This window comes from Cuculus canorus, chromosome 2 (assembly GCF_017976375.1).
Source record: "Cuculus canorus isolate bCucCan1 chromosome 2, bCucCan1.pri, whole genome shotgun sequence".
Lineage (NCBI taxonomy): Eukaryota > Metazoa > Chordata > Aves > Cuculiformes > Cuculidae > Cuculus > Cuculus canorus.
This window is the reverse complement of record NC_071402.1, coordinates 155,625,210-155,728,872: the sequence shown is the minus strand read 5'-3', so window position 1 is coordinate 155,728,872 and position 103,663 is coordinate 155,625,210. Positions and strand designations below refer to the sequence as shown.

The 103,663-nt window shown below is 46.0% G+C and overlaps 1 protein-coding gene across 5 annotated transcripts; it reads right to left on the bottom strand.

Annotated features, from left to right (window-relative positions):
- Positions 1–340: 340 nt before the first annotated feature.
- Positions 341–91,906, bottom strand: LOC104056977 (mitogen-activated protein kinase kinase kinase 3). Of its 5 annotated transcripts, XM_054059597.1 has the most exons (18): positions 91,521–91,906; positions 69,304–69,403; positions 67,892–67,971; positions 50,225–50,334; positions 38,237–38,280; positions 37,135–37,234; positions 30,671–30,784; positions 29,087–29,198; positions 20,866–20,999; positions 18,091–18,164; positions 15,628–15,695; positions 13,626–13,718; positions 12,494–12,688; positions 11,475–11,623; positions 10,794–10,925; positions 7,212–7,341; positions 6,449–6,626; positions 342–5,045 (listed from the first exon to the last, which is right to left on the bottom strand). In XM_054059597.1, the coding sequence occupies exons 3-18, from the start codon at positions 67,893–67,895 to the stop codon at positions 4,817–4,819; spliced, it is 1,866 nt and encodes a 621-aa protein (XP_053915572.1). In that variant the 5' UTR covers positions 67,896–67,971; positions 69,304–69,403; positions 91,521–91,906; the 3' UTR covers positions 342–4,816. The 5 variants fall into 5 exon arrangements, with proteins under 5 accessions (XP_053915575.1, XP_053915576.1, XP_053915572.1 ...); XM_054059600.1 differs by lacking the exon at positions 69,304–69,403 and having other exon boundaries at positions 341–5,045; positions 38,237–38,277; XM_054059596.1 differs by lacking the exon at positions 69,304–69,403.
- Positions 91,907–103,663: the final 11,757 nt, after the last annotated feature.

Below are 103,663 nucleotides of genomic sequence, written 5' to 3'. Positions count from 1 at the left end.
AGAGGTTGGGAAGGAAAATCAAGAGAAAAGAGTAAAAGGAGGAAGGAAAAAAAAAGGAAGAGAAAAAAGACAAAAGAAAAGAAAAGACAAAATAAGGAAAAATAAAGAAGAAATCGAAATAAAAGTAAAGCAGAACAAATTTTCTTCAGGGAAATGTAAAATAAAAATTTAAAAAATCAGTCAAGAGAAATGAAATTAAATAAATTTTAAAACCATAAACCCCAGTGGGTTTGGAGCATTTGATGTAAGTGGGATGCCAAGACAATGGGACACGTGGAGCTGTGGGGCCTCAGAACTGCACAGATTCCTTATCTTTAGGGAACTCCATCAACCATCAGGTCAGTCCCTGACCCCGCTCGTGCCTGAGGCAGTCCCTCAGTCCCAGCCCCGCTCCTCCAGCCAACTCCTCCGAGGAAATAATATCATTTACCCCATGGGATGGACAGGGGAAGCCACCAGCATTGCTGCCGGCAAAATAAAACAAAAATTAAAGGGAAAAAAAAAAAACGCAAACCAAACAAAAAAATCAACTTTACATGGCATAATATTACATTCTCTTTTCCATTCTGTACATCCAAACACTGCAAGGGTTTTAAACATAAAAAGGCAAAGGCACCTGAGGAGCAATTCACACCCGCACACACACACACACGCACATACACACCTGCACACATGAGCCGCATCCATCCACGGGAAGGTTTGGGTGCTTTGCGGACCCTGGGAGCATTTTTGGGGCAGCCCATTTTGCTCTCAAGGCTTTGGAAAGGAGAACACCCACCACTGAAAGGCTGAGAACATCAAACCGAGCAGATTCAGTGAAAAAGGAGAAAACAGCTTAGAAATGGGAGGGCTTTTAGTTTTGGTGAAACTGTGCTTTGTTACCTTTTTTCTGACAAACGCTTTTTTCTTATATTTTTTTTCCATCCACACCATATTAGCATATTATGAAAGAAATCATTACTGAAAGAGTAGTGAAGCATTGGACCAGCCTGCCCAGGGAAGTGGTGAAGTCTCCATCCCTGGAGGGGTTCAGGAAGCATGCAGATGTGGCACCTGGGGACATGGTTTAGTAGGCACGGTGGTCTTGGGCTGACAGTTGGACTCAATGATCTTAGAGGTCTTTTCCAACCTTAATGATTCTATGATTCATATAACTAAGCAGACTGATAGATTTGGTCCTACTCATTCCCTCTGGAGGAGACGTGCCCATCACCCTGCGGTGACTGGCACAGCACCCAACTTCACCAGAGCCCACATGAGAAATAACTGGCCTCTGCAGCACTGAAGGTGAATTTACAGGGAATCTTTTTAGCTATTTCTTTAATTTGCCTAAACATTACCAGTATTTATTTTTTCTTAAACTGAAATAACTCTAATTTTTCTATCTTTTCTCAAAGCTGTGCACAAGGAAACACTCCCACTGCCACACCAGGTGTGCAAAGCCTTGATCTCTTCCAGGGAGAAGAATTCAAGGATGTGTGAAGTCTCACAAACAACCAACTTCTCAATTTCCTCTTCATTCCAAGCAACAGTTTTCATTTTCATTTAAGAACAATATTAAAATATACCCATGTGTGACGCACCAGGCTGAAGATGGCAACCTCCCTACAACTGCTAATTTAACCCATTGCTGAGGTGGGTGGAAAGAGCAAGGGCAGCAGGGAAGGGGGAGGTGGGATGGTGCAATTGATTTGTCCAGAATAACCAAGACCTGCTTAATTGATTAGCTTCCAGAGACTCTGTGCATGCTCCCAGCCTAGGTATCCCAGCAGGGTAGTGCTGGATCCCAAGTTTGTTTCAACTGGCCAGTGTATAGACCAGGCATGGCATCGGTTGATGGCTCAAAGCAGGTGAGCCCTCCTCGCCCAATGCCAAGATGGGCAGGAGAACATGTCATATCTGGACCTAACTCATGGAGTGCGTACTCAGCCCCATTACCTGCTTTTCTCCCTGACCTTGGTGACAGAGAGCTTAAAAATCCCCGTGAAAGCCTGCAACCTCGTATGCAGACACCCACCATCTTTTTGATCCTCTGGATGAAGAAACACGTGTTGCAACATGCACAGTCCCCAAGATGGTGACTAGCTCTCATTTTTCCCATTTCTCTTGTAACTATTTCTCTCTTTTTTTCCTTTCCTCTCTTCTCTCCTCTCTTTTCTCCTTTCCTCTCTTTTCACTTTGCAACACATCTGGCTGCAGCGGGCTGTAGCTGCTGGCTTTGTTGTGATTTCAGTTTTGACTCTGGCAGCATCAGGGTTCTCTCACCGTTTTTGAGGTTCGATTAAGCAGATCATTGCCGAGCGCCAGGCTGTTCCTAACTTCAGCTGCTGTGCTTTTTCTGTCGGTGCTCTGTTGTGAACAGGTTGTTTGACTGTTTGAACCCAGTGTTTTAAGGGTGTGCACCTTGTTTACTAAAAATATTGATTCCACCCTCCTCCAGAGTGATTTTGGATTGCTCTGGTGCCATGCCTAGATAAAGGGCTCAGTTTTTAAAGCGGGCTGTGAGATCTTCGAAATTGACATAGTCAGCAGGATGCTGGTGAGAAATGGTGAGGGGGACGGCGTAATTATTGGATTAGCCATTTCAGTAATTGTCTGAAAGGGGGGGGTTCGTCCTCCCACTTAGTATGGGTGTGCCCTGGCAGATGGTCACAGTGGCTGGGAAGTGCTGGACTGCTCTGCTTCCAAACTGTAGGTTTTAGGAGGGATAAGCAGTTTCTGGAACTGCAAAGGGAGTTTTGCCTGCCTGCTCAGAGCAGGTCGTGTCCCAGCAGTAAGCATGGCAGTCCAGACACTTATACTCAATCACTCCCCACTAGAAAATGTTTTGAAGGACTATAAAGCATGCACTGATCCTGCTGGATGCGGCTGGGAGAGAAACACTGGCAGTTACCCTTTGTGGTGGCAGAATGGATTAGGGCTCTTGCAAGGCAGAACCGGAGAAAGCCAGGCGAAGGGAAAGCATATGTTTGTGTGGTTCTAGCAGCCGGGCTCACGGCTACTCAAAAGGAATGGTGTGAAGAAGCACAAAGGGAGGACTTGATGAAAAGACAGGAAGATACACCAACTGCACCTCCGTCTCTGGCAAAAGCAGCAACTGACACTACAAACACTGACAATACGACATATCCAAATGCTAGCACAGTAAGGCAGATGCTAGAGTTAAAGCAGAATGTAGGAGAGAACAGACCAGCAACTTTTCAAGCCCCTGTAAATGCAGAAGAGGTGGAGGAGAGAAGAAAGGGGAGTGAGGAGGAGAAAGAAGAAGAGGCCCTCAAAGAATCAGAGCAACAAAGCAAAGTGTCAAGGAGAAAGCATTCCAATCTGAGGACATAGACAGCGTTCATTGTAAATGTCATCAGTACATGGAAGAAGATGATGAAGCTGAGCTCCAAATAAAAATTACAGCCAGAAAGGATACTGATCAAATAGCTAGATTGACAAAGCAGATTGACAAAGCAAGGGAATTGTTGAACTACAGATGCCATTGAGATTTTGGACAAAGGATGGGAAAAAAACAGGCTGTAGTTAGATGGAAGCATCAAGAGGCTCACTTTTTAAAGCGGGCCATGACAGCCCATTTTCTCCTACAACTTTAAATGTACTGTGGTAAAAAAAATCTGTTTCCAGCTGCCCTCGACCAACACAGCTCTGCTCTCCCGATCTGAGGCTTCATGGTCCACATCTGGTTACCATGGAGGTGACATCCCCCTTCCCTGCATGCAGAGTTGGTCCCACAAGGCATGGAGGAGACGGCACCCAGCCCTCAGCAGCCCACATCCACAGGCGCCAGTCCTCTCTGCCTAATTTTAGGTACCTGCTTGGGTTTTATGGAGACCCACTGGGCTCCTCCTGCAGCTCCACTTCTGAAAGGCGTTGGCATCCCTCCAGCCCCAGCATAGCAGCATGGGCACAGGTTAGCCGGGCTACAGGGATGTGCATAGAGCTGCCCTCTCCAAGATCCCCCCCAGCTCCCACTTGAACCCTGATGGTTCCCAGAACAGGCATTGACAGCATCTAAACATCCCTCTACAGACCCCGTGGCAGAGGTCCCAGGCATCCGTCCATGGGTGTACCCCACAGAGACCTCCTGCGCCTGAGAAGACCCCTTCTTCCAAGATTCGCACACACACGCACACACATGCACACAAAATCAACACAGCCGCTGCATTATTGAGCCCGACTCCATGATTTGTGCCGAGTCAAGCATCACTCCTTGATTGTAACCGCTTAAGGCACAGAACAGTATTAAACGCCGCCTCACTGGAGATGCTGTCTGGTCCCGCGACCTCCAGGACGGTTTGGTCCCCTTGTGAACAGGGACATCTGGGTCCCCCCAACACTGCGGTCTGAGGATCATCTCCTCCGGCTTGGCTGAAGCCCATGTCTGTTCCCCTGCGAAAGGTGGTGATCGCCACTCGCCACTAAGCATCTACTCCTCTGCCAGTCCTGGGGATGCTGTCAGCATTGCTGTTATGCTGCGGGAGGACAGATCCCACTTGCCGCACCTTCCCCTAGAGATAAGTAACATGGCATAAGGGGACAACCACGACATTGCTGGCGGCAAGATGGTTACTTGGTACAAGGCCAGCACTCGCACAGTCCAGGAAATCCCTTGCTCCGAATTCCTGTCACTGACGGTCCTGAGCGCAGCTTGGAAATCCAACAACGCAGCAGATGCTGAGCAAGAAGGGACCTGCGGGAGCCCCCACCAGCAGAGCCCAGGGTGGAGGTCTGAACCGCAGAGCACAAAAGGCCGCAGGTCTGGCGGCTGCCCCCCTCCCGCCAGTGTTGCCCCATCCCCGCTGCTAGGGACTCAGAGCCCGCAGTTGACGAAGGGGTGTCTCAGCAGGTCCTCGGCCGTTGGCCTCCGCTTCTCCTCCACGAAGATCTGCTTGAGGAAGTTGCGGCAGTAGTTCGAGACGCCGTCAGGGAGCTGGGGGTTAGTCGGCTGGGTGGCAATTTTAAAAATAGCTGCCATGGCTTCGAACTCTGCCCACGGCGGCTTCTCCGTTAACATCTCCACCACGGTGCAGGCCACGCTCCTGCAACAATGCCAAGCATGCAGGGGTGAGACAGTGGGCAAGGGATTAGGGTGGCTGTGCAACTGGAGTCCAGTTGGCTCTAGGATTGCACTCCAGAAACAAGATACCTGGGGAAGTGGTGGAGTCTCCTTCCCTGGTGGTGTTCAAGAAATATGTAGGCATGGCACTTCAGGACATGGTTTAGTGGGCACGGTGGTGTTGGGCTGATAGTTAGACTGGATGATCTTAGAGATCTTTTCCAATCTTAGTGATTCTATGATTCTACACTATGATTCTGCCTGGAATGGACTGTGCAGGGAGCAAAACCCTATGAGAGACGGGCACATGTCTCCTGTACACATGGCTCCCTGAAGCCCACTGTTCACACAGATACGCTCCCACTGGTAAGAGGGAGCTTGCAAGCCCTGCCCTAAAGCTGGTGGCTTTTCTGCCTATGTTAACCGGCAGATATTTAAGTTTCATAAAAGCACATGGAAGACCTTATTGGAGCATGGCCTGAAGGGAAACCCACGCACAAATATACACACCACGGTTTCAGCAATAGCATGTAGTTCCCCAGGAAGCCAAGTCAGAATGAAACATGTTGACCTACATCCAGCTTCATCTCCGCCATGCACCCAAGAAGGAGTACGTCAGATAAGCAGCAAATAGTCTGAGAGTTTTCCCTGTGCTTGCTGAGGAGTCCTTGTCTCAGCAGGGACCCTGTCTGTCACCTCTATTTGCAGCTGCTCCTAAAAAATTGAACCCTTCCATCAGCTGGAGCAGATGGTGTGACAGACTCCAGGCCTCTGGTGGAAGAACTAGTTATTGTTGACATTATGTTGCTTGGGTACCCAACTGCAAAACCAGTGCTTCCTCCTCATATATTGGGAGGATTAGTAGCATTATCCCAACTCCTTTAGGCTCCAGCTAACATCTGTGGATCTCCACAGATCAAAACATTCACAAGCAGCCAGTGATTTTGGTTGCCTTCATGCCTGAGCAACATACAAACACCCAGCAGCAGTTTTTGAGAGGCCACATAAGATCTCCTGAGCCTCCAAGCTGCGTTTAGCTGACCTAAAATCAGGGCCACCAAAACTCAACAGCTCTTTTAGCAAACTTTGTTATAAACCCACTTTCTAAAATTAAAGAGCATCTACGGGGTCAAACTGTGCATGGCCCTCACACATGATCAGGCCTTCCAAAAGCAAGCTGTGATTTCGAGTACTCCTGGTTTGGGACTTTCAGCTACAAATGTTCCCTCTGGGTATCTGCATAGCTGATCCTAACATCTAGCTCATTTCCATCCTTTGCACTGCTCTCCCTTCCAACTACTAACTATATCTGTTGCTCCTATTCCAACTTTCCAAAGGAATCATTTATTTAAGAGACAGCGATCAGGTTTCTACTGTATTCCTTACCACACATCTGCTTTCCTTCCATAGCCTTCTCCACTGATAACCTCTGGGCTCATCCAGTATGGTGTTCCCGTGACTGATTTAATTCCTGTCCCAGACATGCAGATGGTCTGGATGCGTTTGCTGGCTCCAAAATCTCCAAGTTTCACATTTCCAGCAGAATCTCTCAAAATATTGGCACCTAGGAGTGAAAAGCAAACCAAAAACCCCAAGATATGAAGCAGTAACCTGAGCTGAAGTGGCTACAGAGAAGAGAGCCAGAAGGCCAAAGGTAAAGAGCTGGACATGAGGGAGCCTTCTTGGGGTTGGACTCAGCATTATGCAAGCCCTTTCTCTCATAAGGCAGCTGCTCTCCAAGAGGGTTGACTCCCATCAGTTCTCAGGATAGTCTCACTCAGCAGGTTTCCCAAAAGTGAGTAGTGACTGGGAGACAACAGATCATCCTCCTCATGTGTAGAACACAGCAAAGCAGAGCCTCAGATCCTTCTGAATGCCAGAGCCTCTCAGGTCTTGGGTACATCACAACAGGTTTTTAGATCACTCCTCTAAAGAATACTTAATCTGGGCTTCCCAAGCAGGAAGAAACATGAGATACTGGTTTCAGCTGCTTGTTTGAGATTCTCATGGTTCATGTCAGTGAAGGCCCGGGACAAAAATGCTTTTAATACCAGCACTATGTTTTGCACAGCAATTTCTATTGGTGTGGGAGGATGTTGGGTTAAATAAATCCAAGCAAGCAAGAAGCCTCTCTGTATTATCTACTCACCTTTAATGTCCCTGTGGACAATCATATTGCTGTGTAAGTAGAAGACTCCTTGCAGTATCTGCCTGGTGTACTTCCGTGTGACGTTCTCAGTCAGAGCACCGTAAGCTTTTAGCTGGTCCTTTATTGAGCCCTGTTGCAAAGAAACAACACACACCAGGCATAAGGACCAGCAGAACCAGGTGCATCACGTCACAGTGACTTTTTAAACTTTCCTGACCACTCTGTCTCTCAGCTTAAAAAAGCCACTCTGCTGTAGAAACAGCAAGATAACAATCCACTAAGTGCTGAATGGAGGAAGGACTTGTTCCTATTGTCCCAGACCCCAGTGAAGAAAGAGTCACAGTCTCTGATGGACAACAGCGATACTTTCCGCTGTCATTACAGATCTTTTTCCCCCTCTAGTGGATGGACATTACCAGTAGCTCATGGAGAAGGACTAAACCAATGAGGACTTTAAGTCAAATGAGTGGATCAAGTTGATGAACTCTTCAGAGCAAAGCTGATGAGTCAGCCTTCCATGAAGCCTCCCCTCCCCAGCTTCTCATGGCCAGCACTACCCGCTGCCACGAGAACAGGCTCATGAAGGACATGATCAGCCTCATGTGGGACTACTTCAACAAGATACAGTGTAGACAATTTGCAAGTACCCAGCCTTGAATTTCTGACCCAGGCATGCAGGCTCCTATTGGTTTGACTTTATTGATGAAAGAGTGAGGGAAACAGGGGTGCAGACACCTATCATCTGCATGAAGTTGATCCCCTTGGTTTTAGCTGTATTTTCTGTCCACTTGGAAATGGATGTTCCTCACGTTGTCAGAGTTGGGTTTTAGCAGGGATGAAGCAGAGGCAGATTTGGAGTTCAACCAGAGAGGTCACACCTAGATCTACCTCCAGCATTAAGGTTGACTGAAGAGCATGAGGGGAAACTCCTGTTTCTGCCTGTCCTTCAGCTCTGGGGTAGATCTAAGATTGCCACAGTCCTTCTTTTCTGGGAACAGTTGTATGCTGTGCTCCAAGTCACTTACTCAAACTGTATCAGCTTTTCCACATCCACCCACTTCTGCTGTTCATCTGCCCAGCTACTGTTTTGGCCTCCTCTTGAGACTGGTGGTGATCCGGTCGATGAGTCTCTCCTTTCCTTTTCCCAGTGTTGCTGAATTAACCTGAGATGCTCGGAAATCTCCCCCTTATACAACTTGTAGGCAGGGTATATTCCCTCACTCACAACTTTAACAAGCTTTCTTATCCTGGCCTCACTTTGTATCAAACATGATACAGAAGAAGGGAAACAGGGTCTTGAAGGCCTTTGGTCAGATAAACCATTCTATTTTCCAAACATAAATTAAAAAAAAAAAAAAAGTTGAATGGACAGGGCAGAACAAAAATACACAGACAGTTATTTCTAGAAGCATTGAATTATAGAACCATTTTGGTTGGAAAAGCCCTTTAAGATCATTGAGTCCAACTGTTAACCTCACACTGCCAACCACTACTAAACCATGTTCCTAAGCACCACATCTCCACATCTTTTAAATACCTCCAGGGATGGTGACTCAAACACCTCTACGGACAGCCAGTTCCAATGCTTGACAACAATTTTTCCTAATATCCAGTCTAAACCTCCCCTGGCTGTTCCTCTCATCCTGTCACTTGTTACTTGCAAGAAGAGACCAACAACCACCTTGTTACAACCTCCTTTTAGGTAGTCGTAGACAGTGATAAGGTCTCCCCTCAGCCTCCTCTTCTCCAGGCTAAACAATCCCAGTTCCCTCAGCCACTCCTCCTAACACTTGTGCTCCAGACCCTTCCTCAGCTCTGTTGTCCCTCTCTGGACACGCTCCAGCAACTCAATGTGTTTCTTGTAGTGAGGCTCAAAACTGAACATAGGATTCAAGGTGTGGCCTCACCAGTGCTGAGAACTGGGAGAAATTCCCTTCCCTATTCCTGCTGGCCACACCATTTCTGATAGAAGCCAGGAGGCTGTTGGCCACCCTGACCACCTGGGCATACTGTTGGCTCATGTTCAGCCAGCTGTCAACCAGCACTTTCAGGTCCCTTTCCCCTGGGCAGATTTCCAGCCACTCTTCTCCAAGCCTGTAGCACTGCATGGCATTGTTGTGGCCCAAGTGCAGGACCCAACACTTAATGGAGGACTCTCATTTTAATGAAGGCAGTCATAAGACTACCAGACTAATGATGCACCCAAGTCTGACCCTGTGAAGATTTTGCCAAGCTGGCTGTATTAAATTAAAAGCTTGGCCAGATCCAGCATTGTGGAGCTGCTGTCCTGCAAGGTTTGGGAACTTGTTCCCTTCACTGGCCTTGGAAACCAAAGCTCTGAGCTCCTTTTGTGAAAAGAGACATCATTGCAGCAGGAAAGTTAATCTGTATTTGGTCAGAGCTCTGGTTTATCATTAAAAAAACAAACATTCAACTTCCAGCCCTGCTGGACACTGCCCCAGCATCAAACGTTGGTTTCCTGGCTGCTAACAAACATCAGCGTGCAGCAGAATAAGTGGCAAGAGGACTGCCGAAAGTCCTGGGGTTTATTCCTCTGAGTCCATGCCTCATGGTAAGCCCTGAAAGTGAGATGCCTGCCCACAAGGAGAGAGCGAGGGCAGGGCTTTGAAAGGACTTAAACTTGTGGAAGTCCACCTGATTACTCACGTGCAAGATGTGCTAGGAAACCTTCTAGCATGTTTACTAATGAACAAAATTATTTGCAGCCAGATGACTTAATAGTTCCTTCTGACCTTACAAATCTCTGTATAAACAAAGGTTTATTCTCCCACACTCTAGGGAATGAATTCAGCTGGACAGGCAGGACTTAGAAGAACAGATCCTCTGGCAATGTAAATAGAGTTGCGCTGGTTTATACCAACTGATGACTTTACAACGCTGATGCAACTCACATGCTCACAAACAGAGAAAGATGTTCAACTAATCTGCATACATTCTCCAACCCTTGCTTAGATTCCCTCAAAGCTTCCTGATCCTCTTTTTCCCTAGGGTTATTTTATCCTGTACCAGCAAAGTCACAAATTGAAGCCACTCCTGCATGAGAGGACAAAGCTACCAACAAGAAATTCTGTCCTGAAGAGAAGACTTACAAATGAGTAACTCTGTTTTTGATACACACGTGCTGAAAGCCATAAGTAATCGGTGACAGCTGTGGGTGGACAGTTATACTACTAGCTTTTCCTGCAGGGATTTGCAGTAAATACTTAAGGATGGGCTCAGGCCAAAGTGTTCAGAGCCAGATCTGGATCATGTACCATATTCACCAAGTTCAGATTCCAGACTGTGAACACACCCTGCTCCAGGATTCAAACCTAAAACCTGCCTTGATGGCTCTCAATTTCACCCACTGCACATTGAGGAGCTTCACCACGACATCTGACTCACAACCTAAGCTTTCCCAAGCTATATGGATGCTGGGATACCCCATTTCGGTTTGGCTCATCAGCTATAGAGCAGCTCAGCTGTAGAGTTTAACTGGAGATCTAAATTTTACCAAACTCCAGGGCAGTCTAAATCTGTTCTCTGTCTTTCAGGACAATCTTCAGCAGGAACCACACTTACCCCTGGCATGTATTCAACAAAGATAGACAGTTTCCTCTCCTCAGGATCCCGCAAGCACCCATAGTACTGCACTATCCTGTCGTGACGGAGGGTCTTCAACAGCTGAATCTCACATTCTAAGGCATTCACCTCCTGCAACAAAACAGACATGATGAAAGGCAATGGTTACTTCGGAAATATTATCCAAATATTGCTCAATGCTAAGCAGTCTTTTCATGGCACTTGCCCTAAGAAAAAGGTAAGGAGAAAGACAGATGGGTTACACAGGACTTGGCTTTGAAACCAGTTTACTTATTATTACTACTTGTGCTCAAGGAGTTTTTCTGGAAAGGTGTCAATGAAGACACTAGCAAAACTAATGCAGCACCCCGAGTGGGAAGAAGAGGAGGAGAGCAAGAAAGCTGAAACTAAGGAAGAGCAGACAGACCTGCAAGAGATGACACCAATACCTCAATCAGAGCAGGCCAACATGACCAAGGAACTAGGAGGTAGAGGAGTCACCAGAGCATGCTAACTGGTGCTACAAGCCATCCAGGACGACTCCAAAGACTGAAAACAACATATACTGTCTCCACACACTGCCTTCCACCAGGGACACGGACCCCGCTGCCACCTCACCCCCAGCCTCCAGCCCACAATTCCCCAACATGCTGCAGAACACAGTGCTGCCGTCATACTCACTTTACTTGTCTCTTGACTGTCAGGGTCAAAGGGCACCTGCTTCACTGACAGCTCCCGACCGGTGTCAGCATCATAGCAGAGATAAACTTCACCAAAAGCTCCTCTTCCAAGCAGCTTCCCCAGCCTCCAGTTCACAGGTGCCTGTAGGGCTACAGAAGAGAGAAGAGGGTTGAAAGAAGAACACGACAAGGAGGCTTGAGCATCAGGGTCTATCTGACCCTACAAGATGCAAAACAGGCTCACACTGATCTCACCAGGGCAGGCAGTGAGCCACCCTTTCCCAGGAGCTCTAGGACAAACCAGTTTTAACTGCATTAGCGCTACTAGAGTGGGGATGCCTCCCAGTCTGCATTAGTATAAAGCAGAAATGAGTCCCAGGGAAATCACATTTCTTTAAGAGTCCTTCCTCAAAAACCTGATTTCCTAGCCAACGTAGGAGTTTCTCTCCTCTGCTATAGAAGATAGCAGGATACAGCACGGCTGAGCAGCAGCCCAGGGAGGAACCAGCAAAGAGTTTTATCTTGCTGGCCGTTCCTAGGTTGTTATCCATCACTGAATAGGCCATGAATGCACAAGTTTCTATACCATGGGCATTCTTGCAATACCAGTTCAGTCTGCAACACCATCTTTTGCTGCTGCGGTGATAGCAATGTAAGCCAAGGAATGGAGTCTCTGGACATGTTTGTTCCAACATTACAAGTCTCCTGGAAGTTTCTGCTATGTGAGCACATTATCAGTCAAACACATAAGCAGTTTTCTGCCACTCAACAAGTGATAACACCAGCTGACTCCATATGTGCTCTCAAATCAAGGCCAGGGAAAGACAGTGTTGTATTAAATCTTCCTCACTGAGACGTCAGTTGGCACTGTGTGCCTCATGTTGGGGGCAGACTCAGGGTACATTCACACATGGTTAGCTTAGCTGATGTTCATTAACTCAGCAGCTGACAGGAACTCAATTTTGTGTTGAGACTCAGGTGTACTGAGACCTCAGACAGTAGCGGCTTTGATTCACTCACAGTTCCTGGCTTTCGTAGGGGAGGTGCTGAAGACCTGCAGACCTTTTTCACAATTGTTCCACCATTTGGGCCTGTACTCGTCGTACTGCAAGGTGCTGAGTTTGCTGTCCCCATTAAAGCTCTTGGTTCGGCTAGAAGGGACAAGCTGGAACAGGTTCTCCTGTGGGAAGTAGCTCCTGGGGAAAGTCCTCCGTCCTGAAGGAGAAAAGAGGAAGGGTTAACAGTAAGAATGCACATACCTGCTTGGATCTACATATCACCATCTTCTCAAGTCACTGCCCACATCCAGTGGGCAAATTAAACAAAATAAATTGAAGGAATTAAAATTAAACAAAATAAATTTAAGGAAACTGAAGCAAAGCCCTGTGAACAATTTTAATTCAATTTAAGAGTTGTTAACAGCAGGCATTACACCTTATGCAGATGATTCCAGAAGTGTTTGCAACAGCTTAATAACATAAGGGGGTTTGTTGGTTGTTAAACACAATTAAACTCTGAACAGGAAGGGATTTACACTGCAAATTATTCCTGCCATCCCCTACAACCACAATACAAATGACCACACAAGCAATGCCAGATCTCATGATCACTGCTTGCACAAGGGTGGTGTCAGTTTTACCTCCCATCACGTGCAGTATCACACAGCAAAAGAAAGAGGCGATAGTGTGGTCCCCAAAGCTGAGAGTTCACCAGCTTAGAACAGAGATGTGAACATACTCCTACACTGAAATTATTAGGGGTTTTGTACAGCTCTGTGAGAAACCTGCTGTAAAGGGTCACAAAGCAGTATCCTCAAAAGCAAGCGAGTTAGGGGAACAGAAAGTTGATATTCCCAGGGATGAGAAATGCTGCCCATCCACATAGCTAAGTTAAACACTAGACATAAGCAGAGGAGGAGCTGAGCACTGACTCTCTATGACATGCTGTAGATGCTCAGCGCTTCCCAAGATCAGGCCTCCAAGGACTCACAGAGGGAGTTCTTCAGAATATGCAAGTGAATCCCAAATTACCTGGTTCTTCTCTCTTTATTAGAAAATTCTCCTTCTCAAGTCTCTCCAGTCCTAGGCACTGTCACAAGCCACCAAAATCCTAGATTAACCGACCCCTCCCCAACTCTCTATCATTTTCTTACCATCACTGTAGTCCTTGCGACTCTGGGAGAGGTGGTACTGCCTCGGGAAGGTCCCACCTTTCCCAAACCTCTCACAGAACGGGATGTCGAAATCTGGCATGAGGGAGGAAGAGAGGGTTTTTTGAGATCAGCTTAGTAACAAATGCCCAGAGTGTTTCTTATGGGAAAGTGTTCTGGTCTTCATGTTGAATTACAGGCAAGAACAAGGTAACAAGCTGTTCATTTACACAACCAAACATTCCCCAAGGCTCACCCTGAAATCTGTCCGTAGTCACACACTCCTTAGTGGAAAATAAGGGTTATACACACTCGTCTTGGTTCCCGCGTAAAGCGAACAGAGGTTTAACCACTGACTTCATGGACCCCGACCCATACAATTCAAATATAAGGCAGGGGATTAACCTCAACTATGCCTGGTTTCCAAAGCAGAACATTAAACATCTTATTTGCACATGGAAAATGCAAAAATTAGTGTGGAAACAGAGCTGCCGGGCAGGGTTATGCTCAGATCCATCCACTCCAAAACCTGTCCTCTGATGGCAGCTATTTCCAGGGAAAGGCAAAAATCCAGCACTTGGCCGACACCGGACAATCCCTCCCCTCTCTCTGCTCAGATGTGACTCCTGACCTCTGAAAGCCCGAGACCAATTTATAGCCCCAGAGCTCCACATTTTCCTATTTACTTTGATTAAATGCTAGAAAGATAGATTTAGAATATACAGAAGGGATTAAAGACCATCAGAGGTTAGATTAGACATAAGATTATGAGAGAGACGGATGGACATGCAAGATAAGGACATATATTTTAATTAAAAAAACACAGCACAGGAAGCCATTGCTGGTAGCACTAAATAATTTGAGATTAAAATATCTGTCATTTCCCCCCCCATCTTTCACCTCCTGTTTTTCCTCCATCCAACTCTAATGACATGGTCCGTTCTGATTGTTTGTTTGTCTTAGCCTGGGGCCAGCAGCCACTCCTTGGAGACCATTCCTGGCCTCGGCTGCGCCTGAGCATGATTTCCCCATTACAGCACCGCGCAAGAGGAGTACATAATGGCTGAAATATGGTTAGCAAGAAAAGCAAGAAGGGCAGGTCAAGAGGTTCTCGGCGAGCCACATGTGAGCGACGATGCTGAGTGGTGTGTCAAAGCAAAATGCCTTCCCTACCGCTAGGGATGTATTAAAACCTTCAGTGATATGGACTGACTGCAGCTTCATCTCTGCAGTTCAATCTAGAACTCCTGCCTCGGGCCAGAAACGAGTCAACATGCCACAGGCTGGCTGCTATTTGTTCATTTTTAAAAGTGGAAGTCATTACAATATTACAGAGTTTCCATGACTTAACCAGCTGCATGTTTATAAGTGATTAAGCAGTAACCTATGATCCTTGCAAGTTACCAATATACTTTCACTAACAGCATTTGCAGCATTACAGGTTATTATTAATACAAGTGGAAAAGGTATAACTCCTGAGAGAGTACAGGACTTTGCTACGTGCAAACTCAGGTTCCTGAAAGTGCAAAACAAAATGCCTCTCAGCACCTCACAGTTGTCTCCAAATATAATAGCAACACCCCCCTCAGCACCTTCTTCCAACAAAGAGCTCGTATCTGATCTTTCAACAGCTTTATTGGCTTTCATCCCTTTACTTCAGGGTCCTTGCTACCCAGCTTGGACTGTTGTTGTTGTAAACTGATTTGCAAACCTGGCCCAAAGGTTCTTCAGTGCTACCACTGTTGCTGCAGAGTCAAGAAGGGTTAATGATGACAAGAGCAGCCCTGCCCGTGTTTGATGTTCTGGGTCTTTTGATTTTAGACAACATTCACATTTGATCATCACAGGGTCATTTTTTAAGTGTAACCTTAGCAATGGAGCTCGTTTGCTTGATTGGTTTTAATTGCTTTTCATGCAGTGCCATCTCTCTAATGGCCTTTATCCACTCTCTTTACTACATGCTTTTTGTAATTTTAAGCAAATACAAGTCTCCAAGAGTGCTTACCCATGCAATCAAGACTGTCTTTGGGATGACCCTTCCTTCCAGGAACAGGGGTTTGAGTAAAGGGAGGGCTGCAAAAGGATGGGAAAAAAAAAAAAAAAAAAAGGATACACATTACTATATTAGAAAGGCTATGGAATTAATTAGGAAGTGATTACACGCAGAAAGGACAGGCTATACCATAAGACGCACTGATAAGCACAGTCTACCCAACCAAGCTCCTATCCTCAGCCTGTACAAGAACGAAGATACTCTTTTGCTGGATTGCAGCTTGCTCCTGTGGCAAACAACAGGGATGCTGCAGAAAGCACAATCACCAGGCTGAAACGAAGCATCCAAAGATCATAACACCTATGCACAAGACAGCACAGAAGGAATGCAGATTTCTCTTCTCTCAGCATCAAGTGTTCAACCACACAACTCTGCTTTCTGTGAACATTGCTTAGTTGCTGCAGAAGTATGCACTGAAGTCCTTCAGTCACAGTTGATTTATGCAGGCGTCCCCTTCTCTGCAATATCATCCCTCTCCTCCCCCACAGAGGAGGCTCTGCACCACCACTGGGTGCACACATTCTCCCAGAAGAGCAGGAGGGAAAGCATGGGCTTGCTGCTTCAGTGCTCAAGGTCTTTAAACTACGTTGAGAGGATGATCAAGCACTGCAAGAGGATCTCAGAAATCCTAATGACATCCCTGCCTCTGTAAGGGCCATGAGGGTGATCTGGACAGGTTGATTTTCCACTCTCTCTCTCAATGAAAAAGGGACAGTAGCAGAAATCTGCTTTGTAAAGTGCTCTGAAAACTACTCACAGCAAAGCTCATCATGACAGGCTTGCTAGGGTGAAGAGGATTTTGCCGTGCATCACAGCATCAAACTGGTCACCATGCCTGGTGATTAGCTCTGCCCTCTTGAGGCTAATGCCATCTCAAGCAATTGAATCATTGAATGACTAAGGATGGAAAAGTCCTTGAAGATCATCATGTTTAACCACCAGCCCAACTCCACCTTGACAACTAAACCAAGTCACAAGCGTCACATCTACACATTTTTTTAACATCTCCAGGGATGGAGAATCCACCACTTCTCTGGGCAGCGTGTTCCAATGCTTCGCCACTCTTTTAGCAAAGAAATTTTTCCTAATATCCAACCTAAACCTCCGCTGGTGCAACTTGAGGCCATTCCCTCTCGTCCTATCATTTATTACTTGGGAGAAGTGACCAACACCCACCTTACTACAACTTTCTTTCAGGCAGGTTTGGTAGCAAGGGTTCAGTTATGTCTTTGCAGGAATACTCATGCTTACTCCTCTTTCTGCCTTTGAAGAATATAGCCCTCCCTGTGCTGCTTGCAGCTCCTAAACCCCATGACTGAACACAGCTGCCTACTTCTTTGTATGTGAAATCAAGCCACGTTACCCTTGTACAAACATACCTAACACTCTTCTCTTGGTTCACAATAAAGCGTATTAACCAGGCCACTCATTCTGTTATTCTTCCCAGCAAAGTCTATGCAAAAGCAAAGCTGGTGCACAGAGGCTGGGAGCACAAGGAATCCAGCTTTGATACAGCTGTAACAATGAGCAAATACATCACAGGAAACTATTAAAAGCCACAAAAAGGAAATGGACCTTGATGCTGAGACAGATCCAAAAGCACACAGAGCTGCACACCAGAAGCACGCTCCACAATCAAACCAACACAACGCAGACCTGCTGGGGCACAGCCTTGATGATCTTAGAGGCCTTTTCCAACCTTAACGATTGTATGATTCTATGAAAAGCAATGGAGGAAAAAAAGAAAATCTTTGATGCAGATGGAAAAATACATATACATATACACTGCTTCCCCAAAGGACAGTGTGTGTTATCCACAGCCTACGGTACACAGCAGCAAGCACACAGTTGCTGTGCACGTGTGATCTTGGACCTACCAGCCCCATCAACTATTGAACTGCAGCCTGTGTTAGTACAACGTGTCCTAGTTGCTTCCTGCGGAGAAGCTAAACTTAGTTGTTGCTCGTCTGGTGTCCTCAGCACCTTGACTGACACGTCTGTGGCTGCTGGCAGCACACAGGGGCTGCCGAATTTACAAGCAGTCAATGGAAAGCAGACAGCATGCCTGGGGAGGAGGAGGCATGGAGAGGGGAATGGAGTATTGACCTAGTGACTGGAGAAAGCCAGAGGGTAGGAGAACGACCTGCCTGAAGCAGAAAACCTGGGCACACACAGCCAGGCTGTCTGCAGATCTCCAGCTACTTTGTCCAGCTCAGATTACTGCAATTCAAATCACACCATCACACAGATGCCTTTGCTACGATCTGGGTTTTAGCATTCAGGATAAATCTGTTTTTCTCAGGTGCATCCTCATCACAACAGGAACCTCAGGGGATGCCACTGATCGCACTGCTGTCCCGCTATGGAGCAGAGGTTATGTTTCAGCTTGTGAACAGAGTGACACACATGACTCACCTGTCCACGGATCTATCCAGTGACTGGCAGCTCCCAGACAGCGACTCATCAGGGCTGATGAAAGCTTCAAGCATCTGATGATGAAAAAAAAGGGAAAACAATAAAACCACATACTGTAACTCTTCAAGCTCCAGTAATGGCAGACCTCAGCAGGGTCAACAAGGCTCCACTGAAGCTGGCTGATTTCCACCTGCTGATGCCAGCCCCAGTACATGAGATCCAACCTAACAGAAGTTTTCTTCCCAGTGGAAATCCATTTATGATGACCTCTCTGGATTATTGTTCTTTCCAACTACTATTTGCTAGCAGGGAAACCAAGGCAAAAATAATTAGCACCCTGATGTTCAAACCATGCTGAGAAGTCAATGAGTTTCAAAGTGCTCAAAGGATTTGTGAAAAAAAGTTAATAATAATAAAAAAAAGTATCAGGACACAAATGATGTGCCCAAAGCCAAGTGGATATTGTGCACCACAGCCAGGATTTTAGCCTTGGACTCCTGACTTCCCCAAGCTGCCCTGGCACACAACACCAGCCTTCCTCTCGGGTGATAAGCAAAGCATCATCAGGGCTTTTGGCTGGAGGAACTGGCTTGGCTTTCACTGGCTCAGTGAGTCAAAAGCTGCATTTGTGTTGCTTCCTGGATGAGACATTGTACTGGATGGGGTTATTTATAGCTGGTTAGTAACAATAGAGGTTTTGTATTGAGTGGCAAACCCAGGGGCTATGTGCACTTCTATGTGGAGCAGAGCATGCTCAGGGCCACGCTGTTCTGCAGTCGCTATGATGCTTCCTTCTGGCTGCAGACCCATTGTGGACACTCGCTAACCCCTACTCCACAGCCAGCCACAAGCCCAGCTTATTCCCAAGACAGCTGAGCAATGAGGGTTAAACACCACGTGGAGTCACCCTTCACTGCCCCTTGAAACCACGTTCCTTCTCCTCTCCCAGACCCACGTTCCTCCTCCTTCCCCCTGTACGGGAACTGCCTCCATTTCCATGTGCTGTTCCTGTGTCAGACCTCCTCAACCGGTTGTCATAACAGCTCCCATTGTTTTGGTAGGATGGTCCCGACTGGAAAGTGAGTTTTTTCTCTGCTTCACAGCTTTTACCTCAAAGCCTCATCCTTCAAAGTGCACCAGTCAAAGACGAGCAAGACCCCTGCTAGACCCCACTGCCCACCTCTGCCAGCTGCGCCAGGTCTCTCCCAGCAGTCAAAATAATGCTGAAACGGACTCATTTCTAGAAAGCAGAGAATTGGGAATCCAAGCAGGCTCCATACTCAGCCTCAGTCCACCTGCCAAGCCTGTCTCAAGGCAAAGACCGCAGTTATATCACAGGCTTGTGCAGGGGCATCTCCCAAAGGGCAGCATGCACTAGCTTGTAAGTGATTTTCCACAAGGCACATATGGAAGCTGCAGGATGAGGACATTCTGAGGACAAAGCCCATATGGGGAAAAGCATGCTTGCTCAATGAGAAGAGTAAAAAAAACCATCCCCAAATCCCCTTTTCCCTGCATTTAACTAGAGAGGAGCAGCAGGCCACCCACAGCGTGATGCTGGGGAAAGAGAGGAGAGCATCTGGGAACCCTCATCAGGAGCAGGCTCAGAGTTCAGCTAGTGCTAGCGGAGCTCTAGGAACAGCCAGTGGAGCTGCGCTGATTTACACCCAAGAGGGGGTTCAGGCAGACCCTTCCCTTGCATGCACACACAATTTGTCTTAATCCTACCAAACGTGTTTGGAAGGCATGTGAAAACAATAGAAAGCCAACTTTTGGCTGCAAGGAGCACAAGATACATCTGCACTCTGACATTGCCAAGACTCACCCGGAGTGACTTCTTATTTTATTAACGGCTGTATAATAAACCACTGAAAACACAACTTTGCCATGGAAACACTGGCACAGCCTGTACACAAAGGCAGAGCTAGTGGGTGCTATTTGCTCCCCAGGCAAGATCCTTGGAGGCCCTCAGAGCAGCCTGCTGGAATGAGCTTAGTGCCTTCCGGATGTACCTCCCTGTCACTCCTGTACAGCCAGCCCTTCTGCAAATTCTGGAGCCTGGTCCTGCCCTTCCAAGAGCTCTGCAAGAATGAATTGTGTGCCCAGACGACTTCACAAGACCTACACAAAGCTATTTGGATCTACAGCTTGAGCAGAGGTGCAAATGGAGAGGGAGGTGGGAGCTGCTCCCTCTCTGGCCTTGTGATGCTGCAGAGTTTCCCCATCACAAATATCAAAAGGAAGAGGCACTGCACATCAGTGTGCTGGAGAACTAGCTGCTCTTTCATTACTCAGGAACTAGAATATACAAACTCCTTATTAAGAGAGGGAAAAAAAATATGTATGGGGGAGGAACAGAGAGACAGAACCACAGAGAGAGGCTGTGGGTAGAGCCAAGAACTGTAACTGGAGCTCAGACAGAAACAGCACATGGGAAATAGTGAGAGCTGCTGACATCCCCGGGCTGTTGCAATCACAGGCAATCGGTTCCTGGGCCTGGCAGCTGGTGTGCATCTATGTGCCAGATCTACGCTCCTTCAGAGCTACCTGAGGTGCCTGAGGACATTGCCATCACCACTGCAGATGGCTTTTAGGGTTCCTAGAAATGATGCCCACTGTTTCTTGAGCATGTCAAGTCTGGGAGCACCCATTCCTGGAAAAAGTTGTCCTGAGCCTCATGCACAGGGCCCACTGTGGATTTAACAGTGGGAACAGTGCTCACAGTGCAGTCCCCCTCGTGCCTGACCCCCTGCCACATGCTCTGGCACCACTTACGTTCTGATCCATGGTCTCAGGGATGAATTCACCCTCGCTGTTGATGCTGGTGTAGGACCCCTGGCGAGCGATCTGCTGCTGCTCTTCAGGAACACTCCCCGGGGGTGGAGAGCTCCGGCCAGTGTGCAGAGAGCCTAGGACACAGGAAAGGCATGGGTCAATGAGAGGACTTGCCACGTCCAAGTCCTTCCAGAGATGCTGTCCCATACATCACAGACCTCTCGGAGATGCTGCTGGGTTTGAACTTATGTGGAAGGGAAAAGAGGAGTTAGAGATGCAGTACTGTTGATGAGCATTCTACAAAGCTTTTGCCACAGGGACAGTTTGTTACTGCGGGGCCATATGACATCTGGCAGACTTGGCCTTCAGCCTACCCTAGTTCCTAAGAGCTGTGCACTGTATCCAGGTGCTTTGTCGATGCCAGAAAGCAAAGAGTTGCAGCGTTTTGTCATGATACAGACAATCTCAAGGCAAAACACAAACTCTAAACCTCCCTCCCCTCTTTGACCTCTGGGCATTTCCTCCCTGGATCACATCACTGCCTTGTTCAGCAATCTGGGAAACAGCTCGGGTGAACTCAGTGCAACATCACTTAAACACTTCTTATATGGAAAATAATTTGCACTCAAATACCCCTTTTCTTTCTCCCTTCCTATAAGAAAGTAAAGGGGAAGAAAAACAGCTCTCAAATCCAAGAACCACGGGGAGGGCAACGACCTACAGGATCAGCTTGTCCCAGCTCCTGCCAAGGGAGGGTTGTCTTCCGTGTCTGTAGCCACAGCAGCTCCTGCCTGCAGCTGGGAGAGCCTACACAGCAGACAAAGCCACCTGGAAACTCCCAGGGCTTTGCAGTGCATTGTGTGCACCTTAGCACAGACAGCAAGCCTTTCACAGCCTTCCCCACAGAGCTCGTTTAGCAGAAGGAGGCTCATTTAGGAGAAGGGGGTTTCTATTTTGCATCTGGCAGAAAACTCCACAGCTTCCTTAGGTAGATGTCCCATTCTTCCCCCTTATTCCCTCAAATCCACCCTAACCAATTCTTTTTGCCTTTTCAGGCCTTAAGGAGTGTTGCCCTCGTTTGGACCAGATGCACAAGCTTGGCTCCGTTTGTCTTTCTGCAGTCTCTCCGCTCTATCCCTGGGCTGTCATCACTTCATGGCAAAGAATTGCTGACGAAGGTCCGTGCTGCTCTGTACTGGAGCTTTAACCAGTCAGTATTGTGCAACGCAAGCCTTCACACACAACAACTTGTTTTTAAGAAGACTTTTAAAAAGCACAAGTCCTTGAAGAATTAGAAAGCACATGGAGATGCATTTCCTTACATTTTGTATCCATTTTTGCAGCCCCCATACCAACTCTTTGGTTCATTACTACCAACCATTTGGTAGCAACATGCCCAGGCTAAGCACAATATGGCAAGACAAGAGTACCGGGAAGGGGCATATCCCATCATGAAAAGTCAACACTGATCAATCAACACAACACTTCTGCCTCTTCCGCTGCTTTTCTGCATTGCCATTACCATGCCAGATTGATCTCTGGCATAAATCCATCAGCATGACCAACATTACAAATCCAAGTCCCCACCTTCCACTTAAGTTGATATGCATTAGGAACTGCTAACGTTAACAGTGTCACATCAGCATTAAAGATCACTAAATCAGGCTTGCTGGATTTATACCAAATGCATAGATATCTCTGTCCCATGGTACATTTTCCTCCAGACTCCTTGCTCGGATTGTAAAAATAAAAGTCGTATGGCTTTGAGTTACATTTTTTTCTTCTTCCTAATTTCTCCTTCACAGATTTCCTGCAGGATAAGAACACAGCAAAAGAAGTCCAACTGAAGTAATGCCAAGATCAAGGGGAGAGAATCTTTCGAATGCTGCGGCACTCATAATGAACTGGCTTTCCACCAGCCCTAAAAACAAAACCAGTTGGGAAGTACAGCATCCTCTTTTTGAAGATAAACAAACAAACGTTTAACCATTTAACACTTCAGGCACCCTGGATATATCACTGTGCTACCTTCCCCTCGTTTTCTTAGCAGATGTCAATCCAGAATGCTGCATAAAGACATGAGGGTGGCACTTGTTCCAAAAAGCTGCTAGAGGATTTGCCACTGTATTTTAGCTCTGTCAGGCATTTTTGTTACTGCTATGAAGAAGCATGGGTCTGCTTATGCAGTGCTGGGATGTCCTGCTTTAACAATCCACCCATTGCCCGGGAAGTCTTCAACTTGGATTTTACAGAGTTGTGCATGCCCTGTTTGATTTTGAACCCAGGGAGTTAAATGAGATTTATCACAAGCGTAAAGACTTTGCATGATCTCACATTAAGCCTCTGCGTGTAACAACTACTCCCAGTCATCAGGTCAGTTGTTTTTGACCTTCCAGAGTCACATTTCCTGCCAAAAGCTGTAAAGGAGGATAAGACACTAGCCATTTCCCAGCAGGCAAGGAAGTTAAACAAAACGCTCAGGCTTTTGCACACCTGGAAACCGCTGGATTGAACCAGATCCTTTTCAGCGTGGCTATTCGGATAGAAGAGCTACTCAAAGTAATTCATGCAGCTTCACAACTCTAGGAGTACTAGGTGCTGCTTCTTTGCATCCATGCACGCCCATCTACCCAGGAGGAACACAGTGAGGTGGTATGATCAGAGCCTCCAGTCCTATCCTAACAAAACCTCAGGCAATCTCAGAGCTGCTGGGTGCACAGAAATGGAAAATAAGGTCAAGGCAGAGAGAGCAACTGTGGTACCCAATGGCAGGCTTAATTCATAATGGGGAAAACACAAGACATATTGGATACATCAGATGATGCTGCTTTATCCATCCCGAGGCAGAGGAACAAATGGACAGACACGCCTAGACTTGCCAGTTTGACACATCACAGATGTTTTTTGCACTTGACCCAACAGTCAAGAAGCAGCAGCAGCAGACAGAGGCAGGAGACCCTCAAGGGACTGTCCTCCCGGGTTCTACAGGATTACAGCTCAGCTCCGTTCTTCAGACCTAGTGGAGATGAGGCAGACTCTGAGGCACTTCTTTATAAGCTAAATGCTGGCCAGACCTTAGCAGCTCTATTCAGGATTCCTGAACTCAGAGAAACTCTGCAGATTGGCACCCGTTGAGCATCTGACCTCAGTTACCCCTTGGAGCAAGGTGCTTTGGGAAGGGATTCGTGCTCCATGTTACAAGCACTAATGTAAAGTCATATATTTAAGACTAGAGCACAGCATGTCCCGAGCAGGGTAAACCAGGCCAGCACGGAGACTTACAGCCACTGCTGGCATCTACTTGGGTCTTTCATGTTCCCTTCTGTTATTTATATTTAAGAAGTGTCTTTCATGCAGTATGTGCAGAGTCTGTGGTGTTGCATGTACAGCCAGCATCCCTGTGCCAGGCTTGGCTTCCCTCCACCTCCACGTTCCAAGGCTTCACCCTTTCCCTGTCCAAAACTTTACCCATTTCTGATCAGCATCAAGAAGGGGTCCTGATGAAGAATAAAAGCCCATTAAAAGTAAGAGCTAGGGAGGGTTTGTTGGCAGCCGCCTACGCTCACAGCTGCAGCCACGGAGAGCCCTGCCCTGGAATGACATCACTGAAGAGCCAAACGGGGGACATGACAGAAAGCTGTGCTGTTCCTCTGAGCCCTGGAAGAAGCACAGGACTCAGGACAGAGCAGCACAAGAAGAGACAAACCTGCAGGAAATTCTCACTGTCAAGGGAAGGTGTGATGGACCAAATCCCCCTCGATTTCTTCTTTTTCAGTAGGACACCTACAAGTCTTCATCCCATCCATAAGGATCTTCTGAAGATGGATTCATACATCTTGATTTAAAGCAAACTTTAGGGTACTTCTATACCAATAAGCAGGGCAGAGCCCATTTTCTAGCCGCAAAAGGAGCTGGCATGATGCACACAGACAAATTCTTCTCCTCCACTGAAGACATGGAGGGGTCTCATCCATCCCCACTCCTCTGACAGGTCTCCAGCCAACACTACCCCAATTCGTACCCCAGAGCTACTGGGACGGTAGTGGTTGGCACAGGGCTGGTCAGAGAACATACTAATGATTAAACAACCTTGTCAGCTGCCAGCAGTGCTTGTGCCCTGGCCCAGTGAAATGAAAGGCATAGATAGCACCTTCACGTGTGTTTCACAGAATCACTAAACACTTTGGGTTGGAAAAGACTCTAAAGATCATCCAGTTCCAATGCCCCTGCCACGGGCAGGGACACCTTCCACTGGATCAGGTTGCTCAAAGCCCCATCTAACCTGGCATTGAACACCTCCAGGGATGGGGCATCCACAACTTCTCTCCGCAACCTGTTTCAGTACCTCACCATCCTCACAGTAAAAAATATTCTTCTTAACATCTAATCTAAATCTCTCCTCTTTCAGCCTAAAACCACCCCCCCTTGTCCTATCCCTGCACTCCCTGATAAAGAGTGTACATTGAGCATTTCTCAGAGTCACCTGGCCAGAAAAGTCTCTGCCTCCCACAGGTGCCCTCAACTTGTTTTTCACATTTGGGGCCACCACACTCCCTGCTGAGCATGGACAGAGCCTGATGCCCACATTTAAATGCCTTGACGAGAGGGCAGGAACATGCCTCACTTTGTACCATCTCTCTTGGAATTCTACGCTCAAATCCTCCTGACGTGCCAGCAGGGGTTAAGTGCTGCTGCACGAGTCTATGAACCCATGGAAACATGGGTACCATCACTGCAGTGGCAATTCTGCAAGGCAAATGTTCTTCTGTTCCATTGGTGGGTCCATATTCAACAGCATGGACCCAGCCAGCATTAGCTCCTGGTCTGGAGAGGGCTGGCAGGCACATGGTGCCCTGACTCAACAGCCTGGTTTGCCACCATGGAGAGAAAAACTAAAAGACTAAAGCTTTCGGCAAATGTTTCCGCTGAAATTGTGATTCTGGAATGGGATTCATGAATAATTTGTGGGTAATGTTGGGAAACGTGTATTTCCTCAAAGTAAATAAAAACTACCCTCAGTTATCCAAAAATCCAGAACCCCAATATATTTTAGTGAAAGTTTCCTGGCACTTAGCTGAACATTTGCAGATGCTGGTCACTAAGAGACTGGAACGTGTTCTATCTCAAAAAAAAAAAAAAAAAAAAAAAAAAAAAAAAAAAAAAGAGGTGGAGGAAGGGGGATTTCCACTGAAAAAGTTTATAGGAAAAGAAAAAAAGAAAATATTGACTTTGCATAAGGTTTTTCAGGGACACGAATTGAAGACATTTTCTGTCCAGCAGAAGCAAAAATAGCCAAATCTTCTCCAGAACATCTACCCCCCCTTCCAATGTACTTTTGCCAGCAACACGCAGTTTTATTATTTTTCGCTGCTGCTAGCATGGCAGAGTCAGCAGAAAAACATCAGACATCTCAGAAACACTGAGAACATGACCCTGAACCACCTTCTCTTATAAAGTCACTTTAAATCTCCTTTCAAACGTGGTTGCAATAGAAAAGCTGACTTGAGCTAAGATCCTTTCTTGATAGCAACCACTTTGATCAGAAGCATAGTATGGTTTGGTTTGGAAGGGACCTTAAGGATCACCCAGTTCCAACCTCCCATGGCAGTGACATCTTTCACTGTATCAGATTGCTCAAAGCCCCATCCAATCTGGCCTTGAACACCTTCAGAGTGTGGAATACCTCCACTGCGAAATACGTGTCGACTGCAAGTGAAGAACAGTTTCCTCTGAGGCTGCCTTCTGATTATCTACCAGGTTCAGTGAAATCCCTGGTTCAGGGAATCGCAACACGGGGTCATCTCTGCTGTCTATTGCCTGACATTCCATCTTACGCTCCACTTGAAATGCTGCTCTCCCCTTCATCCCACTGGAGTTTCTGCCCAGCTGCGAGATTACCCAGTTCTGAGTCAGGAGATCAAAGAACTGAATCTACTGAATTGCAAACACCTCTGAAGCAGGACTGTAGTAGCTTCACAGAGACCTCAGATAACTCCAAAGAAAGGTCTGATGTGATGTTACTGTATAGAGGGTTTGTTGTATCCTCTGTTCAAACTAAGAGCAAAACTGACAGCCTCCTTGGGGAAAAAACCCAGAACAAAACAGGGATGACCAGCATGAGCTGGCTACCTTTGCTTTCTAACTATATAACAACACTTAGGACACTGGTTTTGGTGTGTTAGTGATTGGCATTCCTGAAGATCCCAATGTTAGCACATTTTGCATTCTACATCTGGTACTACCCAGTACTACTCCTCCATTATCCAGATTAAACCAGCATGTTATACCCACTCCTCCACTCTGTTATTCATGTTATTCCCTCAAAATCCATTTGTGCCTCAGGCTCTCACCTTTGCACAGCTGATATCTCTTCCTTTGTCTGCCTCGTCTTTTCTACAGGATGCTCTTCAAGGCAGTGACACCTCACAGTCAGTGGCGTGGACCTGGTCAGGGACTCTCTTGGTATTACAGCAGCTTTTGAACAGTAAGGAAAGGCCAAGGAAAGTCTAAATTTGCAAGAACTAAACTTCTTGCTAGCACAGCTACATGTGGAGTCAATTCTGCCCCTCACGCTTGGTTTACACATCAGTGACAGCTCTTTGCTGGCTTACATTAACAGCTTAACAAGTGCCAAAAAAGACCAGCAGAGATGTTCAGCTCACGCACTGTTTCTACTGAGGCTCTCTGCCTTACCATGTATTTGTGTGCGCGTTTCATTCATAATCAGCTAGTGACTCCGCCAGACTCTGGGCGAACTCTCAAGAGTTGTGTGAGCTAGAAAAAAACACACAATCGAAAAAGACATCTCTGGCACATCCAAATACCAGGTCCAAAGAGAGCTCTTGTACATGTACATGTACATGTACCACCAGCCCTTGTATCAATAAGAGTTGGGCATGGCCACACAAGGGCCTATATTGGACCTGCCCTAGAAGAACATTTCCTATATATTATTCACCGAGATGCAGCAAACCACAGGGTATGTTATCAAGGCAGCACAGGCTATGAGACAGAGAAAGGGCAAATCCTTGGAGGAAAATGCTCTTGTGTTGCACAGAGAAAAGAGTTTGGAAGTATTTACTGCCATGTAAGTACAGAGGATCTTTGAAGATGAAGTATATCTTCACATATATTTGTATGTGACACCCCACTTGCTGTCGTTTCTACAGCTGTTGAATAATTGCATGACAATGATAGGAGTCTTTAGAAATTATCCTGTAGCCAGAACCCACAGATGCAGCAGAGAACATTCACTGTATTTCAAGACCATCGATTCTGTCTATAGGTTTTAATATAAATAATTATATCCCTGTTATACAGTCCCATGGGCTGCTTTACCAGTTCTGCACAAGGCACTCTGCTCTCTATAAAATGCTACAAGGTTTTTCACACAAAAGATCCTATAGACAGCTCATCAAGAGTATTTGTCATTTCAAAAAACTCAGAGTATCTTAGAAAGCAATAAAAGCATAGACTCAGACACAGAAAACCAAAGAAAAGACCACACAAGGCTATGAATAAACTCCAATCCCTGCAGGGCTGCAAGAAGAGTCTAGGCATTTGCCAGCCTGGCTTCAGAGGCTGCAGGTATCTACTCCCAGCACCTCTGAAGGAAAGACATGCTCCCCTTCATCTGAAATGTGACCCCTGCAAAGCACCGTGTACATCCATATCCACAAAAGCAACTACCACAGACTTAATTTCACCAACAAGAAAAGCCTGGTGGCACAGAGACACAAAACTGGTCCTCAAGTAGTGAAGCTGGTCTCAGCTCAGGAGCTAAGGAACCCAAGCCAAGTCATCTGTGTTATTCTGCAAAGGGGGAAAGGAGGAGAGATGCCAAGATAACAGGAGGTGCTTAAAGGAAAAAAGGAAGTCACCATCTGGAAAAGCCTTGGCTTTCTACAGATCCTCACTCTTCACTTTGATGAAGCTAAGCTCCACAGCATTGAATTCACTGGAGATACTTATCACTGCATTTCCCCATGAAATTACACCTCAGCACAACCTTCTCCAACCTGTCCAGCCTGTACTGTCTTTTTCTCAAGCTGAAGCTAAGCAGTAACCGCACTGAGTTAACCGCAGTAACCGCAGGCGACTCGTGGGGGACATCAGGGTGGCCATCCAGACTGTAGCAACTACAGCGTTATAACAGGGAAGAGGATGGTGGCCCAGCTTGTAACTGCACAAAACACCCCACAGAGAGTTGAATTTCACTGACCTGTTGAATACTTCCGTGTCCTCTCGGAGTCCTTGTACAGGGATCCCATGATATCACCCATGGATCTGGAGATCCTCATTTCATGCTGTTTACTGCTGTTTGGCTGGAGCAGCTGGTAATCAGACAAAGGGAAGGATCAGATTTTGCCAGCATCCTTGCAGATACACCATGTGATACCCTGTATTTGGTTGGCCATGACCATATTACCCAAGAACCATAAAAACACGTATGTAATCCATGTATGTCATCAACCACAAACAACTCACATCTGTTAATAAAACACTCTAATAAGATAAGTTTTAGCTCCGTTGATAATGATAAATACATATATCTAATATAAAAGACCGTTTATGCACTCTACTATTTCCAGGTAGATATAGAGCCTGATCTCTGCTCTGAACCCAAGTTCCAGTCCCAAAATCAGAGCCTCTCCTCCATGCTCCACAGCCTTCTGTGGCAGCCTAGGAACTGCAGAGGTTCCTCTGGAACAGAGCGTGGAGGATCAGGCTCTGCTACAGAAGACAGGTCAGCAGGAAAACAAGAAAATGTAACTTAAATGGAGGTGGCGAAGTCATACTAAAATAACACATCATAGTGCACTGGGAATTTGTGCTAGTTTTATGTACAACCTCACATCATTGCATGGTTACATGCTGCAGGATGAGCTGGACCTACTCTCAGAGGTATACAAGAATCTACCTGGCTGCTCTGCTCTAAGAAGTTAACTTGCAATACTGCAATGTTCTAGCAGTGGCTAATGCAGATCACTCCATTTCTGCCCAGGATTTAGGAAATATGGATTGCTGGCTCATTTTTCCACTGAGACTCTGGTCCCTGCATCTTGAGAGCCTCTCTGAAGGAGTAGTGAAGTTCCAGGAGCTATAAGCACCAGCGGTAGCATGAGGACAAGCAGTATGAGTTTCAAGACTGTTAAGTCTCTCTGGTACTTCTAGGAAATATAAGGAAGAAACAGAGTTGCAACATCTGCAAATCCTTTGCTTTACAGTCTGTGCTTGGGGCAGCACGACATGTGCTTTGGCAAGACGCTCTGTGCAGGCGAGGTCAAGCTAACAGGATTAACTGCAAAAACACTGAGCTCAGGAAAACCAAATAAATAAATAATGGTGAGGGGGGAGAAGACAGTCCTGCACGAGACTGAAGGATTCTCCAGCTTGCTTTCCCTGGCCTTCAGTACTCCAGCACCACATGGATGGAACGGTCCCCATGCTGCCACCCAGCACAGCAAGGACCAGGGCACCACCCTGTATCCAGAGGAGAGGCTACAGAGGAATGGGGACAGCATACCTAGGCAAAAAGGACAAGAGATTCTCTTGGAGTTTAACCCTCTTTGAGGAGAAGGTCAGTATTTAACCCTTCACAGGTGGACCTGGAGGGAGCTGAGTTCAGTCTCCAGGCTGCCACCCCAGGAGGATTCCTGAGCAGCTGAGCCAGAGTAGGGCTGACCTCTCTCATGACCAGCTTGCCCTCTGCTCTTCACTGTCAGAAGACTCATTTCCACTCCCCAACACAATAACAAGGCATCTTGCTCCGGACACAAAAGAGCAGAGAAGGTGAAGGGCTCACATTCGCTTTCTTTGGAGCGCTCACAAGGATCCGCAGGCTTTTCAGAGAAGGGCTCAGCTCCAACTGTTCCATCACTTTGTCCAAATCTTCCTGGGATTTCAGCGGGATCAGGAGCTGGAGAGATTGAACAAACACCGGAGCATGGCAGTGTCACACTTTTGGGTAAACAGAGGAAGCCAAATCCTTGCAGTAAGCATCTCGGGAATCGGGGGATGAGAGAGGAACCCAAGAAGGCAGATGGAAAACAAAGCCCCCATGCCCTCCAGCTTGCCGAGCTCTAACATTTTCTTCCAAGTTCTCATCTACCAAGGAACAGGTGCAAAAAATCACAACAAAAAACACCTGCAAGGAGAGACCTTAAAGGGCACATCACCAATTCAGCTAGTGGGAAGAGGAAAGGGGTGAGATGGAACCTTGGGTTTGTTGCCTGCTCTTCTGGGGCTGCTCTAATCTTGGAGTTTGCAGGCAAAACCTGCTGCAACCCAGCCTCTAAACAGCCCCACACTTTCTTCCTGGGAAGATGGTCATGCAACGGTGCTCCAAGAAAGCAGAGAGCTTCACCCAAAGATCTGCTCTGGCAGATCCTCAGTGGCCTCCCCTATTGCTGCAACCTGTGGTCCTGCACACTGACACAGCCTCTTTAGTGTTTGGGCACCAGGTGAAAGCAGGAAACATTTCACAAGTAAGGGTCTCTTCCCTTTTGATGTGAAAGGTGTGCATTGCTCTCTTGCCAAGAGCCACTTCTTTGATTTCCACCAAGGTAAATTCATCTTCTGCTCTTTATACATAAGATAAACAGACCAGAGAGACTCACAGTGCCATGTCTATCAGGCAGCTAAAGGTCCTGATGTTTTCCTGGTAAGTGCCCTTGTACCTTCAGAGGGAATGTAACCTTCCTGACACAGCTGTGTGGTGTACCTTGTCCTGCAGAGAGCCTGCATAGCTTCCAACACCAAACACGCCTGCACTTCACAGGGGCTATGTGGCCTTCTGCTGCCCTGGACTGAGATGAAAACCACAACATTTTGCCCCTCATAGTGGGGCATTCTGCCTAATCTCAGAAAAACCAAGCCCTCAAGCTCTGTAGATTGCCTTGGGCATTGGCACTGAATCCAGGCAACACAGCACATGCTAGTGCCAAAGTACACAACAGTTTCACCTACCAAAGGAACCGAGTGGCCACAGCTCCCAGTAGGCTCTCACTGGTCTGACTGCGAGCCACAGCTGCCCATAACTCCTGAAAAGCAGTTCAGGGCTCTGGGTGATCAGGGTTCAAGCCACCAGCCACAGCAAATGCTCCTCACATGAACCACCACAGAAGCCGACACTCAAAAGCTGCCTGTGTTCACCTTTTTGATCCCAGGGTGTTGCCAAGGGTTTGGCTGTTGTCCTGTAGGTAAATACACCTCAGACTGTGTGCACTGGGGCTAGGATTCCGGGGATGACTAGGTCAAGGGAAAGCCGCGGGCCCTGGCCAACAAAGATGAGGTTTCACCTCAGGAAACTGCTACAGTCACCTCCTCCAGCCAAGGACCACAGCCTAAGATCAGCAAGCTCCATCTTACACGTCCGTGTGGCTGCTGTTTCTACAGTGCGAGCACTTCAAGGTTTGGATTGAGTTTCTCCTCTCCTGTGTCATAGGAAGGTTATCTTTCATCTCCATTTTGTATACAGGGAACCGTGCCATACGCAGACCACCTACTTCATGTGACAAACATCAGGCTTATCCAAGACAGCCGAGCTCCTGCAGAGGTGGAGAGTAGGTGGTCCTGAGCGAACACCAATCTCAGGCACCTAGCTTTCAGATACTAAAAGTCAGGTCTGTAAAGGAGCACTGCAATAGCTAAGTTTATTGCAACCTGCTGTTCTGTAGAGTTTACAGTCCCAAATTAGGTACCCAGGACCCCTATAGTTTCACGGGAGAGTTAGATGTCCAGAAATGGGAATAACAGGTGAGAAAAGGAAGCTGCCAGGTCTAAGTGCTGGAAGCAGTGGTGATTGCAGAGGAACGTCAAGGCCAGTTCCCAAAAGATATTTAAGCAATGCACGCCAGGGTGACCTAGGAGTGGTCTTCTTAAGGTATGCAAATGTGGTTGAGAAATTTCTACAAAAAGACAAAAAAAGAGACTCTAGAGCAAAGCATTTAGCACATTCACCCAAGAAGAAGGATAATCGGATTTTGACCCTTTGTCTGAAACCTATTTGTGTGTAGGAAAAAGATTCCAAGAGGAACTCTTGAGAAAGCCTTGCCCCAGGATATCCTACAGGCTGCAGGGACTTGAGTTCTCAACCAAACCACATGGGGAAGAGTTCAAGAAGATGGCCCTCACACCCTAAGCAAGGAACCTAACCAGTTGTATTTTCTACAGAGAACACTAACATCAGTCTTGTCAGGGCTGTGCCTCACAGATTCCCAGTCTGGGACAGGGCTTGGACATGAATGAAAGGAACATACACACCAGGTAGATATCAACTATTCACGGCTTTTAGTAGGTCCACGGAATAAATGGTTAGACTACAGTTAAACTTTGGTGTCTGAATGAAGCATTCGTGGTCACAGGAGATATAAGACAAAGATGGTATTGAATATGTCTCCAAAACGCTGTGCAGCTGTTCTCAGTCTGTTTCCTTAAGCAGTAGATCTTAAGAGAGAGTCTCTTGGTGTGCTGCTTAACCTTCTTGAAGTTTACCAGGGCTCCATAGGTGCATCAAGCAGAAAAGCCTTCTCTCCTACACTTGCCCAAACAGAAATGGGAATGATGGAGAGCTGCTCCCCCTCACTTCACCACCCAGCAGAATTCGACTCTGAACTGTAAGTAGAGTCTCACTGCTCACCCCTCCTTCTACCGAGCTCCTCAAAAGTGTTCCGAGCAATCCCTCAGCTGCTGCTTTGAACAGAATGTTCTGCAGGTCTCTCCATCTCACTCCAATATCACAACACTAACACGTTTGCATGCCTGTTTCAGAGAAGCCAAAACCACCAGGCAGAAATTGCCCTCCTGAAAAAGCACTGGAACTAGTGTTTAGTTTGGCTTTACCTAATACCCACATCTGGCAAGAAGATTTTGCTCCATTCAGCTTCCAGACTGTGGCACATACGGATATCAAAGAACAGGTATCTGCTAGGCACAAAACTAAATATAGACTTATGCAGAACCACAGAAGTAATTGCCAGGGTGCGTTTCCAGTAACAGGGTTTATTCTGTCTACAGAGCGAGCAACCACGATGAACAGGGACGTTTGCCCACACAGAAGTTTCACTAAACAGAACTGATTAGATTATCAGATTTTCTTCTTGCTTTTGAAGAGCATGATCCCCTGGAACCTCATGTTTTCTTATGGGACTTGGTAGTCATTCCACTGCAGTCTAAGAAAGTGAGTGCAAAGGGTGAGTTTTCTAGCTTTACTAGACCTCACTCTGTAAGACACTGCAGAAAGCCAAAGAATAGTAGGAAACAGGGTTGGGGAAAAATCTGAGAGGTCAATTAGTTCATCTTCCTGCCCAACGCAGGACCAACTGGCATCAACAATTCTCAACAAATGTTTGTTAAACCTGTTTTTAAATGGCTCTCCTCCCCCCACATAATGGAGCTTCTACCACTTCCCTAGGCTTTAACTCTCTCTACCCTTCTGTAACGATGCTGGGGGACAGCCTCAGAGGAGACAAGGAAGGGAAGGTCAGAAGGGAACTGGTGGCATGCTGAGGGTCAGTATTCTTCCCAAGGTCACAAGCTGGTGACGGAGAAAGGACAAATGACAAGGTAACAGTCACACCTGGGGCAGCTTTTTAGCAGCACATACAGATCAAATTCAGACAGAGCAATTGCTGTAGAAGCCAGTCTTTCAATCTCTAACACAGGCCAGTTGTCCATGGCCAGGCAAGATTCTGTGGTCCCACTCATCAGAAAGATGAGCCCAGCCTAGTACTAACACGCAAACTTGCCCCACGTGGTACACCCATGGCCAGGCCCTGCTCTTATCTACACCAGCCCAAGCCCGCTGATTCCATGGTCCCACCAGGATGTGATTCATATGTGCCCCTGCTCCACCCAGCTGGCATGCTCATCTCACTGATCTTGGCTTCAGGACTCCTGCTTCACCGAGACAGGGACTGTCATTTAATGAGCTTCTGTAGGGGCCCGTTGACCTCAGTGTAACTTTGGTCTACAAGGTGTACTTCTGCAAGAGAAACATCTGATGGCAACAAGGAATTACTTGAAGAAAGGGTGAAACTGTAATGAGTCTGTAGTCAGACAGCCTCTGAGACTTGGAGTGATGAGACCATAAAACATGACCCAGAACACACTAGGAGCCAGATGCCAGGGTCTCTCCATGTGGACATGTAGCCTCCTCAAAGGTTACTTTTGTTTGTTTATAGTGTTTCTACTGTAAAATCCCTGAATTACTACTGCTCAGACCTCTTCCCAAATGTGCAGGTTCTCAAAAGGAGGAATTTTTATGTACAGAAAAACAAAACACTAAAGGTCCTTCTCAACCCTACGAAGACAGGACTACCCAAAAGCCTGCTTTGTGCACATGCACAGGAAGACAGTCTCAAACATGGGATAAAATTCATTATTTCAGCTTCTGTTTGCTGTTGCTGGAAAAAAATCCTCTTCCAGTGGAAAGAAACCTGGAATGGAACGAGTCATTCCTGGAGAATTCAATGGCAGGCTTTTCCCGGGAGGGCTGTCAGAGAATGCCCAAGATTAGAAATCTGACCGCATTCAAAGACAAAACCCAGTGGACACTCTTATAAAAGAATAGCAACCTTTTGGTGGATCAAACCTCCACTGAGACAGAAGGAAGAAAAAAAAGAAAAGGGGGAAAAAAAAAAAGAGAAAGCTGTCTTCATGACCTTCCTCTCCATTCATACTTTAACAAATGGTTGTTAGTCATTTGCAATTGGCACTTGAACAAGCAAGCTGCCAAGACAGATCCAAAAGAATTGATGTTTAAAAGCCTGCCTACTTGTCATCTGGCTCTCTCCTCCTTATCAAAGCCAAACCCACCTTAAGAGCCCAGTGGCTCGAGCTGCCTGCCCAGTTCATAGCAAGATCCTCACAGGGAAACACTAAGCACACCAAAACGCACACGACAAGGATTGCCACCTCCCAGGTGAAGGCCCTCATCAGTATCCTCCTTTCAGACACAGTGCTGGGCTCCAAGAAAAAGTTGGAAAACCAGTGGCCTGTGTTATGAAGAAGGCTGGGGTAGAAATGCCTTCAAGCCTTGAAATGCAAGGATCACAGAGGGAGGGTTTCTTGGATGCCACTACACGGCCACAAGACCTGCTAGAGGAACCTGTGCTAATGCACATTTCAGTGCAGACCAAACCACAGGAACATGCACATGGTTCTGGGGTTTTCGGGTGAAACAAAGTCAGTGATGGATGAACACTGTGTAAGTAGCACTGCCCCTCACGCTCTGGACTTCACTGAATCGTAGAATCACTGAGGCTGGAAAAGACCACTAAGACCATCAAGCCCAACGATCAGCCCAACACCATCGTGCCTACTAAACTATGTCCCCAAATGTCACGTTCTCATCTTTTTTGAACATCTTCAGGGATAGTGACTCTACCACTTCCCTGGGCAGCCTGTCCCAATGCTTCACCAGTCTTTCAGTAAAGAAATCTTGCTGAATATCTAATGTAAACCTCCTCGGGCACAACTTGAGGCCATTTACTCTTGTCCTATCACTTGTTATTGAGAGAAGAGACCAGCATCCACCTCGTTACAACACCCTATCAGGTAGTTGTAGAAGGCAATAAGGTCTCCCCTCAGCCTCCTCTTCTCCAGGCTAAACAATCCCAGTTCCTTCAGCTGCTCCTCATAAGACTCATGCTCCAGATCCTTCAACAGCTTAACTGCCCTTCTCTGGACATGTTCCAGCAGTTTGATGTCCTTCTCCAGCAACTGCCTCAAGACAGAAAGGCTTTACATCCAAACCAAACACACAGTAGCCTACGGTCACTTCATGTGGCTCTCAGAAGTCTCAGCTGTTCTTCTCTGCGCCCTGCATGTGCTCTCACCAGTCAGTAACACTCTGCAAGTTGGTCCTATTGCCCCAAGGATGTTAATTGGAAAACATCTACTGCTGCTGATTGCATAGCTGAACTGACAACATCTCCAACATCTCAGCTATTTAATTCCTCTCTTGTTTGAATTAGGGGGATCTTTTGTTCTGAGGGAAAGCCAATGTTCCTGCACCATCATTTAACAGTCCTTAATTGAAATAATTTTCAGAAGGGGAAAGCCTAGCTTGGAGTCTGAGAATCCAACTGAACTGTGTCTGGACAACAGCTCTTGTATGCTCACCAGCTGGGAACCACAGAATAGGATTACTGTTCTTCACATACATGTACAACGCTAAATCTGGGCCTTAAGAACAAACCACAGCTCAATTCTGAAGTGGACACCAGGCACTCTAAAACTGTCCCTTAGCAATAAGGAGAAAAGTACCTCATTATGTGCACAGACTAAGTCCATCGTCTGTCCAAAAGCATCCGTGACCTTCTGCACCACTTCTTTGAATTTGACTGGTCTTGAAAACTGGATAATCCTGTATACACAAACATACAACAATAATCACAATTAAGTAGTATACTGGAATATGGGACTAGACTGATCATTCAGAAGCAAGGACCTGTATGCTTCTATCATGAAACATAAAGCCTTCTCCTTTCTCTTACAGAAATACTGCTCATTTTCTATCCAAGGGGGAACTTGACCTACCCTGCAAGAATATCTACCAAAAATCCTAGTGCAGCTCCTCTACTCCTCTGCCTACTGTGAGGTACAGTGGAAAAGAAGAATGTCCAGCAGCCCTTCACTGGAGAAGTCCCAGGATCAGGCACCGGTCAGTGCCTTATCATTTCCATTTTCAGCAAGTGGTTCTGAATAGGGAGGAGGGATGGAAGACAGAATGATGCTGTTTGGCATACTATGACTCCTCTGCACCATCACAGTAGCAGCACTATAGGTACATATCTAGCCCTGCAGGGACATTACTTAGTTAAATATTCTTTGGCTTTAAATTGCAACTTGGACCATCAGCCTGTGAGTTTCCAGCCCTGTGTCCTGCCCTGCCACATTCACCGAGCATCAAGCAGGGCTGATTCCATGAAAATGTCAAGCAGGGAAGGGTGGGTAAGCTTTCACTCCCAGCTCTATTTTTATGGGATCCATGCCCAAAATCCAGTTATCTTAAGTGTCATAGCTTGCTAATGAAACGACACATTTCTGTAAAGTTGCAGCTCAGCTGTCGTTCAGCAGAGCTCAAGAATTAAAAAGAGAAAAGTGTCCAAGCATGCACCCTATGTCCCTTGTAAGAGGCATTTAATGACTTCCAGCTTGGAACCAATTTGCCTGCATGTAAATCCCAGGGGGTACTTGTGCCAAACAGGATGACGAGGCAAGGCTCTTGCATATAAAACTGTAGTTGATTTTAGGGGAACGAACCCTTCTGTGAGCTCATCTGCAGCTGTCTGAGGCCAGGAGGATGGTGTTTGGTAAAAAAGGTAATTTGTCCCTGAGCATGTGGGGGACTGGGTTGGGTACGTACCGTTTTTCTCCTTCATATTCAAACTTGATCCTGAGATTTCGCTGCTGAAAAAAAAAAGCAGAAAATGGTTATGTCTCAAACTGCATATCTGACCTGTAACTCTGGTGGGCATCTGGTCTATTTAAGGCTCGCAGACTTTGCGGAAACTCCACATTGCTGATAAATATGCTTGTCAAAAATAAGGTCTTCTGTAAAGAAGAGATCACTCACTCATCCGTATAACTGTTAGTTTGAATAAAATGCATTAAAAAACATGGAAAACTGCAATTGCTCTGAACTCAGCTGGCAACAAGGCACTATTATGAAGGAAGTAAACAGTTAAGTTTCTGACGTCTGTCCATCTTCAGTGCTTTCTGTGGTTTTACCCTAGTACTTTTTTTGTTGGAAACCCAAAAGGTAGAAGCTCAAAGGATGTTTAATAAAACACGAGAATATTCAGGGCAAAGAAGTAAGAAGTAAAAGCAAGCATCCTATAACAAAAGTGGAGTGACAGTCACAGATTTTAAAAGCCGACAGTGCTAGGGTTGTGGGGCAGTGACTGTTATTTTCTTAAGGCATACAAGATGCAAAGTGTATCACGCATCACTACACTATACACAGTAAAAGCCCACCCTGAACTGACCTGTTGCTCACCTCAAGAGAAATCATTAAATTTGCCCAAAGAAGAGAAGAGCCAGTGGAGCCATGGGTGGACTGGACACACATCTGTGCAGAGACTAGTAAAAGCCATTTTTCCCATCCTCTATTTGTGCATATTTAGCAGCAATCGAGACCACAAGGAGCCTTTTTATTCATTCAGTTTCTCAGACTGAGCCCAAGCCAAGCATCCCTCTAGCATCCCTTGTCTCTTGCCAGGACTTCCTGATGGTCTCCAAGGCAGATCAAAGCTTTCTTTCCTTCCCAGACCAGGTTTAGTCACCCCATTTAACCAGGGCTCTGCCTCCACTACTGCACACAAGCCTCAAATAGTGGTTTTCTTCCTGTGAAGAAAACACTGCTCACCACCAGCCTCCGAGGTGAAACATCAGGGAGGGCTCAGTCCCGCGGTGCTGCATCTCACAGGGACAATCCCCAAATGGGTGGGTGACAGCCCTTCCTGAGCATGGGTCTTATCTCTAACCCTGGACTGCCAGTGCATGAAGGCACACTTTCCATCCTCTCAGAGGGAAAGCAGAGCTACAAGTGAGGAATCTTTGTCTCTAATGAGGGAAATGAGTTGGACAGGCATCTTTAGGTTTATTTTTAAACTGACAGCTCCTCGAGTTCTGCAAACACCCACCAAAGTTCAGGAAGTCAAGGCTGGAGATGATTCAGTTGAAAAGCTGAAAAGCCCCTATCAGATTCAGGGTGAACATGTTGGATCACCCAAAATGCATCGTTTTTATCTTTGCTTGTAGCATTTCTGTTCTTCTAGAAAAGCTGGGAAAAACCACTGCCAGGACAGTCATCAAATGGGGCACTCCAGTAGTATTACAGGCTTGTGCTAAACAGGCGCTTACATCAGCTCGGTGTCTGCTTCTCCAGACCCACAGCACTTGGACAAACTCCATAATTGCCTCTAGAACCAGGCTCAAACCATAAAAATACAAAACTAACTCTAAAACAGTGCAAAATTCAAAAGGAGAAGAGATCATAGAATTACAGAGTGGCTTGGGTGGGAAGGAACCTTAAAGATCATCCAGTTCCAACCCTCCTGCCATTGGCAGAGACACCTCTCACTGGATCAGGTTACTCAAAGCCTCATCTGACCTGGCCTGTAACACCTCCATGGATGGGACATCCATGACTTCTCTGGGCAGCCTGTGCCAGTACCTCACCAACCTCACAGGGAAAAAATTCTTCCCATTATCTCATCTATACCTCCTCTCTTTCAGCTTAAAATCTTTGCCTCTCTGTTCTATTACTGCACTCCTTGATAAAGAGCCCCTTCTGAGCTTTCCTGTAGGTCCCCCTTTAAGTACTGGAAGGTCGCTATAAGGTCTCCCTGGAGCCTTCTCTTCTCTAGGCTGAACAAACTCAACTCTCTCATCCTGTCCTCAAAGCAGAGGTGCACCAGCCCTGTATCATCTTTGTGGTCTCCTCTGGACCAGAGATAACCATAACTAACCCAGTGCTGAAGGTTGAAATCATTTTAGAGAGACAGGCAAATACAGATAGCATTGCAACTTTGGATTATTTTTTTGGAAAAGCGTTATGGGCTCTTTTATGCCATTTTTTTATTTGCACGTGCTTCTCTGAACAGGGCCTGGCTGGTTCTTCCCTCCTGGATGCTGGCAGTAAATCAGCTGGTGTGGGTTCACTGCATATAGCTCTGCAAAGCCATTTAATAAAGCAAAAGAAAAAAAAAAAATCAGGGCAAGGAACTTTCGAGGTTTCTCCTGACAAAGGAGCAGGATGTGTAAGGGGAAAAGCTCACGCAGCTCTGGCCTCCCTGCAGGAAACCTTTCAAAACACAGGTTTCACTTTCAGCGCGGACCCGAGCGCTGCACCGAGCTGGGATGTAGCACACACTCCCTGTTTATGCTGAGCACCACAAATTTCGCAGACAAATAAGTTTTGAAAAACAGCTCGTGGCTGGAAAATGTCAAAACACTTGTCTAAAACTCCAGAGAGAGAAGAAGAAAAAAAAAAAAAGAAAGAAAGACCCAGACCTTTCTGCATCCTCTTCTTCTACATCAACAACAGGGCTGATGTGCTATGGCCCAAAGCCAACAGAAGTAAGCCAGCTGCCCCGCTTCTGAGCAGAGCAACACACACACACCAGCTGCAACAGGGGAATGAAAACCCACTTCATTTATTGATTAGATTATTATTCATTCCTTTTACTGATATAAAACCCACTACATCTTGCTTCCCCCAAAGGAACCAAGACCTTAAACTTGCAAGGATTTCAAAGAGGAAGAAATATATACATATGTATTTATTTCTATATATACATACATACATAGATATATATAAGTGGATGAGAAGCACAAACACGAGCCACAAAAGGTGTACTTGCAGCCCACAAAGCCAACTGTATCCTGGGCTGCATCAAAAGACGTGTGACCAGGAGGTCAAGTTGGGCTTGTTCAGCCTACAGAAGAGAAGGCTCCAGAGAGACCTTAGAGCAGCCTCCCAGTGCTTAAAGAGGGCCTATAATAATGCTGGGGAGGGGCTCTTTATCAGGGAGTGCAGGGATAGGATGAGGGGTAATGGTTTTAAGCTGAAAGAGGGAAGATTTAGATATTTGGAAGAATTTTTTTCCTGTGATGGTGGTGAACAGGTTGCTCAGGGAAGTCATAGATGCGCCATCCCTGGAGGTGTTCAAGGCCAGGTCGGATGGGGTTTTTAGCAACCTGATCCAGTGGAAGATGTCCCTGCCCATGGCAGGGAGGCTGGACCTGCATAACCTTTAAGGTCTCTTCCAACTCCAACCATTCTGTGATATATACACAGTTTGAGAAATTGATTACAGCTTTATTTTGCAGTTTTTCCTTGTCTTGCTCATGGTTTTGAGCCACAGCTAAACCTGAATTCGCCACTGCTATCAGCAAGAAATACTTTTTCCCTTGTTTAAAGAAAAGAAGGCAGTGCACAAAGCACTAGGAAGTCCCAGGGGGACGCAAAGCACTTCCTAAATGCCAGAGTAGGCTGTGATTTTTTACACCCATGGAAATCTGGTTTGGAGCAACTGGCTCGAGATTATACATGGACTCTGGGGCACCGCCAAGTGCTGGAGCAAAATCTCACAGGAGTCTGCATTCAGCGTTTCAAATTCATAACTGAGGAGAAGGCAGGATCAGCATCTCCTCCATACAGACCTCAACATAATGAGCAAATACTTGACAGCAGGTCGTGAAAGAGGTACAGGTGGTGGAGGCTTTTCACTCTCGCAATTATGAGAGAAATGGAGACAACAGCGACTCCTCCTTGCACAATGCAGGTCATGCTATTTATCCTCCCCACCATCAGACGTTAAACGGGGTTAATGGCAGCCTTGTTCTCCCCTAAAAGAAGAGATCATTAGCTGGTGCAGGAGAACAAGTAAAGACATCAAGCAGGGGGTGTGTGAAATACGGTGAAGGAGGGTAAGGCCATGCCGCAAGGCACCAGCCTTCAACACTGAGCTCTGGCAGAGGAATCCATTGACAGATTGAAGCCATCGTAAAAGCTGAGGCAGGTAATCAAGGAAGTAGGGGAAACTGAGGCGAGGCACAAAAGTATGGGGTGTTTTGGCTAAGACTGTGAGGAAAATCCAAGCTTGGGGAAGAGATAGCTCCAAGGAGACCTTATTGGAGCCTTTCAACATATAAAAAGGCTTTATAAGAAGGAGAGAGACCTTTTACCAGGTACTGTAGTGACAGCACAAGCAGAAACAGTTTCAAACTAGATATAAGGAAGAATTTTTTTATTGTGAGGGTAGGTGAGGCATTGGAATAGGTGGCCCAGAGATGTTGTGGATCCCTCATCCCTGGAAGCATTCAAGGCCAAGTTGAATGAGGCTTTGAGGGTGAAAGATGTCCCTGCCCAGGGCTGATGGGTTGCACTAGATGACCTTTAAAGGTCCTTCCAACCCAAACCACTCTGTGATTTTATGATTCATTCTATGAAGCAGTAGAATGACAGAGCCAGGCACAAAATTTAGATGTTTGATCTCCTGGCTTGTATGTACTGAGCAACCTTCCCCTCTCCACATGCATTTCCGTACAACACGAGGCATGGAAGAGCCCACGGCTTGGCTGGCGCCTGTAGGCTCTGCTGTGACACAATCAAAATAAGTGACAATCCTGACAGGAAATACCACAGTAATTCCCTTCGTTTCTGGAATAATTTCTTCTCTGAGATACTTGCACCGGCATTTCCTCCAGCCCTGCTAACAAACGGTATTTTACTTTCTTGCCATCCGCCTCAGAAAGGAAAAAGCAAAGCTACCGCAGTGGCCACAAACCCATCACCATCTTTCCAGGCTTCCCTTGAGGTATTTTTAGCTTCTTCCTCAAAACTTCTAATTTCAAGAAGAGAAAAGACCACAACTGCTGAGCTTTAGAGGAAACACTAATGGGAATTGGGGGTGAGAGGGATGGGGGCAGCTGTTTCTGTCCACGAGGTGCTTGGCTAAGGACCACGCACCCCAGCAGGCTCAGCCAAGCTCAGCCCCCGGAGCTGGAGCAACCAGCCCTGAGTGCTGGTTTAGATTAAGAAAAATGTTGGAAAAAAAATGGAAAAAGTGTTTCCAAACGAGGTGAATCATGATCTTATACAGAGATCCCTGAAGAGCTGACTGCTGTTTGTAATAAAGGCACACACGGAGAGCAGGAAAACATGCAGTTAGGTCTCAAATGGAAGGGGCTTTGGAGGAACGGGAGGTGCTGAGCACCCTCAGCTGCTGGACATCCAGAGGGTTGATCAGATCAGAGTACGAGTCCAAACCGAGCAATGCTGTGCCCCTGGAGAGGAGTGTCTGATGGCATAAGGATGTCCTCGCTGTATCGCCTCAATGCCACCAATCGCAGGCTACGACCTCCACATCCGCCCATGCGCTGGTGAGGCATCAAGAGCTGAAGCACCTACAGCTGCCACACTGCACAATCCTGGATGGCCAAGTTCAAAGACTCCTCCCATCACGTCCTCTCCTCCTGAAGTCAGCAGCTGTCAGAAACAGCATTTTAGTTGGACCCCACCTCTGTGGGTTGCTTTTAAAGCTGCTCCTGTCAAACCTACCCAGAGGATAGCTTTGCCCATGATGAGACACCTCAGAGACACAGCCTTTGGATCACTCCTTCCATGCAAACCCATGGTTGCCTCACAAACCGCTTGGAACAAAGCCTCTGACTCCAACATTAACCCTTACGAGGTCAAGAAAGGCAGGAAAAAAAAAACATCACAAGGGGCCTCCCATTCCCTTCAGCGTGACACCAAGAAGGGCTCATTCCAGCTTTGCTCTAACCGACCCACAAGACCGTGGGCACACACTTTGCCTGCACTTCCCCCCTGGGTATAACAGGGGCAATGAAGGAGACCCACTTCTACATGCTGGAGGGTAAAGACCAGGGATTATTTTCACTTCTCTCATTTTCTATTTGTTGTCTCAGGAAACAATAAGAAAACCCTGCTGAGCAGTGCTGCGTTCAAACATGAGTGCTCTAGTTACTCCTTTGTACAAAGCCACAAAGTGGTGGGATTTCTCCTCAACTTCTGGCTTCAGCCAAGAGAAATCAGCACCGCAGGACCAGGCTGAGGGGACTTCTGCAACCTCCTCGATGTGCACGTTGTTTGCATTAGTCCTGTGCTCACCCCTGCTTTTAGCAACGGGATGTTCGTTACAAGCCAGACAGTTGGACCACATCCCTAAACCGCAATAGGAGATGACTAATCCGCGTCATTAGGAATTATCTGCACAGAACCCCCCACGCGCTTTGGGTTATTCAGCAATCAGACAGAAAGGGGTTTGTCTGGGATTGCCCCCTTCCCCTCTCAGGAGAAGGTGGGGAGGGGGAAGAAGCTACAAGATATCTTGGTGCCCCTGGATTCTTACAGCTCTTTTCCCCTGAAAAAGCAAGCCCAGCATGCAAGCAGCTCAGAGGCCAGTGGAAAGATGTTGTCTGCAGAGATCACTGCTCCTTGGTGCAGATATTCTTGGTTTACACATCAGCAGAAATCAAAAGCTTCTAAATGTTCATTCAAAAATCACCTACCTGGCAGGGAACAGCTTTATTGCAGCTGGATTTCTCCTTGGTATTACCCTCTTAGCACCCATGTCAGCAACACACACAGACAAGGGAAAGCCACCACCCCAAACCCTTGGGACTCCCTGATTTACCCTTTCCAGCCAAGGTTTTCCCAGCCAGGTCCCTTGCTTCTGCCCCTTAGCTGGGGCAATTCCCCAAAGACGTCCTCACAGACGCCCATCTTCAAGGCGATATGTATGGGCCCTCGCCATATCGCCCAATGGCAAAACAGAGGTGATAAAGCCAAACTCCTTCAAGGCTGCTTGAAGACCTACAGAAAGCCCTAGAACATGAGCTGTATTTATTCTAGTTACGAGCAAGCCTTGCCCTGCATCCAACTCGCCAAAGAATAAAAAGAGTTTAGAGGTAATTTACCCAAACAACAACTTTTAGGTCAGTCTGACATTTGTTGTGCATGGGAAAACATTTCTCACAAATATTGGACTTTATTGCTATGGGAGAGCTTGCAATCAAAATTAACGTGGCAGAGGAATTGCTAGCTGCCATCGGCTGTGACAGTGGCCCACATCAATGCCCTGTCATTAGAGTGAATCACAGCACCGACAACCAACTTCATACTGCAAGTTGCCAAGCACTATTTATACAAATAGATGGATGTGCACATAGACGGACAGATGCAAAATAAACGTTAATATAATTGCTCCTTTCTCCTCCACATTTTGTTTGGGATTTCTAATTCTTTGTGGTTTCCCTTCTTATCCCACTCATCTTTTTCCTTAGTAATCACAATGCAGATCGTTATTCTGCTGTTTCCTCCTTCCCCTCTTCAGAGACATTGCTATAAACAAACTCCTTCGTCTGTTCAGTCCAGGAGACTGCCGGAAAGGACTCCCTCCAGCCACGCCACAGGATGCATGAGGTCTAATGGAGTGATAAAAGGAATAATGAAGGAATAATAGTGCAGATGATGCACGAAAACTAATATCAGGATGATCCCTCTGTTCCCAAACAACAGCTCCCTTTCAAAGATTGTGACTCTCGGGCAGAAGGAAAATGATGTGCACCTCTCTCTCTCCCCCATTTTCTCACAAGGCAGAAAGGCAGAGTAATGTTGTGGCTGACACCCCTGACCAGGGCAATCTAGGGCAGGAAGCTCATCTGTACTATGCATCAGGAATAGCTATTCCCATTTACAGTTTGTTCTACCAGGAGGCATTAGACATGCAGGAACTCAGCCTCAGTCCTAAACTCATTTGTAAGGAAAGCAAACTAAAAAAAAGTAAAATTTTTAAGCAATTTGCTAAAGGATAAGTTCATTTCATAAAATGATCTGAAGCAAAACCATAGATATTTTCAGGAAGAAGTATTGTGCAGCACACACCATCGCAGACTGCTTTCTTGTGTGGCCCAGACCTACCAGGAATACTATCTGGCAGGCACTAAATTTCAGCTTCTATCAAGAGAGCACTAAGGAATCCCTCCAGGAGACAGAGATGAGATAGTACTTCAGTTGTATTTCTTTGTGGACCAAAAAAAACTGCTATAAGCCACAAAGGGACAGGCTAGTTAGTCAACACATTCTTGTTTAAAGTGTTTTTCAGTGGAAATCTGCAAAACTGACTAAAGGATTCCCATGCCTGAGAAAAGCATTTGTTCCACAGAAAAAAAGATATTGTTTTGAATGTAACAACTGAAGATCCAGACCCAACTATTTCCATGTGAGCTGACGAAGGGTCTGGAGCACAAGTCTCATGAGGAGCAGCTGAGGGAACTGGGATTGTTTAGGCTGGAGGAGGCTGAGGGGAGACCTCATTGCTCTCTACAACTACCTGAAAAGAGGTCATAGCGAGGCAGGTGTTGGTCTCCCACGTAACAAGCAATAGGACAAGAGTAAATGGCCTCAAGTTGTGCCAGGAGACGTTTAGATTGGATATTAGGAAAAATTTCTTTACCAAAAGAGTGGTGAATTGTAGAATCACAGAATCCTAGAATGGTTTGGTTTGGAAGGGACAATGAAGGTCATCTAGTCCAACCCCCCTGCAGTAAGCAGGGACACCTTCAAATTGATCAGGTTGCTCAGAGACCAGAGCAATCCAACCAGACATTGAACATTTTTCAGGAATGGAGCATCTACTGCCTCTCTGGGCAACCTGTGCCAGTGTTTCACCACCCTCAGGACAAAAAAAAAATTCTTCCTAATATCTAGTCTAAACAGCTCCTGTTTTAGTTAAAACCATTACACCTTGTCCTATTGCTACAGGTCCTGCTAAAAAGTTTTTCCACATCTTTCTTACAAGCCCTCTTTAAGTACTGAAAGGCTGCAATAAGGTCTCCTCAGAGTCTTCTCATCTCCAAGCTGAATAACCCCAACAACTCCCTCAGCCACTCTTCAGAGGAGGTGTTCCAGGCCTTTGATCATTTTTAGTAACCCTCCTCTGGAGCCACTCCAATAGATGTATGTCTTTCCTGTGCTAAGGGCTCCAGAGCTGGATGCATTGGAAGAGGCTGCCCAGGGAAATAGTAGAGTCTCCAACCTTGGAGGCAGTGTTCAAAAAGCACGTAGATGTGGCACCTTGGGACATGGTTTAGTAGGCACGGTGGTGTTGGGCTGATGGTTGGACTTGATGATCTTGGAGGTCTTTTCCAATCTTAATGATTCTATGATTCTATGTTGCTGCAAGGTCTCGTAAAAGACACCCACAATAAGATTCCCTAGAGAAACATTGGGCACCTAAATGCCTTATGCCTCCCTCTCCAAGAAGGGAGACTGTGCAGTGCGCTGTTCAGCCCAAGCAGCCACCCTGATCATAGTGGGGAAAAAAAAGGAAAGAAAACGAGAACATTGAGTACCAAAGGAACAACAAATCACAGGCATGATAACAGCAGTTCCAAGGCAATCTTCCCCCCCGCAATCAATTTCTGTGCTAAAAAAAATTGAAAAAAAACTAAAAGTGACCCAAACAAGTCAATTAAAAGCCTCTAAGCTGCAAGCACAAACCAAGTCTCCACTAGTTCCACCTACTTTGGCCACTTTCCACCTCACAGACTAGACTCCCGTCATCCCATGAGCCAGACTTGTTCCAGCAAGCCCAATTTAGTGAAGCAACAATTCAACATACTCCAACGCCCTTCATCTCGTGGGGCCTGTTGGTTTGAATCCTGAGCTCTGGAAGTGCAAGGAGAGCGGGATGCTCACTCTTTGTGCCTCCCTCCATCAGAGGGCTCTAAGTAACGACAAGCATGCAGCTATAGCTGCTCTGCTTATGGATAAAAAGAAAAATCAGAAAGGAGGCTATGTTTTTTCCAAGGATCAGTGTTGTAATTAGGAAGAACAATTTGATTCCTAATATAATAAAACTAAATGTAAATGGTAGCCAACAATTCTAAAGCTAATATTAGGGAACAACTTAACTCTATTGGTGATTCATAAATGGAGATACAGCGTGGATGGGCCATGGATACAGATTTGATTTTAATAAAATTGAAGTCTTGCACATTTGTAGATAAGAATTTAGTTGATGAAAACTATTATTTTTCTTTTTTTTCAACTAAATATCAGGTTTATGATGTATTTGCAGCATTTTTCAAAAAACAATAGCAGGGATTTTCCCCCATAGTGAGAAAACAAGTACATTATTAAAGAGAAACCTAAAAAGCTTTGCTCTCCTGCAAGCATCCCGAGATAGCTTGGTATGGTCCCCACCCACCAACTCGCAGAAAACGCTACCCTCAGAGCCATCCAGCGCTGTGCTGGATTGTCTGCTCTGCCTGCAGCTGCGGACAGCCAGCTCTGAATTTCTCTGGTCAGTTTTGTAAATATCTTGGACTTCTTTCAGCATGAGCTGAACACAAATCCAGTGATTCAGCTTGGACAGCTGCTACTGCCAGGACACACTTTAAAACAGACACGCTACGTGCGCACGTGTTTTCGTCTGCATGTGTCTAGGAAGTCTAGAGGGATTCGGGAAAGGATTTTCCCCTCTGCATCCAGAGTTCTTTGTTAGCACCACAAGTGCCGTTAAAACACACATGACGACAGTAAACGACAATTTGTTTTCTTCCTTGCTTGGCATACAGCAATCGCAAACTTGATTGCAAGCTTCTTCTAATCCACAGCACCAGAAGTGGAAATCCAAGTGGATTTGCTTGCATGTTTCTACCGCAGCTTCCCTCTCCTCTTAATTATTCTTCCCCTTCTTTTTTTTCTTGATATTTTTGACAACTGAATTCTTTCCTCACAACCTTTGTATTCATCTAATATTTGTTCCATATAGAAACAGGCGTCAGCTATTATATCAATGTCAGCGAATAATTTTTGACATTGCTCAAGGGACAATGTTTTTGCTCACAAAGTCAACTCTGAATGCGCAACAGGGCCAAAATGTTTGGTTTTAGGAGCACAAAGATAAACACCACTAACTAATATTTAAACACTTTACATAAGAATGACATTATTTCTCCCAAAAGAGCCTGGGTGTCTACAGCTCAAAGTTGGCAGCCCATCTTTCAAATATCTGAAGTAAAATGCGCACATGATAAATATTGTATTTCATCAACACTATCAATCGAAAACATTTGACTAATCCAAATCTTAGTGCTGCATAGCTTGGAGCAAATTCTACTTTCAGTGCTAGGCAAGGCAAAGATGGGTCTTGGGGTTAGAACTGAGATTTAAAACCAGTTTCTGGCTCTATCGCTGTATTTGTAAATGATTTATCATAGAATGGTTTGGGTTGGAAGAGACCTTAAAGATCATCCAGTTCCAGCCCCCTGCCACGGCCAGGGACACCTCCGACTGGATAAGGCTGCTCATCCAACCTGGCCTTGAACACCTCCACGGATAGGGCATCCACAACTTCTCTGGGCATTCTGTGCCAGTGTCTCACCACCCCTACAGGAAAAAAATTTCTTCTGAATATCTCATCTACAACTCCCCCCTTTCAGCTTAAAAGCCCTACCTGTCATCCTGACAATACATTCCCTGATAAAGAGCCCCTCCCCAGCTTTCCTGTAGCCCCTAGTTTAATTACTGGAAGGCTGCTATAATGTCTCTCCAGAGACTTCTCTCCTCTAGGCTAAGAAAGATCTCCTTTGCTCCTCCGTGATATGGGGATGCCTGTAGCTTCTTTTCAGCTCTTCAAGAAGAAGTCCTAAAGCTTATGCCCTGGTAAAATTACATTATTTCTAACATTCTGAGCTCCTGCAGCACTTGTTAACCTCCGTTCTAACCATTAGACACTATTCTCCCAGCATGTTAACCACCACGCCTGCCTCTTTGGTTTACTGGAGTTTGGGGTGGACTCAAGCAATGTCTTACCTGTTTGCTGGAGTGGACGCTGTTTTTATTCCTGTTGTTGTCCAGCAGCCCCCCGCATTTGCCCAAAGCTGCCAAATCCTTCATAATAGAGTTCAGAGCTTCTTCTTCATCTGCAAAAGAAGAAGAGACAACTGAAGTGTGGAAGGCAACCTCAGCCCTGGAAGTGCAGAGCAAAAAGACAGTATTGCAAATACAATCTTTCAACCCAAAGGTGTCAAAATATCTAGCTTTCCTGTCAAGAGAGGTCTTCAAAGACTACACCACAGTCCCACAGGGATAGGATGAGGGGTAGGGGTTTTAAGCTGAAAGAGGGGAGATTTAGATGAGAGATTAAGAAGAAATGTTTTCCTCTGAGGGTGGTGAGGCACTGGCACAGGCTGCCCAGAGAAGTCATGGATGCCCCTTTCCTGGAGGTGGGTTGGAACTGGATGATCTTCAAGGTCCCTTTTGACCCAAACAATTCTATGATTCTATGATAGCCATTCAGAGGATGTGAAAACCTGTTGCTTGCTGCTATGTTTATGATACAGTCAAGCCAAGCGGATATTAGGTACATGCAGCTATTCCTGTAAAAATTCATTAACAGCTACCGCATTTTGTGTAAAACCAAGAGCGTCCAGGGATAGAGCCACTGTTCCTCCAAGCTAGCCTGGAAAGATGTGAAAGATGACAAAAACTATATAAAATCACATAGGATTGAATCCATACACTGAGGTTCTTTCTCCAGGGAGGTATATGCCCTGGATCCTCATGCTCAGATACAGTATCACCTCATTTTTTTCCGGCTTCCCCTGCTGAGTTTTGTCAGGACTGAAGCTGCAAAAAAAGTAAGGTGTGAGAGAAAGACTTCTCACGCATGCTGTGCACCCAGAGCCATCTCATTAAAGAAATAAAGGCAAAACCAGAGGAAAACATTTGAAATCCAGTGTCACTTTTGGTTTAGCTCAGAAATGAGCTCTAATGCTTCCATTTTCCTGTAGGCGTGCGCATGTATATATTAAGAATATATATTTATATATCAATATTAAATACACAATTAATAAAATTCCATATCAAAGTAAATTAAAGTACAATTCCACTCCTCTTTCAGATTTCCCTACCTACAACAACAACATGTATATTTTTCCGGAGGGGTGGCAGGGAGCATAACCTGAAGTGGTGCAAGAAGATACTAAAGAAAAAGATAACTTTCAGTTCTAGTTCAGGAAAAAAGACAAAAGAAGTAGAATGTTCCTATCTTTTGTGTTTTGGTGTTTTATTAGGTTTTTTTTGTTGAAAAAGGACCTCTAGGAACCATCACAGTTTTCCAGACAGATTTTGGAATAGGAAAAAACATAACACAAAAAAAGAAGAAAATAACCACTTTTTCTGTAGAGCGGGAAGGGAAAGCGCGAGGGACAAGTTAAAAAAAAAAAACAACAAAAAAACCCCACAAAACCAAAATGCACGCACACCGCCCTCCAGGAATTTTCCACCAAAGCTATAATCTCTAAAATGCCCTTCACCCCCTTTCTTTTTTTCCAACACGAGTGACAACAAAGGTTTCCTGAACTTGCTGACACAAAACGCAGTCCATAATGCTTTGGGGAAACGGGGCTCCAAGAGGCAGTGAGAGGACTGGGCTTTGGCTAGCAAAACCACACAAGTCATCACCGCTCTCCCACCTCCAAACCTCCCCGGTAGGATCTGCCAGGAGATGCATCTCTGGTTAACCCATCAGTACCCTGCAAGGATATTCCAAGACTTAAAAGACTCAGCACTGTCTGTCCCAAGCAAGGACAGCAGGGTTTGCTAGAGCTCTAAAGTAATGATAATAAAAAATAATAAACGAACAGGGACAGGGTAACTTCAGTGTTTTCTAGAATGACTGTCACCTGCTCCCATTGTTCCTGCCAAGAGAGGGACCTGGCAGCCCCCAAGAGTTGGCCCAAATCCCACAACCCAAAGAACTCCCACTGCATCCCATGCATACCTACAAGGATTAACCACACAGCCGAGAGCAACAGCATGAACCACACCGTTGCTAGGATGTCTTAGAAGCACATGGCATTGCTGAAGACACCAACAAACAGAGATCTTGGAGATTAAGTGGATCCTATCACTATTATCACTAGCGATGAGTATTCCGGGTCCCTCCTACCGGGTACATGAGTTTGTCCCTCATACAGACAGTAGTCACATGAGATTGCAATGTGATTTCACTAAAAAGAAGATGGAAGTGAGCAACTCTACGAAAAGCTGAGAGACTGCAACTGAAAATCATCTCTGCAGGGTGTACAGAAAACCTGGATGTGCTTGCTGCTTATCCTACCACTTGAGGCTCATAAAGGCCACCAAGTCAGGGGTTTCAAACTTGTGACAACTTGTTTACTGATCAAGAAAGCAAGGAAGGCTAATTTCCCCTGGAATTCTCTCTTCTCCTTAAAACACCGAGGGGCTTCCAATGTCCAGGAGAGGTTGGGTTTATATTACATTAGCCTCAAAGCAATTACTGAGTCTTCCTCCTCTACTTTCCCATCAATTTTGTCAAAGCTTTTTGCAACGCAGTCTTCCGAGCGCATCAAATACAGGTTTAAAAATTCCTGGCATTGCAACCCCTCCTTGCATGTTTGTGAAAGTCACATTTCCTTAGAAAGTCAGGCTGCACATCTCTGCCAGATGCATCCTTTCGCATCTCTTCCGACACAGCAAAGAAAGAAGCATGCACTTGCTTTCAGTAACTGCTTAAATTTAGCCCATTTTCAGAAATACCCAACCATCAACTTAATGACGCTGGAATCAGTGGTGTGAAACCAAGCCCTAGCTGTTCTGAATCAGGTACTTGAAGAAAAAAAAAAAAGGACCGAGAAGATACTTCTTGCATTTAGGCTGCCAACTCAGCATCTTTGCTCCTCCATGTACTAAAATGCCAATGCCTCTCAATGCATTTGAGAACTTTTTATTATAAAACATGCATGTTATTTGTGAAAAAAAACCGAAACAGAATACACATCCATCCCATCACTGCTACAAAATAAGATATGAAAACTTCTTATATGAGCACGAAAGTTTGTTTTCTGTTGCTGGAGCATCAAAGAACATGATTTAAGCAGAAACACATTATTTCCTTAACTAATGCATTTCTATACATTTAAGTAGCTTTTTAACTACTTAGCAGTATGTTTTTAGTCCAAGAGAACTGCGATTTCAGTGAGACTACGGACAAAGCCTCAAACTGTTCAAAACAATGTGAAAAAAAACCCCATACTGTGCTCTGAAGCAACTTCAGAGCAGGCGCACAATTTGAATCATCGGTTGCAAAACTGACACTTCCCAGTCCTCTCCATGACAGCTTCGCACAGGAACTGATGAATTCCAGACTAAGCCTCTTGCCCATCCTAATTACTGCTCTTGGGGTCTCCGAGCTGACTCCCAAGAAGGGTGGAGAACTTTGTTCCATGGAAACTAGCAGCTAGTTCAGCCAGTTCAGTTAAAATTCAAACAGGCACTGAAACTTACTGGATAATTAAATCCAAATGCCACTCCCAAGCCTCTCCAGTGAAAGGGGCGTCACAGGCTGCTTGCTCTCTGTTTGGCTTCGTTCAAGTGACCAGAGGATACAGGATGGACGGCTTTGCCCAGAGAAAAATGCCAGAGGATCTACAGGAATCCAATGACCTCGGGACTTGCAAGATCAGGTTCTCTAACCTAGCACTGGCAGGACCTAAGTATGCTTCAGGCTTGGGAGAAGGCAGCATTGAGACTACACGGCAAACATCTTCCCTGGCTTTGCCGCAGCTCCAGAACAAAACAGCTGCAAGTTGCACAACACCAAATCATCCACAGAGCTCAGATGGACTCAGAGACTCATGGAAACCACTGAATTTGCACAACGTGAGCAGGTTCTTGGTCCTGAACAACCTTTTGGCCCAGTTCACACCATTTTGTACAAATTCACTTAAGGTACTACAGGTTGACAAGGATTAATTACTTGTACAACGAAGAGGGCTCTCTTCCCAACACAACATGTAAACAGGAATATTTCTACGATGGAAGACCAGGACAAAGAAAAGCTGATTACACAGACAGTAAAAATGAAATGTAAAAATCAATTGTGTTCAGCACTGTTCCTTTATCCCCAGTGTCTCCTTCCATCCTCAGCTCTTTCTTTATTTTCAGCTATTTTCTTCAGTAGGAAATTAATTTCTTTCTTCCTTACTTCCCACCAACACCCCAATTTAGTGCTTTTTACATCAGCTTCCTGTGACAAAGCTCATTTGATCATGCTGCCAGCCCATCCAAACAAGGAGTGCTTCCAACCAAATATAATAGAGGTCTTGAAGATATAAATTTCCTGAAGGCTTGGGGATTAGGGGAAATATCCATAGTCACACAGAAGAGAGAAACACACAGAAGTAAGCCAAGAGCCTTTCCAGGAAGCAATGACCAATGGAGCTACAGCAGACATGGGAAGGTTGGTTTCATACTTTAATATAAGTCCACCGATTCATTTTGTCAGGCTCTTCTAAAAAACAGAATATCTTCTCTCATCGAGTTTTCAGTTCTGTAAGATGTTAAGACTCTTGGGTTCCAGACACCACCAATGTGAATCTAGGGCTTTCAGCGCTTAGTAAAATCAACTACATAGTGAAATCAAAAAGCCACAAGATGACACATATCTCTGCCCTTCAGACACACGTTTCCGGCACTGCTACATAGCTCCAGTTCCAGCATGGATATGGGAGAGGAACCTGGAGTTTCGATCTTAGTACAGCAGGCTCATGGCTGAAAGAGAAGACAAAAAAAAAGCCAGGGAGATACAGCAAGCCTGAAGGTCAACATGGACCACCCAAACAATTCAAGAGTCAGGAGAGAAAGCAAATGAATAAAGGACAAAGGAATAATTTAGCTATGTTCAGATGGTCTAGACAGTACTGTTATTGTTGGCTTCACTAATAGGTCATTACTAAGAGGCAGCTTACGGTAGTTCCATGAAGCTGCTTCAATCAGTGATGCAAAAAAAATCACTAGCTGGATGAAGCACCCAGAAAAGCCTGCAAAGTAAAATAGCATCTTGTAGCACATGGCAAGTTCCGATTTTGGCCTCTCTTATACATCAGGCAGAGCTGAGGCTGGGAAAAGTTGGGGAAAAATCCTGGGTGTTGCAGAAGGGAAGAATATTGTTCTCTGAGTCATTACTGAGCAAGGCTGGAGCGTGTAGCTAAGGGGCTGCACGTTGTGACATGCACTTCCACTTGGATCCAACATCAAACCACAGACGTGACCACTTGTGGTCACTGAACATCCCACTGTGTTTTTCACAGCCATGATGTTGATAGCTCAGTTCTGCTGCTGTGCCTATGTAAATTCCAGCAGCAGCCTTCACCGGTAGCATCCACCTCTCTGGAAGGTGATGCAACCACTGGGGATATCCCTGGGCAGAGGGAAGAGGTCTGTATATGCGTAAGAGGGTGTGAGAACAGGATGGATCGCCTCACAGAAACACTGCCAACTTCAGTAAAAGCCCTTTCCAAAGGCAAGGATTTGAACATAAAGAAAATAAAAATTACAATCATTGAGGTTGAAAAGACCTCAAAGATCATCAAGTCCAACACCACCGTGCCTACTAAACCATGTCCCCAAGTGCCACACCTACACTTTTTTTTAACACCTCCAGGGACAGAGACTCCCAAGAAAGAAATTTCTCCTGGTATCCAATCTAAACATCCCCTGGAACAACTTGAGGCCATTTCCTCTGGTCCTATTGCTTGTTTCTTGGGAGTTGAGACCAACACCCACCTCACTACAACCTTCTTTCAGGTAGTTGTAGAGAGCGATAAGGTCTCCCCTCAGCCTCCTCTTCTTGAGACTATACAACCCTAGGTCCCTCAGCTGCTCCTCATAAGACTTGTCCTCCAGTCCCTTCACCAGCTTCATTGCCCTTCTCTGGACACGCTCCAGCACCTCAATGTGTTTCTCGCAGTGAGGAGCCCAAAACTGAACACAGGATTTGAGGTGCAGTCTCACCAGCACTGAGCACAGGGGATGATCGCTTCCCGCTCCTGCTGGCCCTATCAAGCCAGGATGCTGTTGGCCTTCTTGGCCACCTGGTCACACTGCTGGTTCCTGTTCAGCTGGCTGTCAACCAGCAATGAAATGTAATAAAACACAATAAAAAGAAACAGGGAACCCCATGATTATGCCACTGACAATCTCAACTTTGGCCTACAAAGGACATCAGCTTTCCATTTTCTCTGGCAATGGAAAACATACATTTATTTGATTACTGGTATATGACATTTATCATTTACCAAAGAGAACCTCAACTGAGAGCCAAGACTATCTCAGCACCACTCAGTACCTGCTAAGGACAGTCTCTGTCCTGATGGACTTTCTGCTGAACTGTGAGATGGAAAAAGAGATCAGCTGTTCCTTATGTTTCATTTTAGTGACAGGAATCTGAGACAGATGAAAGTCTTTCCCAAGACTACACAGCTCTGCAGCCAGAGCTAAATACACTAACAGAGCTTAAAGTCAGAAAGGACTTAACTTGATCTAGCTTCCCGCCTATATGACAAAGGCCACAGAAATTCATTTAGTAGCCTCTGCATCCTGATCTTGACCTGGAATTACACAAAACAGACCCTTTCAGAAAGCCACCCAGAAAGTATCAGCTTGAAGAGCTCACACACTTATTCAAATAACCTCTACATAAAAAATATGTCTCTGAATTCCATTTTGATTATTGTACTCATCTTGTATTGTACTCATCTTGACATCCCTGTATCTGAGACCTCTCTATTAACAGAATTCCTCCCTTCTTCTGCAGTTATTCACAGATGGCAATTTTGTCCTCTTTCAACCCTTCTTCACTTAACTAAATGAAAACATATAGCTTCTTACATTAGAGTAATTCTTGTTTCTTTCTCAGCTCCCTCATGGTTTTTTTAATTTTTTTTTTTTATGAAGAGCAGACCAAATATCAAAGTATCATAAAATATTCAATGGCAACAACACCTTGTCATTTCTATTTGCAGTGTTAGCATGGGGTAACAGCAAACTTGACTCACGTGCCACAGTTAAAGTTCACGTCTATCAGATCAACAGCAACTTGGACTGCCCACTGTCTTCATTTGGAGGTCAAGATGATACCAGCCCTAGGTCTTCTTTCCTGGTCCAGGGAAGCGGACAGCACTAAACTATGCAAAAGCAGGTGTCAAAGACCTTGCTTGCAAAGACAAACACTGCCTTTTCTCCAAGAGCCAGAAGGGGAAAAAGCCTGGAGATGAAGAGAAATCCAAGACTTTTGGGTTTCTTCAGTAACTGCAAACATCAACAGATATGTATTGCCACCAGGATTCAGGCCATGCACAAAATACCAGGGGCAGAGTACCAAGACAGCATGGACTCAATGATCTTAAAGGTCTTTTCCAAACTAAAGAATTCTAGGAAAGAGCATTAACTGAACTAAGGAAGTGTAAATATATATCCAAAACAGCAATCTGATCTAGTTGAAGATGTCTCTGCAGAGGGGGTTGGACAAGATGACCTTTAATGTCCCCGCCAACCCAACCATTCTGTGATTCTATAATTCTAAATAACAGAAGGGATCAATTAATAAGTAAATACTGTCACAGTGACTGTCCCAGTCAATATAGGAAGGAGATGAGCAAGGCAGAAGCTCAAGCGCCTTCCTTGGACCGTAAGAAAAGCCCCACAGCAAGTAAAGAAGGGACCCAGACACTCTCACAGGCTGCTACAAATACTGGTTTGTAACTCACTTCCCTTAGAAGGGCTGTGAATTACCTGCAGCAAAACAGATTGCTGCACGCACCCATCTAGCGAGAGGGATGCAGATAAACCTCCACATAATTAAATCCATAGGCACAAATCATTTTGCCACCGTGTGGAACTGTGTCCAGTATCTGATAAAGAGAAAAATTAGCTAATTACCGTCCCCCAGCCCAGATTACTGCGCACTACAGCTGACACACCAGTGGAGCACGTTCCTTTTGCAAGTCAGCAAAGGCTTGCCGGCAGCTGGATCCTGCTGTCGCTCCCCCTCCTGCAACTCCACCCAAGGGATGCCAAGGTCACCCCTTTGTAGGGTTGGAGGGCAGGGCACAGCTCAGCAGGTCAAACAGAGCAATTAAACACAAGGAAGTAAGGAAAGACTCTTCTGATATGCAAGATTTCTTGGCAGGAATTTGCTCACTGACATTTTAAGCTTAGGACACACAAACTCACACATATAAACTAATGTGGTGAGGTTCTGGGCTTTCTTGAAAGCATGTTTCTCCTTATCAAGAAATTACAAGACTAAAGAGTGCACCATCCAACAGGTACAGATGATTATTAATACCTTACCTGACAAATTGATGGTAAACATTCGTTCTTCATAAATGACATTATCTCAGATTCTGAGTTTTGCTTCTGTAGCACAAGCAATAACTGCTTTGTGAAAAGAAACAAACCCAAACCCAGCTTTTGACAGCCACATATGTTCATCATGCCAAACGCTCAATAAAACATCTGTGGTTTATGGGTACAGTTATACTATCTCACAGACCCTTTTCTTAGGGCTGAAGCTCATTTTAAGAGTTCCTCTCTCTTATTCTCCCTCCACTCCATGCTATCCCTCAAGTGACCATACAACTATTGGTAAAATCACAGTCAACAAACTTGTTCGGATCAAACCCAACCCCTCCTTCTACATCCCCTTGCAAAAAAGGGGGCAGAAATCAGTACCCAGGAACAGGCTGGGGAGAAGGGGAAAGGAGCTCAAAAATCTGTTTAAAAAAAAGAAAAGGTAAACGAGTTATTTTAAAATTATAATCAGTAAAACTATGCATCACAGATGGAACTATTTCTGATCATCACAATGACACAACTCAAGCAAAATATTCCTGTACACAAATAAACAATCACTTCCAATGTAATGTTAAGTGATTGGGCTCTTAACTTATCTATAAGACCTTTGAGAAAAGAGCAAAATAGAATAAAATGGCAAATACACAAATATGTCGTAGAATCATAAAATGGTTTGGGTTGGAAGACACCTTAAAGATCAGCCAATTCCAACCTCCCTACCATGGGCAGGGACAACTTCCACTGGATCAGGTTGATCAAAGCCTCATCCAACCTGGCCTTGAACACTTCCAGGGATGGTGCATCCATAATTTCCCTGGGCAATCTGGTCCAGTGCCTCACTCCCCTCACGGTGTAGAACTTCTCCCTAACGTCTAATCTAAAGCTTCCCTCTTTCAGCTTAAAACCGTTACCCCTCATCCTGTTCCTGCACTCCCTGAAAAACAGCCCCTTCCCTGCTTTCCTATAGGCCCCTTTAAGTACTGGAAGGATGCTAGAAGGTCTTCCAAAGCCTCCTTTTCTTTAGGCTGAACAACTCCAACTCTCTCAGCCTGTCCTCATATGGGAGGTGCTCCAGCTCTCTGATTATCTTCATGGCCTCCTCTGGACTCACTGTGACAGATCCATATCCTCCCCCTGCTGAGGACTCCAGAACTGAACGCAGCGCTCCAGGTGAGGTCTCGCGAGAGCAGTGTGTCATGTCATAACGTATTGCAATTCAGCTTGTGAGATAATGACAAACTGCAGCTGCCCTCTGAATTTCCCCAAGGAAAACCAAAAGCTAAGTTAACGCTATGGGGACTGGACCTCAGTTTAGGTAAGGCAAGAGCAATGCCCTTAAAATACTGAGTGACTGTCACCCTGCAAACACCAAAACCAAAATCTTTCAATAGCATTGACTGGTGAGTTTTATCACTAAAGTAAAAGTGTTGGTGGCTAAGCCACAAATCACAAAAGAAATTTCTCTTGACTAACATGAAGGGCTGTGGCACAATGCCAGCACACCCTTGTCCTGGAGATTTACCAGGGACTTTTGCAATGGAATAGGAATCAGGATGAAAAAAGGTGTTTGCTTATGCCCAGCAGGGAGGGAAAGCACGGTTATGTCTGCGGTTCATTACAACCCTCTGCTCCCAAAATAGCCACCCCTCCGACAGTGCCACACGCAGTAAAATTCCATGGGATCGAGCCACCAGTAGAGCTCACCCGTGCTTTGCAACGCACCACCTTCCTCCATACCCCTGTCCCGTGCACACATCCCCGTATGCATGGAGGGTGATGACACCTGGATAAGAAGCCATGTCCCCCAGATACAGTCAGTGCTGTATCTGATCTAAATCTCCCCTCTTTCAGCTTAAGACCATTCCCCAACAAAATCCCAACAGCTGGATTCTCTTACGGTGAAGGAGCTCAAGGACCAGGGTTTTGTAAACTCTGGGTGTTACAGGATGAGGAGAGCTGCACAGAGGCTGCACCATAGTGGGTATCCAGCTTGGAGAAGGGCACAAACCTTTGTCCCTGTGGGGTTTATCCTGTGGCTTTCGGATAATGGCTCGGGCACAAACCTGTCCTCCTCTCTCCCTCTCACAGCCACCCTCCTCCCTTGGGCCCTGTGACAGCCTCGGGGGTCCATACATGACACCCCACATACTTCAATACTGTATTCACTTTTGGGCCCCTCACTACAAGAAAGACATCGAGGTGCTGGAGTGTGTCCAAAGAAGGGCAATAAGGCTGGTAAAGGATCTGAAGCACAAGTCTTATGAGGAATGGCTGCGGGAACTGTGGTTGCTTAGCTTGAAGATGAAGCTGCAAAGAGACCTTATTGCCCTCTACAACTACCTGAAAGGAGGTTATAGTGAGGTGGGTGTTGGTCTCTTTTCCAAAGCAACAAGGGACAGTACAAAGTTAAATGGCCTCAAGTTGTGCCAGGGGAGGTTCAGATTGGATATCTGAAAAAATTTCTTTACCAAAAGAGTGGTGAAGCATTGGACCAGGCTGCCCAGGGAAGTGGTGGAGTCTCCATCCCTGGAGGGGTTCAAAAAGCATGTAGACATGGCACTTCGGGACATGCTTCAATAGAAGTGGTGATGTTGGGCTGACAGTTGGACTTACTGATCTTAGAGGTCTTTTCCAACCTCAATGATTCTATGATTCAGCCCTCCTCAGCTAATGAGGCAGGCGTTGGAGTTAAAACTGGGCAGGATTCAGTGGAGGGGGGAGATATGCTGATATGGCAGAACTGGGGAAAATAGGTGCTGTCCCTCATACTCAGCTAGCAACTTGGATCCTAAAGCAGAAGACGCGATGGTTCTATAATAAAAAACATACCAGTTTTCCACAATATAATGGGTTTCAGTGCTTCTCCAGGACTTGCTGACACCCTGTCACCTGCCACGCACAGGGACACCTCCCACTAGATCAAGTTGCTCATAGCCTCACCCAACCTGGTCTTGAACTCCTACAGGAACAGCGTAGCCACAACTTCTCTGGTCAACCTGTGCAAGTGCCTCACCACCCTCATAGGAAAACATTTCTGTCTAATATCTGATCTAAATCTCCCCTCTTTCAGCTTAAGACCATTCCCCCTTGTCCTACTTCTGCACTCCCTCATAAAGAGCCTGTACCACCTTGCCTGGAGGCCCCCTTTAAGTACTGAAAGGTTGCTATAAGGTCTCCTCAGAGCCTTCTCTTCTCTAGGCTGAACAACCCCAACTGTCTCAGCCTGTCCTCATAGGGGAGGTACCCCAGCCATGGGATCATCTTCATGGAATAGAGCAGTGAGAGTCAAGGCTTTCCTATAAGAATACAGAGTGCTGCGAGATAAGCCATGCTAAATCACTGCCTCTTGGACAAACTTGTTGCTTCTTATTTGATGTTGCACATTAATATTAGTCTAGGGGAGATACAAGCATGAGCTAGACCCTTAAAAAACAAAATTAACCACATTTAAGAGAATCCTGTGTGCCTGTAGCTCCACTGAGCATTAAAAATAAGAAAATAGAGGGGTTGTTTGGTTTTATGGCACGATGCATTTTATCCCACAGCATCTGCCCACAAAACCCCTCACCACTTCAAAGGTACCACATACCAGTTTCTCTCTCTCATCCCACAACAAACTTTCACAGCTTTCTTGCTAACTCTGTCCTTTGCTCCACAGACACTGGTTACCTTTTTTGGGGGGATTAACATAATCAAATTAAACTCAGGGTAGTTTTTTCCAGCCAGTTTTCCTGCTAAGATTAAGATTTTCTCCTTCTGAAGAAAGGCTTATGTGCCTAAAAGGCAGCCTGTTTTTTTCCGCCTCTATCAGTTTGGTCTAATAAAAGATATTACCTCTCCCCACAATCTGTACCTCTCTTGAGCACACTTGAAAGGCGAAAAATGTTTACCCAGCTAGAAGCATAGCTGGCAAGTTATTTCCCCTGACTGCCTCCGATACCTTTGAAGGTTATTTGCAGGCTCATAAAGACCTCTTTCTCCCTCCCAGCCCAGCTACTTCCAATGCTCAAAGCCACAGCCCAGAGCCTATGAACTCCTCATCTGTTGCTGCAGCAACGTCTGCAAAGTCCCAAATACAGAGATGCAGGTCTGGTCGTGCATTCCCCAGGTGCCTAAAGCACCTGGCGTGACCCTAAACAGGCGCCCTGGGTGCAGAAGGCACGGTACTAGGAAAGGGAGAAGGAGACATGGACACCTCTCAAAACTAACAAAACCTGAGCTAGAAAGCCTGATGTGTCTTATTACAAGATAATTAAATTAAACCTGAATATATATTTTTTAATAGCTCTCAGCAAACAAAGAGCAAGTAAAGAGCAAAACCATTGCCTTAGGTTGAGGAATGTGGAAAACAAGGCATGGGAGAGCTAAGACATCAACACCTGCATGCATGGGGATAAGGCAAGTCATTCTGTTCTTCCCTCACCAACTGAGACAGTTCTGTGTCTCAATAACCCCCTAAAAAATACAGGGTTGGGTTAAACAGCCACACTGTGTCCATGCAAGCAGGCCCCCTCCTCCTTCTACAAGTTGCCTTCTGCCAGCCCAGCGTGCATTCTTCTCCACATGCACACCCACTCTGTCAAGGCAATACTGTAAATAAGAATCATTCTCCCACCTCCTGCACCCCAGGTTACCTTTCTGCTGAAGCAAATGTCATAGTTGCTCCAGAAAAGTACTAGAGACCTAAACCTTTGAAGTTATATGGACATACACTGAACAGAATAAATAAGCGTTCCTGAAGGTTTTATCATCAGAAACACACACGCATGTACACAGAATTAAGAATGCTTAAATCATTTTTAAACAAAAAGAAAAAAAGGTAGGCAATAAACGTGCTGGTGCTTTTTATACCAACTTCTACAGCTTTTTAATATTGCTTCTAGTGTGATGTCATGATTAAACATGCCAATTTTTAACTGCCATTGACCATGGCCCTTTCACTGTGCTGTACTAGTCATGGACATCTGTAGAAATGTCATATACATGAGCAGGTACACAGCTATATTGTGATCAAATCAGAAAGAGGTCTTGGACCATCATGGAGAAGTGGCAGATGGAAGTGGACTGCAAGCTAGAAGAATTACTCTGTGCCGGGAGCAAGAAGTAGAACATCCTGCTTTAGGAAACATTCTTCACTCCGATTTTTGTCCCATTATCAAGGCTGAGAAAATCAATGTGAGAAGCACATCTCACTCTGACTCTTTGAGGCCTGAGAAGAACGGCAACACAACAACTATGTTAAAAATAAGTTCATTATCCTTCCAACCATCAGGAATTACAGTACCAGACTGACAGCAGATAACCACTTCTGGCTGCAGCATCCTTTCTGGATGCTTTGCGAGTGTCCAGCAAGGTGCATTAGGGACCAGCCTTCCTGACAATTTCTCTCTCAGAACCACGCTCAGTCATCTTATCCCACTTCACCTTCATACCCCAAAGATTACCGACTCAGGAAACACAGAATCATAGAATAGTTTGGGTTGGAAGGAACCTTGAAGACCATCTAGTTCCAACCCTCTGCCATGGGCAGGGACATGTCCCCTTAGAACATGTGATCAGCTTCTGAAGCAGTGACTGAACACCTTGAGTATGGCCACGTTTCCTTCCCCCTCTAGAAATCACAAAGTCCCTCCAATGCCATTTCTACCTACAAACTTTCCCACTGTTCTCATCACCTTCCTTTTCCATACAAAGAAAGATTCATGTGGTATGAAGGTAACTGTTACACATCTAAGGTAAAATATCCCAGGACAACACTAAATGGGAGCCCAAGTGATTTAGTGAAGACCAAAGCATGAACCAAAACCATAACAATTCTGTCCTGAGATCCTATGTTGTATCTACTTGCTCTCCCCTCCAAAAATCAAGCCCTCTGATCTATCCTGCAGAGAGATGTCCAGGTCTTTCACAGACAGCACTAAGAGAATAAGTGTCAAGTGACATGGTCGCAGTGCACCTAGACATTATAAGACCACCCAGTGCCAAGGACATCTACTTAGGCTGGCCCCAAGCTGGCCCATGCATAGATACTCTCCTGGATCTGCAAGAGCCAGGCAACCTACCTGCAGCACCAGCATGCAACAGCTGCAGAGGGCTATTCCAAGTACCACTGCACACACGCCACAACCTAACTGCTCTGTCAGAGGTACAGCCCATGGAGATGCCAGAAGTCCCCACTTCTCATTTTGTCATCTTCAAACAAGGTCATGAAGCTTCCCCAGAACAAGTCCAGGAATGAACAATCCTATGCTGAACTCTGAGACACTGGGTGGACTATAAATAGGATCCTAGGAAGGGAAGGTAGACCAGGATCGGACCTTCAGAGATCACCCAACACACCTCCTCTGTGGTCTACCAGAAGGGCATCAATGACATTTGGAGAGGAGGGAGCTGGCCTCTTCTCCCAAGTGACAGGGGACAGGACAAGAGGGAATGGCCTCAAGCTCCACCAGGCTGGACATCAGGAAAAAATTTTTCACGGAAAGGGTCATTGGGCACTGGAACAGGCTGCCCAGGGAGGTGGTTGAGTCACCTTCCCTGGAGGTGTTTAAAGGTGGATGAGGTGCTGAGGGACATGGTTTAGGGACTGTTAGGAATGGTTGGACTCGATGATCCAGTGGGTCCTTTCCAACCTAGTGAGATTCTATGATCCTATGACTCCAAACTCCCTGGCTCTTCCCTTGAAAAAGCTCCCCCATCCCAATGCACAGAGAAAACACAGACACATATAAAAGGAGGAGGGGAAGCAAAACTAATAAAACCTCAAAATTTAGCCTGATATTTTGTGCATCAGCAAAGCCGTTGCAACAATCTTTGAACTAACTCGGTAACACTGATACACATCACTTCATCCATCTCAACCCAACAGTCAAGCAGAGACCAGACTCGGGATAGCACCATGATCCTCTCTGAATGCAGCCTGGTAGATCCAATCCTTACACCTATAGCAATGTTCCAAGCAACGATGTTTGAGCAAGGGGATATGCACAGCATCCTGCACCCACACACATGTGCAAGCAGAACTGCCAATCTGCACAAGACAACCTACCAATTCAGCTCACCTTCCCAAAAAGCAGTCACAGTGGCTTGCAAAAGGGTGCTACCTTCACTCCAGTATTCCTGCAATTACTGCTTCCCCAGTGCACCCATATTATGTTTACAGGTGACAGTTTAAAAGCACTTTGAACAATTTAACTATGCTCTCTGTAAAAGAAGTCATCAAATTGACCATCTGCTGAGAACTATCGTCAGCAACTCACTCCCTACTGGTGCTCACAGTGAGTTTGAGCTTTCCTTCTTAAAAAAAAAAATATTGCATTGACAAAGGAGTGGCTTTGGCCTTCGAAGTGAAAATGTTGCTAAAAAATTCTGGGGTTTTTCACCAGGGATTTTAAACTGAAATTTGTCATTCTTTATACTGAAGAAGCAGGTCTGGACTTTCTCTTCCCTTTCTTTTTTTTTTTTTTTCTTTTTTTTTAACTTGGTTTTAATTTAGTCCTCTCTTCTAGGTAAAAAATAAAAAAAAAACAGAGGTAAAGCCAGGATGAGGTACACACTGTTCTTCTCCTTTCTCCATGGGGAAGCACAAACAGTTAAGGTTGCAACAAACCTTTCTGCCTGCAGGAAAGCTGGGGAGGGGCTCTTTATCAAGGAGTGCAGGGATAGGACGAGGGGGAATGGATTTAAGCTGAAAGAGGGGAGATTTAGATGAGACATTAGGAAGAATTGTTTTCCTGAGAGGGTGGTGAGGCACTGGCACAGATTGCCCAGGGAAGTCGTGGATGCCCCATCCCTGGAGGTGTTCAAGACCACGTTGGACAAGGCTTTGAGCAACCTGATCCAGTGGAAGGTGCTCCTGGCCATGGAAAGGGGTTGGAAATGGCTGATCTTTAAGGTCCCTTCAAACCCAAACCATTCTACATTTTTAAGGTGTGGCAGTGCCTTGATATATTTTTTAAATTCAAACCACAATCAAACTCTGAATCACTTTTCTACCAGGTTTGCAAGGATAATTCCTTAATTTACCGGTATTGCCCCTGTTCCTTGGGGGTTTTTCTTTGAGCAATCAGCCCTGAAAAGTCTTGCGCGAACTTGTGTAAATGCTGCAAATGTACAAGTGAAGTGCTCAGCTTCCATCGGGATTGCTGTGAAATCTATTCCGTGTTCCTGGGGCACCAGGTCAGGAAGCCATTTCAGGAAAAGAATTTAGGCTCCTCTGTAATCTGCCTCTGCCTGGCAAAGGAAACGGGACAATCCAAGCTCAATTAGCTCCACACATTAATCGAGCACAGACAGCCCTGTGAGGTAGAACCCAGCCTTGTTCTTCAGTCTGCTGAGCTTTCTCCTTTTAGCAAAATTAAAGGAAAGGAGCAGAAACCCCTGTAGCTGCTGGGACTGCTACTGGTTGGCAAAACGTCCTGTAGACCACTTTGGGACTGTTTTCGTGGTCAATGTTCATTCTGCAAAGAGCTTTTTCATACTTTACCATGTCCATTAAACGCTAGCTGAGTCCCAAACTCAGCAGTGCTGCTGTCTGCAAGGCACGCATCTCCTCTGAAGCCCTTTAGCAGGGAGAGGAGGATACCAAGCGATCCCTCCAGCTGTCTGGACAGGTTACAAGCACAGTAGCAGACCACTGACATTCTCCTGCGAATAAGGTATCATTTTGCAAGAGTAACGTGATAAATCTGATGGCCAATGGCATGAGAAGCTGGAGGAGGCTGTGACTCTCATGCTTCTCTCCTGCTCGTGTGAGACAGCACCACCAATCTGATCATCCATGTGCTAAAACTGAGAGTCCAGCACTTCCAAGTGGTCCTGGTTTTCTGAGATAAGTTTTCCTTAGCAGCAGAGATAAGATCAAGATCCTTGTGCACTTCCAGAACTATAAATGATTTCCACTTTAAAAAGCTTCCCTCACAACCGCAGAGCATCACATATGCAACTATTGCAGCAAAAGAGGGAGAAGGCACAAGTAATCCAGGTCACCAATTAGAAAAGCAACATACTCGGGCTCTGTTTGAAACAGAAGCATCCTTGGGAGAAGAGATATAGAGAGTGAAGATGCTCTGCCCAGGATTACAAGGCAGACATGGGAAGAGACTCCACCACGAACATAACCCACCAGATCACACGGAAAATAAGAAGAGAATTTGTCCAATTTTAGCACCACTGAAAGGCAAAAAAACTTGGAAAGCAATGTAATATTTAGCCAGATCATCTTGGCAATGTCTCCCACTCTGTTGTCATACATGGTAGCCCCAACCAAAAACATCAGGCTGCAAAAAATGAATTGCTTCAGGGGAATCCAACTCTTACCCATCTTTCCATCTACATCAGGCCTCCATTCCACCGGTCCCAGACACTCGTACCTTATCCTCCGCTCTCAAGCATCCACCCTGCAATAACAAACGTACACAGAGTTTACAGATTAATTTTGACACATCAGTGGGAACAGAAACTGAACAGGACGACCCTTCACAAAGCATTTCCCCATCATCAGCTGGGCTGAAAGAAAGAGGAGAACCATTTACTTCGGAATTGAGATCAAGAATCTGTCCTCCTCTACACATCCCAAAGGTAATGCACTACAAAACTGGTAACTTTATGGTTTTAAAATCTTGGCGTGACCAATTGATATTCATGCCACAAGTCTCCTTTTGTTAAGCGCAGACCATCTTTAACACATTGCACTTTTAATGTATTTCTACATTATTTAACGTAACCTTAAAGCAATAGCATCTTTACCACATTACACTTCGCAGGATCCCTATGGGATAACACTCACAGAACTGATGGACAGCAGGACATGGAAAGTCAGTTCCAGATGCATCCTGTATGAAAGCAGAAACCTAAATTTAGGCTGTCCAAACTACAGCCAAGGTTCCTCAAGGCTGGACCAGCTTTCTTCTGACTGCATGGGAAAAAAAACCCAAGCTTAGGCAGCTCTCGTCAGCAATGTATGTCCATACATTCCTCCTGACTGCCATGTCCATAACAGCTCTTCCAGAGTCTCTGCCTGTCGCCAAGTGCTGCGCACGGCTATTGGCTACTCTGCCCCAAACTGGTGCAGAAGTGGGTTCTGGCCAATGCTCTGTGCCCAGCAAAGGGATATTTTTTATTCGCCAAGAAACCAAGAGTGTAAATCTGACCTGGGCCTGCTGGAATCAGTTCTGCTCACTAGTGAAAAATCTCATTTTAGACTCAAAGGTATAACACACCTCAAGATGGGCATCTTTTAAGCAACAGTGGGATAGAAGGAACCAGCAAAGACCATTTGAGCTGACAGATAAGCACACAGATTTCTTGGCCAAAGACCTGTGTAATAGCAGAAGTAAATGGACAGACATCCCAAATACTTCATCTGACTTGGATGGAGACAGTAAGACATTGCTGTCCTGCAGTCATTGCAGGCAACGTTGCCCCAAAGTCAAGGAGAGCTGTGTGTGCCAGGACACAAGCATGAATTCTGCAGCGTTACGCACCACAGATTGAGCAGAGACAGTAGAAAAACGCACTTTGAAAATCTTCCAGCTCAGTTGAATCGGTTTAAACGCAATAAAAATATCTAAAGTGAACCAGGAACGATCACAAGCGTGGATTAAAATTATTTTTTGCAACTCTGGCGCCTTGGTGCTGGCAAGCAGGAGGATATTTATCCAGCCTATTTTGAGAGAGACGAGCAGGAAGGGAAAGCGATAAGAAAGCAGCAGAGGCAGAGACATACGTACATGTGCCCCAAAGTGTGTTGTTCCTTTTGCTGCTGCAGCTTCCTCTCAGGACAGAACCATTTAGCTTAAGAGCCCACAGCTGCCAGGGACTCTGCTCTGTCTGCTTTCAAGACAAAGGAGAAGGCAAGGAAATAACTAACAGGTTTGGAAAAGTTTAAAATCCTGTCTTGAGAAGGAACCGGTCAGTCTATGCAAAACTGGATCAAGAGTGAGCAGAAAAACACCAAAAAAGTAGTGTAAAAGTCCCATTTGATTATAACAAGAGCAGGAAACGGCCCAAATCTTCACTGCTTTTGCTTTCAAAATTGATGCAACACATCCAGCAATCAAACTGCATGCAGAGTTTGCACCAAGGGCCACCTGCAGATAACCTGGATTAACCCTAAATTCCTGGGTTAGTCCAGGTTAACTCTCCCATCAGTGTAACAGATTTTTCTAATGGCTTTTTGGAGACCTTCCAGACCTTTGCAATCCTTAGCTATTTAGAAAAGCATGCACCTACAGGAACTATGTAAATAAACCCTGGAAAACAGGTGATCATTCCACTGGCAGAGCCCTGCCCTGTGCTCTTCTTCATCATTTCTGCCATAGCAAGTGCCCCAAACCCCACCACTCGGCTCTCCGGAGCAAACCAGCCTTTATGCACAGTGCAGGAAACCTCACAGCTACAAGCGAGAAAAAAGATTTTCTGTTTTAGCATATCTGTTCAATCCTGAGGACAGCCAGCCTTCAAATTGAACTGCAAACAGAGGCAATTTCCGTGGTTTCCCAAAAATACATACCAGCAGCTTCCTGTTACAGAAGGACAAAATCCTGTTTCTAGAACAAATTCTGTCCTTTTAGTAAGTCCCTTAAAAAAATAGGGGGGAAGGGAAAAAAATAAGAGGAAAAAATGAAAAAAACTTTTTCTACTTCCAGGCACTTCAAAGCAGCATCCCCCTTCTCCTCCCACCAAGCTCCCTGATCTGAGTCTTCCAGTGGTGGCAGTTCATAACACAAATCATAGAATCATAGAATGATTTAAGTTGAAAGAGACCTTAAAGATCACTCAGTTCCAACTGCCCTGTGATGGGCAGGGACACCTCCCACTGGACCAGGTTGCTCAAAGCCCCATCCAACCTGGCCTTGAACACCTCCAGGGATGGGGCATCTATGACTTCTCTGGGCAATCTGCGCTAGCGCCTCACCAACCTCACAGGAAAAAAAACTCTTCCTCATAGCCAATCTAAATCTCCCCTCTTTCAGCTTAAAACCATTCCCCCTTGTCCTATCCCTGCACTCCCTGATCAAGAGCCCCTCCTCAGCTTTCCTGGAGGCTCTCTTGAAGTACTGGAAGGCTGCTAGAAGGTCTCCCCAGAGCCTTCTCTTCTCTAGGCTAAACAAGCCCAACTCTCTCAGCCTGTCCTCGGATGGGAGGTGCTCCAGCCCTCTGATCATCTTTGTGACCTCCTCTGGACTCACCAGAGGAGCACCTGAAACAGGGCTCCCACTTCACATTTCACCGCTCCCACAGCCTCTGCTGGAAATCTACAATCAGTCTTGATTGTTCATCTACAAACTACCACCCCAGTAACCGCACCTCGTGCACAAATGCCTCTTACCAAGCAACAAAAGTAAGAGCTCAACAAAGTGTCAGCTCACAGGGATATCAGGGAGATGCTGTGCTCATATTCCAGGCTTGTGTCATACACACAAGAGACTTAGGTTGCTCCTGTATGCTGGAAGTTATTTAACCTGCAGGAAAGGCCAGTATAGGTGCTTTCATCTGGAATAAAAGCAGCTTCAATCTGACAGAGTTGAACACATTTCTGCAGCCAAAGTGGCTCAGCTTCATTAGGGCTACATGAGTGCATAGTATGAGTATCCAAGCAAGAGCAATAGGTAAGGTTATTAAATCACATCAAAAATTAATCCTGGTTCTTCCCTTTTCATAGAATGGTTTGGGTCGGAAAGGATCTTAAAGATCATCCACTTCCAATCCTTCTGCCATGGGCTGAGACTTTTCTCCGTATACTCCTAGCTGGGAAGGGATTAACCAAGGCTGAGTTCAAGGGAGACAAAGGCAACTTACTGCCTAGCTAGACATGACTCCAGCCTCTGTGCATCTAAATAGAGGAAAGTAAAGCAGGCGAGGAGAGGATGGAGAAGAACTGGATTTGAGGGAAGACACAAAAATGACTGGAAGACACTTACCCAGAGGAATGATATAGGATAGAGGTTAGGAACGCAGAAGTGCAGCCCAGCACTGACAGCTAGAGTCAGCCTATCATTGATTTGAAATGAGGTTTACTGTATCGCCTATCCCAAAAAGAGTTGTTCTTACCCTACAGAGGCTCAGCATCCAACATAAAACCAGACCTCCAAGTTGGGGTGTCTTTGCACTATCACAAGTACCATCTCCCTCTGCGGTTTATCATCCTCAGGCTTTGAGGGAAAGCAGCACCTACTTAATCTTGCCTGAGAAGCATTAAACACTTTGGTTTGAAGGTGTAGGGACATACCACTGTAAAAAAAAATTATAATAAGCCACATTTGCCCCTGAAATACGGCTCAGCTGGAAAGCTACTCAAACTAGCATTGCTAAAATTGGGACTTTCCTTGTTTTTTAAGCAGCGGGGAACAACATGTTGGGCTCAGAGCGTTTAACAAGCAAGAGTCAAATGGAAAAAATCTCTCCTTTTTAAGAGTTGACCACATTAACTTTCAGCAAGTTTCCGGGAGTCCTGCCAGAGTGCTGGAGATTTGTATACTACGGAACTGTTAAAAATATTATTGTAAATGTTATTTTCAAAAAGTTTCAGAGGCCAGGGCTGGGGTAGTGTTAAAAACAACAGCAAAGCAAATGAGATTGTTTTAACGGTGAAAATACAAACGTAGGCATGCTGATAGCTCAGTCAAACAGCCTGCAGGCTTGGCAAAGATGGATTTGAAGGCAAAGAGAGAGTGGTGGAAACCTTATAGTTTTCCTCAGATCATCTCAACCTCACCCTTCTAGTTTTATCTAGATGCTCTAGAACATTTGACCTTGTGCACACAGAACAGCCCCGGAAATGAGACCCATATTTCAGGGCTACACAAAAGAATAGCTAAGTTTCAGTGATACTTCAGACACGTAAGACACTATTCTCATGGCATTTTGCATTCAGGTTACCCAAGGGATGCGCACCACAGGGATAGTCAAAAAGCAGCCATTTAAGACCATGCGTTGATGTAAATGTGGCACCAAGGGACATGGTTTAGTGGTGGACTTGGTAGTGTTAGGTCTACTGTTGGACTCGAGAGTCTTAAAGGTCTCTTCCAACCTAAATGATTCTATGATTCTATGTTTATGAGCATGCAACTGGGATGGGTTTTTGCAAACATGCATGTTGTCACGTCAGGTTTGTAGGCGTATCTCCCAAGTGGGCTCACGGGAAAACTTTATGAGGCAAGATGAGAAGGGAAAAGCCTTTCCTGAGCATGCAGTGGTCAAGCTGCTAAGCAAGAAGTCACATACGTGCAATAGCACAGCTCATGTAAGGAGTAAGCCAGTGCTCTGGAAACTACAGCACATGAAATCCAACAGGCACTTCTATAGGGAATAGTCATGAGCTGAGGCTTCCTCTCCCTGATTTTGGACATGGCACCCCAAAACTGCCTAAGAATATTCTTCATAATATATGTTGCTGGGAAGAGATCTGTGCTGAAGAGCTGTCGTGCACAATGGAGAATACCTTAAGTCAGTAACTCAGCCAATGCAGCTGTAATCAACAGCTGCCTCTAAAGAAAAATCTCCTGAGCTATCCTGTCGATTCCAGCACAATGTGTACACAGAAGAGCTTTAAAACCTGCATCATCTCTGCTAACTTCCCTAACTGTCCTTTAAAACAGCCTCTGAGATCTCAAAACCTCTGTCCTCTCAACCTTCTTGCACATGACTTAGGAAATGAAATGTTGCAGGCAGCAAGTTCCACTAAGTTATTTTTTCAGTTAGCTTCTTTTCTTGCTTTACAGCAATAGTATTTTACCAAATTGAGTGAAATAACCAGTAATTTATACAGACATATAAAATAGCTTTGATTTTGCAGACAGATCTCAAAACTTCTAGAAATGCATAAATCAAGGAAACAAATCAGAAGGATTAGAAAGGACTCTTCTGTCAGCAAAAATCAGACAACACAGCCCTATCAGGTCAGAGTTAATGTATTTTTTCATATATATATATATACACACACACACACATATATATATATAATGACAGACAAGTCAAGCAAAGCAGATTTCCAGAGAACACACATGGTCCCCACCTGCATTGTTTTTCACTCACATCAGGTCTGTGCAGCGCAGAACTGTGTCTCTACGAAAGTAGCACTCGTTTACAGAGGAACTGCCTCTTCCAGCAAGTGGTGGAGCTTAACCAACATGCAGACACTCTGATTACACCCTAAAGCCCACCTCAGTCCCACCATACACTGTACCTAAATGCAAATTTTAAAACCAGGCATTGAAGTGGCAAGGTCTAAAGGATCCTCATCTCCTGCAACCCAGAACGTTCATCTCCCCAGAAGCCAAGCCAGGAGTATTTAAACACACAACCTTGCTTGCCGAGGGTGAAGGTCTGCAGCTAGAGGAGAGCTCTGTTCTGCATTATTTCCCCTTTTACAGGGCAAAATCCTGTCCTCAGATAGTTATCTGTACACTTATAAAGCGGAGAAAAAACTGGAAGCAGGTTACACCGAGAGAAACCCTCTGCTTTCAATGAACATAAATCCCTTAGTGAAGACAGCAAAGGGGAAGGTATATCTCTGCACATATAAGACAAAAGTCAATACAGAGAAGAGTTTTAATGTCTTCCTCCTGCAGACTTTCACTGCCTTTTATAGTGCTTTTCCTCAAATGACTGCAGATTTTGTGGGAGAAGAATTAAAACAGGAAAGCCAGGCTGGAAAAGTGAGGCTTCAGGTCTTCCATCTACATCCCTGGAATAAAAAAAGAGGAGGATGAAGGAGGGAGAGAAGCCAAAAAGGAGGAATAGATACTGAAATATTCAGATGAAATATGCCCTCAGAAGAGGATTTGTCTCAGAGCAAAATCTTTCCTGGCAAAAGCAACTGGACAAAAAGCATCTGTGTAGCACCAATCTGCTACCTGACATCAGCAACTAAGTCTCCGTGAACAAAGCTTTATTCTAAAGAGCTGCAAAGCCAACATCATGCACAGAGACTCTGGCATCTGCACAGGGGACTGGGACACCCTGTTTTCCTTGAGGATAACAGTGGGCAGGAACCAATTCTGTCTCTATAGCTTTGACCTCTAAGAGTATCAGAAGCATTACACGCTTTATGACTGGTCCAACGTGCTCTAACAGGGAGGTTAAGACTAAGTGACCAAGCTTTGGAATGGGGAGGAGGAGGTCCATCTGATCCCCTAAGCAGGCAGCAAGATCTCATAGCAGTATCGGGGCTTTCAAGCCACTGTGCCATCTCCCACGCTCATCTCACCTTCTAGCAGGTCCACTTTCTCTCACTTGCAACATCCCGCTGACAGCACACAGGACAGTGCCTGTATCACCTACGAGTTGTCCCATCAGCCTTTGTATACCACAATTTACCCTCAGCTGGCTGCAATCGATAGTCTCTCTCGCAGCCATCCCACCACACGGCTTCCTCTGTAACGAGCTGCAGCCTCATCCCTGCAGCCCATCTAGATTTGATTGATCATAACACAACTTTCCAATCGACTGTGAAGCCAAGAGATGAGCACTAATTGACCACTTTCTGCTTTCTCAGCAGCTACCTGGTTGTTTTGCTCCTTTCTCATGGGCATGAAGCGTGAGCCCCACAGCACATGCAGAGACCAGGACCTGAAGATCAGCCCCCAAAGAGGCACCGCAGAATTTGCAAGGTCCTTTTCTTGCTCACACCTCTTCCGCCATGCAGTTCTGGATTGAGATTAGACCAGAGGGAGGAAAATTAGTTCAAATGGTGCTTGGTGACAAGCAAAGATTAAAAGATATGCTGTGTTTTGGGGAAGAAGGACCAGGTTTCTGCATAGCCCCAGGATAATGCTGCCTCCACAAGTTGCTGCTCTCAGTGTGGTGGTGATAGGGTTATGAAATAGAAACACGTGGGCCAGCTCTCACAGAGGTTTTGTTCTCCTTGTCCTTTTGACTTGTAGTATCACATGAACTCAAGCACGCTTGCCTTCATGTGTGACTAAACACAATAAAAAATGAACTACCAGGAATGCAGGAACCAGACTGGGCAGCACACAGCCATACGCTCACACAACCCAACAGGTCTGTAGAGCACATGGGACTGCCCAAAGCTCAAAGTGATCAGGGCCTCCTGGCTCTGCCCCGGCTCTCCTGCTGGCCTTTCACCATCCAATTTTCAAGCAGTCGTGGCTCTGCAGAGCCCATGCATAGGCTGTTGCTTGTTGCAGCACACAAGAGGCAGCTTCTTCCAGAGAAGGAGAAGCAACCTTGAGTTGCAACCTTGAGTTGCCCATCCTGTGCCACCTGCAGCCATCACCTGGTGGCCTTTTCCCGCAGTGGCAAGGCAGCACTGGTGCGCTGGCTCTTCTTCATTCCTCAAGGCTGGTAGGTAGAAGAAAAGAATATGAAACTGAGGAAAAGGCAGATCTTGTACCTAAATCCAGCTTAGAGCATTGCAGAGTGTAAGGCTGAGAGCATGACAGCTCATCAAGTTCAAGAACTGTCTGCAAAGGAGGCAGAACAATGAGTAATTTCCTTTCCTACAACGTCCAGACTGGTGTGGTGCAATGGAAAGTCACAGGCAGCAGAAGGCTGTGGGCCTTTTTGGTCACCTCAGAGGAAGTCTGACCTGAAGACCTTTGGAAGAAAGAAGCCATCACCCTTGAGAGACAGTAGACCAGTCATGAACTGTCAAGGCAGCCTCACAACACCTGCAAACTGGAAGATGATCAGAGCACCAGTTGCTGAGCTGCTCCAAAGTCAAGTCACTTAGTAGGCACAGTGGAGAAGCAACTACTTTTAGAAGAAAGCTCTGGAGAAATACAGTTCAATATTGATTCCCACAGACCCATTAAAGACAGACAGAATTAATTTCCAGGATGGAAAGAAACATATCCCTGTACATCAAAACAAATACAGAAGCCTCTCCAGTTCTTCAGCTGTATTTCAATGGAAACCAGAAGGCTGTCACGATGGAAAGATTTCAGTTTTCTAATTAATCCTCCCTGCTGGGCATTTAATGCCGCTAATTGATGAAGAGAGGCGGTATCCAGACAGCATTTGCAATTGCTTTTTACATCTTTAGGCCAAGTTTTCTCTAAATTAAATAAGGCAGATTTGCTCCCTGCACCGTGCAGTGCTCCAACTCCCTCCTTCCCAGAAGATGTCTGGTTGTGGGAAAGGAGGTGAAGCCCATCTCAGAGCTTACAAGCCTTGGAAGTTTTCCTGGCAAATGTCTTCTGTGACACTGTCACTTCCACTGAACATGCCAAGAGAAAGACCATCATGGGAAGGGACGTGGTCTGTACTATGAAAAATCCAGCTTGTAGCCTCCATGGATCTGGGGGAATAGCTTTTTCTGATTCAATAGAGCAATCACTTAGCCAAGAGGTGTCCCATAACACCTCCAGAAAACACACTACAGTGTCAGAAAACAGATCATCGGGCAACAGCACAGCCCCAAGGGGCTCAACACAATGCCACCACCCGCAAAAACATCTCCTGGGTTGCAAAGCAGGCTTGGTTGCTCACCTTCACCACAGAATGGTCCTGGTCTATAATCTTAAATATTGATCACAAATTGGTGTTGACCAGGAGACATCTTTGGAGCCACCAGAATGATCCTAAATGCAAAACCCAGCACAGTCTCAACATGAGAAGGCAGTTCAGCACATACCTAGATAGGAAATATCTGCTCCTGTGTCCTACCTGTGTTCAGCACATGCTCTAGTTCTTCCCTGAATTAGTTAAGGACCGAACCTGTCCCTTTGTACTCAATACTCAGCAGTTTAAATCCAGGAGACACTAAGTGCCTTGACCTGCAAATGAGATCAGGGAATGTGAAATAAAAAACATACACATGCATAAGGCCGTGCTATGGTTACTGAGGAGTAATAAATGAAGCAGTGCTGATCGTCTCCAAGCTCAGGCCTTGTTTGTCATAGGAATAGCATTTCCACCTGCACCTTTCTGACACCTCCTCCGGGAGTCTTCACAGCCTCTAGTCATAGATCACAGCCAGCAGAGCCCAGGCCAGCTGTGCAGGTGTCTAGCTGGCTGACCTCCTCTTTCCAAAAGGTTCCTAATTTTTTTCCCCCTATTATTATTAGCTTTGAAACTACCTACTCCATCATAAATATAAAGTAAAATTAGCTTATTCCTAGAGCGTTAAAAAAAGACGAGCTGATGCCTGCACAGAGTCCCAGCAAGTTTATGGGAGCGCTCCAAGCATGCAAAGAATGTCGAGTCTAGAGCTTTGGCCCTTTTACTACAAAATCCTGTTGCTGCAAGCAACTTGTGCACATGCAAGTTGAGTAACGCACGTGCAGAGTGCCTCACCTGCACTGGCTGGCTGCTCCTCTTCCACAGCACCCTGAGTAAACCGCTCCTGACTGCCCAACAGCCTATCAATTAAATATACTCCAGGGAGAAAAACTGCACGCCAGCAGGGAGGTGGACATGATGATCTAATAGGACCTTTTCCATCTCTTAACTTTTACGCTTAGTCACAGGATAAATATCCTCCACGCTGTAAAGAAACACACTGGCTTTGCCATCCTGCTTATATTGGGAGAACGTTGCCCTCTGAAGACATTCTGTGTTCTGGTTGTTGTTTCACTCGCACTAACAGGACTTAACCAAGGAGAGTCAAGCAAAGGAGGACTTGCATTTGCCTCGCTTTTGGCTTCAGTGAGCTCTGAGGCATCCAAGCAAGTCCCCTAATTCTTGTTCCAGCAGCCACAAGCAGCATAGGAACCTCATTTCTGTATTATCACAGTACTCATGCCGCTCCGAGCACTCAAGCCCAATCCTTTCCAATGTGGAGAGGCACTCGGGTTACTCTTCTGCAGAAAGCAGGTTGGCAAGAGAACAGACAGAAGCACAGCCCCCATCAACCAGCCAGGTCAAGCCTCCTGTGATAGATTGTCAGAATACAGCTCAAATAAACCCAACCATGAAGAAAGGGGAATGCAAGGAATCAAAGAGTCTGGGGAGAAGATAATCCAATCCAGCTTAGTTAGTACAGAATAGTATAGGTTGGGTTGGAAGGAACCTTCAAAGGTCAACCAGTCTGACCCTCCTGCAAGAAGCAGGGAACTCTCAAAATACATCAGGTTGCTCAGAGACCCATCCAACCTGACGTTCAATGCTTCCAGGGATCATTGATGGGGTATCTACCACCTCTCTGGGCAACCTGTTCCAGTGTTTCACCACCCTCATTGTAAAAAATTCCTTTCTTTTATCCAATCTGAACCTCTCTTCTTTTAGTTTAAAAGCATTACTGCTTGCCCCGATAAAAATTCTGGCCCCATCTTTCTTTTAAGCCCTTTTAATTATTAAAAGATTACATTGCAATTTGCATTGGCACTGATTCATGACACTAGCAGCAGCGTTTTAAAATGTAAAAGAAGTGCCGTCAGGCAGAGAAAGGTCCAGCAGCTGCATTACTCCAGCATCTCCAAAGTGTGTTCAAGCAAAGTATGCACCAGTATGAACGGCTTCTGCAAGAGACCATCCTCGCACATCATCCAAAGAGCAACTGAGAGCCTCAGGATCACAGATCTGCAAATCTCACTGAGTAAGGAAAAATAACTTTAACCATACAAATTATAAAATGTATGCCACACATCATAAAAAAAACCACCCAAAAGCCACATGATCTGAATCTCCTGCAACAAGACAGACACCAAGAGGTGGGGAAGCAATGCTGGAAAGGGAGTTGCGAGTATAGGGGTTTGCTTAATTTTCTAGTTCAGCTGCTGAACCATGGGACGGCCGTGAGCACTGCCAGTTCTCATAGGATTCAGTGTTTCTCATAAGCACCCCGTTCCTGGAGTCACATGATTACATCAGAATCCACACTTCCTTTTTTTTGTTAAAAATAAGTACTTGCAGACGTCAAAAGTTGAAGAAAGAGTGTAAGCCAAAGTTTGAAATGCTCACACAAAAAGAAATAGTAAAAATATTTAAAAAAAAAAAATCACTATTTTAAACTCAATTATTCATTATTTGAGGAAAAATTTCATCCTGGATTCTTTTCCCCCCAATGCTATATACTGGAAACCTTAGACTGGGCGGGGAATGACCTAATTTGGGGGGGGTTTCCAACATCCCCATGTGTAAGTTACAGATGAGAAAATGCATCTTTCGTAGCATCACCTGCCTAGAAACTAGGGAGCCCTTCTGAAGTATTCTGATGCTGGCCACCCTAGTTAAAAGAGCATCGAGCACTGGGGACAACAGGAAGACACAGTAGTTTAAACAAAAATAAAAGAATACACAACAGCTTTCTAAATTAAGCTTCCACTTTCTTTGTTCAAAATCAAGCAGGGTAAAGCCCTGGAAGTCAGCTAGACCAGCTCGCTGCCCAGAGAAGTCATAGATAGCCCATCCCTGAAGGCGTTCAAGGTCAGGTTGGATGAGGCTTTGAGCAAACTGGTCAAGTGGAAGGTGTCCCTGCCCATTGCAGGTGGGTTGAGACTGGGTAAGCTTTAAGGTCTCTTCCAACTCAAACCTTTCTATGATTCTGTTCTATGATTCTATCTTCTAGCAACCTCTGCTCACCATAACTAGAGCATTTAAAGCCACTGGTGGATCTTGCCCAGCAAAAACACCTTATGGTAGTAACTAGTCTGTATAGAAGGACTCACCCTTCTGAAAAAGCCTTTGCTAGCTCTTGTGGAGTTCATCTTGTACTGCTGCTGAGCCCTGGGGCAGTGCAGCCTATAGTGCTGCAGCTAGTCACCACTTCTGAGGAATAAATTTTGGCCCTGCATTCAAATATCCACAAGCACCACAAAGAGAAAAAGAGTGCAGATCATATTTATTTCCTTTTTTTTTTTTTGCATAGAAATAAACTATTAAGATCTAGAAGACTTGGATCTGTTGTGTACTATGCTACGCATTGAATACATTATTTCCATGGAAAAAGGGGATAAACACTACACTTCTGATTAGAATAATAGAATCATTAAGGTTGGAAAAGATCTCCAAGATCAACAAATCCAACCATCAGTCCAACATCCAACCATCAGTCCAACACCTCTGTGCCTAGTAAACCTTGTCCTAAAGTTCCACATCTACACACTTTTTGTACACCTCCAGGGATGGAGACTGCACCACTTTTCTGGGCAGCATCTTCCAAGTGCTTCACCACTCACTCAGTAAAGACATTTTTCCTAATATCCAACCCCAAGCATCCATTGCCCCAACTTGAGCTGAACTCTGCCATTCCTTGAGCAAAAAGGATTTGCTTTTCATCAGCCGTGCAACCAGAGACGATAGCAGGTCAGGCATTCCTGCTTTGCAGGACACACACGGGGACAGAAATAGGAAGCCTTGCTGTTCTCGCTGGCAAAAGTGTCTGGCTTTCTGTATTATCTCATCTTTAAGATTACAAGGAAGTGAACACAAACCTGTTCAGTCACATTGTTCCCGCTCACTCCTGGCCAACAGCCGGGCCATTATATTTCTGTGTTCCTGCTGTTCCCAGGACAGAGCTGCTGCCTCTCTGCAGCCCTTGGGCAGCTCTAACCCATTCCCACAGCCCATGAGGGCATACTCCTCCTCTCTGCCCCAGCAGGGGAATTTACCCACAATGAAGCACTGGCAGAGAACATCCACACTACAAGAGGTCTGTCCACACCTATTAAACTCCTGAACTCAGCTAACATTGCTGCACATAGTGTTTAACAAGCCTAACCTTCGCTCTTTCCACCAGCTCTAAAGGAAGGGAACATCAAACCCAACGCTTCACATATTCCCCTGTTCAAACCTTCTGTATCTTCTGCCTACTGAGGATTTCCCCTCCCTTTTCTCTGCCTACTTTCTGGTGCCTCTGAAGTCTTGGGAAAGACACTGCAGAGGCTGCTGCAATCTGAGTGAAGAACGCTTGGGGACCTCCTGCTATCTGAAGTTCCCACACAGCTATTTCCACTCAGATTCTCCTCCAGTTAACACCTTGCAGCACTTCGTTCTCAGGAATAGGAGCGCTGCCACCTTTAGACTGAGCAGACAAACCCAGGAAGTGAATCAAGGATACACAAATAAATAAATATTTGTTTTAAATTAAAAATAAATAAAAAAAATCAGATTGATCAAATCCTAAGCCACCTCTTGCTAACGCTCTTCCTATACTATAGAATCAATCCTCTGTTTGAGCAAACATTATCAAGAAAAAAAAAAAAAGTCATGCAATTATGGGTTTGTTTGCAGAATTTTCACTGCATCTCCTCCTCCTCCTTCCCCAGAAGGATTTGCTTTAAAAGAAAAATACCACTCAATGCTTTTATGCTTGTTTATTTAAAAGGAAAATACAGCTCATGGCTCTAATGTTATTAGTACCTTTCCCCTTTTTACAGCGAAACAAGACTAAATGAGACATGCTACAAAAACTAAACAGTCATGGAAGTTACAGGTCTTCCCCCACCACCTTTTCCAAATTAAGTATTTCATTAGGTGAGCTCAAAAATCCAGATCACACATACAAAGAAATGAGTTTGGAAATCCCCCTCCTTCCACACCCACTGCTATTTGCTAAGGAAACCAGATGCCCAAACCCAGCCAAAAAGTGATCTCAGCCATTCTTAAGAGAGCCTACAGTGCATTTTCATGAGTCATGGAAAGCAACAACTCGTTGCTTTGGTAATGCTAGGTAAGCAACTGGTCATCCATCCACAAGCAGACTTTCAGCAGTAAGTCAAAGAGCAGACCGTTTCTTGACGGATGACATCAGAGGTGGCCCCAAAACAGAGGCTCGCGGCAAGTTTACCTCGTGGGAGGTTTTACAGAACATGCCACAAAGTATTTAACGAGGCATTCAGCTGCCAGGATCCCCCCTTGTGACCCTGATCTCTGTAGGGCAGGGGTGTTTCTCAGCATCCCGCTTCCCAGTCCATGCCCTCAGAGCAGACAGAGCCAACAAATGGAGAGCAAATCGACCGAGGGAGGCAGGGATTAGCAAGAAGGCAACGAGTCCCTTACCACGCTCTTCCCACAAGCCATGGTAGGTAGGAAACCTGCTGCCTGCCAGCCTGAAAACCAACACTGGGGCAAGCAGGCTTGTAGTAAGAACTGCAGGATGCCTCATCCACCAGAGTCCTTCCAACCACGGGGCTGTGGTGGCTGCAGAGCACACGCACACAGGACTCAATGCATATATGCACACAGTCACATGAAAAACACAGTTAGGCTTTCAGTGCCTGACCAAATTGCTTGCTCTTCTTATTTCTCAAGAGCTGCAAGCTAATAACCAGAAGGATGCCAACCTGCAGCCAAGCAGAACACTGCTGAGTCTACCACCACCTCAAGACTCACGTAATAAATCTACAAACAATTTATCCCAGCATTGCAAAGGGAAAAGCAGGCTTTTAAAATATGTATTATATATATATAATAGCCCTGCCATCCTCTTTGGGTGAGGGACACTACTACAGGGACACCATTGACACTCAGTGACACTTCTGAACGTGGCCATGAAGATGGTGGTGTTCCGTGATGTAGCCTACAGCCCTCTAACCACTCCTGTCCAAGGCAACATACATCAAAACTGAGGGCTGAGGTTTTAGAAATCCAGACCATGACAGGTCAGGGAGGTGGAAGGTTCCCCTTGCAGCAAGGGGAGATCCTCTCCAGTACATTCCACGTTCTTCCACAAATATCTCCCACCTTCATCACCTCTTGGTAACTCCCACAGCAAACACACAGCCACCACTGCCCAAGAAGCTCCCACAGAGGTGAAACACCAAACTGCACACTAGGAAATGCCAATTGGCTTCCCATGTAATGAAGAACCAGGTACTGAAAGTCCTGCTCCATCTCACCCAAGTCCGCCTACAGCTTTGGGACCTTGTGGCAGTCCAAGATGAAAGCACAACGTGCCACACTACCTCCCTGAGACAGCCCAACCAGCTTCCTGACCAGGAAGTTCTCCTGCACAGGATTTCCTGCACATGGCAGACCAACACTGGAACTATTTCAGCCACAGCTTTTCCTCCAGAGACAAAGAAAGTTACAATCTCCAGTGTCTTTCGCACTGGGTCCAAAAGCCGACTGTTTGGCCTCACCTCCCGCAATACAAACTGCAAACAGAACACACATCCTCACCCCTTAGAGCTCCATCCCTAAACCAACCAGACATGCACCAGGTATTAGTCACACCAGTCATGCTTGTAGGTGAAGTTGCTGAAAACTTGTGATGATTAAACATTTTGTCTCTTATTCTTGAGTCATCAGCCAGGTAACACAGTGACGCACATCACGCACATCTTTAACATCGCAGCACCTTGGGGAGAGCATCGTAGAGAACCTCAGCAAGTATCCCCACCCCAAAACAAAAAAGGCAAGCTCCTCAAATCCTTCACTCTCAATGGATCACTTCAGCCAAGCAAGGTGAAGCCAAGCCAGTCTTCAGACATCAGGGTATGCAGAGAACAACACAGCTGCCCTCTCATTGGAGCCACCCATGACTCAAGTCAGCATCCAGGAGCACTTCATATTCCCTAGGTAGCACAGCCAGAAGTAACTATACCATAACAGGACATCAGCGCAGGCCACCGGTGAAGCAGGTCCTCCCATCCAGCAAAGCCAAGGTGAGCCATCTTAACAAAAAAACTGAGGATGGGAGGAAGAACCAAGGAAGGAATAGGATAGAGCATCAGGCTGTGTGGTTCCCCATCCAGGCAGCCCTAATGGTCTCCACCCAACTTAACACCCAGAGGGCTGCAATAGGAGACGTCAGCAGGGCTTCCCCTGGCTGCCACTATCCAAGGAGCAGCTCCCGGGTGTTAACAGAAGCCAAGTGCAGAGTTTTCCAGTAAAAAACCCAAGCATGACAGGACTTGCCCCATCATGCTTCTTCCAAGGCACTGCAACTGTCTCCCTGCAGCCATCAATCAGAAGAAACACATATTGAGAGCATTAAAATGACACTTTTCCCTACCCTTTTCCCTCTGGCAAAATATGGTACAGCTCAGGAGCAGCCTGAATGCACCCTGCTGCTATGTTTATCTCAGGCAGCAACATTCAGAGCCGGACCTTGAACCTTTCAATAAAACCAATGATGCAATAAGCTAAGCACAGCTCAATACAGTCTCTGTTTATCTCTTTTACTTGCCACCAGCACCATTCAAAGAGAAATAACTGAAATGTCTTGCATATTTCTCTAATGACTCTTGCTGCTCAGCACCAGCACTGAGGGACTAAGACCAAGGAAGAGCAAAAGCATTCCACCACTTTATTAACCAGGTGCTCGGATTTTCCAAAAGACACTCTCCAAGCGGGAAGCCAGCAGAAGGATTGCAAGCAGAGGGATCAGCACTGCAGTTTTGTGCTGAAAGGCAAACAGAAGGCATCGAGGAACCTTGCATCAGCAAGGAAAGCTTTCCAGGAGCTTGGCCCAGCCTGCTATCTCTACTGAAAGATGCTTCATCTGTTCAGCAAAACAAGCCCTGCCCTGCAGCCTCACATAATATCAATGCATTGGTCAACCTCAACAGAAGCAAGCCTGAATCTCTGATTGCCAATTTCCAAGTACTGGTTATTCACTGCTTACACGTTCCGGACCTCTCTGCCGCACTCTCCCAGCCCACACACCTCCACTTCCACAGCAAGCGCATTATTTCTGCTGCATATACCAAGCTAAGTCATCAACTCATCAGCATCACCCAGCTAGAGGTAACACTATCACTCGCCCTTTGCAATGACACCACACTGACCAGCATGCAAAAAAGGGACAGTCCCCTTAGGGCACTCTCCAGGTAGCTGCAGAGAGGAAGGGGTGAAGGGCTGAAAGGAAGAAGGTATTTAAAACAGGGCTTCTGTGCACACAGAAGAACCTTTTCTTCAGTTCACCTCTACCATCAGCAGTAAGAGACCTTGCCCTTCACTTTCTCCCCAACCCATCCTCCCTGACCCAGGCTTCCTTGTCATAGCACTGAGGCTGCCTCATGCAGTGGATGCTCCGACCCTTTATCTCAGGTCAGAGGCAAGACTTCCCTGGTATTGAGAAACACGTCCACTATCCTGTGTCCAATGCCTTTCTGCAGGATCCTCATGCCTCAGGATAGGGCATCACTGCTGCCACCCTGCAGAGATAAAGGTGCAAATTGCACACTAGGAAGAGATGACATCTCTGCTAGATTGTTTAGGCTCCGCACCGTTTCCAGTTTACAACTAGGTTACGATGATGTGACCTTTGCTCAACCACAAAATCCTGAAGAGGCTGTAGCACAGAAGCACTAAACAATCTAAATAATCCACTGTCCTCATCACAGTGGACAGATCTCAGACATCCTAAAGTCTTCCTCCGAACCTCTGCATCCAGACGAGCAGTAACAGAACTCATAGCACAATATAGGGTTCATTTTTGAGGCTAAAAACTGTGAAGTGCAATATCCTCAATAGTCCCTTGGGGATCTGTGGACACCTGGAAACCACTGTGCAAGAAACACCTTCCCATGGACAAGACAAACACAATCAGTCCAGGACAGTTCTAAAAGTGCAGAAGCACTCAAAGCATTGCAGAGGCCACAAACATCCTTCAGCAGCATTTGGTCTAAGACCTCTATACCTCCTTCACAAAGCCTCCTTATCCTACAAATTGTTTTCCCAAAGCAATCGTACGGAGTCTTTGTTTCATAGAATCGTAGAATAGTTTGGGTTGGAAGGGATCTAAAAGATCATCCAGTTCCAACTCCTCTGCCATGGGCAGGGACATCCCACTAGATCAGGCTGCCCAAGGCCCCATCCAACCTGGCCTTGAACACCTGCAGGGATGGGGAAGCCATGACTTCACTGGGCAACCTGTTCCAGTACCTCATCACTCTCATTGTGAAGGATTTCTTCCTACTATCTAATCTAAATCTTTCCCCTTCTAATTTAAAGCCATTGCCCCTCGTCCTATCACTACAAGCCTTTGTAAAAAGTCCCTCCCCAGCTTTCCTGTACCCTCTTTCAACACTGGAAGGTCACTATAAGGTCTTCCTGGAGCCTTCTCTTCTCCAGGCTGAACAAGCCCAACTCTCTCAGCCTGTCCTCATATGGGAGGTTCTCCAGCCCTCTGGTCATCTTTGTAGCCTACTCTGAACCTGTTCCAACAGTTCCATATCCTTCTTATGTTGAGGATTCCAGAACTGAACACAATACTCCAGATGAGATCTCACAAGAGAAGAACAGAGGGGCAGTATCACCTCCTTTGACCTGCTGGCCTGGCTTCTTTTGATGCAGCTCAGAATCATCTAGCTATCAATCAGATGACTTCTTTTTAACTATCACGCAAGCTCCAGGCCATGGTAGGTTTGCAGAGCACCTATAATCCACTCACCTAGGGCTATTTTTGCAAGCAATTTGGTGTTTAATCACCACCTGAACACTCACAACCTATCCTCCTAGCGCCTCTGAGGACTTCGCCTGTACACATGCTGTTTACACAGCAGCCCACGCAATAGCTTGGCCAGGTCCTTGCAGGATCTGGCCCAGGCTGCTGGGCACAGCACGCAGCACCCATCGCTGACCGGACTTTGTCCCATGCAGCTTCTACATGGCTCAACTCCACCCTAGCTTTCATTGCTGTTGTGGCTTGTCCTCCCTGGGTTGTCCCAGGTCACCCTGCAGAACGGAGAGTACAAAATTAGGGGAACTTTCATGAAGTAAGAATTAGTTCTGCAGATAATGGTGGTGAATCTGGGTTTTAACTCAGGAGAACAAGACAGGTTCCAGCCTACTACTTTATATTGGGATCTTCCATGGTAGGAAATAGTGTTTGAGGAATGCATTTGGGAGCTGAATCCCCTTCTTTTGAGGGGTACAGGTATACCTTTCTCCTTTCACTTCTAAAAGCCTCAGAAAGTCCAGGTCAGATCCTGTGGATAGCCTTCACAGATATCTCAAGCAATCTGGGAACAGAAGCTGGCATCCTAGACCAGACACAGCAATGGCACATAATAGCATGTCCCCATATCAGGTCACAGAGTCAGGGAAGCAGGGCTAAGAGCTGCAAGCAGCCATAGGGCTTGACCATGAACTCACACAGCCCCGCTCACTGAACCCTTCCACCACAACCTCTGTGGCACCACGTGAGCCAGCCTTGGGCCAAACTCCTCCATAGGTGCCTACTATGGGCTACATGGATGCCACATCTTCCACTATCCCAGGCTCAGCTTGGCCTCAAGCCCTATGGCTTCATGGAAAGCTCCTGGACCAACAGTCCCAGCTCTGAAACAAAGCAGGGAGCCACGTACCCCCTCCATCTGCAGATCCAAAACTCTCTGCTAGTCCCACACCAGCATTCTTCTCTTGCTTTCCCTTCCTGTGCAATTGGTCTTCTGCAGTGAATAGTTTCCAGTAGCTTTGAAGAGGAAGGCAGCTATTTTTAAAGAGATCTTTGATTTTCATTTCTTGTGTTATTAAAGATAAGACGGGACTCATTGAATTGGACACTGGTGGCATTTCACTGACTAACGGGAAGATTGTTTGGCCAGACTAGATCAGAATTGCAGGGACAGACAGAAAACAAACAAAAATGCCTGCACATCCACGCTCACATGTGTTCACCCACACCTTCACAGACACAAAAGCACTTGTCTTGTCCACCCAGTGCTTGCCACTGCATTCACCACATCAGACGAGGGGTCATGCTGCACGGGACACAGGGCAAACCCACAGAGACAGCATGTTCCAGGCATGAGACAACATTTGCCACCCCTGCATCTCATATCGCACTCAAAGGAAGAAAAGGCACCAGGAGGAAAAACAGTCCTTACCTGGCATGCATGGCTGCTCTCAAGAGGGACTCACCAAAAACGTTTGGTCACCTTTTTCCCCTTGTAGAATAGCAAAATAAAGCCTAAAGATTGAGGATGAACCCACCAGGCCCAGAGGGCTACTTACAGCTCTTCTAAAAACTGTCTGAGGAAATAAAAAAAAAAAAAGTAGAACTCCATATTCCACTTTTTATGGCTCTGTAACACATTTTCCATCTCCCCGGTGCACAGCTGATATTCTGCACATTTCTGTGCACATTGCACTCTGCCCGTACTACGTGCAGAGAAGGGAGTGGAAGTGACTGAGCCCATCAGCCTCCTGCTGCTGTCAGGCACCACGTAGCCCCAGCCCTGTCGCCCGCAGCTCCTCTTCGTGGGAGCTGGGCTGCAAAAAGTTCGGCCACCTCCTGAGAAAAACTGGCACATGGGATGTGTCCCCCTCTCCTGTGCTGGATCTCAGCATCTGAAAGACTGCAGGGCATTGTAGAGAAAGAGAATGTGTTTCCTTGGACTAGATGAACTGCACTGGTTTGCACTGGTGAGACCACACCTTGAGTATTGTGTTCGGTTCTGGGCCCCTCACCATAAGAAGGATGTTGAGGCTCTGGAGCATGTCCAGAGAAGGGCAACGAAGCTGGTGAGGGGGCTGGAGAAAAAGTCTTATGACTTAACATGGCAGTGTTAGGAATGTTTGGACTTGATGACCCAGAGGGTCCCTTCCAACCTGGTGATTCTATGATTCTATGAACTGTAGTTACATATCTGTATGTTACATACCTACATGTAATTACATACAAAGCACTGGAGCACCTCCCATACGAGGACAGGCTGAGAGAGTTCAAGGTGTTCAAGGCCAGGTTGGATGGGGTCTTGGGCAGCCTGATCTAGTGGGATGATCCTGCCCATGGCAGGGGGGTTGGAACTAGATCATCTTTAAGTCTCTTCCAACCCAAACTATTCTATGATTCTAGGATCTCTTTCTTTTTTCCCCCTTTTCTTTCAGATGATCTCCTCAATTACAAGAGCCAAGGTAAGCTCAGAGCCACTGCGCCTTCCCGATTCTCAGCTCTGACGTTTGCTGTGGGTAGACAGGCTTGTACGCTCCAAAACCAGTCTGCGTTCACCAAGCAGTCTAATAAAAGATATCCCCTTCTAACAGCAAACCCTGACTCACTTCCCTCTGGCTTCCACCAGCACGTCTCTGACAGCAGGGCCAGGTCAACCAGTATAGAAAATCCTGCCAGCTTTCACACTGGTCCCCACGTCCAGCAGGGGAGAGCAGCACTGAAACCACATCACCTTCTGTGGCGTGGCAGCAGGCTCCATCCCACTGCTCTGCCAGGATGCAACACACGCTGTGCTGTCCTTGCCAGGATCTTCCCGTTTGGAAGAATGAGAAAATACATCAAGTCCAAGACGCATACTAACACCACAAAGCATCATCAAGTGATAGCAACATTTTGCAAGAGATGGAGAGAGGATGCGCTCCTCCATCTGCTGTAATTGTCAGCTCTTCACGACACAGGCTCTACATTCTGGATGAAAATCCAGACTACACCCCTTTGTGTGAGCACATCTCCTTCATGGGTTCTAACAGGCTCCGGAAAAAGAAACGAACACAGGTTGACAGGGCAGAACTCTGGGTTTCTGATGGAGATTTAAGACCCATGGAAAAAAAACTGTACCAAAATACGTTTAGAGAAGGAAGGCATAAAAGAACCTTTAAATCCACATCCCACCAGGCTGGCAGCCCATCCAGCCTCGCATCCTGCCTCCAACAGATGAGATTTTAGAAGCTTTGAAACATTCCTAGGGCAAAGGCTGACCCAGCTGCAGAAGCGTGCCCCGAATCTGCAGGAGCTCTGGGAAACCTTGAACCCCCAGTTATAACTCAAATTAAAGGTTCTGGAAACTGGTTTGTTTGACGCAAGTATTGCAGGATATGGGTAGTCATAGGTAAGTCCCAAAGTGCAGCTGATCTCCCACATGTCTGAGGAACAGCTCCCAGGAGTTGTGCTCCAGGCATGAATCCTGCACGGAGCTACATCAAACTGCACATGCCAGGCTGGAAAGAAATGCACAAGGTGCCAAACTAGGAAATTCCCCCAAACTGCTTACACTCACCAAAAAGAGCTTCACCCTGGAAATCCCTGGGATCACTTAAATGCCGCACAAATCCCAAGCGAGCCCCAGATTTTTGGTCCACACACCACCAACGCATGTAGCAAGCCAGGAACGGGTCTACTTCCAAAACCCGCAGGATTACAAGACAGGAATTGAAGAGGAGGATAAAAGCAGAAGGCGATGAAGAAAGGGCTCTCCAAGGTGTGTCGGTGCCAGCACGAGATGTGCTTGGCTGCCGTGCACAACCTGGCGAGCCTGACGGCACACACCCACTCAAGTTGGCACATGGCTCCCACCTCCGCTCCACTCCTCATTGGCCACGGAAGGCTGAGGTTTGATGCCGACACAACAAATCCTCCCAGACTCATAGCACGGCTCCCCATGACAGCCACTTGCTCCATCCAGGTGGAAATCCAGCTTCTCAACTTTGTACAGTCGCTCATGCTGTGCAGGCACCGGGTTCCCTCGCCCATGGCGGTCCATGCCCACCATGGAACCCTTCTCCCAGCTCATCCCATCCTCATAGCTAGAGAAAGGTTCTGTGCAGGGAGGACTTTGCTCATTGCGAGGTTGGAAGGTTGGACTCAATGATCCAAGAGGTCTTTTCCAACCTGGTGATTCTATGAGAGGGCCGGCTGGGCATTCCCACAGCTCCGTGGCATGGACACATTGCTTCCCACCGAAGCAAATCCAAGCAACTGGAGTCAGGAATGTACCCGTTGGCTCAAGAGTTTAGCGCATCCCAATAACGGGACGGGTTGTCCCAGGGTCTGACCCTGGCTCTTGCTGTCACACGGCGGCAGCAGCTTCCAGGGTGATTCATGGCACTAGGCAATATCCTGGGAAAAGCAGCTCTCCAAGAGCTGCCGGGAAGGTGAATCCCACAGGTGCCCTTCGTGCTCTGCATCCATGCCCCTCTCCAAACCCTTCTCCCCCTTCCCAGCTCCCCAAACCCAGCCGAAACGCTTGCCAGGACGAACTCCCGAGAAAAGGGAGGAAGGAAAAGCCACCTAAGCCGTACCCGGCTACAAAACTCCCGCTCACCGCTGCGAAAAAGGCAATTAAAACAAATTAAAACAATTAAAGGAGTGAAGCATCGCCGCCTGGGGAAGAAGGGAGAGGGCAGCGGAGACACTCACCGGTGCGGGGTCACCCACGGAGGGGCATACCTGGCTCCGCTCCGCTCGGCTCAGCACCGCGCTCCCAGCGCCTGGATCGGCTTGGGATCCCGCGACTGCAGCGCCTGGATCGGCTCCGCTCGGCTCAGCACCCCTCGGCTGGGCTCAATTCGGCTCAGCACCGCGGTCCCAGCACCGCGGTCCCAGCGCCTGGATCGGCTCCGACTGGCACCGCTCGGGTCTGCTTATTTTGGCTCGGCACCGCTCGGCTCGGCACCGCGTTCGCAGCTCCTGAAACGGCTCCGCTCGGTTGGGCTCGAATCCGCTCGGCACCCCTCGGCTGGGCTCGGCACCCCTCGGCTGGGCTCAGCACCGCTCGTCTCCGCTCCACTGGGCTCGGCGGCAGCACCAGCAGTGCGGGGCGGTGCACAAAAGCAGGAGGAAGCGGTGACGCGAGCGAAGCGGCGGCCAATGGGACGGCGGGGGGGGGGGGGGGAAGGGGGGGAGCGCTGGCTCGTGGAGGGCGGGTGGCGGCCGGGAGGGGGCGCCAGAGAGTCCCCGGGCAGCTCGTGGCGTGGGTGGGGGCAGGCGCGGGCGCGGGCAGCAGGTGCGGAGCTCGTGGAGTTGGATAAGCGCGGGGTCGTGCAGCGGGGGGAGCAATCCTGAGCACAATGGAGTCGGCAATGTGCGCTCGCAGCACAGAAAGCCAACCGTATCCTGGGCTGCATCCAAAGAAGCATGGCCAGCAGGGCGAGGGAGGGGATTCTGCCCCTCTATTCCTCTCTTGTGAGACCTCATCTGGAACACTGTGTCCAGTTCCAGAATCCTCAACATAAGAAGGATATGGAACTGTTGGAACAGGTCCAGAGGAGGCTACAAAGATCACCAGAGGGCTGGAGCACCTCACATACGAGGAAAGGCTGAGAGAGTTGTGCTTGTTCAGTTTGGAGAAGAGAAGGCTCCGAGGAGACCTTATCGTGACCTTCCAGTACCTGAAAGGGGCTACAAGAAAGCTGAAGAGGGACTGTTCACAAAGGCTTGTAGTGATAGGATGAAGGGGAATGGGTATAAACTGGAGAGGGGCAGATTTAGGCTAGACATAAGGAAGGATTTCTTCACCAGGAGAGTGGTGAGGCACTGGCACAGGTTGCCCAGTGAAGTTGTGGCTGCCGCATCCCTGGAGGTGTTCAAGGTCAGGTTGGATGGGGCCTTGGGCAGCCTGATCTAGTGGGATGTCCCTGCCCATGACAGGGGAGTTGGAACTGGATGATCTTTAAGGTCTGTTCCAACCCAAACTATTCTATGATTTCATGATCTAATTATAGGGTGGGTTGAGAGCAGCCCTGAAGAGAAGGGTCACAGCTTGTGTCCCAGAGCAGCTTGGGGATCTTTGGCTAGCTCTCTGCACGAGGTAGAGAAGCCTCTGGGCTTCTCCAAATTACACCTGCCTTTCCCAAGCCTCCTTTGCATGTCCAGATCCCTTTGGATTTGGTCTCTGTATGGGGAGAGCCAACAGTGCTATAAAGGCATAACTGACCCTTGAGCAAAGGGCCAACAAGAGTATTGTGCTGGAAACACAGATGGAAGTGGGGCTTGAGTTTGGTACCAGATATCACTCAGATTAGGGGAAAAGAGAGAAAATTCATGCAGACAATAGAAAAAGTAAGACTTATTTCTCTGATTATTTCCCTGTTTCCCCATTTAGTGAATGTGTTGTGGAGAGGAACAGGAACAAAGTCAGTTCAAGAGCTGAGGGGTGGGAGAAGCAAAGGGGCAGAATCCTAAACCCAGACCCATTCCCCTCAAGTTTTTAAGGACTCGCTGCTGCAAGAAAATTTGAGCTGTTGCCTATAAAGGCAATAGAAACCCCAGCCAGGGACCCCTCCTGAGAGATTCAAATCTCACATCCTCGTATACAATCGCGTGACCTATTAATAAAATCCATAGAAACCGATTCTGTATATACCAAATAACAGCAGATGGCTCCAGCCCAAGCCTCTCCGGGTTCCTTCACTCCATAAATGATTTTACTAGAGCCAGTCGTGATCTTGATGTAATTGAATAGGTTTCACTCTTTTCTCTCTCCCTCCACCTCCTCAGAATATTTGTGCAGCTTATAGAGAGACATCCAAGGGGACCGAGCTGTTGCTGGAAGGAACATCTGACTCCAGCTTGCCTCATCTGTTTGGGAAGCGGTGTAAGTCTATCCTAAGCCACCTGGCTTTGGGAAGGAGGTTGCTTTTCTCTGCACCTTCCCTCTAACTCTTACAGCTTTTAATAACATTCTGGTAACTTGGCACATTTGAAACATGTTGGCTCCTGCCCATCAGGGATGTATGTAATGAATTCTTGTGCTGCAGATGCCTTTCTGAAATAAATCACATGTGTTTACCTTGGGAACCAGGCACAGCACCCCAGGACTTCAGGTTCAAGTATTACAGGGCTCTAAGTGACATGTGGCTCCTTTAAAACCTGCTGGGTTTAATGGAAATTGGCTAGGCAAGCACCACCAATTACTGCTAAAAACTCTTTCCAATTGCTTTCTCTTTTTTTGAACATCTTTGATGCCCCAGGAATCCCACTATGAGGATTTCAGTTCTAGGGTGTTCCTGAACAATATAAGGATTGTCATGTGTGTTCAGCCTGTTTCCATTGATGTCAACAGCTCTCCGCTGATGGGTGTGCCAAGCATCTGTCCCCATATTCTGCCTCCTTGAGTTGCTCTTGAAAATATTTCTGAAGCCTGGGAGAACAGGTGGAGGTGTGTGTCTCTGCACATGGTTTCACGTGTCTTAGAAACACTGGCTGGCAGCGAGGAGTAAAAAGCTGGTGGGGAGTGCACAGTGGAGACCGCTGGTAAAACTGATGTGTTGTGGACAGTGGTTGTAGTGCTCCATATGGGGAAATAAAATGGACACGGGGCTATTCTCTGTCCCTGAAGACAACAGGCATGGTATACCTTGTACCCATCCAGCCAAAATTTCCTTTCTTTTCCTAAACAGTGCCCAAACTACTATTAGGAAACACTTTTTTGGTGCCTACTGTGCCATGCTGTGGCGGTGTACATGCCAGCTGTCAAGACAAAAACCATGCTGCACATAAAAACATATGAATTTGTTCTCTAATTCTTCTTAGTTGACCAGTATACATTCTGGGATGGATATGAAGGACTATATCATCCTAGTAGCGTCTTCAGTGAAAAGTTTGATGGCACAAGTGGGTAATGGTGAGCTATAAGAAAAGGTGATGGTTCATCTGCAGACCAAGAACTTTGCAAATCACAGCCTCAGGCTGTTCTATTTATGCTTCTCCTTTAATGACGTAAGCATTAGTATTTGCTGTGGGGGGAAAAGAGGGAAGATATTTGGCTTTTACCTAACTGCTGCTATTTTGGGCCACGTTAGGGTTCCTGCAGGAAGTGAGCACAGATCCCAGAGCACTGACCCAATTCTTCTGTGACTAAGTACACTCCATATAACCTGAAATTCTCCCATGCCTTCTGTTTGATATAATATCCTTTCTTGCTTCCTGTCCTAAATGGCAGCATAAAGCTGTTGTGTGCTGTGAGATATCTGTCAGGCTTTTTCTCCCAGCGAGATGGCTGCGTATTGATGGTGGATGAAATCATTCCTATACTTAGTTTGCAAACTGTAAAGGAATTATACCATCTCGCTGTAAAGAAAAGAAACCACTTACTCACCCAGAATATGTATCCTGCTTTGCAGCAGAAGGCTGGAGCTGGTGATGGACTTAGGCAGGGTTTCAGCATGTAGACAAAAGCCTGTGATCCTGAAACATCTACATGGCAATGCCTGGGCTTGGCAGACCTGCACTGGCTGCAGCTCTTCCTCACCCAACACTGATTGCAGATCTGCAGTCTGTTGTGGGAAAGCAGGGGGGAAAAGATGGCTAGAGATATCTGATGTTCCTCTTAGTTATTCTACCTACAGAGACGCCACATTTATTTTGCTTAAATGTTCCTCCATTTCGGACGTGTTCTGACTGCTGACTTGGGGACTACCTGTTAGAATCATAGCATCACCACCATCATCGTGATTTGCCTTGGAAAGGACCTTGAAGTTCACCCAGTTCCAACACCCCTGCCATGGACAGGGACACCTTCCACTGGATCAGGCTGCTCCATCCAACCTGGCAGTGAACACCTCCAGGGATGGAGCATCTGCAGCTTCTGTGGGCAACCTGTTCTAGTGCCTCAACACCCTCATCGTGTAGAATTTCTTCCCAGTATCTAATCTAAATCTCCCCTCTTTAAAACAATTATCCCTCATCCTATCACTACATGCCCTTGTAAAAAGTCCCTCCCCATCTTTCTTGTAGGCTCTCTCTAAGTACTGTAAGGCTGCAATAACATTTCTCTGGAGCCTTCTTTCCTCCAGGTGGAACCACTTCAGGTCTCTCAGCCTATCCTCGTATGGGAGATGTTCCAGCCTCTTGATCATCTTTGTGGCCTCCTCTGGATAGAGAAACCTGTTCAGGACCCACAGACCACATGTTTCCTGAGGAGTTTGTGCTGTTCTCGGAACACAGCTGGACATATGCAGAGGATTGTGGAGGACAGACATTTGGAGATGGCATTTTATCTCTCTCTGCTTCTGTTGCACAGTGTGAAGCGGTTGAGAAGGGTGAGAGCTGTGTTCACAGCCCTGTTGCTGTGAGACTGTGTGCTTCCCTTCTACCTTTCTCTTCTGTTACACAAAACATTCCCTGGCTGATATGGCCATATGCTCTTCCAGCAAATATTGAGATCTGCTGTATGAAAGACCTCACAACCAGGCAAGAGCAACAAGTGATCTCTCCAGCTTGATGGGTTTTGAAACCTTTCGTGTTTCTCACAAACAGCTGATGACATCTCCTGCCCACACAAGCAATGAACGTGGTGGGTTAGAGCTTGGGTTTTACCCCCTCAGAGTGGGGAGGAAATCCTGGGTTCCTTCCCAGGCTCCGTGTATGAGATATTTCTAGCATCCACTCCAGCATAAAAGGTAGGTGGCAGCAACAACAACCATATTTTAAAAGAAAAGGGTGAGTTCTGTGCTTGAAGATAAAATGCACTGGCCTCTTTCTAAAGGAGAGGGTTCAGAGTATGAAGACCTAAGAGCAGAGGAGTACTACCCATGCAGTGTCACTCATCAACCACTTGGGAATACTGCAACACCACATCTTGGGAGCAGGGTGTTGAAGGTTGCTCTGTGAAGATGTCAGAACAAAAGATTGCCCCCAGCCCTCCCTGAGGCAGTGCTGGTGTCCATCCACCAAGACATTAACAGCTGTCAGGAGAGATTTTTTGGATCTTAAGAAACAGAAACGGAAGATTAGGTGTGACACACAGAGGAAGGTAGCAGCGTGCAGCAGCCAGCAGCGCCGATTGACCAGAAGAAACAGGTTTTAACTCATATTTGTTCTAAGGTGGGTGTGACTACAGTGAGATTGAGTTGTGTGGGTGATTTTTTTTTTCCTGGTAGTCATCACATGCACTTTCGTAGCTGAACGTAACTTTCCACGCTGTCTTTTTCCATGACTCACCTTCTCTACCCAAACAAAGAGAAAAACATCTCCAAAAAGAACAAAGTGAAAGTGAAGAGAATCTGATTTCTGGGTGGTTTGTTAAGCAAACATCATTAGAGAGCATTTTTCTGTGATGCTTTTCCACACATGCGCTTAGCTTGAAACTTGTGTCATCCAAACAGTATTTGCAAGGTGACGCTGTATATCACACCAGTGAAAGGTGTGGAGCTGAAAGCCCTGGAGAGTTATGCTGCCTGCATGTCAGAAGTGACCTGCAAACAGACTCAGTTTAGGCTTTATCAGGTAAAGTCAGAACTACCCCAGAGTATTTATGGAGTCATCTGGCACCTGGATATTGTGGAAAACAGTGTAAGAAATGCTGTCCTTGTGGAAGTCACAGCTAAAACTGCAAGAAAGACAGAAATTGCAGGGGACAGTCTATGTTTCCATCCCACCTTCCCAGAAAGTTCAGAGAAAATCTTGACACTTTACTCAAAAAGAACCAAGATTCTCCACCCTGCATCTGTCCGCTCTCAAGTGTAGTCTAAGCAATAAGAGAAGGACTGACAGACTATGGTCCAGATGATGACACCACTGTCTTCAATAGGATTTTGCTCCTTAAGAACACAACCCTATTTCTCTAATCCCTTTCCTGATTTGAAAGGTAACCAATCTACAGGGCTGTAGTCAAAGCCAGCTGTTATAATTACTGGATTCAGCTGCCATTTCAATTGGTATTTTGCACTCCTTACTGTATTCTTGAGAAAGAAGGTCCTACCAGAACCCTTCAGGCATATTTGTACTCCTACAGCTGAAAGTGGATCATGCACAAGCAGCCATTGAGCATGAGTTTCTTTGTATTTCTTCCCATCCATCCACGTGGAGCTGGATTTCAGCTGGCAGAAATCAAGGGAAGTAGTGACTGATTTACTGCAGTTGGGATCTGTCCCATTGGCTGTAAACTTATCTGCACGCATCAAGTGGAAACCTACGGTTTTTCCTTTACATCTGTCACAAGGGGGAAGAAATCACTGAAACAATCAAAACCTGACTGTTTACACATGTTTTGTTTTATAAATGGACTTGTATAGAAAGTTGCAGCACTGTTGCACAGACAGCTCACATAAATCTCTTATCACAAAAGCCATATGTCCTCATTTCCTCATCTGCAGTGAAGTACAAGCAGCGGCGCTTCGATAATTAGGAAGCTGGAGGTAAACCACTCAGCATCCAGCCGTAGGAATGTGTATATGGGTGAAGGTTACAAAACACAAAACAGAGCGGTTTGATTTCGAGCAGTGTCACTAGGCCATACAACTTTCCATTGCGCCACTGTTGATTGCATATTAACAAGCCAGTTCCATGGAGGTGATACTGGAGAAACTGGAAAGGTCTGAGAGGTGCCTGATTTTCCCTGTTCCTCCCTGGTAGTGTGGTTGCTTACTTTTGCTGGGCATTTATCCTTCCCTTGAAAAGGACTCAAAATCAGACCTCAAAATACAGTGAACTGACCTGCTCTTATTTAACTCCCTTAGAGACGATCTCCAGACACGTAGAGGGGAAGAAGAGCATCCATGGATGATCCTGCAGAAAGCCTTCTCATTGGATGGATGGTGCAGTGAGAGATTCCTGCATGGAGCTAATATGGTTTTACCTGGGAAGAAGGAGCAGAAGGGTCCGACGAGGCCACTCAGACATTTTTTAACTCCTCCCTTGCCAAAAGCATAGGCAAGTGTCGTCTGTGGCCCTTGTTCAGCACTGGTAAGCGAGGCCAGTGTCACTCGCTAAATTTTAACTTTGCTCAGGTGTTGCCATAAAGCTACTCTGAGGCAAATAAAAGTTAACTGACTGTGTACAATTAGCACAATTAGCACAGCTGCCATTATGGCATGTCTGAGCCCTTCCTATTTTTTTTTTTTTTTTTTTTTTCCCCAAAAAGGGAGAGATTTCCTAAATTTCAGATCAGGCAGCAATGGTGAAGTGCCCTTTTGCCCAGCTTGGTATGCTTTGTGTAAGGGGTATTTTTTTAATCCATCTGAAACTACATGAGAAAGGAGAAAAATATCCCGGCGGCGAGATAAGATGATTATCTTCCTGGCAAACAATAGGAACATGGTCAAAATTAAAAATAATTTGATTGCAAATAGGAAGCCTAGTAAAGCAGCAGGACTAGAGGAAACATGACTAAATTTTTTTTAGCTTGTCTGAACTCACATAGCAGAGCTTTGCAAGAGCCATAACTTTGAAATATAGATCTGTAGAAAACCCATGGGGGAAGGATGGCAACAATCCAACTGTAGTAGTACAATAGGGGCAAGTTAATGCAGTTGGTAGATCCGACATAAATGGCTAAAGAGCAACAGACAAAAGCTATTTTAGGTATAAATTGGTGGAGACCACAGTAAATACAATTTGGGGAGGAGTGGAGAAAGTGAAGGCTTTTTTCTCAACTCTTTTTTTCATTTCCATTCGTTTGCTATTCTCCCTGGAAACGTGGCCAAACTGTGATGCCAAGAACGCCTGCAGGATCAGGACCAAGCTCTCTATATTGAGCCTGTGGGCCAGTGCTTCACATCCTTGGCCAATGCTTGTTCCTCTCATTTCTAGCAAAAAAAATCTTACTTTATGGAGGGGAAGGAGGAGGCGGCTGCAGGACCATGATGACCTCGTCTCCAAGAAAAATTCTAGTAGATGTGAAACCTATACAAGGGAACATTATAAAAGCATTTCCTTCTGATAATGTCTACCCAGCAGAAGTGTTTATATGATTCCCAGAAATCCTGTGTTCTAAACTGCTGTTTCCTTAAAACAAAACTCAACATGAACCAATCTCTGTCCAGTGGGGATATGAAGAATATGCAGTTCTTGTCCATGCATTACAGCCTGCATGTCAGAAGTGCTCTAGTGCCTATTGATGTAACCCAGTGCACAGTAACATTTGGAATGCTGCTTTCAAATATCTAAGATGACTTCACTGTACCCTTCTATAAACACTCTGTGCATTAGAGAAGTGATGTTACATCCATTTTACAGCAGAAGAGATTCTGGTTTCAATAGAGAGTTGAAGTGATCCATTCCAAGGTCTTGGGGAGAAGTAGAGATTGAACACAACAAAGACATGATGTTCCCAGGTCTAGTTGTGACCACAAAACCACAATTTCTTTTTTTTTTGCTCTAAAAGCCTTTCCAACTGATATGTGTAGCCAGCTGAGGGTTGCGTGAATCCTTGGATAACTCCATTACAACCATGTTGAATTACAGCAATCAAGGACCTGAGCACATTTAACTTCAGTTGCGTTTACACACACCTGATGTTTTACTTTGGTAGATACTTTTTTCTAGTATTTTGAGGGCATAATATAAGTCAGGTGAGAGTGTGTTGCAAACTCACATGACAGCAGAAGTCAGTACTAGATGCTAAACAGTATTTAAGCCACTTGGCAAACCTGAGAGGGGTCCAGTAATTTAGGTGGATGCGAGCTTGCAGAGGGTCATTAGGTTCCTGATGGAGGAAATAGTGCTGAAAGGCAGAAGAGGAAATTACAGATTTAATGAATAGTGGTCACAAGCTGAAGGACAAAGAGTAGCAAGTCTGTGTGTTTTTCCTACAAGAAGGATCATAGCAGAACCAAGGCCAGATGGTCTCTGCACAGCACCTGATGGCAAGATGCCTCCAAACAAGAAGATGTGGCAAATGACCCCAAAGAGAAATATCTGGCCAGTAAGAAGAGTGGCTGCATTTATGCAGGCAGTGAATTGAACCCTTTGGACAGTGCTGTGTCCTGCTTCCAGCACAGAAGAGAGTGCCAGGTCTTTTGCAGCCAAAACACCAAAAAACATTACATTGTCTCTGTAATGGAAGGTTTCAGCATTAAAGGCAAGTTGAGACTGTTACCAGTGGTTCAAAAAGCTGAAAGATAGATCTAGGTGGATGTTCTGCTTTGAGCTAAAGTGGAATCATCTTCCTAACTTCAGCTGTCTCATCTAAGTAACTTCATTTTCTGAAAGTTAACTGTGTTTTTCAGAGAGTGTTACTCCCTAGAAGTGATAACACAGGGTGCTGGTATGCAGAAAGGCCATTGCTTGTACTTATCGAAACCAAGGCTGTCCTTGAGTTGGTGAAATGTCCTAAGTGAAAAGAATGAAAAAGAGTTGCACCTGCAGGGAGACACAGACAGGATGGGTGACCTAAAATTGACCAACACGGTGTTCCATGCCATATACATCACACTCAGTATGAAACTGAGGGATCATAAGGGTTATTCTCTCTTCTTTGATGGCCAATGTTCAGTGACGAACTCATCTGTCTTTTTGCCCCTAATCCCAGATCCATGCATTCCTCAATCCATTTCCTGAGTCCAGCTCCCTTTTGCCACCGAGTCCAGCCTGGGATATTTTCCCTGTGTCTGCTCTGCAGCGTTTGTGGTGGTGTAGTCATCAAAGAGGGCATATATTTTATTATTTTCTTCTTAATAGTATTTTCATTAGTGTTATTATGATTTCACTAAAGCTGTTTTAGTTTTAGTTTCCAATGCAGAAGTCTTTTTTTCTCATTTCCCTTTGCATTTTCAGAGGAGAGAGGGTTTGGAGCAAAGAAGGGTGTTGGGATCACCACAACTGCTCACATTTAGCTGCCGATTCATGCTGGGCCAGGGCTAAACCGTGACAGTGGAGTATCAGATATGTGTGAAAAGCAAGAGGGGTTTTATGCTGGTGGACAGGGTTTAGCATGCTATTCAAACTCAAGAAAATGCACTTGTACTTATCATAGTCAAGAAGACATTAGAGCATATGCTTGGACACAGCAGGACAGTAACAGAATCACTATACTCTGGCTCTCAGCAGTGCTGCACTATGTGTTGAATGTAGAGGTTTTATGCTTTTAGGAAAGCAGCTAACAATGACATGATTTAAGATCCTGTAAAAGGCTCAGAGGGAGGCTCAGAAAACATCAAATAATGATGTCAAACTTTTCATGCATGACAAGCTAAATGCAAAAGCATCATTCTCACAGAGACTTAGAAGAAGCAACAGTTGAGACAGCCTTCCAAAATTAAAGGGAAATATCCAGGACAGTGTGTTACTTTAGACACGTGAAACACCATCTGAATTAAGATGGTGGTATGTATCATGAATGAGTCTGGTCACGGATACTTTTGAATATGGACATCAATGGATGACATACCAAAGGCTGCAACCAGTGATGTAATGACATGTCTGCGCTGGAGGCAAACCGTGAAGTGGAAAAAAGCTTTATTGTCCTGTGGAAACATCATCGAGTGTGAGCTTTTAACATAATCAAAACTTCTCAAAAAGAATAGCCAGCCAGCATGCGACACTTACCTTCTACCTCATAGTTTGCAGGGCTGCTTAGGGCACAGGTGGACCAGCTGCTGCTGTATTGGTTCATAGACTCATAGAATCATAGGATCATAGAATCATAGAATTGCTTGGTTGGAAAAGAACTTTGAGATCATTGAGTCCAACCATACCTGTCCACTACTAAATCATATCCCTAACCACTTAATCCACCCATCTTTTAGATACATCCAAGCATGGCAACTCAACCACCTCCCTGGGCAGCCTCTTCTAGTGCCCAATAACCCTTTCTGTGAATAATTTTTTCCTGATATCCAGTCTGAACCTCCCCTGGCGCAGCTTGAGGCCATTCCCCCTTGTCTTATCACCTGTCACTTGGCAGAAGAGGCCAGCAGTCTCCTCTCTACAACCTCCTTTCAGGTAGTTGTAGAGAGCGATAAGGTCTCCTCTCAGCCTCCTCTTCTCCAGGCTAAACAACTCCAGTTGCCTCAGCCACTCCTCATAATACTTGTGCTCCAGCCAATAACTATCTTCATTGCCCTTCTCTGGACACACTCCAGCACCTCAATGTCTTTCTTGTAGGGAGGGGCCCAAAACTGAACAGGGGGTTCAAGGTGTGGCCTCACCAATGTCACAGGAGGCTGTCACTATTAACTAAGCCTTCTGCCTTCTCTTGGCTCAGTGCTTCATTGCAGCCTGTTTCTGTCTAGGAAAACAAAAATGTTGGTGTTTGTATGTTGTTGAACTTCCATCATGGCAAGCTACCTGCAGAAAGGCAGGGAGATGAGAGGACAAAGCTTGGCCCATCTCCAGTTGCTCCATCACAACACTGGCTGTCTTTCTAACAGGTTTGTTCTGCACAAGCCATAAAAGGAGAGGTTACTGCAGGAGCAATGAGGTGCAATTCTAGGGCTTTGTTATCCAAGATGGATATAATGGGCATTGCTGACTATAATATTCAACTCCAGGTGTAAACAAGAGACAATAAATGGCTTGAATGAGCTATAAAGGACACCGAAAGCATCAGGGGCAAGAGTGATTATTGATCTGGGAGTTGGGATCTGTCCAAGACCTGGTATCCCATGAGGTTGCCTCTGAGAAACAAAGGGGACACATGATGTGATTGCAAGAAGCAGTTGCTAGGTACTGTCTAGACTGGTCCCTAGGTTTCCCCTAGGTCTGGATGGTCCATGGCTATCCAATTCTTTTATCACAGGTCCCCTGTGTAACTTCTTCAAAGTTCCCATCCTCCCCCCACGTCCCACAAATTAACAAACTTCAGGGCTCCAGGAAGAAAGATGTTTCTTGCAGGATACTTA

What these genes read in the sequence shown, in the direction of transcription:
- LOC104056977 (XM_054059597.1), bottom strand. An exon ending in GCGCTCCAAAGAAAGCGAAT is followed by an intron (nt 29,199 to 30,670) that starts GTGAGCCCTTCA and finishes TCTGATTACCAG; the next exon opens with CTGCTCCAGCCAAACAGCAG. An exon ending in TTGTTGAATACATGCCAGGG is followed by an intron (nt 7,342 to 10,793) that starts GTAAGTGTGGTT and finishes TCTTTGCAACAG; the next exon opens with GGCTCAATAAAGGACCAGCT.